Source organism: Marmota flaviventris, chromosome 20 (genome assembly GCF_047511675.1).
Source record: "Marmota flaviventris isolate mMarFla1 chromosome 20, mMarFla1.hap1, whole genome shotgun sequence".
NCBI lineage: Eukaryota > Metazoa > Chordata > Mammalia > Rodentia > Sciuridae > Marmota > Marmota flaviventris.
In genome coordinates this window covers 17,736,336-17,875,648 of record NC_092517.1, presented here as the reverse complement: position 1 = coordinate 17,875,648, position 139,313 = coordinate 17,736,336, and the positions used below count along the sequence as shown (strand labels likewise).

Here is a 139,313-nt window from a genome sequence, read left to right as displayed (position 1 = left end):
ACCCCGCGAGTCCCAGTGGCTCCTGGCTGGAGAACCTGGCCCCCACTCGGGTGCGGCGTCCCCAGAGCCGGGCCCATCACATTCCTTCCTGCCGACTCACCCCGACTCCTGCCCAGCCTGGCACCCTGGGCCCACGAAGGCCACAGGCCCTGGTGCTAAGTTTAGTGACTGTAAAATGTCCCCGTGAAATTCCAGACAGAGCCGGGGGCTGGTGACGCATTCCTCAGGGCTTCCTTGGGCCCTCCCCCGGGCACTGGGCTGTGGAGGGGGACCAAGCAGCCTCCCAGTCACCAGCCTGGAAGGACGGGGTCCCTGTCCCAGAACCCCGACCAGCGGTCACAGAGTTCAAGGACGAAGGTGCCCTGTGCTGTCCAAGGAGCCGGGAACAGAGGGCAAGGGTCCTGAGGAGGCTGAGCCATGGGGCACGTCCCCCGTCAGGAGGACCCCTCTCCTTGGGAACCCCTAGGCACGTGGGACAGGCCACACCAGGACAAGCTCCTGCATCTGGAGGGCACACCCCACAGGGTGTCCCCAGCCCTCCCCTGCCCCACCACCCGCAGATTCTCCCCGTGCCTCCGTCCACTCCAGAGAGGGGCCGAGACCCCTGGGAAGAATCAAACAGAGGACAAGGCCTGAGACACACAGAGGGAGGACCCTCGGGGACCCTGACCACAGAATGGACTGTGGAAAAGCCACCAGCAGAGGACACCTCAGCCACCTTCGATTTTTTTTAATGTGTTCTTTTGGGTTATTCGTGACAGTAGAGTATATTTGACTTATTTACAAAAACATGGATTACACCTGATTCCAATCAGGACCCCAGCCTGGTGGCTGTACATGCGGAGTCACCGTGCTGTGGTCACCTGCGTTCACAGGGAAGTTAGTTATAAATTGCCTTAAATTCTTGGTTCTGGTTGAGCTTGTGGTCCATTAAGACCTTGAGATCTTGTTTACAGGAATGTTCCTGGGAAGCCTGCATCTGGCGATTGGTGTCCATCAACCTCTCCTCCACTTGGGGAAACCATGGGCACCTCATCACTTGAGTCAGCAAGCCCAGTCCCATCAGGGGACTGTCACCTGCACAGGAGCTAGGAGAGGCCACCATACTGACAGAGTCCCCAGGGTTGAAGACTATGCCTGCAATGACTGCACCGAGGCCTTTTTATAATGTCTCACACACACACACAAATATACACACACACACACAAAAGAGGATTAGAACTATTTAAAGAACAATGCTAAAACACAAAGCAAGGCAAATTAAATTAAATCACTGGGGAAAGAGAAGCACTTTAACAAATAATGTGGACCAAGGGGGAATGTACCTCGACTGCCAGCTCACGGCTCCACAAACTCACTTCAAAGTGGATCTAGATACAAAAAGCAGGAAAAAATAGACACCAGGTAGGCAAAGATTTCCTGATCAGGAGACATAAAACTCCAACCCCAGAAAAGAAGAAAAGGTGGACTGTATCAAGATGCAAATGTTCTGCTCATTAAAAGGCACCTTTAAGGGCCGGGGCTCAGGGGTAGGGCGCTCGCCTAGCACATGTGAGGCCCTGGGTTCGAGCGTCAGCACCACATACAAACAAAAAATAAAGGTATCGTGTCCATCTGCAACTAAAAAAAAATTATAAATAGGCACCATTAACAAAATTAATAGGCAAACCAGAGACTGGGGACAATTTTTCACTACACCCGTATGTATGTGACAAACGACTTGTTACCAGAATAAACAACTACAACTCAACACAAAGTAATGATAAGGAGGTGGAGACATTCATTGACCCTGATTTGATCAGTGCACACCATACATACATGTTGAAACACCACATCACACTTCAAAAATATGTACAATTATTACATGTAAATAAAAAAAATTTTAATCCATGCCCCCAGGCTTTTATAACTTACTGAGAGCCAGCCAGGTACAGTGGCACACACCTGTCATCCCAGAAGCTTGGGAGGCTGAGGCAGGAGGATCGCGAGTTCAAACCCAGCCTCAGCAACTTAGTGAGGCCCTAAGCAACTCAGTGAGACCCTGTCTCTAAATAAAAAACAAAACAGGGCTGGGGAAGGGGTTCAGTGGCCTAGTGCGCCTGAGTTCAATGCTGAGTACCCCCCCCACAAAAAAAAGTTGCTGAAAGTCTCACTAAGTTGCCTAGGCTGGCCTCGAACTTGCCATCCTCCTGCCTCAGCCTCCCACACCGCTGGGATTACAGGTATGTATGGCCGTACCTGGCTGATTTTTTTAAATGTTAAAGATGGAAACGTTAACCACCCCAATTGGCTCAATACACGTGTGTATACATGCCCTGAATCATTGCACGGTACCCCAAATCTGCACAATGAAAACAGATTCAAAAATTGAGAAACCACCACAAACCACCACGTAACAGAAACAACATGAACCCTCTGCGTGTAAACCACGCTATAAGACTCGACCAGACCCAATCGAAGATCTATGAAGGGCTGATATGTATGTACAAATCCATAAAATAATAACCAACACCAAGAAAAGGCAAAATGTTAAAAAGATAACCTGATGTCATTTTACTCTTTTTTTTTTTTTTCGAGGCAGGGTCCTGCCATGTTCCCTGGGCTGTTTTCAAAGTCCAGGGCTCAGGTGACCCTCCCGCCTCAGCCTCCTTTAGAGCTGCGACTGCAAATGAAGAGTCATCACATCTGGCTTTCAATGACACTTTATACCAAGTAGATAAGCAGATGAGGTTTATTCTTATTTCATTTACTTATTTTTATTATTTTACTGATTTTATATTTATTTACATGCGTTATAAATACCGTGTTATATTATATGTGAATAATAATTACATATTAATATACGTGTATACTTTATGTATAATATTTTTGTTATAAATTTTTACTTATTTATATTTATATTAGATATGAAATTTTATTATAAATAAAATTTTTATTTTTTTCTTACTTTATTTTTTATTTTGTCTTATTTTATTCTTATTTTATTTTGTCTTACTTTGTTTTCTTATTTTATTTTTATTCTGTCTTATTTTGTTTTATTCTATTATTTTATTTTATCTTGTCTTATTTTATTTTATTTTACTATTTTATTTTATCTTGTCTTATTTTATCATTTTATTTTATTCTGTCTTATTTCATTTTATTTTCTTATTTTATTTTATTTCCTCTTATTTTATTTTATTATTTTTTTCTGTATTATTTTATTCTGTCTTATTTTATCTTATTTTATTTCATCCTCTTGGGCGCACTAGGGACAAACCCAGGTCCTGGCACGGTCCAAGCAGGTGCTCTAACCACTGAGCTACAGCCCTCGCCCTGAGACACACTTTGTCACCTCTCTGTCACTCACTGCCACAAAACACCTGAGATCATCGACTTATGGGGCCGAAAGGTCCATTTGGACTCACGGCTTCAGAGGCTGCAGCCCGGGGCCCCTTGGCTGCGTCGCTTCGGGTCTGAGCACCAGGCAGCGCATCATGGCGGCCAAACACCCTCCAGGCTGGGCAGCAGGAAGAGGGAAAGCAGGAACCGGAAGGGGCGGGTCCAAATACAACCCATGACCTCACTTCCTCTTGTCTTGGCCCCGCCTATTAAAGGTTCTGCTGCCTCCTGGGGAGCAAGCTTTTAGCACGTGAGACTGTTTTTTTTTGTTTTGTTTTCTTTTCTTTTTTTAATGGGCACCGGGGATTGAACTCGGGGGCACTCAACCACTGAGCCACATCCTCAGCCCTATTTATACATTTTTTTTTTTTTTAATTTAGAGACAGGGTCTCATTGAGTTGCCTAGGGCCTCGCTGTTTGCTGAGGCTGGCTTTGAATTCCCGATCCTCCTGCCTCAGCCTCCCAAGCCTCTGGGTTGACAGGCGGGGGCCACTGCGTCCGGCGTACACGAGACTTTTGAAAGACAATTAAGATCCAAACCACGCCAGGTGCATGACCAGTGCCTGTAATCTCAGAGGTTCCGGAGGCTGAAGCAGGAGGATCCCCAGTTCAAGGCCAGCCTGGGCAATTTAGTGAGATACCAACTTAAAATAAAAAGGGCTGGGATGAAGCTCAGTGGTCTGGTGCTTGCTTAGCATGTGTGAGGCCCTGGGTTCAAGCCCAAGAACCACCAAAGAAAGAATCCAAACAAGAACACTCACATCGTGTCTTCACTGGTCATCCATATTGTGCGTAGCTGTAATTCGTCCATTTTCATCACTGTATAGTACTCCACTGTGGAACTACATTATAGCTTATTATTTTCCTGTTAATGGACATGGGGCTGTTTCTAGGTGACACCAAATAGTGCTTATGCATGTCTTCTAGGGCATAAGTATGAGTCCCTCTAAGGTATAAATCCAGGACAGGACTTGCTGGGGTACGGAAAATACATGTCTCTAATTTACTAAAACAAAAAAAAATCCAAGTTCACTGGACCTTACTAGATAGTTTCCAGAATGACCCAATTTACACTGGAGATGAAAATTCCAGTTGCTGTAGATTGTCCCCAAACCACACAATTATCAGATTTCCATGGGTTTAAAATCAAAAGACAACTATCACCAACTCACCTGGCCCCGGGGCCACAAAAGTAACCAGTAACTGGACCGAGGGTATCTACAGAGTTGGGGGGACTCCAGAAACCTGGAGCCCACCCCCTCATCAGAAAGAGGGGGTCCTCAGCTCTGCTTCCCGACTGTGGTTGGCAGAGAACACAGACCCAGGGCTTCGAGAGCTCTTGAGTTTTCCCAAGAAACCAGAAATCCAGATTTTTTTTTTTTTTTTAATGTGAAATCTGACTCTGAAATGTCAGCAGGGATCTCACATTTGTTTTAAAGCCCTGTCTGGACCAAGTACCTTCGTGAGCAGAGCCCAGACCATTCTGTGCGATGGATTTTGCTACAATTCAATTTAATTCAGAGGCTGGGCCTGGAGCCCAGGGGTAGAGGCCGGGTTTAGCATGCACCAGGCTCCGAGCTCCGTCCCAGCACCTCCCGACACACACACCAACCGAGAAAAATCCAATTCAACTTAGAGCCACTGGAACTTCAGCAAAGGACCTTAGTTCCTCAAGATCTATGTGCTTTGTGCCCTGGAGACTGTCACTCCTTATTGGCATGAGTGGGTTGATCATCATTCCTTCTGCTTTAGAATTCAGAAAGCTCCATTTCCCAGAAGGGTCTGTGGGTTCAGAGGAACAAGGTAAAGAGGCCTGGCTCTGGTCACCTCAGCCTTCCTCATTTCCAGTGACTTCGAAAATCATTCCCTCATTCCCCCACGGGTCCCCTCGTACCACCTACAACCCATTCTCGACGGTCACAGAGTTTTTTTCTTTTTCTTTTCTGTTTTGCCCTTTTAATTTTTTTTTTTTTTTATTCAGAAACCAGGTCTCACTTCGTTGCTTAGGGATTGGCTACGTGGCTGAGGCTGGCCTCCCACTTGCGATCCTCCTGCCTCAGCCTCCAGAGGGTCACTGGGGCGACAGGCGGGGGGCCACCACCGCGCCCGGACAGCTGGAATTTTTCAACCCATAAATCAGGTGCTTGAATCCTTCCACGGATCCCTGGGTCGCCATAGAGAATCCAAACCCTGGACCCCGGGACCTGTCCCAGCCTCTTCCACAGACTCCCTCTGGGAGGCGGGCACCTAGGTCAATGGCTGGGCTGGGGACCCAGAGCCAGAGCCACAGCCAGAAGAGATGGTGTCAGATGCCCGGAGTCAGCCGGGTCACATCTGTCCCCTGGTCGCCCGCACTTGTGAACATTTTAATTTCCTCTTTTCAACTCTTGCTAGGGCAGAAAGGGCCCGGGGCCAGAGGACCATGGGACAGAGCGAGTCAGAGGTCAGCTATGTCCCCACCCCCTCCCCCCAAGAACCACAGGGCCTTGGGAAAACCCCAACCTCACCCCCCAAACTCCCCCCCCAGCCCCCCACCCCCATCCCCACCCCCCAACCTCACCCCCACCCCCCCACCCCACCCCCTCCCCCCACCCCTCCCCCCACCCCACCCCCTCACACCCCCAACCTCACCCCCCACCCCCACACCCCACCCCCCAGCCCCCCACCCCCCACCCCCTCACACCCCCAACCTCCCCCCATCCCCCACCCCCCCATCCCCCACACCCACACCCCCTCACACCCCCAACCTCACCCCCCTCCCCCAAACCCCCACCCCCCACACCCCCAGCCCCACACCCCTCCCCCCCACCCCCTCACACCCCAACCTCACCCCCATCCCCCCTCCCCCCACCCCCCTCCCACCCCAACCTCACCCCCCTCCCCCACACCCCCACCCCCCACACCCCCAGCCCCACACCCCTCCCCCCCACCCCCTCACACCCCAACCTCAACCCCTATCCCACACCCCCCCACACCCCCAGCCCCCCACACCCACACCCCTCCCCCCACCCCCTCCCACCCCAACCTCACCCCCCATCCCCCACACCCCTCCCCCCACCCTCTCCCTCCCCCACACCCCCAGCCCCCCACACCCACACCCCCCCACACCCACACCCCCCACCCTCTCCCTCCCCCACACCCCCCCTTCCCGGCAGAGAACTTGACCCACCCCGGGACTTATTTGGCGCCGACTCCTGCCAGGGTTTGCCAGACCAGGAAGGGGACAGAGCGTGGAGACAAAGTGTCCTTCTGGCCCAAGAGTCAGGAAAGGGGGCATGGAGTAGGGGCACAAGGCCTCCCTCCCCCCCACAGACCTCACACAGATCTCATTGTGTCCCCTCTGTCCTCTGACCCCATTGGGATTTTTCTTCCCCCCCCCTCCCCCCAGTCCTGGGGATGGAACCCGGGCCTGGTGCACGTAGGCAAGCCCTCTGTGACCTCTTGATGCCACCCTGGGTTCCCGGGACTATTCGTGGGAACACGCTGTAGACATCAGAGAAAGGAAGCGGGCGCAGTGGGGCACACACGTCATCCCAGAGGCTGGGGAGGCTGAGGCCGGAGGATCGCGAGTGGGAGGCCAGCCTCAGCCACTTAGCGAGGCCCTAAGCAGCTCAGGGAGACCCTGTCTCTCAATAAAATGCAAAATAGGGCTGGGGAGGGGGCTCAGGGGTCGAGTGACCCTGAGTTCCATCCCTGGTACCCTCCCACCCCCCCAAAAAAAGAGCTGGCTCAGGGTGTAGCAGCAGCCGCAGGGGGTCAGGGTGGGTTAGAGGCCTGAACTGTGGGAGCTGCACAGAGCCCCGTGCAGCCCTGCCCGCACCTTGGGATGGCACTGACCTCTCCCGAGCCAGGGCTGGGCGTGCCAAGGAGCTGCCCGGCAGCCAGCAAAGCGGAAATCACCCCCCTAATGAGCCCGAGGGGCGCGCTCTGTGCAGTGGGCATCATCCAGAGAGGCCCCAGGAGCTGCCAGGTTCTTGTCCCCGCAGGGGCCATGCTGGGCCTGGCTGCCTGGTGGTGCCTGTGGATGGAACCCCCAGAGTCGGCTGTGCCTCCATTTCCCTTTCTGCCCTTTGACCCCTGGGGACCTCCGAGGTGCCAGGCACACTCTGACCGCGGGCTTCTTCTCTGTTCCAAGCCTGGCTGTGTTCTTTCCAGCTGTGTGACATTGGGCAAGTTACTGAACCACTCTGTGCCGCGGTCCTCCATCTGCTAAAACAAAGCGAATTACAGGAACGACCCTGGTTGAGGGTGAAGGGCTTGGAACAGGACTTGGCACTTGGGTTCAATGTGAAAACGCAAAGGCTCATCAGAACCCTGGGGGAGGCTTGATCCCCTCTTGGCAGCGGAGGCAGATGGTTGCCTCCGGCCTCAGAAAGAGTCAAGGAAACAGCTCAGGACAATTCCTGCTTGTTCCACCCTCCGCCATTTGGGGGAATATTGATTTCTGGGGGTATCAAGAAGAAGGTCTGAGCCCGGTGGGTTAAGAAAAGCTATTGGGCCGGGCACAGGGGCGCACAACTGTCATCCCCGCAGCTCGGGAGGCTGAGGCAGGAGGATCGAAAGTCGGAGGCCAGCCTCAGCAACTTAGCAAAATAAAAAAAAATATAAAAGGGGCTGGGGATGGGGTTCGGGGGTGAAGCACCCCTAGGTTCAATCCCTGATATTAAAAAAAAAATGAAAAGGTACTGGAGTCAGACACACCTGCCTTGGCCCAGCTCAGAGCAGCCGTGGACCATGGACTCCCTCTCTCAGCCTCCATTCCTCTGCCTCTACGTCCACCAAATCGCAGCGCTGCCTACTGTAATAGCAGAGGCTGCCCTTCCCTGCCCACCCCAGTAAGCCTGGGGCGTGCCTGGCCGTCTCAGTCCTCCCAACACCCCTGGGCAGCCAGGGCTGTCACTGTCCCCTCGGACAGAGGAGAAATCGAAGCCTGTTGCTAAGCAACGCGTCCACGTTGGCCCAGCTGTGCAGCTGCCCGAGGGTGACGTCTGGACCCAGGCTGTCAATCTCCACATGAAGTTCCGAAAACACGGTGTCCCATGACGCAGCACCGGAGCCTCCTGTCCAGAGCATCAAATGCTGGGGACCTCGCTCAGTGGCAGAGCCTTTGGTGACCAAGCGTGAGGTCCTGGGTGCTGGGCCTAGTCACACACGCACACACACGCAAGTGCAAAGGGTCTAGTCCTGTGCCTGGTACAAAGTCTGGAGGAAATGCAAACAGAATTAGCACCGGAGGACGGTCAGGGGGGCGCGCGCCCAGCATCCCAGCAACTCGGGAGGCCGAGGCAGGAGGATGGCAAGTTGGAGGCCAGCCTCCGCAGTTTAGCGAGGCTCTGTCTCCTATTAAAAAAATATATATATGAAAAGGGCTGGGGATGTGGCTCTGTGGTCCAGAGAGGTCCCCTGGGTTCAATTCCTAGTATATCATGAGCATCTCAGAAGCCCCCCACGTGTCCCCTGCTCCCAAGAGAGGCCTCTCCCCTTCTCCCCTGCACCCTGGATGGGGCTGGATTTGCACTTTCTGCAAATGGGATTCTTGCATGGTCTTTGCATCTGGTGGGGGGGTGTCTTCTGCTGCAGAGGGGCTCCCTGCAGCCCTTGGGCATGGACTGTCCACCTGGTAGCCGGTGATCCCTGCCGGCCTGGGGCCGTGTGTTGACTCATTCTTCTGTTGTTGAACTTGGGAGTTATTTCCAGCTTGGCGCCAAGACAGACGGGCTCTTGCACATTCTGGAACGCGAGCTCCCGGTGGTTAGAAGTCCACATTTCTGTGGGGTAAACAGCCAGGGGCTGGAACTGCTGGGTCATGGTGTGCGTTAGGCCCTGGCGGAGGCTGCCAGACTTCCCCAACGTGCCCGGAACATGACATGCACCCAACCCAAGTTTGCAGAGGTGTGTTTCTGTCTGTTGGCAACTTTGGCCCAAGTGGGTGTTCTCTGTCTCTCTGCCGACGCCCTCGTGACCGTGATGGGCGTGCCCGGGGTTTTTAATCTTTGCAGAGAACCTTGTTTTCCAGGTCTCCCTTTGGAACATGTGAATAAAAATATATGTCAGTTCCCAGAGCTGCCTATTATCTCATTTAATCCTCGCAAGTGCATTTAACAGATGAGGAAACGGAGGCCCTGGGGAAGGAAAGAGCTCTCCCAAGGCACAGGGGATGGTGTCATTTGGCAGGAAAGTGTCCAAGGCAGAACTTCAGCCAGGCATAGTGGCCCACGCCTGTTCATTTCAGCGGCTCGGGAGGCTGAGGCAGGAGGATCGCAAGGTGGAGGCCAGCCTCAGCCACTTAGCAAGGCCCTGAGCCACTCAGCGAGACCCTGTCTCTAAATAAAATCTAAAAAGGGCTGGGGACGGGGTTCAGGGGTTAAGTGCCCCTGGTACTCAAAAATAAAAGTGCCAGGCTCTGTGAAAGTGTCCCCAGATGGACGCTCATCCTCGCCGTGTGACCTTGGCCAGAACTTTCTGTATCACCAACAAGGAAATAGGGTTTCTCAGCCACTCTCACCTGGGACTTTATTTTTTTGGCTTCGTCGGTGCCACTGTTGGGGGGTGGATCCCCGGACGCTGTGCATGCTGGGAAGGTGCTCTACCCACCCAACCCCCTCCCCGGTCACCCTCTGTCCTCTGAGGCCATCGGATAGGTGACCCTGGGCTTGAAATGAGTCAAGGTAGTTGGAGAAGCTCCCAGTCCGGGTAGGAATGGGGGTCACCAGATGACCCAGCAAAGAATGTCACCCCCTACCCCTGGGCCATTTGGGAATTTCCCATAAACCACCAGTCTCTCTCTCTCTCTGGAGCATAAGTATAGCCCACACCACCTTTGGGATAGACTTATGCTGAGAAATAATTATTGGTTTTTTCTGAAATTCCCTGGGTCCCCGGGGTGTGCGGCCTTTGCTCATCAGCCCCGAGTGGGGTAAAGGCCACAGGTTGTCACAAGACATTGTCCTCAGCAGAAAAGCAGGGCCTCGTGGGGCCTCTTGTTGGGTGTGGGTGGGGTTTTTTTTTTTTTTTTTTTCTGATCTCGTGGTTTTGAACTTCATCCCTGAGGTTTGGTAAGAGCTGGCACCGGGAGGCCCCGGGCACTGGAGGAGACATGATGTCAGATCAGCCTTTGTTATCAGATGGGCAAGGTCCAGGGTGGCTGTCCCAGACGTTGGGGCTCAAGGTAGTGGTGGTGGTGGTGGGATTGGTAGAGCCCAGAGCCAGCCTCTGTGCCACCGGCTCCTGATCCCCAACCCAAAGACCCATCCCCGGGAAAGCCACGCACGTCCCCCGAGCCAGCTCCATCCGTGCAGACTGAATCAGGGAGCCCCAGACCCGGTGGTCCACGCCGGTCATCCCAGCAACGTGGGAGGCTGAGGCAGGAGGATCGCAAGTTTGGAGGCCGGCCTCAGCAATGAATGTGGCCCGGCCCTAAGCAACTCAGCGAGACCCCGTCTCTGTAGATAAAATGTTTTTTAAAAAATGGCTGAGGATGTGGCTCAGGGGTAAAGCACCCTGGGATTCAATCCTCTGTTCAAAAAACAGAAAAGATAAAAAGGAAATTCTCACTGTGTGTTCTGAAGAGGTCAGGGCTCTGCAAAAGGGACATTTGCAAGGGGGTGACATGGTCCCAGCCCCTGGCAGGGGGTAGGGGGGGTTCTGAAAGGGGTGCCCAGGTGAGGCACAGCCAGGGAGAAAGGAGGGGACAGCTTTAGCGGCCACCACCCCCTCCCCACACCCAGTGCCAGGTCCCTCACGGCCTAATCCCCTTCTCTGGCAAGGGCTGCAACGAGGTGCTTAAATGTCACGTGGCATCTGAGTCCCCGTCCTCCTGTGGGGATTAGCGAACCCTCCTGTGCTTCTTGTGACCCCGGGAAGGGAGGGAGGGTGACCCGCCCGCCAAACCGTGGGCATTTGGAATCCCGTGGAGTTCCTTCCGCCTGATCCAGATCTGGCTGAGGGGGAGCCTCCTCTCCCAGGATGAGGGGGAAGCAGAGAGGGGACAAGAACCTGCAGGTCTCTTTATGGCCTTTGAGAAAGGACCTGGAGCCCCGGACCGTGGCACGCACACACCTGCTATTCCCGTGACCGGGGGGGAGGCTGAGGCAGGAGGATCCCAAGTTGGAGGCCAGCCTCCGCCATTTAGCAAGGCCCTAAGTAGCTCAGGGAGACCCAAAAAGGCAGATTTTACTATTACAAGGTTTAACCCGCACAGCAGGCCATTGGCAGATGGTGGAGGGTTCTGAATCCTGCACCCCAATGTTGTGTCCTGTTCAGGGGGGAGGATCTGGGGTGCACAGAGAGCAGAGGTCCTCTCCCAGGCACCGAGACCACACTAGGAAGTGAAGGTCCATCTGCCCCACATCCCCTGGGCTGGTCAGGAAAGATATCTCTGAGGACAGGAGTCGAGATCTAGGGGAAGAGCATTCTGGTCAGAGGAAAGAGGTCGTGCAAAGGTCCTGAGGCAGAGATCTAGGGGAAGAGCATTCTGGGGCAGAGGAAAGAGTGCGTGCAAAGGCCCTGAGGCAGGAATTCACTGGGTGTGTCTACCTGGAAGCCGCCCTCTAAACCCCTGCAGGATGACCCAACTGCTCGCCTGCCCCTAGGGGGCAGGGGACTCAGTTCTGACCAGAAGATAGATCCTTGGGCTGGTGACAGGCAGAAGCCGAATGTTCTGGGACCCACAGGGTGGAGGCCACGGGAAAGGACCGGCTTGTGCCCTTGGTGCTGGGAGACTGGGTTCCCTGTGTTCCTAGGTGACAGATCAGGTGTCCGCAGGATTTGGAAGCAAAGGTCAGTCCCTGTGGGACAAGCGAGAGCCTCTCCAGGAACAGTCACGTGACCCTGAGCCACCACCACTCCCCCCCCCAACTGCTCCCTCCCTCCCTGGTTCATTCATTCAAAACTCCTCCAAGGCAGGTCCAGCTTCTGACCTACTGCAGGCCACAGGACATTAGGGGCTGTGACCAAAAAAACCCAAACCAAACAAGATACCTCCCAGGGGACTTGATCTGGCCCCAGGCCCATGATCCCAGCGACTCAGGAGGCCGGGGCAGGAGGATTGCAAGGTTGAGGCCGGCCTCCGCAAATTATGGCCTTTGAGAAAGGACCTAGAGCCCGGACCCTGGAATTTCCGGCACCTGGTCCTGCCGGGGGTGAAAACCTGAATCAGGGCCCCTGGTGGCTTTGGGTGGCAGGGGACAAGGCCAATTGGAGGGCAGGACCTTCCCTGGGGTGCAGCAATGGGGGGGGGGGCGGGAGGGGTGTGAACAGGGTCAGGTTGGAACTTGATCCCGGTCCCTGGGGAGCCACTAAGCGAGTCATATTCCCCGGCCCCTGGAATTCAGGGCCACCTTGGGGCTGGCTCCTGGGCCCTGGGCCCACTGTCCCCTTGGGCGTCTCCCACGTGGGCGTCACCATGCCCCGGTGGCTGTCCCCAGAGCTCCGAGGTGGCTTTTTTTCTCCTCCTGCCCTGGCCGGTCCCCAGAATTCACCTCTGCTCCTTCCAGAGTCCGTCTCCCGCTGTGGGGACGTGACCTTGGACACACTTGGCCTGGGGACAAGAAGGGACACCTGCTCAGGGATCTCCTAACCCCGCCAAGCGCAGATGGGTCTGGGAACCTCCCTTCACTTGGATCAGCTCAACCCCGGAGCCCTGTCCCCAGCCCTTTTTTAATATTTTATTTAGAGACAGGGCCTCGCCGAGTGGCTGAGGCTGGCCTCCAACTCGCGATCCTCCTGCCTCAGCCTCCCCAGCCGCTGGGATGAGAGGCGTGGGCCACCGTGCCCGGTGGAGGGGGTGATTTATAACCAACAGTCCATTCCCCACTCGACGCCGAGGACTTGGTGTTGGGTCAGGCAATACCCAGGATCAGGGATCAGATCAGCGCTGGATTTAGGGCTCAGGCTGTGACCAGGGCTCAGTTTGGATCCAGGATCAGGGCCCACTCAGGGAATCCGGTGAAGAACCGTTTATGACCTGGATCAGGGTTGGATTTGGGATTCAGCCTGGGTTCCCCCGGCTGGGCTCACGCAGGGGCCAGAATCAGGTCTGAGTACCAAGGATCGGGGACGAGTCCATCCGTCCCAGGAAGCGGGATTATGGGGGAGCGGATGGATGGTCAGGGTCGAGGCTCTGAGACCAGGATCAGGAGTAAGTCGATCACCAGAGCAAGAGCCAGGGTCCCCCGTCTGGGAACGGGATCGGGTCTCAGCCTGTCACCCCACCTTCAACCCTTCGGATAAGGATCAGGGCTCAGCCAAGGAAAAGAGGATCAGGGATCAGTCTGTGAGCAGTACTAGGACTTAGTCTGGGTTCAAGGTCAGGTCTTAGGCTCTAACAAAGACTCAGGGTCAGTCCAGGGTGAGTCGGGAGCCAGAGCTGGAAATCAGGGGTCATGTGAGGTTTATAACCAGGTTAGGAGGACAGGAAGGAGGAACCAGGATCCAGGCTCAGCCAACCTCCAAGGGGAAACTTCTCCACGGTCCCTTTAGGACACAAAAGAACCACTTAACACCCTCCCCAAACCCAGACCCCTGGAGACAACCGAGTTCTCCTTCCTTTTCTTACCAAATCCAGCTGGTTTGAATGCATGTCCTCCCACCCGGGGTGCTGCCCACCCAGCCTCCGGCCCCAGCCTCCTCCCCGCCCTCAGCCTCCTCCCCGCCCTCAGCCTCCTCCCCGCCCTCCTGACTCCAAGGTTATTAAGGGAGGAATCTGTGGGAAGAAAACAGAAAACAAAAATCTGTCGGGGCCCCTCCTGCGGCCTGTGGGCTGGTGGGAGGGGAGAGGGATGTGTTGACAGGAGCCTTAATGAAACCAGAGGGAGGCTCCTGGCAGAGCCCACCTGGAAGGAGGCCCAAGATGGTGATTCAATCAACTGTGGTGTGTGTCCCAACAGGCAGGCCAGGGGGAACCCGGGCCAGGGCCCATTCACCCCGGCTCCGGGAGTCTGCCATGAGCACCCAGAAAAATCCATTTTGGAACTTATGTAACCCCACCGTTTGGGGCCCCCGGGGTTAGGCTCCCGGATGGCTCTTGGCCTCCACGATCTGCACATCTCCTTAAGTGGCACCTGCTGACCAGGGTCACCTCGGCGGGCCCCTGAAGGGCACAGGGCAAGAACTTGGTTTCTTTATTGGGGGGTACCCCCCAAAAAAGAGACAGGGTCTGCCTGAGCAGCTTAGGGCTTCGCTAAGTTGTTGAGGCTGGCCTCCAACTTGCGATCCTCCTGCCTCAGCCTCCTGAGCAAGGGGGATGACCGGGTGACGGGCTCCACCCGTCGTCCCAGCAGGAAGCCAATTGAGCATGCCAGGGGGTATGTAGGAGTGTCCCCAAGTTCAATTCCTGGTGTCCCCTGAGCTAGAGGCAACAGACCTAGTAGCACAGAGAGGACAAGCAACTTATTGGGCGTCACACAGCATGGTCCAGGTGGGCCTCCTGGACATGTAACCTCCAGGGATGTGACCAGGGCTCAACTCCCAGGGTGAGGTCCCCTCGTTTGGGGTCACAAGGTTCTCGGCATCACCCCTAATCAGGAAGGAGCGTGTTTATTTTCGGTTGAATATTTTCCCAACCACAGACAAGACAGGACGGGACTGGACATTCCAGAATCCTGGCAGCCTGGGGAGACCGCACTAGGGGCCCTGCCCGGTCACCTCGCCTCCTCCTGGTGGCCTGGTGCCCACCCCACCGCCCTCCACCCCACCCCACCCACCGAGGCCCTGGGTTCTGGCTGCCATCTTGGGTCCCAGCCATATCTGAGGCAGGGGAGTTGGCCACAGCCTGACCCCCCAACTTTCCGCCTCCTTCCGCCTCCCCTCTCCCTGGACGCTCACCCTAGTCCCCCCTCCGAGGGGTCCTGGGAGTCTCCCCAGACACGGCAAGGACAAGCATCTCAGGCAGGGGAACAGCATGTTGTGTGGCCCAGAGGCGTGACCACAGTGTGGCCTCTTTTGGAGAAAAAGGGGTGGGTGATCAGACAGAAGGACAGGGACGGCCAGTTTTTGCCAAAGACCCAGAGAACGAGGTAGAGAGAGTTGAGCCAGGAAAGATCCAGGATCCGAAATGTGTTCCAGGCCTGCGCCTGACATCCCAGCAGCTCAGGAGGCTGAGGCAGGAGGATCGCAAGGTGGAGGCCCAGCCTCAACCCTTCAGGGAAGGGCCTCAGCAACTCAGCGAGATCCTGTCTCTAAATTAAAGTAAATAAATAAAAAGGGGCTGGGGACGGGGCTCAGGGACGGACTGGCCATGGGGCTTATGGATGTGAATATTGGGGTCCCCACTTGGAGGAGACCGAAATTTGAAAGGAAGAGAAGGGACCTTCAGCCTTGGCTATCAGGACCCCGACAGAGCCGCGTAGACAGTAGGCGCTCACCTGGGCACGGCCCTAGAACACACCAACAAGCGAGTGCACCAACGAACACCCGGATCCTCACACCCCACAGCCACAGAGGGTCAGGGACCAGTTTGAAAGTCACAGAGCCAAGGTCAACTCCCAGCTCTGCCTCTTGGGGCCTGGGGTGGTGGCCTCGGGATTTCCACTCCCTGACCCTCGGTCTCCTCTTCTATTGACCCGTGGTCGACCCTCCTGAGCCGGCAGCCTGAAGAGCGAGTTGGGCAACACCGTTAACCGTGACAGCGGAGCCATTGAGAAGGTGGTCCATGAAGACCCAGGTTCAAATCTTGGCTCTGCCACTTACCCGCTGTGTGGCTTTAGGGAAGTTACTTGACTGCTCTGTGCCTCGTATCCTGTTTTCTCAGTGCCCATCTCGCGGGGCTATTTCTAATGAGGAAAAGCATCCAGACAGCGACTCCCTGATGTCCTCTCGCCCTGCACCCTGCGGGGGCCATGTCTCTGCACAGGCATGGGGGGGGGGGGTCCACTGGGTTTCCAAGCAGAATCTCCATCGGGACCTCTTGCCTCTCGCTGTGGGGACCCCACCTTTCTCGGGAGGCTGAGGCAGGAGGAGGGGTCCACGGAGGCTCATAGGGATCTATCTTCCGGCTAGGGTCAGTGCCTGCTGTGTCTCCTCAGCCGGGAAAGGCAATGCTGTGTGACCTGAGGAAAGGATCTTGACCTCTCTGAGCCACTCCTAGCTGCAACCTCTGAGCTGCCGTCTCTCAAGGTCACTAGGAAATGGAGGTGCTTTGTAAAGAGGGGGTGACTGCAGGCCTCACGCACCACGCCCGGCCTCCTGGACACAGTCCAGGGACTGAGAGAGGCAGGTGTGGGCCGAGCACGGAGGCTGAGGACCTGCCTGCCAACCTCCACTGGAGGCTGTTGCAGGAGGCTGGTCCCACCTGGCCTCTGGGGGGCTGCGAACCCAGCCCAGCCAAGGTCACCCTAGTTTCTCTCTGGCGCAGACCAAAGTTCAGGGCCAAGAGTCCCTCGGGAAAGGACACAGGAAGACGTGGCTGCAAGGGACCCCGATGCCCAGATAGGACTGCCCATGGTCACCCGGCCACTCATCTTCCCTGTAATGAGAGGGACAGTCAGGGAAGTCCCCGTCTTCTCTGATGAACCGTGGGGTCCCTAAACACCTGTGACGCAGACGGCCACGATCCCAAGTGGGGGGGCCTGAGCTTGGGTCCCAGCTCGGTCACGGACTTGCTGTGAGACCTTGGACCAGTCACTTGACCTCTCTGGGCCTCTTTGCCGGTAAACAGGAATAAGTACCTACCTTGAAAGGGTTCCTGTGAGTGTGGTGGTGGGGGGGGATGACACGGGGGGAGGATTCAGGAACCCCCGGATTTGGACCTGCACCCCGATTCCAAGACAGAAGCTCAGAAGCCCCCAACCCCAAGTCATGACCTGGAGTCCGGAGGACACTGTTGCGCACTGCAACAGCCTCTGACTCCCACCAATTGTTACATGTTACATTATTTTTTTCCAAATGTATCTAAAGATGCCCAAGAAACCTTCCCGGGCCTGCTCCCCGGGCCACCCCCTGCCCAGCTGACCGCTGGGACCCCGACATCTGAACCTTTAAGGACGACATTTGCATTAATTGACGAATACATTTGCATAAGGAACAGAGTAATTAAAGAGGTTCTCACTCTGCCCGCCTTTGGGGGGCTGTGCCCTGTGGCTCGACCCCCACCTGAACCTCCGTTTCCTCGTCCACAGGGGTCCGTGGGGCCGGGCCTGGTGGTGTGCACCTGTCATCCCAGTGGCTTGGGAGGCTGAGGCAGGAGGATCGCAAGGTGGAGGCCAGCCTCCGCCATTGTAGCAAGGCCCTGAGCCACTCAGTGAGACCCTGGGTCTAAATAAAATGGAAAGTAGGGCTGGGGACGGGGGCGCAGGGGTGCTTAGGTGTGCCTGGGTTCAGTCCCCAGTAAATAATAATAATAATAATAATAATAATAATAATAATTAATAATTAATAATAATAATGATAATGAAGGTTTGGGGACAGTTCAGAGCACTTGCCTAGCAAGCACGAGGACCCGGGTGTCACACAGAAGGAAAAACAACCACAGGGACCCAGTGGGATCCCAGGGACGTGCAGACACCCTGGGAACCCTGGCAGGGGCCACCGGCCGCACCCTGGGAACCTGCTGTGACCTGCCTGGGTCCCTGGCACGTCCCTAGCAGCGCCGTCTTGATCTGCGTGACGGTAAACACCGGGGAGTATTCCTGTCCCCGGCCTGTGCCTTCCCCCAGGTCTCAGGCCCCAGCCCCTTCATGTCACTAGCTCCTGCCCACCCAGTTTTTTTTTGGGGGGGACACCAGGGATTGAACTTGGGGGCTCTCAACCCCTGAGCCCCGTCCCCAGCCCTATTTTGCATTTTATTGAGAGACAGGGTCTCCCTGAGTGGCTCAGGGCCTCGCTAAGTTGCGGTAGAGGCTGGCCTCCAACTCGCGATCCTCCTGCCTCGGCCTCCCCAGCTACTGGGAGGACAGGCGAGGGCCACCGTGCGCCCGGCTAATCCCAAGATCTTTTTTGGGGGGTTTTGTATATTCTTCCCGTGGTCGATGGACCCTGGTGTCATTTCTAGGGGGTGCTGAGAACCGAACCCAGTGCCTCCCAGGTGCTAGGTAAGTGCACCCCCGCCCTGACCCCAGGACCTTGAAGCTGCCTGTCCCCTGTCCACCCAGCGGGGAGCCCTGTCCAGCCTGACCTCCTCACCGCGGGGTCTTCTGGAAAAAGACCAACCACCATGAGGGGGTCAAGGGGGGACCCATGGGGGGCCCTGGGCTCTTGAGAAGCTGCACCTGAGTGGCCTCCCCCCGGCCGCGGCCTCGGCTCTGAGCCACTCTGGGGGGGAGTGACGTAAACTGGCTCTTCCTGCAGGGTCATGTCCAAGCCGGTGCCTGGTGCCTGGGCGACGTGAGGGTGGGCAGGCTCCCCTGGCAGCAGCTGCCACCGGCGGGGGACGGGGGGGGGGGACCTGCGCCAGGTACAGGGTGGACGGTGGCTGGGGGGAGGGGCGGGGGAGGAGGCAGGAGGAGGAGGAGGCCAGGCCGTGGGGGGACCCAGGAGGAGGGGGAGGGGGCTTCCCCTGGGGCCTGTCCAGGGCTGCGGCTGACCCAGGGCCCACCCAGCATGGCTCCAGGATGCCTGTGGGACCTTCTAGAACCTTCCCTCATCCTGGGCAGTGCCTCACCAGATCAGGGGAGGAACCAGGGGCCCAGGGTCACACAGCCACTTCCCTGTCTGGGGCTGACGGAGGCCACACCCGCTGCCCACGGTGACTGTTCCCGTGTCGCCGAGGCTGGCCTCCAACTTGCGGTCCTCCTGCCTCAGCCTCCAGAGCTGCTGGGATGACCCGTGTGCCCTGCCCGGCCTGGGCACACATTTTGCTTACATAATTTAATATAAAGGAGCATGGAAAGCGCTTCATTTGGGGACCTACCAGGGGTTTTCTGTCACCACTGAGACGTTCCGGTGATGGTTTCAGTCCTCTACGTTTTTTATTTGCAAACGGGGTTTCAGGAAGTAGCCTAAGCGGGCCTCCCATTTGCCATCCTCCTGCCCGTCACTGGCTGATCCTATACCGTCTCCTTTATCTGTCTGAGCCCATTTTTTTCCGTCTGTAATATGGGAACAACAACAAAAAATCCCATCACCTGGGCCGGCGAGAATAACACAGGAGTACTATACAGCCGTGAAAAGGAATGAATCGGAGCTACCCATTACTAGTGCAAAAGAACCTCAGGAACACGAGTGGAGGGAGCAAAGCAGGTTCCAGAAGGATGCATCCAGCACAAACCTCTGTGCGTGAACAGTGACAGGGCGCTTGCCTGGCATAGACAAGGCCCTGGGTTCAGTCTCCAATAATGCATAAAAAACAAAAGTCAGAAAATACCTAAAGACACAAAACACAGGACAACTGGGACCGATTATTCCTAGGTACAGATATAGGTATCAATAGTGAAAGAATCAAAATTATGCTTCCGGCCGGGCGCAGTGGCCCACGCCTGTCATCCCAGCAGCTCGGGAGGCTGAGGCAGGAGGATCGCAAGGTGGAGGCCAGCCTCAATAATCCGTTGAGAGAGAGATCCTCAGCCATTCCGCGAAACCCTGTCTCTAAATAAAAAATAAAAGGGCTGGGGACGGGGCTCAGGGGTCAAGCGCCCCCCTGGGTTCCATCCCCAGGACCCAAAAAAGAAAAAAGAACATTCTTGCACAGAGACTCTGGGGCGCTCGGGATCGCCCAGCGCCTCCCTCCTCCATGGGCCAGAGACCTCCCAGGCCGAGGGCCTCCTGTCACTGGGAGGAAGTGGCCTGGTCTTGTGCCCAAGGTCAGCCGTGTGACCGATTAGTGGGTCCTGTGGGTGGCACCGGAGGGATTTCCAGGGATTGCCCTGGAGCTGTGTCTCCGGACTCCCCTCCCTCTCTGGAGGGTGGGGGATGGAGAGGCTGGGCCCACTGGGGGGTCACAGGGGGCCACCATGGGCCGGCGGGAGGCGTGCCTCGGGGCTGGTGGCCTCTCGTTGCACTAAACCTGAGGTTCTGCTCTCAGAAGGCGCTTCCCCATTTTCAAAGAATGAGGCCCCAGGTGAAGTCCACTGCCAAATGCATGGGCCAGCCCCAAAGCAGGACCCGGGGACACTTAGAATGCTCTCGGCAATTCAGGAGGCTGAGGCAGGAGGATCGAAAGGTGGAGGCCAGCCTTGGCAATTGAGGGAGGCCCTAAAAAAAAAAAAAAAGAAGAAGAAGAAGAAGGGCCGGGGAGGTGGCTCAGTGGTTAGGCCCCAGCCCTATTTTGTATTTTATTTAGAGACAGCGCCTCACGGAGTTGGTTAGGGCCTTGCTAAATTGCTGAGGCTGGCCTCCAACTGGCGATCCTCCTGCCTCAGCCTCCAGTCTCGAAATAAAATAGAAAAAGGGCTGGGGATGGGGCTCAGGGGTCAAGCGCCCCTGGGTTCAACCCCTGGGAAGAAGAAGAAAAAGGAGAAGGAGGAGACAATTCCCTTAATCCCTGAAAATATCTAATTCTGAGATGCCCCCCGATGGCTGGGGAGTTGGGGCCGGGCAGCCTCTCTCTACTCACCTGCTCTTTATAAAGTTTTAGGAAATTGGGGCCCAGAAAGGTTCAGTGATTTCCCCACAGACACACAGCGAGTGTGAATCTGAGCAGACGGAGGTGCTTTCCAGGAAATCCCAGGTCACAGACTTCTTGGTCCCCTCCCGGTGTCCCAGCACATGCAGGGGGTGGCCATATGGCCTCAGCTCACGGAGACAGTGGACTCTGAAGTTCTGAGCAAACCAGACTCAGCCTGCGTGTCCCAATCAAAGGACAGTCCCAGCCACCGCGCCCTTTTTTTCTGTTCAGATGGGTCTTGTGAAGTTGCAGAGGCTGGCCTCCAACTTTGTGATCCTCCGGCCTCAGCTTCCGGGATCACAAGTGTGCCCCCCTCATTTATAGATGGGACAAACTGAGACTCATGGGGGCCTGATCCTAGGTCTAAGGTCGAGTCTCTCTGAACCTGGAGCCCACCACCTCTGCCCCACAGCTGGGAAATACACTGGGACCTTCTCAGCATGGCTGTGTGTCCTGGGGACAATCAGTCGCCCTTTCTGAGCCTGTTTTCTGGTGGAGGGGCCTGGGATCCTCTAAGGACTGAGGGATCCTGGCCATCTGGGAGCGGTGGGTAGCCGGGAGGGGACTCCACCCAGACTCCCGATGACCAGTCCCCAGGGGCCAATCAGACCTGCCTTAGATCAGGCCATAAGTGGGAACAGCCTCTCCCCGGCCTCTCCCCGCCTCTTGGCTTTTTTGGATTGTCTGGGAGCTGAGAATATTTTGAATTGTTGTGTTTGGGAGGGAGGGAAAAAAAAATAACCAAATACTAAGAAAGCAGACACCGAGAGGCCTCCGCAAGAATGCCAAGGGATCCGGGCCCGCCTGGGGACGTTTGGGCCACTGCGAGGCCAGGGATTTGGGGCTCAGAGGGGACATCGAGTTACCTGGAGAGATTTATTTACAAAAAAAGGGGGTGCAGATGCGAGCCATGGTCTTGGACCAGACCTGGACCACGGAGCCACGTCCCCAGCCCTTTTTATTTTTATATATATATTTTTTTGGTCTGGAGACAGGGTCTGTGTAAATGGTGGAGGCTGGCCTCCCACTGGCGATCCTCCTGCCTCAGCCTCCCGAGTGGTTGGAGGCCAGCCTCAGCCAAAGCGAGGCCCTGAGCCACTCAGGGAGACCCTGTCTCTAAATAAAATACAGAATAGGGCTGGGGACCGGGCTCCGTGGCTGAGGGCCCCTGAGTTCCATCCCTGGTGCCTAAAAAAAAAATATGGAAATTCAGCAGCTCAGTCCCACCCGGCCACCTGCTGAGTGGAATCTGCCTGTTAATTAGCAGCCCCCCACCCCGCCCCCAGGAAGTGAAATGCACTTTTCCCCTGGAGGAGGGCAGGGCAGGGTGCAGCCAGGTCACACCCTGGCTACTGGGGTCCTTTGCTGCAGATGAGGAAACTGAGGCTGAGAGAGAGGCCGGGTTGGAGCCACTGAGGATCTTCCCAGGGCTTGAACCCAGGGGTCTCCAGGTGACATGAGAGGGGGGACTGTCATGACGAGTGGGGCTGCTCCCCGCCCCTGCAGGTCTCCCCCTGGCCCCTTTTGCTGTCTCTGGGGGCAGCTGGGGGCTCCCCGAGGCTGCAGGCCCCGCCCACCGCGCCTGCGCAGTCTCTCGGTGGAAACAGGCTGAGGCAGGAGGGTCTCATTCCCAGCCACCCTGAGGAAGACAGAGGGGGATTTTTTCTTTTTTGGGGGGGTACCAGGGGTGGAACCCAGGGGTGCTTCACCCCTGAGCCCCGTCCCCAGCCCTTTTTATATTTTATTTAGAGACAGGGTCTCCCTGAGTGGCTCAGGGCCTCGCTAAGTGGCTGAGGCTGGCCTCCACCTTGCGAGCCTCCTGCCTCAGCCTCCCCAGCCACTGGGACCGCAGGCGTGCGTGGCCTCTGGTGTAGACCATCTCATCTGAAATTGCCAGACTGTTTCCCAAGGAGGGTGCTGGGGTGGAGGTGGCCTGGTGGTGGTGGTGGTGGTGACCTGGGGTGGCCCTGGAGCAGGTGGGCAGCTGCCCCTTCAGTGAGCACACGGTAGACGTGCTAATGTCCTGCAGCCCGTGGCTCTGCGTCTCCCACTGCCACCTGCCCCGTCTGGCCCTGGGACCCTGTTTGCTGTTTCCACTGAGAGAGGAGGAAGTGAGCTTTGGGGACTTGCCACTCGCAGACCACATCCGGCCACGGCTTCCCAAGGTCCTCTGCGCTCCCAGGGCCCAGGATGGGCACCCAGAGGGAGCCCTGCGTCCTGGGGGGTTCCCATCTGCAGCCCCGAGTTTGGCTGAGACCCAGGCTGTCGGGGTCCATGGGCACCGTGCTTTGGGGGGTAGGAAACAGCAGAAATCAGAACCCACACCATCAGTGTCCCTCGACCCCTGAGCCCCGTCCCCAGCCCTATTTTGCATTTTATTTAGAGACAGGGTCTCTAATTGCTGAGGCTGGCCTCCACCTTGCGATCCTCCTGCCTCAGCCTCCTGAGACACTCGGATGACAGCCTTATGCCACTGTGCCCAGCCAGGGTACAAGGGTTTTGATCAGGGAGCTTTTTGGAAAACCTCATTCACGGCCAGGCACAGTGGCCCACGCCTGGAATCCCAGCGGCTCAGGAGGCTGAGGCAGGAGGATCGCAAGTTGGAGGCCAGCCTCAGCCACTTAGCAAGACCCTGTTTCTAAGGGGCTGAGGATGAGGCTCAGGGGTTAAGGGCCACTTATCAATCCCTGGTATCAAAAAGAAAATCAAATCGAATGTCATTTCCTACCGGAGCGTGGCCACTGTCCCATGCACACCTCCCGGGACCTCTGCCCGGGGATCGATTTTCTTTCTTGAGATGAGAAGAGTTGGCCCAGAGGGACCGCGGCCCAGTATCCTCCGCCTGGATTTCCTTGAAGGTCCCTCCTCGCTGCCAAAGCTTTATTTCCCTTGATGTCCACAGGATCTTCTAGAAGCTTCCAGCCACTATCCTCGGGCCAGGGAATTGGGGGAGGGGGCCTCAAACTCAGCCCTGTACAGGGCACAACGTGGCACAGAAGAGGAAGCCAGCCAGATGGAATCCGTGTCCCCGTGTCGGGGTGACCGACGCCCACCCCCAGCTCTGTCTAACTGCAGCGATTGGTCAGAGGCCAGAGGTGGCCCAGGCTCACATTTTTGAAGAGAAACCAAACATTACAGATTATTTTCTTCTTTTTTTGGCACCAGGGATTGAACCCAGGGGCCCTCAACCACAGAGCCCCCTCCCCAGCCCTATTTTGTATTTTATTTAGAGACAGGGTCTTCCTGAGTGGCTCAGGGCCTCGCTTTGGCTGAGGCTGGCCTCCAACTTGCGATCCTCCTGCCTCAGCCTCCGGAGCCACTGGGATGACAGGCGTGGGCCAAAGCGCCCAGAATCTGGGGCCTCGTTCATGCTGAGAACCTGAGCCACAGCCTGGGCTTGGGTTCATTGTCTAGCAATCGCTCCAAATCCTAGAATCCTGACCACTCAGGAGGCTGAGGCAGGAGGATGGCAAATTGGAGGCCAGCCTCAACAACTTGGCAAAACCCTGTCTCCAAATAAAAAAAGAAAAGAAAGAAAGGGCTGGGGATGTGGCTGCTGCTTGGTAGAGCTCTGGGTTCCGTCCCCAGCTCTGCAAAATAAACGTAAATAAAAGAAATGCACTGAACTGTGCGGAGCATATGGTTACGACGTGCTATAAAAGGGCATGTTCAATAAGATAAATGCAGCCAGGCGTGGTGGCTTGGTGGCGTGCACCTGGAGTCTCAGTCACTCGGGAGACGAAGGTATTAAGATGTCGAATGAGCCCAGGAGTTTGGGGCCAGCCTGGGCGAACATATTCAGAACCCCCATCTCAAAAGAGAATAAATAGAATAAAACACAGCACCTGTTTGTTGAGCATCTACTACGAGCCAGACTTGTGACAAGCTCCTGGATTCAAGGGCGGGTGGGGGCAAGGACCAGATCCATCCTGATGGTCCCCAAGTGTGCACCTGGGGTCCCTAGAGAAGGGTACTGGGCAGGGGCCAGGAGGGGACAGTGTGTCATGGTGTTGGCTAGAGATGGTATTGCCACCAACCCGGGGGCTTGCTGAGGATGCCCAGGAGAGAGGTGCAGAAAACGCTGGGGAATCAGAGAGGGAAAAGACTTTGCCATAGGTCACACAGCACCTCCTTGGGCCCCGCCGGGGTGTGGATGCGCAAGATGGTCTCTGAGGAGCTGCTCATTCAAATAAGAGCCATAATAAGGGCACAGTCTACGGCTCCACTTAAAAATAGTCGCATTAACTGACACTCGCTTGGCACTTCTTGGGTGCCAGGAGCGGTTTTGAGCTCTTTAAGCGGTTCAGCTTGCCTCTCCTCTCTCGGCAGCCAGGGGAGATACTCGCCACCGTTTCTTGGTGTCTATTTTAGATGAGGAAAAGCAAGGCACAGAGACTCTGAGTGATTTGCCCAGAGTCACACAGCCATGGCAAAGCTACGACTCTGGAACGTCACCCCCCTCCACGGCAGCCAGGCCTTGGGGATGCAATCTGGGGGGGGGGAGCACTTTGCTATTTAGCCACATCCCCAGCCCTTTTGATTTTTTTTTTTTTTTTTAATTTCGACACAGGGTCCTGCTAAATTGCTCTGCCTGGACTAGAACTGGGAACCTTCCTGACTTAGACTCCAAAGTGGGTGGGCTTCCGGGCCTGCTCTGCAGTGCTCTGCTATCACAGTCACCAGAGCTGTCACAACCAGGACCTCAGGCCACCCTGGGGGGGGGGGGTTACTGATGGTGCCCATTTTGCAAAGGTGCAAACCCATGGGGTCTCCAGGACAGGCCCCAGGTACTGTGGAACGTGGCCACCCCATGTGCTCCTCCCCCGAACATCCAGGTGCATGGGTGACGGGTGCAGGGCTTGGGGATCCTGCTTAGGAAAAGGGGGAGCCGGGTGTGGGGGGAGGGGGAGCGAGGGATGAGGTGGGGGGGGTGGGGGGGGTCCTGGATCCCTTTTGGCTCTTCATCTGCAGGGGGCCAAAGGACAGGCTGAACCCCTTGGCACCCGCCAGCGTCCCCTGCGCGGTGGGAGGGTGTGTGCGCGCGCGCTCGGCGAGGCGAGCCCGGGCTCTTTGTGTGACCGAGCCCGTGCGCGCGTGCGTGCCTGCGAGCCGGTGTGTGTGCCTGTGTGTGCGCGTGTGTGTCGGCGCGCGCGGGGCGGGGCTGGGCGCTGAGGCCCCGCCCAGGCCCCGCCCAGATACCAGGCCGGCTCCACCAGGCCCCGCCCAGGCCCCGCCCAGGTACCAGGCCGGCCTCGCCAGGCCCCGCCCAGGCCCCGCCCAGGCCCGGCCCCCATCCCGGCCCGGCCCCGCCCCGGCCCGCCCCGGCCCCGCCCCGGCCCCGCCCCGGCCCCGCCCCCGGCCCGGCCAAGCTGGTATTTTTCCACCCAGCAGGATGGGCGATGCTGAGCGCTGCCTGTGCAGACAACAGACACGCGAGGTCAGGAAGAAGCCGCTTATAAATTACCGCGTCCTCCGCACCGCGGCCAGCGCCGAGCCCCGGAGCCTGGCCACCGCCGCCGCCGCCGCGCTCGGGTGGCCCAGTGTCCCGCGATCGGGAACCTCGAGCCCAGAGACGCCCCGAGGGACATCGCCGCGCACAGCCCGCCGAGGGGGCCGGGGACCGAGCCACCGGGCAGCGCTCCTGACCACTGGAACCCGGCGCCGCCGAGCGCAGCGCCGAGGCCACCGCAGGTACCCGAGGGGACGCGGAGCTGGGCGCGCACCGCCGTCCCCTGCCCCCCGGATCCCGCGCTCGGGCCACCTCCCCGTCTCCAGGTCCTGGCCTGTCCAGCTCCATCCGAGGGAGGGACCCAGGGGGGTCGCCCGTGCCGCGACGGGGGGGGACGGTGTTATTGTCCCCCCCCATACACACCCCCAGCCCCAAGGTCTGGGGCTCGCGGTGCAGCGGCAGGTGTGTGCGCGCCTGGGAGTCTGTCTGTCCGTGTGTCCGTCCGGCTCTGTCCCCGTGATGGTGGTCCCCGTGGATGCCCGAAAGGGTGGCCGTTTCTCCATGTCGCCTGCATCGCGTGCACATGGGCGACCCAGTGCCGTGGGCCATTCTCCGGGTCTCCCCGGCTGCGCGCGCGCGCGTACCTGCGGGCGGTGTGTGGCTGTGGCTCTTGGGGACTTGTGCCCTCTCTCTCGCGCGGGTCCCCGTGAGCGTGAACCCGGGTGTGACCGTGCCTCCGAGGGAGTCCCTGGCCGTGCACGTGTGTGTGAGTCCCTGAGTGTGGTGGCTGGGTCCTGTGATCTGTGCCCCTGGGCTGCGCCTGGGAGGGTGTCCCCCATCCCCTGTGCCAAAAGGGGTTCGGTGGCCCCAACGGGTTCTGCAGGGCGGGGACCACATGGGAAGGAGAGGTGACCGGGAGGCATGGCCTCACCGCGCTGCCTCTGTGTGTGTGTGTGCAGGTGGCCCTGAGTGGCGGGACCAAGGCCCCGGCAGGGACAGCCAGGCGACCGTGGGCAGCGAGGTGGCCCGTGGGGCACATCTCGCTCAGGCTTCCCCTTCCTCCTGCGGGTTCCTCTTTTGGTTTGGAGGCTCACATGCCCCTCCCACTAGGGAGGCTGCCCAGGGGGGGGACTCTGGGGGGACCACCTTCCCCCTGTCCCAGACCTTCTGGAAGGGGAACTGCAGGCCACCGTCCGTCCGTCCCTCTTGGACACCCAGAGGGAGGTGTGTGCTGGGCAGGGCCACCGGCTTGGCTATTTTGGTCACTGCCCGGGCTCCAGCCAGATCCCAGCCTCCCCCAGGACCAGCCCCAGAGGCCTGGGAGGCAGCCTGGCCCCCATTTCCTGCCTGGGGACATAAATCAACCCAGCAGCCCGCCATGGAGGGTCTCAGGATTCTGAGGCTCCCTTTGGACTTCAGCAAATCGGGCCCTGAATCAATGTCACCGAGGGGGATCTTTGTAAAATGAAAAAAAAAAAAAAAAAAAAAAAAAATTTCATTTCCTTTATTTATTTATTTATTTTGGTGGCTTCCAGGGAGGGGACCTGGTCCAGCGTCTCCCAGCCAGAAGGAGTTTATTTTTACGGGAGAGAGAGGGTGAGCGCTTAGCAACCGCCTGTCTCCCTCCACCAGGGACCGGGGAGTCACCTGGGGAGCCACCGTGGGGTGGGCGTGAGGAGGTGGCCACGGGGGTGGGGAAGGCATGTCACCTGGGTGATGTTTCAGGGAGGTTCCAGAGCCACCGAGGACCCCAGGCTGAGAATCCACAGCCCCGTGGGACTGGCAGAATGGCCAGAGGCTGTGTCCCCCCCCCCCTCCCCGGGTTCTGTCCACTCTTGACCTTGAGCCACCTTTGCTGGACCTCGGTTTCCTCACCTGGAAAGTGGGCGTGGCCTGCGGCCCCCTGGGCAGGTAAAGCCCCGGGATCCCAGAGGCAGGCGGGAGCTGGGCTCTGGGCAGCTGAGCTGGGCTCGGTCTCAATGGTGACCTTGGGTGACTCACTCTTTGAACCTCAGCTGGACCGTCCAGGCAGCCAGGACACCCACAGGCCAGCCCCACGGCGTCCTTGAGGGGATTGGGGGAGATGAGGCGCCCTAAGCTGTGGTAAGCTGTAAAGCCCAGCTGGGCCGCAGAGCTGCCGATTAGAGGGTGTCACGAGCGCTCCAGGGTGGCTGTGGTATGTGGCCAGGGCCACCGTGCCATCTTGAGCGCTTGTCCTTTGGGGACACCCTGGCACGGCTGGGTGGCCCAGCTGCCGGCCGCCTCTCCCAATTTCCTCTCCTCATCCTGAGCCATCCAGGGCCACCTCTGCTGGGCCCAGTCCCCAGGCCCTGAGGGGTCGCTGTGCCCATTTCACAGATGGGCCAACTGAGACCCGCCCAGAAGACTTTGTCTTCGTGGGACGGTGGCAGATTGGGAGCTCTGGTCACTGACTTCCTGGCAAGTGGAGGCTGAAGTAGGGCACCCCCAGTCCTCAGGGCTGGCGGGGAGTGGATGGGACCCACAGGGACATCACTTAGGTACCCGATTCTTTTCTCTGTGGCTTCTCAGGGAGCCCTGATTCCTTCCATTCCTGGGGCCACCCTCAGCCTCCCGAGAGGTACTCAGGGCTGTGGATACTCTGTTTTCCAACCCAGTTTGTCCTTCTGTCAATCTGTCAGGGGACTTGGGAGCTGTTCCTTCTCCAAAAGTCTTTCCAAAGATCCCGGATGATAAAACACTGTGAGCAAGAGCCAGATTCTTTTTTTTTGGGGGGGGGGAGTACCAGAGGTCCAACTCAGGGGCCCTCAACCCCTGAGCCCTGTCCCCAGCCCTTTTTTTATATTTTATTTAGAGACAGGGTCTCCCTGAGTTGCTTAGGCTCTAAGTGGCTGAGGCTGGCCTCCAACTTGTGATCCTCCTGCCTCAGCCTCCTGAGCTGCTTGGGATGACAGGTGTGCGTCACCGTGCCCGGCCCCCGATTCTCTGGGGGCTGTATCTCACTTTTCCACATTGGCCAACCTGCCCTGGTCCACGGCTTTGGTTTGACTTCATGGCTTCTGGGGAGGAGCTCTCGTTCTGGAAATGCCCAGCAGGACCTTGCTAAGGTGCTGAGGCTGGCCTCCACCTTATGATCCTCCTCCCTCAGCCTCCCGAGAGGCTGCGATGCCACCACCTCCTCCATCCAGGGTGAGATTCGGGAGAAGCCAGATGGTCGAGGAACCCGAGGGCTGGCTGGGTGGGCTTGGGCTGTATTCTGAGGTCAGCAGGGAGACAAACAGGATTTGGGGAGAGCAGGACTGAAGCCAGTCCAGCCTGGAGAGCCCTCATGGTGAGAACGAGGCTGCTGGGGTTCCAGGAGTCGCAGGGTGGCCCAGCCATGGGTTAGGGTACAAAGCGTCTCCTGTGCCAGCGAGTGTTGCCTAAGGTATTTCTGGAAACATGGGGGAGTGGCCGTCCTGGGAGTCCCAGGGTGACTTATGGACACAGGGCCGTGTGGGCTTCTCCTCCCGCCTCACCTGGGCAGTGGCTGCCTTTGGAAACCGGAGCTGAGGCTGGTGCTAGGGTTGGGGCTTAGGAGCAGGAATTTGCTTTTCTGTTTCTAAAAACAAAACACCTAAAACAAAGGGCCCCGGGTGTGGCTTAGGCTGGAGGAGGGGCAGCCGCCCTAACTGTCCCCAGCTCAGAAGAATGACCTGGCCTCTCGTCCCAGCAGCTCTGGAGGCCGAGGCAGGAGGATCGCGGGTTCCAAGCCAGCCTCAGCCAAAGGGAGGCCCTGAGCCACTCAGGGAGACTCTGTCTCTAAATAAAACACAAAATAGGGCTGGGGACGGGGCTCGGGGGTCGAAGGCCCCTGAGTTCCATCCCTGGCACCAAAAAAAAAAAACAAAAAAAATCAAAAACTAAGTCACATTTGGTGTGTGCACACCTGTCGTCTCAGTTACTGGGGAGGCTGAGGCAGGAGGATCTCGGGAAGCTCATGACTTCAGACCAGCCTGAGCGATTTCAAGGAGGGAGAGGGGGGCAGAAAGAAAAGAAGAATTATCTGGAATCCCCCCTCCCTTTTTTTTTAAACCAATAAAGTGAGATTCCAGGCGCATCCTGGAAATCCTGAATGAGCGTCCTGTGGAAGAGAGTCTTGGAATTTTTTTATTTCTTTTCTTGGCACCAGAGACTGGATCCTGAGGTGCTCTACCAGGACTGGGAACCCCATCCCCAGTCCTTTCTATTTTATTATTATCATTATTATTTTTTTTAAATTTTGAGACAGGGTCTAAGTGGCTTAGAAACTCACTAAGTGGCTGAGGCTGGCCTCCAACTTGTGATCCTCCTGCCTCAGCCTCCCCAGTCCCTGGGATGACAGGCACGGGCTGCCCCAGCCCGGAGAAGATTCACTTTTTAATTACAAAAGGAACACAAATCAGAAACAATTAAAAAAATAATAATAACTGTATCGAGTACAGAGTGATCCTTCAGGGGGTAGTTTTATTTTCCTTTGAACAGAGATGGCACCAGACGTGCCCCTGGTCCTGCCAATGGGGCTGGTCAGACAATGGGCCATTGTGGACCCTCGGCGCGTCAGAACCCAGCGCTGCTGACTGTCCCGGACACCGGGAACCGCTGACCTCCTCGGCCTGTCCTGCCTGACCACGGTGGACAGCGTCCAGCTCAGTGAACCAGACACTCCCACCCAGTGGCTTTGAACTTGACTTGAGATGGCACACAGGACCCTGTGGTCCTCCAGGGACACGAAGGAGCCCTTTTACTTTGGGGTGGGGGGGGACCCAGGATTGAACCCAGGGACCCTCGACCCCTGGGCCCCGTCCCCAGCCCTATTTTGCATTTTATTTAGAGACAGGGTCTCGCTGAGTGGCTCAGGGCCTCGCCACGGTTGAGGCTGGCCTCTAACTCACGATCCTCCTGCCTCAGCCTCCCAAGCCGCTGGGATGAGAGGTGTGCACCACCAAGCCCCAGCTCGGGCCCAATTATTATTATTATTATTTTATTTTGAGACAGGGTCTTGCAAAGAGTGGCCCAGGCTGGCCTCCAACTTGCGATCCTCACACCGCGGCTAGGAACCCACATTGACTATCCCTTCTCCCGTGGAAGTTCTGCACCTGAGCTCATCAGATAAATGACTTAGGACAAGGTAGAAGGACCACAGACGGCAGAGTCCCCTCCATGCCTCAGCCCCTCTTTGTCCCACTGGCTCTACCGCCAGTATTTATTGAGCACCTACTGCATGCCAGGCATAAAGACAATGGTCCCTGTGCTCAGCCTCACAGCAGGAGGGAGTGCATACCAAGAGGTCTATCAGGAGGAGGTTAATGAACAATCCAGGTGATGACACCAAGGGCGGGCAAACAGGACCTGGGGACAGGTGTGACCAAGAGGGGTCCGTTGGACGGTGGAGCGTGGGCACCGTGAGTGAGGTCCTCCAGTCAACCTGCCCTCCCTCTTTACGGAGGAGGAGGCTGAGGTCTGAGGTCAGCAGGGGAAGATAAAGCCCTCACAGGAAGCACTGGTCCCAGGGGGGGGTTAGGTAAGAGTCCCCTCCGCAAGGGACACAGGGGAGGGCGTCCTGAATCCAAGAATCCAAGAAGGGGGCCGGGCCTGGCCTACAATCCCAGCAGCTCGGGAGGCCGAGGCAGGAGGATCGTAAGGTGGAGGCCAGCCTTAGCCACTTAGAGAGGCCTTAAGCAACTGAAGCCAGACCCTGTCTCAAAATTAAAAATATAAAAAAGACCGGGGACGTGGCTCCTGGGACGGGCCCCGAGGAGGGGCCTTCTGCAAGTCCCGTTGCCATGGTGACTTGTCACAGACGGTAAAAGTGCCAAGTGAGTCACTGCCACCGACCTCTTTCCAGCGGAAAGGCCTCAACCCGAGGTTGCCAGTTGCTGGGGGGTGGGGACTGCGGTGGCCTGGGTCTGGGCCGAGTCATGCTCCCTGGGTGCTGCCGGAAGGGGGAGGTCCCCAGGGCTCCGCCCTCTGGCTCGGGGCTGATGGGCACCTGCCACTCGGCCCTGAGGGAATCCTGGGTCCAGACTCCACAGACCTTCATTTAGTTCTGCAGGCCCATGTCACCAAAGCCCTCCTGGGCAGCCACCATGTCCCCTCGCTGTGGCCTCCGGGAGCCAACTTCTCAGAAGACCACACTCCTGCTCAAGAGCCTTCCGTGGCTCCCTAGTGCTTTGTGGAATAGAGCTCGGGAGGCTGAGGCAGGAGGATGGCAAGGTGGAGGCCGCCTTCAACAACTCAGTGAGACCCTGTCTCTAAATATTAAAAAGGGCTGGGGACGGGGGCTCCGGGGTTAAGCACCCCCCGGGGTTCAATCCCTGGTATCCTCCCCCCCCCAAAAAAATCATGTGTCCAAGTGGAATTAAAGTCACCCGATTCTGAGGCCACGGACTCTCTTGTCCGTCTGAGGTCACACTGTTATGGTCTTGTATTGATCCACTGGGTGCAGGACACACTGAGGACAGGGGACAGAAGCCCCAGTGTCCATCAATAGGGATCTGGCCCGTAGTAGGTGCTCAGCGCAGACATTGAGGATATCAGCCTCCCTGACTCCCAAAAGGAGGCCCGTGGTTTGGACTTCTTTTTTTTAGGGGGGGGGTGCCAGGGGTTGAACCCAGGGACACCGAACCACGTTGTCCCCGTCCGTCCCCAGCCCCTTTTGATTTATTTTTTATTTGGAGATCGAGTCTTGCTCAGCTGCTTAGGGCCTCACTCAATAATTGAGGCTGGCCTCCAAAGGTGCGATCCTCTTGCCTCAGCCTCCCCAGGCGCCGAGTTTACAGCCTGTGCCACCCGCCGTGCCTGGCACCAGCGGGTCCTTACATGCTGTTGTCCCAGGCCCCGGTGATGTGGCTGTTGAACAAAACAGACCAACGCCCTCACGGAGTTGGGGTTAATGAGTAACCACGGAAGCCCTCAGGAAAATCCAAAGTGTCATTACTGGGCACGGGGACTCCAGGGTCTGAATGCCCCTCGGGTCTCTGACTTGCTGTGTGACCTCGTGGAATCCCTTGCCCTCTCTGGTCCTCACCTGCCGAGATCACACAGGTCGGGTTGGAAGGCTCCCCAGCGCTTGGGCGCAGAGACCCCTCTGTGGGAGTGCAGGTCACCGAGTCCCCCTGGGTCCTCTAGGAGGGGACCCGTTGTCCTTCGGGTTTTTCCAGGGGTCCGAAACCCGCTTTGGATGCGGATTTTTCTGAGCCGAGGTGTAGCCTCCAGGTTTTAGGAAAAATACAGGAACTTATGTGGGTTTTTCTGCCACGATTAGCAGAAGATTCGAGATGAGAACGAACCTTAAAAAGGAAAAAAGAGAAAAAATGAGCCCCCAGCTCCTTCCCACAGGTACCCGGGGATCTATTTCTGTCCTGAGGCGTCTCTTGTGCCTCCCACAGAAGTGCTCCGGAGCCACCACCCTGTACCCCTGGTCCCTCCTGGTTATATAAACTGATGATTATTATATTATTATATAAAATTATTATTATTATCATCTTTAACCCAGGAGCTGAGCCATTTTTAAATTTTTTAATTTATTTTAATTTTAAATTTTGAGACAGGGTTTTGCTCAGTTGTTGAGGCTGGCCTCCCAATTTGCGATCCTCCTGCCTCAGCCTCCCCGAGCCGCTGGGATGGCAGACGCGCACCACCGCGCCCCGACTGTTGGTTTGGCTTTGCAAAATGACTTCAGGCCACAGTGGGAGGTGTTGCGTGGACCCCCTCCTGTCCCCACCCTGCCTCCAGCACGCACACTGTGGGTGGTGCTGAGCGGCACAGTACCCCTTTGGTGCTGTCCCCTGTCGTGAAGTGCCCCAGGCTGGGCATGGGATACCCATCTGATTCAGGCAGGTGGGAGACGGACATCCTGCTCCCAGGGACTTCAAGGTCATGACTCCGGGGCAGCAGATGGTGGGGAGAGAGAGGAATGTCTGTGCTGTGCAACTTCAACCCTTCAGCCTAGAGTCTCTGGTCGGGCTGCTCGGTGCTTGTGGATTTGCTTTCGGTGAGAGGGGTGCAGGAGGCAGGTGGAGGCCCCACGGTGGCCTCCTGCCGTCCGAACCCCAGCTCCAGGGCAGCCCGGGGACTGGCCTCTGCCCTAGGTCCGAGCAGCACAGGGCAATTTCTGTCTTTGAACATCAAAGATTGAGCCTTGTGCAGAGAGGAACAAAGACTATTCTAGAAAGACCCAAATCTGTCACCTGGAAGGCCCTTTCCACTATATTTATTACCTGGACCGTGACCGAGTTCCCGACCAGGATGGATGGCCACCCGCCGGGCAGAGGTGGGACCCATGTCCCTTCTCACCTCCATCTGGGGACTCACCAGTAGTTTATTTGACGATTATTAATTTTTTTTGGCACCGGGGGCTGAACCCAGGGGGTTCTGCACCACTTGGCTGCGCCCCCAGAACCCCCTTTTTTATTTAGAGACAGGGTCTCACGGAGTTGCTTAGGGTCTCACTAAGTGGCTGAGGCTGGCCTCCAACTTGCGATCCTCCTGCCTCAGCCTCCCCAGTCTCTGGGATGACAGGTGGGCACCACCTTGCGGGGCCTGTTATTCTATTTCCTTCACTTTTCAGGGTTGTCCCCAGAACAGTGGCAGGGACACAGCCAGGGGGCTGCTTGGAAGTGCAGGATCTCGGGGCCTGACCTGCTCCTTAGGGTTGGGATTTTTGGGTTGAGGCTGGAAGATCTCTGGAGCCCAGGAGGCCGAGTCTCCACCGCAAAACGGAAAATAAATCAATGCACAAAGGCACCCAGATATACCGGGGGTCCCCAGTTTGTCACTGAAAACCCTGAGGCCCCCAGCTGAGGGCAGGTTGCTGGCCCAAGGTCACCAGGCTGGAGCTGGCACAGCCCGTCCCCTGGGCTCGCGCCACCTTGGAAAGGATGCGGGTGGGAAGCCTCTTACGAGCCCAAGTGTCCCCGATCCAAGAGCCGCGGGAGGCTTTTCCAAGCAGCCAAGTCGGATGTCAATCAGGGGCCAACCCGGAGCCGGCCAGGTCCTTGCAGACAGCCAGTGTCCCCAGGCAGCCTGTCGGGTCGAGGCCCCACAGCGGGATTGGATGTCAGCCCAAGGGCCTGGGGTGAGGAGCTATTTGGAGGCTGTTCCCAGTTCTTGGAAGATCAGCAGGAAAATCTGTGGAGTCCAAGGACTGATCCCAGGGGCACTTCACCCCTGAGCCTGTCCCCAGCCCCTTTTTCTATTTTATTTAGAGACAGGGTCTCGCGGAGCGGCTCAGGGCCTTGCTAAATTTCTGAGGCTGGCCTCCACCTTGCGATCCTCCTGCCTCAGCCTCCAGAGCCGCTGGGAGGACAGGTGCGCCCCCCTCCCCCGCCCACCTGCGCGCACACCTGTTGAGCCACACCTGTGGATTTCCTGGTCCCCGTCCCTTTGGGGTTTGGTGTCCCGGGGGCTCACGGTCTCTCTTTCTCCTCTCTGCCGTAGGTGCACAATAAGAATTACAGTCCCTTCAGAGGAGGCTCCGAAATGTAAGTAGCTCTTGACACCCCCCCTCCGTGGGGCCGCTGCCTCCCCTGGGGCAGGGATGACCCCCACCTGGGGGGGACCTCAGCGCCTCCCCCAGCCTCAAGGAGAAAACAGACTCCTGAGAACCCGGGACTTGGTTCACGTCACCTGGAGGTGGCCCGTCTCCTGTGTGCCTGCCCGGCCTGCCTGCGCTGGCCTCTCTCGGGGACAGCCTTGCCTGCGTCTAGTGGGGGTGGGGGGCAGAGCTTTGCTGAGTTGGTCCTGGAAGTGGGGGCCACCAGCTGGTCCGCAGTGACCCACGCCTGGAATCCCAGAGAGTCGGGAGGCTGAGGCAGGAGGATGGCAAGTTGGAGGCCAGCCTCAGCCACTTAGCAAAATAAAATAGAAAAAAGGGCTGGGGACGGGGCTCAGGGGTTAAGCGCCTCAGCTTCAATCCCCAATACCCACCCCCCAAAAAAGGGGGAACCAGTAGGTCCAAGGCACAGGGTGAGCTGGGGACTCGAGCTCTGGTCCCAATTCTGTCTGGTCAGGGGTTTGGGGTGGAGATTAGAGATGGGTGCGTCACATGCATAAGGTCCTGGGTTTGAATCTTTGTGCTGCAAATAATAAAATAATAATAATAATGAATAATTAGTAAATAATAATAACGATAATAATAAAAAAATAATAATAATTAGTACTCAAATAATAATATTAATAATAATAATTATCTCTGATCTGTCAAACTTTTTGGTTGGGGTGGTGTGGCAGCTCTAAGCCAGGACACGTTAAGTAGGACGTTGTACCACAGAGACAGGGTCTCACTCAATGGCTGAGTCTGGCCTCCACCTTTTGATCCTCCTGCCTCAGCCTCTAATGGCTGGGATTACAGCCATGGGCCCCTGTTCCCCATTAAACTTCTTAAAAACTTAAACATTTTTATTGTTTTTTTTTTGGAACTGAATCCAGAAGTACTGTACCCCAGAGCCCCATCCCGAGTCCTTTGCATTTTTTTATCTTGAGTTGCTCAGGGCTTCACTAAGTGGCTGAGGCTGGCCTCCAACTTGCGATCCTCCTGCCTCGGCCTCCCCAGCTGCTGGGGTGACAGGTGCAGGCCACCAAAGCTCGGCCCCACTTAAACTTTCTATTGGAAAAAAAAAAATTGCAAACTTACAGAGACGTTGCCAGAGATTGGACACCTGACACCCCCTCACTTCGATTCCCTTACACTTAATATTAACTACATTCCTTTTGTCCCCTCTGTCCCTGTGTTCTATAAAAATAGTCACATGCATTTTGTTTTTTTCCTTTTGTTGGGTTTGTTTTGCTTTTGCTGAATCACTGGGGCGGAAGGCAGCTCCCTCTTGACCCCAGTTCCCCCAGGTATTTCGAAAGAGCAAGGGCCATTGTGTGGATTATCAGGCCGCGACTCTCGTTTGCGTTGACACAGCTCTGATAGCTAATCTATAGGCCCTGGTGACACTCCGTGGATGGCATTTATTTGCTGGCTTTTCGGCCAGGATCACACTGGTGTCTCTAGAAGCCGTTGAATGGATAGATTCTTCCTCTTTGGGCCGATTTATTAACTGATTTTCAACCTCGGAAAATTGAAAATCCCTTAATTTTGCATTTGGTGAGAAATACATCTTACAATTCAGGCTCCCCCCAAACTCTGAAGCTCGGGTTTCTTGTCTGATCCTCTTAGGTGTCTCCCCGGGTGGCTTCTGTCATTTATTTATATTTTATTTAGAGACAGGGTCTCGCTGAGTTGCTTAGGGCCTTGCTAAGTGGCTGAGGCCGGCCTCTACCTTGCGATCCTCCTGTCTCAGCCTCCCGACGAGCTGGGACGACAGTTGTAGCTCCTGGCTCCTCCCTTTTTGGGTAGCCATCCCAGCTAAGTCAGTCCGACGCTGACTGACGGACCCCCATCCCGGGTGCCTCACCCCGTAGTGCCATTCTACAGATGGGGAAACTGAGGCCCAGAGAGGCGAAGTGACTTCTCCCAGGGCCGCCAACGGCTGTGAAGAGGTGGAATCTGGTGCATCTGACCCGGGTACCCTCAGGGTGCAGCACCGTCCCCAAAGCCCCAGGCCAGGAGCAGACTCCAAGTCCAGCCCCTTCCCCGTCCCCGAGGGAGGCCTCTCTGCCAGTTAATAAGTAGCCACGGGCATTGGGAAAGAGCCCTCTCCCAAGAGGCTGGACCGTGTCCAGGATAGAGTAGGTGTGTGTGGGCGGGGCGGGCCGCTTTATCGGCCATAATCAGAGGTGGCGAACCTTTTGGAGACTTGTTTGGGGGGTGCCCACTTGGGAAGCCCATTTTGCAGAAGAGACCACCGAGGCTTAGAGCAGCTCTCCCTCTGGTTTGTCCGACAGCTCCTCCGTGCAGTGCTCCGAGATGGCTCTCTTTTTTGGGAGGTACTGGGCATGGAACCCAAGGGTGCTGAACCCCTGAGCCCCATCCCCAGCCCTATTTTGCATTTTATTTAGAGAAAGGGTCTCCCTGAGTTGCTTAGGGCCTGGCTTTGGCTGAGGCTGGCTTTGAACTCACGATCCTCCTGCCTGGGCCTCCCGAGGAGCTGCTGGTAGTGACTGGGAGTTGAACCAGGGACATTGAACCACTCACTGAACCACATCCTCAGCCCTTTTGATTTGGAGACAAGAGTTTTGCTAAGTTGCTTAGGGATTCACTCAGTGGCTGAGGCTGGCCTCCACCTTGAGATCCTCCTGCCTCAGCCTCCCAAAGGACGACCGGCGTGGGCCCTGTGCCCGGCTTCATAAGGCAGTTTTTACTGAACTCGGGTGACAGGGGAGCAAATTGGGGCTCGAGGGGGACAGCTACAGAGCTCCAAGCTGCGTGTCAGAACGGGGAGCCCGGGTTTCAGCGCAGTTATCCACATGCCACGAGATGGGGCCTCACAAAGAGCAGGACAGGCAGGTGCCTCTCTTCTGGCCCAACCTGTGTGACAGGAAAGCTCGGGTCTCCTTGAGGACACCCCCCCGGGGGTATCTTCCGTGGTGGCTGTTAGTCCTGGCAAGAGTCTAATGGGAATATTTTTTTTTTAAGGACAGAAATTCTGTTTAGAAATTGCCAGAGCCGTTCAGAGACCAGAGTTGCCCACTGTCAAAGTGGGAGAGCATCGGGAGGCTGAGGCAGGAGGATCTCAGGTGCAAGGCCAGCCTCAGCAAAAGCGAGGCCCGAAGCAACTCAGCGAGACCCTGTGTCAAAATTAAAAATAAAAAGGGCTGGGGACGGGGGGCTCAGTGATGAAGCGCCCCTGGGTGGGTCCCCAGAAAGAAAAGGAAATAAGTTCCCGTGTCCCCACGGGGTCTTGTCCTGGTTAGGGAAAGTAGTGGCCCTTGGTCCAGCTCCCCAGTTTACTGGCCCACCCCCCATGGCACCTACACGGGGTTTTTGGATGGTACTTCTTCTTGGGGGGGCATACTAGGGACTGAACTGGGGGGCCCTCGACCCCTGAGCTCCGTCCCCAGCCCTATTTTGCATTTTATTTAGAGACAGGGTCTCGCTGAGTGGCTTAGGGCCTCCCTTTGGCTGAGGCTGGCTTTGAAGTCCTCGAGATCCTCCTGCCTCAGCCTCCCGAGCCACCTGGAGGATTTACTGGGTCAGAGACCCCCACAGAGCTCTGGAATTTGAAAAGCATAAGTGCAAACATTTCTGCGTCTCAATCACGGTCATACTAAAGTGTTCTCGGGGTGACTTAGTGACATTTACTCATTCCAACCTTGGACGTGTCTCTTACCCTACAAGAGACAAAACCGGAGTCACCGTCTCTGGGCTGAGTGACACCCGTGTGGCCCAGCCTGCTGGATGTTTCTGGGGGAAGCAGCGTCCTCTCAGCTTCATGGGGTGAGGACCTTTGGCCTTTCCAGTCATTGAGAAGTGTCACATCGTCACCTCTCTCCCGTTGAGTGAGGTGAAGTCTTAGTGGGAGTATTTGATGGCGGGGGAAGTCTGGGGGAACTCTGTGCCACCGAAAATTGAGAATTGAAAGTGCCCACACAGTCATCCTGAAGTGGTGGACTTTGCCTGTGGTTGGCCCTTGGGGACCTGAAGGTGACCTGCTCCCTGTTTAGTCTGAGGGCCCCCCAGGGAGGAGGCCAAGCGCTCGGCCACCCAGCCAGGTCCCCAGTCCTCTGTGGGGAGGAGGCTTTGGACATAACAATGTTGCAAAATGTTGCCAGATGTTCTGAGTGACAGCAGGCTGTGCGGTGGGCACAGGACCGGAAGGCCACCCTGGGAAGCGGAAATGCTCTGTCAAGGCCTGGCCAAGAGCCAAAGTGTGTGGGGAACTTCCGGAAGCTAATTTGGGCGTGGTCTGGCCCGATCGGGCGTGGCCTGGCGGAACTGGGCGTGGCCTGGTTGGATGGGGCTTGCTCTTGTCAGTTGGGGGAGAGTCCGGTTGGATGGGGCGTGCCTTTGGCGGGGCTGGGCGGGGCCTGGATGGATGGGGTGTGGCCTGGATGGATGGGGCGTGCCCTTGTCAGTTGGGGGAGAACCGGGTTGGATGGGGCGTGCCCCTGGCAGGACTGGGAGTGGCCTAACCGGACTGGGCGTGGCTTGTTCTGATGGGGCGTGGTCTTGTCATTTGGGGTAGAGCCTGGTTGGATGGGACGTGCCCCTGGCGGGAGTGGGCGTGGCCTAACCTGAGTGGGCATGGCTTGGTCGGATGGGGCGTGGTCTTGTCGTTTGGGGGAGAGCCTGGTTGGATGGGGCGTGCTCCTGGTGGGGCTGAGCGTGGCCTGGACAGATGGGGCGTGGCCTGGAAGGATGGGGCGTGGTCTTGTCAGTTGGGGGAGAGCTGGGTTGGATGGGGCGGGCCCCTGGCGGGATGGGGCGTGGCCTGGCGGGGATGGGCGTGGCCTGGTAGGTTGGGGTGTACCCTCATCAGTAGGGGGGATCCCAGATCAGATAGGGCGTGGCCTGCATTCTGGGGAGGAGGGCGGAGCTGAGCAGGTGGTCTTGTTGGGTGACCTCAGATGTCACACCCAGTGATTGGTCTTGACTCATTTTGGGGACCCAGCCCCTGGGAACCAGAAGTCCTCATTTCCTGGTCCCAAGTGCCCCTTCAAGGCAGCGACCGGTGTCTCCTGGTTGTCTGGACACCTGTCCTCTGCCCTCACCCAGACACGGCTGCAGGAGAATCGCAGGCGCGGCCACAGGTCCCCGAGGAGAGCCACTCTAATGAGATGGCTAACCTACTTTGCAGACTCACGTGGTTTGGGGAGCGCCTGAGGTGCCTTGGGAGGGAGGGGACCGCAGTGCCACCGCAAGAGGCCCCTCCGCAGAATGTGCCTCTTTGACCACAGGGCACCCAACGGAGAAAGCGCGTTGATCTGGTATTGTCCCTTCGCGACCGACCTCCAAGCCTGGGTGTTTGATTTCCTCTCTTCCCAGGGCTTAGCTGGGTGCTAAAGAAGGGCCACCGTCCGTATTTGTCCTACAAACACATGAAATAAAAGACATCTGATCGTCCCGGGGGGCGGGGGGTGAGGCAGTGTCCAGTTTCCCCGGGGAGCAAATCCGATTGTGCACTGAGGCGCTCCCTCGAGCTTTCTCACGTGTCTTTGGAGAGAGCCCATTTCACAGATGGTGGAACTGAGGGTCCGAGGGGGAAGCCACATTCCTGAGGTCACCGCCTGCAGCTGGCCAAGTAGCTCATTAGCTTCCCACTAAAATCTTAAGAGCTGCAGCCCAGGCGGAGGTGACAGAGACAGGCGGATCTCGGTGACACGGTCTCCAAAGGAGGCTGCTGTGGGATTCAAGGAGAAAACTGGGGAGGCCAGGAGGCTGCCTCCTCTCCAGTGACAGTGTCAGGGAGGAATTAATATAGGACTCGACCATCAGGGGGGCCAGAGGAGCTGATTGACCAAATAAATAACGGGAGTCAATTAAAGAGAATGGATTTTCTTGGCTATTTATAGAGATGGCCTAAATCGCCGGTATCCTTTGTGCCCAAGAAGGAAAAGGAGACTTTTTTTTTTTTTTCCGATAGCCCAGCCTGTGCACAGGGTGGGGAAGCTGATGAACCCCTGTGGTGGCTCAAGAGTGACAGTTCAAGTCGGCCATGGGGGCGCATGCCCCTAATTCTAGCAGTTTGGGAGGCTGAGGCAGGAGGATCGCGAGTTCAAAGCCAGCCTCAGCGAGGCCCTAAGCAAGTCAGCGAGACCCTGTCTCTAAATAAAATATAAAAAAGGGCTGGGGATGGGGCTCAGTGGTTAAGCACCCCTGGTTCAATCTCTGGTACTCAAAGGAGGGCTAGGGGACAGCTGGGGACGCAGGAAGGGAGGGAGGCTGTGGCTCTGTCTTCAGAAGCTGTAGAATAGGAGAAAACCCTGGGGTTCGGTCCCTTCCCCTGGTTAGTTGGGGAGATTAGCCACACCTCTGTACTGGAGCCAACTAATTACTCTAAAGAGGCTGAATTTAAATGGCTGGGGGAGGAAAATCTCTTCCCTAGCCTGAGGGGTAGTTAGTTGTCACCGCAGGGGTCCTGGAGAAAAATTAAATGGAAAGCACTGGATTATTAGCACGTGGCCTCTGGCTGTCACCTCTGCAGCTATTGCCCCTGCCATCTAGCCCATGAAGATGTGAGCCATCGGGCAATGCTGTTGGTTGGATCCCCAGCACCATAAAAAATAATAATAATAAATTTTAAAAATAAATAAAATAATAGCAATTCCGTTTACTCCTGCATCAGGTTGTAGGGGCGGAGTTAGTGGCATCAAAGGACAGGACCAGGCGATGCCCCAGACCTCGGTTCTGTCTAGGATTCTGGAGTCCATTCATTGACTGCTGCCTGGGCAAACTTGAGCAGGTCACCCAACATCTCTGAACTGCCAAGTGGGGTGCAGTCTCTCGCCTCATAGGTGAGACTGACTGGGGTTGAGGGCGCTGGGGGTCGTAGAGCCTGCTGCACCCCCTACTCAGCCCTGGGAGCCAGTATTGACCGCCTGGGATTTCTTGGCTGCCCCTGATTGGCTGCCTGGGATTGGCTGCCCAGGATTGGCTGCTCAGAATTGGCTGCCCGGGATTGGCTGCCCGGGTTTGGCTGCTTGGGATTGGCTGCTCAGGGTTGGATGCTCAGGATTGGCTGCCCAGAATTGGATGCTCAGGATTGGCTGCCAGGGATTGGCTGCCCGGGATTGGCTGCCCACTTAGAGAACTTTGCATAATTTAAAGACTTTTCCAAACGTCCCTTTTGTCCCCTAAGACCCTTAAGAGGATGATGCTATAAAGACACGTGACCTTTGGAATGAATTTGGAGATAAGTGAGCAGCCATCCTCAGGGACAAATGACTTCAGAAGAAAACTCTGAAGGCTGATTCACAAATGGCTCCTGCCTAGTACAGTGCCAGGTCCACAGTGTTAGGTGCAGTTCGTGTGATTTCAATCCCACCAGCTTGGAATTAGGAAAAAACTGTGGCTATGACAGTGACAGTGATAAACCAGGGTCCTCAGCCCATCTGGAACAGGGCTCTAGAACATTCTGCAGTCTGTGACCACCAGAGAAGGGAGGGAGGATTAGAGTTGAGGAAGGAGCCATCATCCACCAAGAATGGTGGGTGGCTTCCAAGGGACCCCCCTCTCCGGTTCCTTCTTTTGTTTATGTGTGTGCCTGGTCCTGGGGACCAAACCCAGAGCATCCCACATGCTAAATGATCTACCACCAAACTACACCCCCCCAGCACCCCCCACCCTTTTTAAAATTTTTCATTTTGAGACCTAAGTTGTGGAGGCTGGCCTCCACTTTGCCATCCTCCTGCCTCAGCCTCCAGAGGAGCATCCTTCATGAACTGTATTTTTCTGGAAAAAAAAAGAAGTGCAGATATTCTGTGCCACTGTGGAAGAAGCATTGTGACCTCATGGCCAAAATATCTTCAGGCATAGAACCAAGGCGTGGGCTATCCCCTGCCCTCCCTGGCCTGGTCTGTCCTGAGACTCCCTCCCTTCCGTAAGTCACCTTGGCTTGGCCCCTCCTGTTCCCATCTGCCCTCCCCCCCCCCCCAGAGCCTCTGGCCCTTTGCTGGAACTACCCTGGATCCTCTTGTGTGACTCATGTCCTGTGAGGTCACCAACAGCTGTGGTTACCTGGGAAATGGGGTTCCGAGGACAGGAGTCTCCCTGGAGGGGGGCAGGGTGCAGGGGACAGACATGGGAGTGCTTGGGGGCTTCCTGGGGACCCGAGGGGCAAGGGGGTCTTCCTCGGAGGGCACCAGGGTCCCCACGCTGGGGACTCGCCCAGCTCGCCCCTCCCCCCGACCACCAATGGGAACCTCTCTTCTCCTACCTCCCCAGCCTCTCCTGAGTCAGTCCCTAAGTGGACCCAAGGTAGGCTGCCGGGTGCACAGGGCGTGGGCAGGGTTGTCCCCAAGGACCCCCGGAGGGATCTGGGGACAACTCTGGAGTGGGAAAGAGGACTTGAGCTGACCCTAGGAACCCCCAACAGGAGAGGCTGAGGCTTTTTATTCAGGCTCCAACCACCTCCTCCTCCGCCGCCACCCGGGCCTCAGTTTTCCCATCTGGGAAAGGGAACAACATGAGCCCAGAGGCCGGTGCCGGCTTTCGCAGTCTCCTTCAAGCTCAGCCTTGAGGGGTGTGGACCGGCAGATTTTAGCTTCACCACCTCCTGGGGACTTTTATTTCTTTAAATTGCTGAGGCTGGCCTCCAACTTGCGATCCTCCTGCCTCGGCCTCCCGAGTCGCCGGGATGACAGGTGTGGGCCACCTGGCTTGGCTCTTCAGGGAACTGTCTCCCGTCCCCTCCCCAAAACCAGGAAGAGGGGGTGGTCAGCAGATTTCCACATCTGTGCTCAGATCCACCAACTCAGGGGACCCATGTCACCCTTCAGTCAAGTTTAATGGCAGAGACAGCAGGTCCCCTCCCCCCACATGGCCCCTGAGGCTGAGGAGGCCAGGAGCCAGGGAGGCCCAGGGAGAAGCAGCTGAATGGAGGACCGGGCTGTTGAGTCCCCGTCTTAGCGCTGAGACACCATCTGGGACCCTGGAGATGCTCCTCAGGGCTGTGGCTGAGGGTGGAGGCTGAGGGTGGAGGCTGAGGGTCAAGGCTGCTACTAGGTTTAGGGAGACTTTTTGGGGGAGGAACCAGGGATTGAACCCAGGGTCCCTCGGCCACCGAGCCCCCCTCCCCAGCCCTATTTTGCATTTTATTTAGAGACAGGGTCTGGAGCAGGGAGTGGGTCCCCAGCTGTGGCTCCTGGTGACAGAGTTGGGGACACCCAGTCCTGAGTTGGCTCCTGGTGTGGATTTTAACGCTCGGTTTTTCTTGCAGCCGAGCAGTAGCTGCAATTAGGCTCCATCTTAGAAAAGGCTGGAGGTCACCCGCTGTCACCGTGACACCAACATCTGCTGACCCGACAGACTTAGATATGAGTTCCATCTACCCAGGTTTGCACCGAGGGCTTGCGCCTCAGCCTCTGGCGCCTACTGTATATCACCTGGTGGGGGATGTTTGTGGGGACCGTCCCCTCCAGGTTTCTGCTCTGTGAGAAGAGCCCTTGCCCGGCCTGCTGGTGCGGGCTGCGGAGGAGGCTGGCCTCCCGATGGCTGTCTTGTCACGGGGTCTGCTCTTGGGGACAGAGCTGCGTTCCTCCATCTCTGGGAACCGAACCCCAGAGCCCCCTCCCCAGCCCTTTTGGTGTTTTATTTAGAGACAGGGTCTCCCTGAGTGGCTGAGGGCCTCACTAAGTGGCTGAGGCTGGCCTCCACCTTGCGATCCTCCTGCCTCGGCCTCCCTAGGCGCTAGGATGACCGCCGTGTGCCACTGTATGCGACTCTCTTGGGGGAACTGTGCTCAGACACTTCTGCAGGTTTCAGGTGACCAGAAACCCGGCTTCCAGGTCAGGGTGACGGAGGGGACCCCGTGGTACTGGGCAGGGGCCTCCCCTCCGGGGCACCCGGGTCCACTTCCGAGGGTGGAGTTGGGCAGGAAGGCTGTTGGCCGATGCGTCCAGCCCTGGGAGCGTCCCCTGCTGTGCCCACTGCCCGGATGGTCACACTGAGGCCGAGGCCCGGGAGCAGGGACTGGTGGCCACAGAGCTGTGGCTTCCTGCAGAGCCCTGGTGACAGAGTCGCGGACACCTGGTTCTGAGTGGGCACGGGGCCCTGGCCACACCCTTGTGACTTGTGTCACCCAGGGCCCTTCTTGGCGTGTGTGTAGAGCAAGGGAGGGGCCGCCACCCGGGGTTCGCTCTTCTCGGGGAGGTGGCAGGACGTCAGGTGACAATCTTCAGAGCTTAAAAAAGCGGAAGTCCCAGGAAATGGCCTCTTTATGGCCCTGGCTGCTGGGCCTCAGGAGCCCGTCCACCCCTCCCCGCCCCCACCCACGTCCCACAAAGCCAGGCTCCGCCCCGGGGCTGGGGGAGGGGAGGGGGTGGCACTGCGGGGACAGGAGGTGACAGCTAGCTCCGTGGGTGCCTGCTGTCAGCTGACTCACCGCAGCCGCCTGGGCAGTGGGGGAAGGGTATGCAGAAGGGCCCCAGCCCCTGCAGATCCCTGTCACCTGTCCCCAAACCTCAGCCTCCAAAGCATACCCCCCACCCACGCCATCCCAGGGAGGCCCAGTCTGGAGGCTGCTGTGCAGAATCCTCAGGTGGGTCCATCCTGAGTTTGGCCCGTGGGACCCACAGGTCCCCGAGCACCCGGACCCGGGGGAGGGGGGGACACGATGTCCCTCCCCCTCTCCAGAGGCCTCCTCCCTCCTCCTCTGGCTCTGGCCTCCGTTACCCAAGGTGCAGTCTGGGTCGGACCCCAGGGTAGAGGCTCGCCTTTCCCCTAGAGGCCGGGCCCCTGAGAATGTCACCCTAAGGTCCCTTTGAAACCTGCTCTGGGTGGCCGTGAGCAGATGGGGAACCTCCTGTCCTTGTCCTGAACTTGCCCAATGCTCTTCCTGGTCCTTTAATAAAACCGCGTCCCCCCCTCCCCGCCCCCACCCCGTCTCTGGCCATGGTGGGGGGACAGGAAGTGACCCCCTGTTCCCAGCCCGGTGTGTGTGACCATGGTGTCACCCAGGGGATTGCTCAGGAGTGGACGAGGGAGCTGTGTTGTGGGCCCAGGAAGATCTCCTTCATAGCGTCACCAGGGAGAGGTCCTCGGCCGAGGAAAGGGAGTCCCAATGACCCGTCCCAAGTGGGTCGCTGTCCAAGGGCCTCAGCTAAGGATGCGTCTGAGGGATGGGAATTAAATGATCAGAAAATCCCACAAAAGCCCCAGGAGAACCCTTAAGAACCCCCTCTCAGGCCGGGCGCCGGGGCCCACGGCTGTCCTCCCAGTGGAGGCTGAGGCAGGAGGATCACAAGGTGGAGGCCAGCCTCAGCCAAAGCGAGGCCCTAAGCAGCTCAGGGAGACCCTGTCTCTAAATAAAAAGTAAAAGGGCTGGGGACGGGGCTCAGGGGTCAAGTGGCTCTGAGCTCAATCTCAGGTACCCCCCACACACCAAGAAAAAACAAGTCCCCTCTCACAGTGGGAGGAGGCCGGGATTGGCCAGGCCACCAGGGAAAAGTGAGGCCCAGGAAGGAACCAGACTGAGCCCCGACTGGGACAGCTCACAGAGCAGGATAAATCCGGGTTCCCACCTTGGCCTGGACACCGTCCCCCCCAGCCATCTAGGGTCTTTGTTAAGTGGCTGAACTTAACTACATTGCTGAGGCTGGCCTCCAATTTACGATCCTCGTGCCTCAGCCTCTGGAGTCACTGGGACTATAAGTGTGCGCCCCCACACCCGGCACCTGCTGATGTTTGGAGAAAAAATGACACAAGATGGCCAGGAAATGACCCACGCCACACCCCTCAACCCCTGGCATGTCCCCAGAGTGTGGGTGACCATTGTTTTGGGGGTTTATTCTGGGCAAAACTATGGAGCAGTGGGGCCCGTCAGTCATCCCAGCCGCTCAGGAGGCTGAGGCAGGAGGATCGCGCTTTGGAGGCCAGCCTCAGCAATGGAGTGAGGCCCTTGTCGGTGATAAAACAGAAAAACGGGGCTGGGGCTGGGGTTCAGGGGTTCAGCGCCCCTGGGTTCAATCCCTGGGACCAAAACCAAAACCAAAAAAACAATTCTTGGTTTCCCGGATGAACTTGGCTCAGAAGAGGCCACCCGGGGGCTTGGTTAGCCTTTGCCCAGAAATAGATCACCAAAGGCTACTGACCGCATGATTCCACTCAATGATTAAATCTTTCTTTTTTTTTTTTTTTTTTTTTGGTACCGGGCATTGAACTCAGGGACACTCAACCCCTGAGCCCCGTCCCCAGCCCTATTTTGCATTTTATTTAGAGACAGGGTCTCCCTGAGTGGCTCAGGGCCTCGCTTTGGCTGAGGCTGGTCTCCACTTGCGATCCTCCTGCCTCAGCCTCCCAAGCCGCTGGGATGACAGATGTCGTCACCGCGTCTGGCCCCCTCCCTCCCTCTCTCTCTCTCTCTCTCTCTCTTTTTAAATAATACATTTTAGGATTGAATCCAGTGGCTTTCTACCCCCGAGCCCTTATTATGATTTTATTTGGAGACAGGGTGTCTGCTAAATGGCTGAGGCTGGCCTTGAACTTTGGATCCTCCTGCCTCAGCCTCCAGGGGCTGGGATGGCAGGACTGCACCCCCCACACTGGGCTCTTAAAAGGTCCGATTGGCGCCTGTTAGACGCTTAACTGGGGCCAGGGATTGGAACCTGGGGAGGGTCCCGCGGCAGACATTGGGGACAGGCCCCAGTTGGCCTCCTCCTTGATCATGTACCTCGCCCCCCTGATTCCCCGTCAGGTCATGGGGCCCTTCACTTCCCTATTTGCCCTTGAACCCAGTTCCCTAATTTGTCATCTGGTCTGTGGCCTGAAGCTGCCTTCTTTAGTTTTATTTTTTTTTTTTTTCTGGTACCAGGGATTGAACCCAGGGGCCCTCGACCCCTGAGCCCTGTCCCCAGCCCTTTTTATATTTTATTTAGAGGCAGGGTCTCACTGAATGGCTTAGGGCCTAAGTGGCTGAGGCTGGCCTCCAACTTGCGATCCTCCTGCCTCGGCCTCCCGAGCTGCTGGAATTGCAGGCCTGCGCCCCTACACCGGGCCTGCCGCTGACTTCTGTCTGCAACATATTGTTAGTAACGATCATGTTCGGGATCTGGAGTTTATTTGTGGAAAACTGAAACTTTGTGTCCTTTGAGGACCTCTCTGGTCCCCCACTTCCTTATTATTTTTTTTTAAGTTAAACAGAGTTCAATGCCTGCCCCGCATTGTCCCAAAACCCCACTGTGGCTCGCTACCTTCTTCAGTGGTAACTAATATGTATTTATGTATCACCAGGCCGCGAGCTAACAACCTACAGGCGTCTTGCTATTTTGGGGAGGATGGGGGGTACCAGGGATGGAACTCAGGGGCCCTCGACCCCTGAGCCCCCTCCCCAGCCCTATTTTGTGGTTTATTTAGAGACAGGGTCTCCCTGAGTTGCTTAGGGCCTCTCTTTGGCTGAGGCTGGCTTTGAACTCACGATCCTCCTGCCTCAGCCTCCTGAGCCGCTGGGATGACAGGCGTGGGCCCCGGCGCTCAGCTCCCCGATGCTTTTAACACAAGAATATTTGGGGATGACTCCGGAAACTGTCTTTACAAGCAGCTTTTGGCCCAGAGTGGCTACTCGACCGTCTGATGCTGGTTAACAATTTGGGGACCAAAGGACTATTTTGCAAACCCACGGTGTGGCCGGCCCTGGGTAGCATCTGGCCAGAGCTTGACCAGGTGATCTGCTGGCAAGTGGCCTTCAGGCACGGCTGGATCTGGCCGCCATCCCTGGAACCGAGACACGGGGAGGGTTCTGAGTCGGGCCGAGCGGGAGGCGTCCTCCCAGAGAGCCTGGGTCAGGGCCACTCCGATGGCTTGTGGCTGTCAAAACCAAAGAGGAAGCTCTTAAAATGGGGAATTATGTATCTCGGCCGCTACAAAATCACCCTGGGCGCCGGGCCAGGAAAAACAGCTCATGTTGGCAGGAAAATCGACCGTCGGACGCTGGCAGAGGGGACCCGTGCCCGTGGCCGGACACTCATGGCCCCGTGTGGTGTCCTTGCTGGAGTGTCCCGGAGAGTGGCCTCATTGGGAATCCATAAGAGATGGGTGGAGGCCTGGCAGCCAGGGTGTCATGTGAGGTCAAGCCGGGCCATCCGAGAGGGACAGGGAAGGCCTGGGTGTCCTTGTACTACCAGCTCAGCTCAGTGACCTCAGAGCATCTGGAGCTTGCTGATGTCACCCAGGGTGGCACGAAGAAGCCTTTCCACGCTCCGGGCTTGGGGAAGGGAGGGCCTGGTAAAGATTAGAACAGTCAGATCCCAGCAGCTGGCACCGAAGTCCTTGACCAGAGAGGTTGACTCACTTGCCTGAGGTCACCCAGCTGGGGGAAGGAGCTCCCGGCTTTGGGATCAAGGCTGACACTCTGGGATTCCTTAAGGCGACAAGCCAGTGTCCCAGGGACGAAGGGAGGAGGAAGTTGGGGCCCCAGGGGCCGCGGGAGGGATCTGGCTCTGCTGTGGTTGGTTGAGGTGGTGGAGGACAGATGGGGGGTGGGGTAGGGAGCTGTGGGGAGCTGGGTGGTCGCCATGGCAACCGGGGTTGGGCGCCAGGAACACGCAGAAGCTGTCAGCGGGTGTCCTTGGAAGGCTGGGGCCTCCAAATTAACCTCCTGAATGAGCCTCCTTCGTCTGCATTTGAAGGACCCTTGTGTGGGGGGGCAGTGACCAGCCCCAGTGAGGGGGGGCGCAGAAGCAGGGTCCTTGAGCTCTTGGTTGCAGATGGCAGTGGGATCCATCCCCAGGAGCAGGGTGGACCCCACAGAGCCCGGCAGGTGACAGCCACCTGCCCTGTCCCTTCAACCCCCCCCCCCCCCGTTCAGCCCCTGGCAGCCTGACCCGGGGGGCCCTGGCCATGGAAAGAACTAGAATCCTGGTTCCACAGGAAACCAGAGGGAACCCAAGGGGCTCGGGGAATTCCAGTTACCGCTCTCCCCCAAGTTTCTAGAAGGTTCTCTGCCGGTGTGAGAAGTTAAGTCCTGCAGCCCAGAGATGGAGGGAGGACTCTCGGGGTCCCCACCAGCCACCAGCCCTGGCTCCTGGGGGGAACCAGCCTTTGCCCGGCACGGGGGCCCACGCCTGTCATCCCAGCGGCTGGGGAGGCTGAGGCAGGAGGATCGCCAGGTGGAGGCCAGCCTCAGCCAAAGCGAGGCCCTGAGCCGCTCAGGGAGACCCTGTCTCTAAATAAAATGCAAAACAGGGCTGGGGACGCGGCTCAGGGGTCAAGTGCAATCTCTGAGTTCAATCCCCCCCACTAAAAAGGGTGGACGTGGCCTTTTGGGTAAGGAGGCTCCCCAGGAGGCTGCTCCCTGAGCCACACTGTCCCCAGGAGGGAGGGAGGGAGGCCCAGACATCCTCCCATTATGGGCCCACCCAGCCGGCCCACAATGAGCCGTCCTGATAACCATCGGGGGGCCCGGCTGGAACAATAGTGGCCATTGGGGCTATTTTTACAGTGGCCTGGCCCCGCCGGGCCCCTGAGGGACAGGGCACAGAAAGGCCTTGCGGATGCCCCAGCAGACGGAGGAAGGGCCCGGTGGGCTGCCCGGGGCTGCAGGAAGCCTTGTGGGTCTGCCTGTCGCCAGAAACAATCGGGGTCCCCCACCCCAGCCAGGGACAGGAAGAGGTGGGTCCTGCTGGCTCCTGGTGCCGCCTGGGGCCGGGCCTCACGTCCAAGCCCCAGGTCCTCGGGCCACCCCCCCTGGCCTGCTGCGTCACCCCCAGAGCTGGGGTCTTCTGCTCCGAGCGCCGGGCGACCTGCAGATACCTGGGAACCACTGACCCCATGGCGCTGCCCGATGCCCTACTGTGCGCCTGCCAGGGACACCCCAGGACGGGCTCCTCTTGTCCCCAGGGGTGACTATATTTTATGCTTTGGGTACTGAGGATGGAACCCAGGGGACACCCCACCCCTGAGCCCCATCCCCAGCCCTATTTTTGCATTTTATTTAGAGACAGGGTCTCGCTGAGTGGCTCAGGGCCTGGCTTTGGCTGAGGCTGGCCTCCACCTTTCGATCCTCCTGCCTCAGCCTCCAAAATGAGCATCAGGCCGTCCAGGGGCGACGCCCAGGGGCCACCTCATTGGCCTCACCTTTTGGTCCCGTTGTGTCCCCTGCCTAGAGAGTGATCCGATGGCCACCAAAGAGAAGTTGCAGTGTCTGAAGGACTTCCACAAGGATATCTTGAAGCCGTCTCCCGGGAAAAGCCCCGGCACCCGGCCCGAGGACGAGGCCGAGGGCAAGCCCCCGCAGCGGGAGAAGTGGGCCAGCAAGATCGACTTTGTGCTGTCCGTCGCTGGCGGCTTCGTGGGCTTGGGCAACGTGTGGCGATTCCCGTACCTCTGCTATAAAAATGGTGGAGGTGAGTCCAGGGTGGGAGCTGGCCAAAGGGGAGGCGTGAAGGCCGCCGCCCGAGGGTCGGGGTGCCTTCTCTCTGCACCCTGATCTTCCTCCCCCGGGTCACCCTGTCCCACCCCCTGACCCCAGGTCACCACAGAGACAGGAGATGAGCACGACTGAGAATCAGGGTGGCCGGGTTCTGTCCCGAGTCTTGCTGTGTTACCTTGAGGTGCCTCACACCCTCTCTGATCCTCTAGTCTCTGAAAAGGTGGAATAAGGTTAGAGATTCACACTTGCCCTTTGTAAACCCCCCTGGATTTATGGCTCCCCACTTTCTCTCTCCTTGACATTATTTTTTGGGGGGAAGGGGGTACCGGGGATGGAACTTGGGGACACTCGGCCACAGAGCCCTGTCCCCAGCCCTATTTTGCATTTTATTGAGAGACAGGGTCTCACTGAGTTGCTTAGTGCCTCGCTTTGGCTGAGGCTGGCCTCCCACTCGCGATCCTCCTGCCTCGGCCTCCCCAGCCGCTGGGTTGCCAGGCGTGGGCCATGTTGTTGGGGTGTTTCTTGTTTTGTTTTGTTTTCATCCTGCCTGCCGAGGGCCCTCCGCGAGAGTCCTCGGAGGTGCCAATGTCCAGTGGCCACCCCCCGGCCCCGAGGTTTCAGGGACTTGGAGAGAGCTTGGGTAGGCTGGAGTTTGCTCAAGCCTGGCCCCGGGCCACCTGTGCTTAGGAAGCCACCCTTTGGGGGACTTGTCCCTTAGAGCCTGGTTTCTTAACCTTTCGTAGGTCTCAGGCCCCTGGGGGACTCTGATGAGGGCCCCAGACGCTCCTCAGAACCAAGCACCCACCCTAGACCCAAGTTGCCCACAGTTTCAAAGGGTTTATGGAACCCGCTGAAGCCATTAGTGACGCAGGTAGGACCCCTGTCCCCCAGCTGTGCCCCGCCTCCGTTCCCTGGCACCCCCCCACCCCCTGCCCCCACCCACCCACCAGCTGGAGAAGAAGCCACCCTTGGGTTTCTCACGGCAGCTGCTGCGATCCTTCTAGATCTTTCCATCTGGGCAGGCCCGGGCACGGCAGGTGTCGCAGAGGGTGTTGCAGGTGGAACAGTCCCCACTAAGGCAGGCAAGCCCGTAGGTGCAGCTCAAGCAAAGGCCCTGTGGCTCCGAGGACCGGGTGCCGATTTGGAGATGGCTGGGGTGGGGGGGGACACGTTGGAGAGTTTGGCCCTTGTCCCTCCTGCCCCCTGCCCCCCGTCACTCATTCTCTCTCTCTCTCAGATTCTGGTGGCCGGGAGGGGTCGGGAGGGAGCACCTCGGGGTGCCGGTCACTGTCACAGCCACAGCCTTAACCGGTCACTTCTGCCTGCCCCCTTACAGGTGCATTTCTAATCCCGTATTTCATTTTCCTGTTTGGGAGCGGCCTGCCCGTGTTTTTCCTGGAGGTCATCATAGGCCAGTACACCTCGGAAGGGGGCATCACGTGCTGGGAGAAGATCTGCCCCCTGTTTTCCGGTGAGTGCGGGGGGTCCCTGTGCTGGGCCGGATTTTATTGAGCAGCTACTGTGCCCCAGGTCCATTGGACGTGCCTGCGCCTGATGCAAGTTAGGAAGGAGCCAGTCGGGACAGCAGATGGGGGTGCTCCTGCTGTGGCCCCTGAGGCCTCGGGGAGAGGGGAGGGGACACGGGCCAGCTGCTAGGAAGAGAAGATGGCGTGGCCCCTCCAGGGGCTCTGAGTTCCCAGGAGGCGCCGTGCTCAGCCCCCAGGGGGTTCTCAGAAGAACCAGTCAGGACCGACGGGCACCAGGCAGGATGGCGACGTGCCCAGCCACCCGTAGACGTCTATTCTAGCATCCTGTGTGCCATGCACCAATGATCCAATAACCAATAATAATACTGATCAGTAGATGATCAATGATTCACTAATGCGGTGAGGCATTCAGTCTGCATTCATCCACCTGTCCACCATTCAGCTCACCACTGCCCTGGCCGACCCTCCAACCAACCACCATGTGGGCCCTCATACCACGCCTGGGTGGTCGGTGCACTTAGTGGGTCTTCATCCACCTTCCACCATCCGCCATCCGTCCATGCGTCCACCCTTCCACCCATCCGTCCGTCCATCCATCCATCCATCCGTCCACCCTTCCACCCATCCGTCCGTCCATCCACCCATCCATCCAATCGTCCATCCATTCATCCGTCCGTCCATCCAATTGTCCATCCATCCGTCCGTCTGTCCGTCCATCCATCATCCATCCATCCATCATTCCATCCAACCAATCATCCATCCAATCGTCCATCCATCCATCCATCTGTCCGTCTGTCCATCCATCCAATCACCCATCCATCCCTCCAATCGTCCATCCATCCATCTGTCCGTCCATCCAATCACCCACCCACCCATCCATCCAATTGTCCATCCATCTGTCCGTCTGTCCATCCATCCATCCAATTGTCCATCCATCTGTCCATCCATCCATCCAATTGTCCATCCATCTGTCCGTCTGTCCATCCATCCATCTCCATCCGTCCGTCTGTCCATCCATCCATCTCCATCTGTCCGTCTGTCCATCCATCCATCTCCATCTGTCTGTCCATCCATCCATCCATCCGTCCGTCCATCCGTCCATCCAATCGTCCATCCATCCATCCATCCATCTGTCCATCTGTCCGTCTGTCCATCCATCCAATTGTCCATCCATCTGTCCGTCTGTCCATCCATCCATCCAATTGTCCATCCATCTGTCCGTCTGTCCATCCATCCATCTCCATCTGTCTGTCCATCCGTCCGTCCATCCGTCCATCCAATCGTCCATCCATCCATCTTTCTGTCCATCCGTCCGTCCATCCGTCCGTCCATCCCTCCATTCATCCATCTTCCTTCGATGCTGGTCTCTGCTGAAGAGTCCCCTCTGGCCCTGTCCTGGGGATGCCGGGGCCCTCCTGTGGAGTGGGCGGTCCTGGTGGCCCCCTTGCTGATGCTCATGGCGCTCCTTGCCCCCCGCCCCCCAGGTATCGGCTACGCGTCCGTCGTGATCGTCTCCCTCCTCAATGTCTACTACATCATCATCCTGGCCTGGGCCACCTACTACCTGTTCCACTCCTTCCAGAAGGACCTGCCCTGGGCCCACTGCAACCACAGCTGGAACACGCCCCACTGTCTGGAGGACACGCTGCGCAAGAACAAGAGCCTGTGGGTCACCATCAGCACCCACAACTACACGTCCCCCGTCATCGAGTTCTGGGAGTAAGACTGGCCTCGCTGTGGGCAGGGGGCTGGGGCGGGCGGAGGGCGCGGGCCACCCCTCGTCCTCCCTGGGGAGTCGCGGTCTTCGAGGGTCGGGGGTGGGACGGGGAGAGGGTCCATATTTGCCCAGGGCTGGTATCGAATCTCGGTTCTGCCACTTCCCGGCCCGTTGATCTGGGCAAGTCTCCCTTTCTCCTCTCTGAGCCTCAGTTTCTTCACGATTTCTTAGTACATTTTAGAAAAAAAAATACATTCTCTGTCCTTGAACAGAGAAAAAAAATGTCTATATGAAGCTGAGGTAGTTACTCCAGTGAAAGGCGCATAGATCGAGTGGGAAAAATTGTGTATCAGTTAGCAGTTAGCTTTTGCTGCGTAACAACCATCCCCAAATTTGGTGAATTCACAGTCACCATTTACCATGATTCTGTTTGTCGGCAGTTTGCGCCAAGCCCTCCGAGTCTTGGGCTGCTTCCTGTGTCTGCAGATCGTTGTGGGTCCTCGGGGTAGCGCTTGGGCATTGGCTGGCTAGGGGCTTGTCACGGGTAGCTCCGGAGACAACAGACGGGTGACCCTCCGTGCATAAGCTCTTTTTCAATCTCCGCTCAGGCGTCATTTGTGTTCATGTCCCGTTGACCAGAGGAAGCCAAAGACGACCCCAGACGGAGAAGTACGGGGGAATAAAACCCGCCTGCTCGTGAGGGTAGAGAACTAGGGGTACTTTTGCAGTGAACCACAACGTCGTCCATCACTGTAGGGAGCTGTTAGGAAAAAAAATATAGATGTTCTCTGTTATTTGCACAGAGAAGAATGCAGGTCCCCAGGCTTCTCAGAGGGACTCCTCATGCATATACATGGTCCCTTGCAAACAAAGAAGACATTAAAAGCACGTGCATCGCCCCCTCAGCTCCCCACCCGTTGGGGAGCAGAGCTTCTAGACAAAGAAATGTTGGCATCTCATTCTGTCACTTGAATGGGGCCCAAGGCCACCGCCTTGACCTTTCTGTGCTGTTCTTGGCACAGCCTGACCACACAGGCCTGCCCCACCCGGGGCACCAGTATCTCTGCCAGCCTACTGGGCCTCGTTGCCATCAGGACCGGGGGTCTAGCCTGCACACCTGGGGTCTAGCCTGTGCACCTGGGGTCCAGCCCGCGCACCTGGGGTCTAGCCCGCGCACCTGGGGTCTAGCCTGCACACCTGGGTTCTAGCCTGCGCACCTGGGGTCTAGCCTGTGCACCTGGGGTCCAGCCCGTGCACCTGGGGTCTAGCCTATGCACCTGGGGTCTAGCCCGCGCACCTGGGTTCTAGCCTGCGCACCTGGGGTCCAGCCTGCACCTGGGGTCTAGCCTATGCACCTGGGGTCTAGCCCGCGCACCTGGGTTCTAGCCTGCACACCTGGGTTCTAGCCCGCGCACCTGGGGTCTAGCCCATGCACCTGGGGTCTAGCCCGTGCACCTGGGGTCTAGCCCGTGCACCTGGGATCTAGCCCATGCACCTAGGGTCTAGCCCGCTCACCTGGGGTCTAGCCTGTGCACCTGGGATCTAGCCTGTGCACCTGAGGTCTAGCCTGCACACCTGGGGTCTAGCCCGTGCACCTGGGGTCTAGCCTGTGCATCAGGGGTCTAGCCTGTGCACCTGGGGTCTAGCCCGTGCACCTGGGGTCTAGCCTGTGCACCTGGGATCTAGCCTGTGCACCTGAGGTCTAGCCTGCACACCTGGGGTCTAGCCCGTGCACCTGGGGTCTAGCCTGTGCATCAGGGGTCTAGCCTGTGCACCTGGGGTCTAGCCCGTGCACCTGGGGTCTAGCCTGTGCATCAGGGGTCTAGCCTGTGCATCAGGGGTCTAGCCCGTGCACCTGGGGGGTCTAGCCTGTGCACCAGGGGTCTAGCCTGTGCACCTGGGGTCTAGCCCGTGCACCTGGGGTCTAGCCTGTGCATCAGGGGTCTAGCCTGTGCACCTGGGGTCTAGCCTGTGCACCTGGGGTCTAGCCTTCGCTCTGCCATCTCTAGCTTGGTCAGTCCAACCCCGTCTCAGGTCCCTGATGTCCTCCTCTGCCACCCCAAGGCTGTAGGGTGGCCCTGACTGGTTCCCAGCCCTCGGAACCCGCTAGAAAGATGCAAAGTACCGTTGGACGTCACGTACCCCAGACTCTGTGGTGTCCTGGAGACGGAACCCAGGGGCCCTTCACCCCCGAGCCCCATCCCCAGCCCTTTCTGTATTTTACGTGGAGTCAGGGTCTCACCAAGTTGCCGAGTTTGGCCTCCAACTCGCGATCCTCCTGCCTCAGCCTCCCCAGCGGCTGGAATTCCAGGCAGGGGCCACCCAGGCCAGGAGCTGTCCCCCTTTTCTATATTCCCAGAAGAAGCCACCAGGGCCCCCGGGATTGGTTTTATAATTGAGCCCCGCGTCTTGGCCCAAGCCAGCCCCTCTGTCTGAGCCTTGCCATCTGGGGTCCCCTTTGTCCCGAGGTCTCCCTCCCCGGCTCAGGTTGTGGAGGACAGGCGGGGAGGCCCGGCCTGGCCCCATGCCCTTCAGCAGGCGGAGGCCGGCCTTCCCCTGGGCTCCCTCGGGGGCCTCCCGGGAGCCCGCACGTCTCATTAGTCTTTATTAGAATCAAAGCCACATGAGTCATGTTTCCACACAGCCCCCAATCTTCCTCGGCAGCTGTTGGAAGGAGGCGGAGGCCGGGGGAGAGGCCGGGGGAGGCTTGTGCGGCCCCGAGCGCGGGGCGGACGGGCCCTTTTATAATTGTTGCCCCGTGCCAGTCCCCAGGGGACAGCCGTGGCCAAGAAACAGCTGGCCTGCGGTCAAGAGGAAGCCATTGGTCCCACTCGAGGACGTATTGACATCTCTGGACGGCAGCCGGGAGCCCGGTCATTATTCCAGTTCTTGGATCCCACCCTGGAATGAATCACGACTATTCTCGGATAATAATGTCGCGGACTCTGGGTCTCCTCCCTCGAGGCCAGAGAGTCAGGGAAGGCTGAGAGGCCCGGCTGATGGCCGCCCTAGGTCCCGCAGGGTGGCTGGACCCCAGGTGGGGGGAACACCAGGAAAAAGGACCCAGGTGTCCAGGGTTGATGTCTGTCTGGGGGATTTTAGGTGAATGGCTGAGCCTCAGTTTTCCCATCAAGGAAATGGGTGTCATCTGTGTACTCCGCGCTCGTTGCATTAATTGAGCACCTGCTTTGTGCAAGGTGTTGTTGAATGATTGACAGGTGCTTCCTGGGAACACACATTGTCCAGGCAGTTGCAGTAGGTCGTCCCCAAGCTCTTTAAAACCTTTAGGTCTGCCAAGCAAGGTGGCACATGCCTAGAATTTCACAGGCTCTGGAGGCTGAGGCAGGAGGATAACAAGTTGGAGGCCAGCCTCGGCCACTTGGCAAGGCTTGGTCTCTAAATAAAATATAAAAAGGGCCGGGGATGGGGCTCCGTGATCAAGTGGTCCTGGGTTCAATCCCTGGTACCCACCTCCTGGGGAAAAAGAACCCCTTTAGGTCTAAAGGTTTAGGGGACGGGGTGGTAGCCATGGGAGGCTGAGGGGCAGAGGCCAGAGGCAGCCTGGGTCCTGCTGGGATTCCCTCTGACTGAAGGGGCCAGAGTGGAGGCAGGGAGTCCAGTGAGGAGGCTGCTCAAAATCCTGTGGTGCATTGGGGACAGGATTGCTGTCAGTGTGGGTGTCTGGGGCAGTCAGAAGGTGCTTAGGGGACACTAGTGAGTGGCATCAATTTCTTTTTTTAATTTTTTTTTTTGGGGGGGGGACTGGGATTGAACCCAGGGCACTTTACCACGGAGCCATGTCCCCAGCCCTTTTTATTTTTTTATCTTAGACATGGGGTCACCCTGAGTCACTTAGCATCTGGCTAAGTTGTTGAGGCTGGCCTTGACCCTGCGATCCTCCTGCCTCAGCCTCCCAACCCTCTGGGATGACAGGCGGGTGCCACCTTGTCCTTGGGATGTCCAGAGCCTGGTGGGCAAGGTGGACATTGTGTGAAGGAAGAACAGAGGGACTGTACGGGGGGGGGGGGCCCAGAGAGGGGGGGCCCTGGCTGGCTTCAGAGAGGGCACAGAGGACAGAGGCTGGCGTGTGGAGACAGGAAGGTGTCCCTCCCCTCTCAAGGATGCCGTGGGTCACTTCCCAGCAGGCCCTGGGCTTTCACGAGGGCCCAGCGGCTGGACGCTCAGTGGGAAGGGCGTTTTATTCTGTGGGGGGACTCCACAGCCCTGCCCTTGCCAGGGCCCCGGGAGGGGGGTGCAACTGGTTGACAGCCTCAGGTCACCCTGAGGCCCCCAGTGACCCTGGCATACAGCAGAGAACTGAAGAAGTCCTTTGGAAACTCTAGACTCCATGTCCTTTTACATTAACCGACGGTGGATGGTGTGGCGGAGCTGAGAACCTGACTTCACCCACCCGTCGTCCCCGAGACAGGGGAGGCCGAGGCAGGAGGATCGCAAGTCGGAGGCCAGCCTCAGCCACGTAGGGAGACTCTGGGAAACTTTAGGGAGACCCTGTCCTAAAATATAAACAGGGCTGGGGAGGTGGTTAGGGGGTTAAGCACCCCTGGGTCCCATCCCTGGTGCCAAAGAGAGAGAGAGAGAGAGAGAGAGAGAGAGAGCGAGCGCACGGCCCCTGGCAGGGTGGGGGTGGGGCTAGGGACAGGGACCTGACTTTGTAGCTGGACAGATCTGGGGTTGAGTGACCGCTCTTCCAGCTGCCTGAAGGCTTTGTGAACGTGCAGAAGTGGATTTTTCAGGCCTCAGTTTTCCTCATATGTAAAATGGGGCTGGATCAAATAAGATTTAAATAATTCTTTTTTTTTTTTTTAACAAAAAGGGTCTTGGTGAGACACCGGCATCCTAGCAGCTTTATTATTATTTTGGCTTTTTTGGGGTGATCACACCCAGGGTGCACGGCCACTGAGCTACACCCCCCAGCCTTTCCTCTACTATTTTGAGACAGAACCTCATTAAGTTGCGGAGGCTGGCCTCCCCCTTGGGATCCTCCGCCCTCAGCCTCCAGAATGGCTGGGATTACAGGCGTGCACCCCCGCGCCCTGCAGGACCGGAGGAGCCCTTGGTTCTATTTTATAAAAGGTCAAACAAGGGACAAAGTCCCTCCACTCCTGGGGCGCAGAGCCTTCGGACAGAAGCTGGTGCTTTGGAAAGGAGAAGCAGCCTCTTCCGGGCCTGGCCCTCGCCCTGGAGGTGGGGACGGCGGAGACGAGGAGGCAGATTACCTGGGCACACGGTGGGCAGAGGCTGGGGGACTCCTCTTGATCACTGACCGGGCACTGCGCGCTTGGGGACAATGAGTGTCCTGTGGGTGCATCGTGTTTCCTGGACTTGGCCGAGGGTCAGCGCCTGGCCCCCGGTTCCTGATGGTATCTGGCCCCACAGGGCGCGGAGCTGCGCGTGGGTCCTCACGCACCAGCGGACACGGCACAGCGCGGCCTTCAGCTCTGGCCTCGCGGACCTCCAGGGAGGACCTCCAGGGAGTGGAGGCTGCCTGAGACTGGGCAGGGGGCGGGGCTCTGGGCATCTAAAGGCCACCAGCGGTCACTGGTGGTGAGGGCCATGGAGTCACCTGCAAAGTGACTCTGCAAAGTCCTTCCAAAGCTTCTCCAAAGAGAGCCACAGAGAGGAGGCTCTGCCTCGAGGAGGCTCTGCCTCGAGGAGGCTCTGCCTGGAGGAGGCTCTGCCTCCGCGAGGCCACACATTTTACGGAGATCCGGATAACAAGGGGGTGGGGCCCATAAAATAGGGAGGGACCAAAGGACATGGGGGGGCGGGGAGTATCTGCCTCACCTTAGGGACGGGAGGCTGGTCTGGGGAGGCCGGGTCACTTGTCCAACATCCTCCTGAGCAATGAAGCTAAGATTTTATTTTATTTTACTTTTGGTACCAGGGATTGAACCCGGGGTGCATCACCACAGAGCCCCGTCCCCAGCCCTTTTTACATTTTATTTAGAGACAGGGTCTCACTGAGTTGCTTAGGGCCTCACTAAGTGCTGAGGCTGGCCTCCACCTTGCGATCCTCCTGCCTCAGCCTCCCGAGCTGCCGGGATCACAGGCGGCCAGGTGAAGCTGAGTGTTTCACCGAGGTCCTGTCAAGAAGTCAGTACCCATTTGTCAGATGAGGAAACTGAGGCTCAGGGGTTTCCTGACCTGCCCCAAGCCAGGCCGGGTTGAACCTGGGTTTGCCTAAGGATTATGGACCCCAGGGCCCTTGACCCTCCTTCTGGCCCCTTCCAGACGTCCCAACAACTCTGTCCCAGGGTCTGCACCCTGGCCCGGGCCTCGGGGATGCTAGACCCCGGGTCCCCGCTGACTCCCTGCTCTGTTTGCTCTAAGGCGCAACGTGCTGAGCTTGTCCTCGGGGATCGACGAGCCGGGCACCCTCAAGTGGGACCTGGCGCTGTGCCTCCTGTTGGTGTGGCTGGTCTGTTTCTTCTGCATCTGGAAGGGCGTCAGGTCCACGGGGAAGGTAAGTGGCCGTCCCGACCCTCCCTCTGGGCCTCCCTGACCTGGAAAGGAAAGAGGCCAGCGTGGCCGCGGGGTGAAGCCATCCCCTAGAAGAAGGAGATAAAGTCCAGTCTTAGGGTCTGGCTCCAAGTGGTCAGTGGTCTGGGGACCAGCTGGCAAGATCCCTGGAGGTGGGACGACGGGTCTCTCTGACTAACCCAACCGCGGCTGCTTCCCCATCTCAAGGTGTTAGCAGTAGACGCAGGTGTTGGCCGTAGATGCAGATGTCACCTGTAGATGCAGGTGTTAGCAGTAGATGCAGGTGTTACCTGTAGATGCAGATGTTAGCAGTAGATGCAGGTGTTACCTGTAGATGCAGGTGTTACCTGTAGATGCAGATGTTAGCAGTAGATGCAGGTGTTACCTGTAGATGCAGATGTTACCTCTAGATGCAGGTGTTACCTGTAGATGCAGATGTTAGCAGTAGATGCAGGTGTTGGCCGTGGATGCAGATGTCACCTGTAGACGCAGGTGTTGGAGGTAGATGCAGATGTTAGCAGTAGATGCAGGTGTTGCCTGTAGATGCAGATGTTACCTCTAGATGCAGGTGTTACCTGTAGATGCAGGGGTTGGCCGTAGATGCAGGTGTTAGCAGTTAATTAATATCAGAGCTGTAAGTAATATTAGCTGGGAACAGAGAAAAAGCCTCTCTGACAACTGTGTTATTTTAGTTTTATTTTTATTTCTTGTTACCGGGGATTGAACCCAGGGACGCTTCACCACTGAGCCCCCAGCCCCACCCCCTTTTTAATTTTTAAATTTAGAGACAGGGTCTCGCTGAGTTGCTTAGGGACTTGCTGAGTTGCTGAGGCTGGCTTGGAGCTCACGATCCTCCTGCCTCGGCCTCCCGAGGTGCAGGGATGACAGGCGTGGGCCACGGCGCCCTGCAACAGCTCTGTTCCTCATAACCAGCTCTTGGTGGACAGATTGAGACGCTTTTGACCTGACTGGCAGCATCAGGGGTCCCCAGGAGTTCGGAGGAGATGGAGGGCTGGGGACCTGCCCCAGACCTACAGGGTCAGGGGCCACCCTGCAGTGTCACCCCGGATTTGGATGCAAATGCACGGTTTGGTCCGAGAAGCCCTGGGTTCCTGTGCTCCCCCCCACCGTAAAGGAGGAGAGGTCCAACTTGGCTCAGAATTTCCAGGTGGTGGTGACTGGGGCTGGTGGCGACGCACGTCACGGTGTGGGTGGTGGAGGAGGCCAGATACCTCACGGCAGTCAGGGAGCAGAGAGTCAGAGAGGAAGAGCCGGGGTTCCTAGTGTCCCCAAGAGCACACGCCCAGTGACCTGCCATCTCCCACTAGGCCCTACTTCTAAGGGTAGTGCCCCAGGCTGGGGACCAAGCCTCTGATAAGGGTCTTTTGCAGACCTATTTCTCTGTCTTTCCTTTTGGTACCAGGGATGGAACCCAGGGCTGCTCAACCCCTGAGCCCCTGTCCCCAGTCCTTTTTATATTTTATTTAGACACAGGGTCTCACTGAGTTGCTCAGGGCCTCGCTAAATGGCCGAGGCTGGCCTCCACCTTGCGATCCTCCTGTCTCGGCCTCCCGAGGCAAGGTTCACTAAGGAGGTGACTTGGAGACCAAAGGGGAAAATTCCCAGGGAGACAGGACTAGCCCGTGCAAAGGCCCTGTGGTAGGTCCCGTCCAGGCTGATGGGGGAGGCTGGCGTCCACCAGACACGTGAGACAAAGGGCAACACGCAGAGTAGAATGGACGCCAAACCAGTGGGTGCCAGGTCACAGCCGTGGCCGTGCGGAGACGTGACTTACCCGAGGTCTCCCCCCACCCCACCCTCAGCCTTGGCCTCCTCTGGGGGTGGGCGCGGTTCCCAGAACAATGGCAGGGCCTGGGTCAGCCCAGAGCAGCCAAGACAAACAGCTCTGGGGACTTCCTGGAGCTCAGTGGCCCAGAGGACGCCCGCCCGCCCGCCCGCTGGCCGGCCGGCCATGGCTCCCAGCCCTGGCCAGAGACCAAGTCATGGTCACTGCCCTGGGGGCTGGGCCCACAGGCAGCCGACGGGTCTCTTCCTGGCCAAGCCCGCCTTCACGGTGACCCGGGTCCCTGGGGAAGGGACAGGAGGTAGATGGCAGGAGAGACCCAGACCCGGGAGGCTCAGGCCTCAGCTCAAGTCACTTACTTACTTTCTGTTTTTTTGGGGGGTTGGGGGGTCACCAGGGATTGAACTCAGGGGCCCTTGACCCCTAAGCCCCCTCCCCAGCCCAGTTTTGCATTTTATTGAGAGACAGGGCCTCCCTGAGTTGCTCAGGGCCTCACTTTGGCTGAGGCTGGCCTCCAACTTTTGATCCTCCTGCCTCAGCCTCCCCAGCCGCTGAGATGACAGGTGTGAGCCACCACCGCGCCCGGCTGGCCCTTTCTATTCTTATGATTCTCACGACTCCAAGGGTCTGAGATACCCCAGAAGAGGCCGTGGCCTACGTCATTCAACAGCTAGTGATTGTTGTCACGGATGCCCCAAAGCACACGTGGACCTCCTTAGCTCGGATAATCCTCCCAATGTGCAGGGCGTTAGTAGCCCCATTTTTATCCATGAGGAATCGGAGGGTCCAGAGAGGTTAATATACTTGCCCAATGTCACACAGCTTGTCAGTGGCCAATAAATAGGGTTCAAGCTGGGCATGTCCCTGCCGGGGAACAGGGAAAAGCCGTCCCTCTGAGTCCCCAGGGCTGTGGGGCCGAGGGCTCTCAGGGGCACCAGGGAGTTTCACCAGGCAGAGCGGAAAAGTACCGCGTCCTGCCACGCGTCCTGCCGGGCCACCGCCAGAGGCCCCCGCGGGTGGCGTCTGGCACCAGCTTCTCCCTCGAGGGTCCCCGGGGGAGTCATGGAAATATTGAGACACTCTCAGGGGCTCATCCTTGGAGCAAAATGTGCAAAACAAGCAAGACTCTCTTTACAGGCACCTAAGCCGTGTGGCCACGCCGGGTTCTGGGGGTGAATAGCAACCACACCCCACCCCCCCAAAGATGCAGAGACCCTGGGAGTCTTTGACCTAAGTCAAATCCCACCACCTCCAACGCTGGGCACAGTGGCTCATGTCTGGAATTCCATCGTCTCGGGAGGCTGAGGCAGGAGGACCGGGAGTTTGGAGGCCAGCCTCCACCATTTACTGAGACCCAAAGAAAGACCCCACCTCCGACACCTGCTGACTCAGGACCCCATGAGGGACACCTGAGCTCTCTGTTCCCATCTTTCTCATCTAGAAGATGCAGGTAGCAAGGTCCCCAGCTCTTGCCAAACCTGCTTTGGGAGTTAAATGAGTTAATAGGTACAAACCGTGAAATCCCCCCAACAAGGGAAATGGCCCCCCACGACACTGGCTCTGGGCACAGCCCGCGGCCGCTTTGAAGTGGGAGCCCCCGGGGGGGACCCCGCGGAGCTGCTGTCTGCGTCTATTGTTCACCCACTGGGGTGTGGCCCACCCAGGGGCCCCCCAGAGGTGGGAGCTGGCCAGGGGCTCCTGACCGTCTGTCTACAGGAAGGGAGGGACAGACGGGCTGACTTTCTTGACTCTTCTGGGGCTTCCTGGCCCGCCCTCCCCCTCCGTTCTTGGAAAGTTATGAGGATTTTTAGCCTCAAAGAAAAGAAATAAAGGTCAGGGGGTGGGGGAGGGGGGAGGGGGATGGGTCCTGAGGCCCTGGAAGAAGAGATTCAGGGACCTGGTGGCAGAGTTGGCCCTGGGGACTGAACCCAGGGGGGCCTCACCACGGAGCCCCATCCCCAGCCCCTTTTTTTTATTTTTTTAATTGAGAGACAAATTGTGGAGGCTGGCCTCCAACTCCCGATCCTCCTGCCTCAGCCTCCCCAGCTGCTGGGATGACAGGCGTGTACCACCACCGTGCCCGGCTCCTCTGTGTGTGGCAGAGAGGAATTTGTGCTGTCCGTTGTCCCCCACCATATTCTGGACTTAGACCAGAATAATAATCGTATAATGCTTAGGTTTTAGTTGAAGCGACAGGTTCAGAGAAGTTAAGCAACTCGTCCAAGGTCACACAGCACGTGAGATTGCACAGCCTGGCTCTAGTAGAAGTCTCTACTTTCCTGTTTCTTCCTTCCTCTTGGAGAGGGGAGGACGGTGCGGGGATGCTCACGGCCCTGTGGTCCCCCCTCGCAGGTTGTCTACTTCACTGCGACCTTCCCCTTCGCCATGCTATTGGTGCTGCTGGTCCGCGGGCTGACCCTGCCCGGTGCCGGGGAGGGCATCAAGTTCTACCTGTACCCCGATATAACCCGCCTGGAGGATCCGCAGGTAACGCAGGGCCGACGGGCTGTCCCCTCCCTCCTGCCCGGGGTTAGGGTCTTTTCTCCAGGGCTCTGGGGCGGGGGCTGACCTCTGGCCGGGTGTCCCCCACCGCCTCTGGGCGCTGTGCACAGGGTGCATTGCCTGGGGCCTCTCTGATCCTGCCCAGGACCCCCCCCCAGGAGGCCAGTTCTAGAGTCTGCCTTGGGCACTGGGCCAGGAAAGGGACAGATCTTAGCAGTGCTGGCCCTGGGGGTGGGGGGGACTGGGCTTCTGCCCCAGGGCTGGGGCTGCTGCAGGCCACCCTGGGTGACCACAAACCTCAGAGTTAATGGCTTCCTGGGAGGTCGAGGGGCAGATCCTGAGAGCCACCCCCCGGGGTGCCCAGCCTCGGGACCTCAGGGAGGAGGAGGCTTGTGGGCTCAGTGGTCGACCTTTTGTCCCCAGAGCTCAGCTCTCTGGTCACCTTACTGGGGGTCAGGTCTCTTCTCCTCAGCTCTGGGAGGGAGGCGGGGAGTTGGCCAGGTTCCAAGGACAGTGAGAAGGTGGTGCTTGTTGAAGGTTCTGGAAAACGGCTTTGCCTGTGATCCATTAACGATCACCGTCACCGTGGGAGCCGCGGGGACCCGCGGGTTAACCACGCCTCCGACACTGACCTGTTCTTTATCATTATTATTATTTGCTCCTGGGGATGGAAACACTTGACCACTCGGCCCTTTTTAAAAATTATTTATTTTTATTTGAGGACCCGTCTTGCTTAAGTTGCTTAAAAGGCTGAGGCCGGCCTCCAACTTTCAATCCTCCTGCCTCAGCCTCCCCACCCCCCAGCTCATCTGTATACCTCAAAGTCCCCTCTGAGGCTCATCACCTGGAGGCCAGGCACCTGCCCCTTCTCCTCCAGGCCACCGATGACTGACAGCCCCTTCTCTCTCTCTCTCTTTCCCTGCCACCTCCTGTCACCCTTCCAAGGTGTGGATCGACGCTGGGACCCAAATCTTCTTCTCCTATGCCATCTGCCTGGGGGCGATGACCTCCCTGGGGAGCTACAACAAGTACAAGTACAACTCGTACAGGCAAGTGTCGCGCCGGCGGGCCTGGTGGACCCTAGAAATGATGATGTTTAAAAGAAAAGAAAAGAAAAAAAATAAACGAGTAGGAAGCTTGGCTTCCATGTGTCGTGAATTAACTTGCTCCCTGACATATGTGTAACTTAGGGACTGTATGCTGCTGGGATGCCTGAACAGTGGTACCAGTTTTGTGTCTGGCTTCGCAATTTTTTCCATCCTGGGCTTCATGGCACAAGAGCAAGGGGTGGACATTGCTGATGTGGCTGAGTCAGGTACGGTAGCCTTGGTGGCAGTGGTGGTGGGCACTGCCACCTAGTGTTTAAGCCGAGTACTGCAGGCATGAAGCCAGACCCCCCCCAGGGGGGATGGGGGGGGGAATGAGCCTGATTTCCAAAATAGACCTCCCCCCCCAACCAAGAAGTCCCCCCACGGATTGTCACAGAGCCCAGGAGCGGCCTTGGAAAATCAAAATTGTCATTGCAACTGGCCCGAGGGGGGCGGCGGCAGGAATGCGATGGGGAGGCGGTGACATTGGGGACTGCGACGTGGTGTGTCCGCCCTTTTGCAGCCCATTCCCGGTTTCAGGGACAGAAACCACCCCGTCGCCATGGCATCATGGCATCGCCACCTTCCCCCCCTCCTGGGTGTCGGTGTTTGGCCCTTTGCTCTCAGTGCGCATGCGCTCCCTCCCGGGTCAATCTGTCAATCAAATCCCCAGTTCCATCCGTCAATCAAATTCCCCGGGGCCAATCAAATCCCCGGGGGGCCGTCAGGGCGGGGCCAGAGGGAGTGGAAGGCGCCCCTCCCAGGCCGTGGGAAGGTGGGAAGCGCAGTGTCCCCCGCCTCCTGGGGACACATGGAGTCACAGACGATGCATGCTCCGTGTCCGAACCCTGAGCCGTCTGTTGGGTCGGGGACCTGGGGGACCTGGAACCCTGTCATGTCGCCTGGCAATGGTGGGCTCTTCCGTGGCCCCAACTGTAGACCCTCAAGCCCAGTCTCTAGGGACCTGGGTTCCAGGACGCGGTCACAGCTCTGATGTCCCGGGCTTGAGACTTTCAGACGACAGTGGCTTTAGATGATAAGGCTCCCCCCGAGGTCCCCAAACTCTTCTTTTCCTGGCTTCTTGGGCCCTTCTCGGTCCTGCCCGGGTCCCTCAGGAGGGTCCTTGTCCCTTGTCTGGAAGGGTGGGGGGGGGGTTGTCACCGCTGAGACCCCCACCTGACTTCCTGATGTCTCTCACAACCGCCCTGGGGTCGCCTGGACCCAGGTGAGGGTCCTGGGCTAAGGTCCCTTTGGAGCATACAGGGGCAGACCAGGGGCAGGCTGTTCTCTTGACCTTGCCCTTGCCCTTGACCTCCTCCAACCTCATGCATTTGAATTGCAAGGCGGTGTCCCGATCTGGGGCCCCAGGGGGCACTTTGGCATTGAACATCCGGGCATTTCCGAGATGGAGGCCAGCGGTCACTCTGGGGGGTGAGAGCCAGAACAGGGGTCTCCTGGCCCCCCTCACCCTGTCCCTCCATATCCCCAGGCTCCACCTACTGGATAAACCCCCCCCACACACACACTGTGTCCCTCTTCTGCCTCCCCATCGGGGCCTGGGACACCTGTGACAATCTCTGGCCTTTCAGGTGTGAGCATTTGCCTGGGCTCCTCCGACCTCCTGGCGTCCCCTGTCCCCTGTCCCCTGTCCCCTGCCAGGTCTCATCCTTGGGACACCTCCGTCCCCTCCCAAAGCTGCAGAACTACCTGGAAAATCCAGCTCCCGGCCCCCTACATGCCTCTCTTTCCCTCCTTCCAAATCAGACCTTCAGAGACAGTCCCCAGAGACAGACCAAGGACACCCAAAATGATTCTAGAAATTTCCATGGCCATTATTTGGGAGTGTTGAGGGGGACCCAGGGAACCCTGTTCCCCCCCCTTTGCCCATAGATGGTGGGGACTTCTGCAAAGTCCTGTGGGTGGATTGGACATGGCCCAGGGCAGGGCCTGGATCTTGGTGTGGTGGAAGTCACAGAGAAGTGTCTGATCCAGAACTTTCTCTGGACAGTCGGGCGCTTTTGCATACCCGTCTCTGGGCAACCTGAGCCGTTTCCGAACTCTCCACTGTGTCCACTTCAAACATCTTGTCATTCATTCCCCGTGGGGATGGCCAGGAGCCGCCGGTAACCTCTAGAGCGATTATTTCTCTAATGAGCTTTTAACGAGCACCATATTGAGCCAAAGTGTATTTAGATGAGATAATTAAGTAGCCAGATGGGAGCGCTGGGCGGGGACACAGCCTGGCTTGGGAGGGGACTTCCTTGCCCCCCAGGTTCACCATCAGCTCTTAGAGAAAGACTTGGGGACCCTCTCCCAGAGCCTGGCTTGAGAAAAGCAGAATTAAAATCCAGACACAGAGAAAAATTGAGCATCTTTTGGGAGGCCCTGGCAGGAGGCTGGGGAGGGAGTCCCATTTTATATCTTCTCACGGTTGACTTGAACAAATTCCTCTTTTTTTTTTTTTTGGTACCAGGGATTGGATCCAGGGGTGCCTCATCACGGAGTCCCCTCCCCAGCCCTTTTTTATATTTTATTTAGTGACACGGGTCTCACTGAGTTGCTAAGTCGCTGAGGCTGGCCTCTAATTTGAGATCCTCCTGCCTCAGCCTCCCGAGCCACTGGGATTGCAGGCGTGCGCCACTGTCCCCGGCCCAACTCCTCACTCTTGATGTGAACCAGTCAGGACCACTGCTGTGGCATTAGGGGGGACCATGGTGCTCCCCTCCTCTGGCCTCCTTGATGGACCCGGCTGCAGATGCCCTATTTTAACCCTGACCTCGATTCCAAACTTGTCCTGGGCGGGAAGCCTATTTTTTTCTGAATCCAGTTCTCAGCCGTCCACACTCTGGTCCATTCAAGTAGCCTTTGGGCTTGGAAGGAGCCCCTTAGGCCACTTAGGGTCACCCTAAGCAACCACTGCTCAAGGCCAAAGCCATTATTTGGGTCTGGTTTCTCTGGCTGAGTAGACTCCTCCTTCTGAAGAGACCCGCCCTCCTCTGCCACCTTTGGGGTGGTTAACACTGCAGTGGGGACTTTCTTTGGTACCAGGCATTGAACCCAGGGGCCCTCGACCACTGAGCCCCGTCCCCAGCCCTATTTTGCATTTTATTCAGAGACAGGGTCTCCCTGAGTGGCTCAGGGCCTCGCTTTGGCTGAGGCTGGCTTGGAACTGGAGATCCTCCTGCCTCAGCCTCCCGGGGGATGACTGTCGTGTGCCCCGCTCCCGGCCCTCCCATCCTCAAAGTATTCATCTGGTGCATAATGTCTGCTTTAAAAACCACTCCTTGCCCCCTTTCAGAGGCAGGAGGAGGAGACCTTTCTATTTCCAGAATAATTCCAGCCACACGCTGACCGGGGAGCTGACCACACTCCTGTGCCCACCCCCTGCAGCCAAATCCACTCATTTGAAACCGAGAGCTCTTTATTTGTGTGTGTGTGTGGGGGGGGACATGGTCTCTGCCTCAGAGCATCTGAACAGACGCCCCTGGGGTGGCCCCCCGAGGTCCTGGGGGGAGATACAGACAGGAAGTGCTGGGCGTCTGAATGTGGCCATCCGTCTCCCGGGCCTGAGGGGCCTGTCCCCGTGGGGCTGGGCCCTGGGTGGCCCAGCGCGCCTCGCGGCAGTGCACAGAGAGGTGTAGAGACCTTCCTTTTGCAAACCAGGAGGCCTCTAGTGGTCAGACCACCGGGACTTTCCAGCCCAGGTGGCCGGGGAGAGGCGGCGGGGTCCTCCCCCACTTCTCCTGACTCCCTGGGCCTCCAACCCTGCTCCCCGGCAACCCCGAGTCCGCACAGTTCTGGGTCTCTGTGGAGGCCACTCTTGGAGGCCAATCTTGGAGGCCACTTTTGGAGGCCCATCTTGGAGGCCAATCTTGGAGGCCCCTCTTGCTGCATAAGAGACAGATGCCCCGGCGCGTCCCCCCCCACCCCCAGCGAGACAGGCCTGGTGTCTCTCCCCAGGTGACAGACCCGGCTCCTCCCCGTGTCTTGGGTTTGGGTGGCCCACCTCAGATCCGAGAGTCTTTGCGGTGAGGCCCGGGGTGCCGAGCGGCCTGGTCACTGACGTGTCCCCTTCCTTGTGTCCCCCCCTCCCCGTTTTCTCTCTCCCTCGTAGGTCCTGGCTTGGCCTTCATTGCGTACCCCAAAGCTGTCACCATGATGCCGCTCCCCACCTTTTGGTCCATTCTTTTCTTTATTATGCTTCTCTTGCTGGGACTGGATAGTCAGGTACGTGGCCACCGGGGTGGGACTGTCCCCTGGGGTGGGGACCTGATTGGCGGCCTTCAGGGGATATTTCCAGTTGGTTTCAGCCCCCCCCCCCCGGGTCTGAGCAGGGAGCGGCTGAACGTGCCTACTGTCCTCCCAGGGGGGCTGGGGAGGCCCAGGCAGGAGGATCGCAAAGTGGAGGCCAGCTTCAGCCACTGCGAGGCCCTAAGCCGCTCAGGGAGACCCTGTCTCTAAATAAAACACAAAACAGGGCTGGGGACCGGCCTCCGTGGCCGAGTGACCCTGAGTTCAATCTCGGGGTCCCCAAAATTAAGAAACGGAACACAGCAGAGGCTTTGGCAGACAGGGGACCCGGATTAGCGGGAAAGACAGGAGGAGGACACTTGGGACACTAAAAGCAAAATCCATGTCCCGTCTTGGCTGATGGACTCAGCTGGGTCAGCAAGTGGGGACGTCATTAATCATTCCTGGTTCATGGGTTTGGCCTTTGGAGGCCCCAGGCACGAAGCTTCTAGAACCTCTGCCAGAGGTCCGCTCGCGGGCGGGGACAGAGCCAAACACAGAGGTTAATGACCGACGAGGCGTGACATCCCCACGGGCCCTAAGGAGGCCACCCGGGCTTTGGAGGAACTGCTTCCTGGGACAGAGGAGACCTCGGTTAATCATTAGATTTTTTTCCTCCCTCGGGGACACGGGGACACGGGGACACGGGTGGGGACAGGCCCCTCTTCAGAAGGCCCCAGGTCCGCAGATGACTTTAAGGATCTCAGGAAGCTCTCCAAGCCAGCCCCGGGGAGGGCGGTCACTCCTTACCCCGTCTGTGCAGAGCGTGGGACTCGAGGCTCGGTGCTCAGATGGCCTGTCACTCAGACACAGGGGACAGGTGGTGTTGAGCCCAAGTCCCCGGATCCCCAGCCCACCCCCCCCGGGGGGACTGAGCAAGGGAAGCCACGTTAGGCCCGGGTCCTTTCTCTGCATCTGATGGCCGTGGGAACCTGGGGACGTGGGGAAGGGGGAGGTTTGGCAGAGGCCAGCCATGTCAGCCCTGGGAGGGGGGACACAGGGTCTCCCTGAAATTTAGATGCCTCTGTGGGTCCTTTAATCCCCAAATTGCCCTTCTGAGACCTTGCCACAGGACATTTGAGTCTGAGGACAGATGGGGAGAGGAAGTGTCACTGTCTGGGGGAGTAGGAGCAGAAACCTGGAAACCGTCAGTTGGGGACTTGGGTTAGATCAATGATGATCTATGTCCAGGAGGTGGAGTTTAATGTCACCATTTCAAAAATGAGGCAGTTCCCCTGGCGCAGTCTCCATGACAAATTGTTCTGCACGGAGACAGAGAGAGGGAGACTGGCTCTAGAATGTCACCGAGGGAGGGTCCCTCTCAAGTCACCTTTGCCACCTTTGGGAGCCCGGGGTGGATTCCTGGAGCGTCGTGTCGCTCACACACCTGGGTGTGCGGATCCACCAGGATGGACTTCCATTCCCCCCGGGGGGACATCGAGCCCCGATATGCCCCCAGCCACCCAGCAAGTGAGCGCTGAGCTCCACGTTTCGGTCACACGTTGGCTAAGGGGCCCCCTGCGTGTGGCACACTGGGTGCGCCGTGTGGGGACCCTGTGGCTCGACCCCGCACGGCCCAGGGTTCCCTGCTCAGAAGGCCCCTGGACCTGACGCCCCCCCCCAGCTGTCTCTGGTCACAAGGGTGGTCCTTCTGCCCCTCGTCCCCTCGCACGCGTCGGGCTGTCCTGTGGGCACACCTAACGGCTGCTCCTGTCCCCGCAGTTTGTCGAAGTCGAAGGACAGATCACGTCCTTGGTGGACCTCTACCCGTCCTTCCTAAGGAAGGGTTATCGCCGGGAGATCTTCATCGCCATCGTGTGTGGCATCAGCTACCTGCTGGGGCTGACGATGGTGACGGAGGTAGGTGACAAGAGGGCGACGGAGGGAGGTGACAGTGAGGGCGACGGAGGGAGGTGACAATGAGAGTGGCGATGGCGAAGGAGGTAGGTGGATGGAGGTAGGTGACAGTGAGGGTGGCGATGGTGACAGAGGTAGGTGACAATGAGGGTGACAATGATAATGATGACAGGTGACAATGAGGGTGACATTGATGATGGAAGTGGGTGACAATGATGGTGATACTGATGACAGAGGTAGATGACAATGAGGGTGACAATGACAATGGAGGTGGGTGACAGTGATGATGGAGGTGGGTGACAATGATGGTGACAATGGTGACAGAGGTCGGTGACAATGAGGGTGACAATGGTGACAGGTGGGTGACAATGGTGGTGATGATGTGACAGGTGACAATGAGGGTGACGATGGTGACAGATGTAGGTGACAATGAGGGTGACAATGGTGAACAGAGGTGGGTGACAGTGATGGTGACAATGGTGACAGAGGTGACAATGAGGGTGATGATGGTGATGGAAATGGGTGACAATGATGGTGACAGTGGTGACAGAGGTAGGTGACAATGATGTGACAAGGGTGACAGAGGTAGGTGACAATGAGGGTGACGATGATGATGGAGGTGGGTGACAATGAGGGTGGCAGGTAGGTGACAATAATGGTGACAGGTGACAATGACGGTGACAATGGGGATGGTGGTGCCTGGCCCTCCCTGTGTGGCACGAGGGACTCCCCTTGTCCCTGTGGAAGGTGGGGTACGCTGACTGCCCCTGGCCACGGCCACACATGGGCAGGGCTGGGCAGGGCCGGGCTCCCCCACGTGGTGTGGACCTTGGTCTCTGCCCAGGACCCTGAGCCACAAGGGGCAGCACGGGGGACTCAGGACCCAGCAGTTGACCCAGACTTTTTTTGGGGGGTGGGTTCTCAAAAGACCTTGCCTTTTTATTTTTTTAACCCGTTGTCACGGTCACGCTGTGACCATCCACTGCCCCGGGTCCCTCCCTGGCCTGGGAGGTCTGATGAAGGGGAGCGTCCACCGAGATCCCTTTAACCACAGCTCTGCTCCGCCCTTCTCCACCTCGAGGGGAGGTGGACACACTCTGAGGGTCCCCGCTGACCCCCCAGTCAAGGCTGCCGGACACGTGTGGCCGATCAGGGCTGAGTCTGGGGGACGTGTGGGTTTCTGGCTGACGGGGGCAGATACACGGTTCAGAGAGTGGCCAGGGGCCAGGAGGGGGCTCAACTTAAAATAAGTTTAAGGGCTGGCGCATGTAACCCAGGAGGCTGAGGCAGGAGGATCCCAAGTTGGAGGCCAGCCTCAGCAACTTAGCAAGACCCTGTCTCTAAATAAAAAAATAAAAAGGGCTGGGGACAGGGGCTCAGTGGGTCCAATCCCTGGAACCAAAAATAAATAAAATTAAAAGAGGAGAGAGCCCAAGAGGTGACAGGAGCAGGTGTGTCACTGTGCCTCGGCACCTCTAGCAAGAGGAAAGCCAGAGAGACAATGCGCTCAGCCAACACAAGCCCAGCATCACCCCGGGCCTGCCCTCCTGCGTCCCTCCTCAAGCTGGGTGGGACTGGAGTCCTGTGTGTTAACTGCACTTGGTTCAGAAGCCATTATTTTGGCCCATTATTTTGCTACGACAATGTTGTTTGTCTACTTTCCGTCTCTGTGTGTCCGAGTTAAAGAAGGTTCAAACTTCAAACCATGAAGCTGGACGTCTTTTTATACACATTAACCCGGTCATCCTGTGTCACCCATTATTTTTCTTTGGGAGTATTTTTTTGTTGTTATTGATTTGCCAGAGCTCTTTGTATATGAAGGGAATTAGAACCCAAACAAGAACTCAACCTCGGATGTGTTGTTCTTTTTTTCCTTACAGGGTGGCATGTATGTGTTTCAACTCTTTGACTACTATGCAGCTAGTGGTGTATGCCTTCTGTGGGTTGCATTCTTTGAATGTGTTGTTATTGCCTGGATATTTGGTGAGTAGAGATTCCGGCATATTCTTCCCTAAGCCTCTCCTTTGGGCCTCTCTACGCGGGGAAGCTTCAGGAGCAGTGAGATTAACAGAAAGGCCTCCTCTTCCCGGCCTCTCCTCTCCCAGGCGCCCCTCTTTCTCTGTCCAACTTAATACCATTTATCCAGATAACGGTCCAGATAATCCCTGTGCTGTGAGGGTTCAAGGTACAGATCTCAGTTTGGACTTCCCCAGCCGGGGACGCCCTTCCTGTTCCCTCTGCCCAACAAACTCCTATTCACCCCTCAAAACCCCCCTCCGGGAACCCTCCTAGAGAAGTTCCTGCTTTCGTGGTGCGAGGGTCAGTGTCCAGTGACTTGCTCCAGGGTCTAGTGGACAGGCAGAGGCCTGGATTGGATTCCAGAGACCCGGTCATGGTTCCTTGAGCCCCCTGCCACAGCATTCCCCGGGGCAGAATGTCACATGTCACCAGCGTGTCACACCACGGTCACTGTGCTATGTCACCCAGTATGACTGTCTTTTGCAGGTGGTGACAACTTTTATGATGGTATTGAGGACATGATCGGCTATCGGCCCGGGCCCTGGATGAAGTACAGCTGGACTGTCATCACCCCGGTTCTCTGTGTTGTGAGTACAGCCCCGTCTTGGCTCTGGGGGGGTGTTGGGGACATCTCTGCGTCTCTGGGGTCGTCCCTTCAGCTTCTGGGACAGAGGCCGCTCTAGAAGGGTTCCCAGAGATGGGTTTTGAGGGATGAATAGGAGTTTGTTGGGCAGAGGGGACAGGAAGGGTGTCCCCGGCCAAGGAAGCCACCTGTGTTCTGAAAGGGTCGGGTGCAGCCAGGGTGGGTGGAGGTGACAGTGGAGGACCAAGCTCCCCTCGGACTCTCCCAGAGCTTGTGAGCTCGCTGAGGTGAAGGTCCAGTGGTAGGCTTTGGAGTTTCCATGGACACTGGACATGTTGTTTCCATGGTGGGATGAGGATGGTGGCTTCGAGAGAGGACGTCCTCTCAGAGGAATGTTCTGGGCTCTCCCAAGGTTGAGGAGGCCTCATAGCCCCTCAGGACGTGGGGACAGTGGTGGCCCACCTTGCCCTTCCTGGGGCCGCCATCTTGGAAGGGGCCGCCATCTTGGAAGGGGCCGCCATCTTGGAAGGGGCCGCCATCTTGGAAGGGGCCGCCATCTTGGAAGGGGCCTTGGTCCATTCCCATGAGTTCTGCCTCAGAGGTTGTCCTCGCTGCAATCTGGAAATCCTCGGGAGGGAAGGCTGCTGACCTGTCCCTGTCTGAAGTCACCAGTGACCTGGGGAACATCTCCATGGCCACTCTTGCCCTTCCTGGGGGGCCGCCATCTTGGAAGTGGCCGCCATCTTGGAGGTGGCCGCCATCTTGGAGGTGGCGGCCATCTTGGAGGTGGCCGCCATCTTGGAGGTGGCCGCCATCTTGGAGGTGGCCGCCATCTTGGAGGTGGCCGCCATCTTGGAGGTGGCCGCCGTCTGGAGAACCAAGGGCCCTCTTCTTCCAGGCCACGCGGGGTCAGCACTGCTGTTAGCTTGTTGCGTGACCAAAAGCAGCCAGGTCCCTCTGTGGGCCTCAGTTTCCCTACCTCTGGAACAAGGTCACTCTGAAGTGGTTCTGGTGGGAGCTGACAACTTTATTACCATTATCATTTAATATGATGGGGTCCCCCCACCCCCCAATTTTTCTCTGCAGAAAAATAAGAAACCATAGCAACCATGGATCACAGCTGAGTCAACCCCCGTCAGAGAGGCGTTGGGTCCATCTCGGTGCATGTTCTTGTCCCCACTGAATGCTTATTCATGGCCAGTGCCTGACACTCTGACCCTCAGATTCTTTTTATTTTGTTGTTGGTACCAGGAATTGAACTCAGGGGCCCTTGACCCCTGAGCCCCGTCCCCAGCCCTATTTTGCATTTTATTTAGAGACAGGGTCTCCCTGAGTTGCTTGGGGCCTCACTAAGATGCTGAGGCTGGCCTCCAACTTGCGATCCTCCTGCCTCAGCCTCCAGAGCCACTGGGATGACAGGCGTGCCCCACTGCGCCCAGCCTGACCCTCAGTTTCTTCATCCCTCGCTCCCTGAGGTTGGATAGGCTGCACTTGGTGGTGGTAGTGGGATGGTGTCACCCTCGGGGAGGTGACTTGGTCAGATTGGCACAGGAAGGAGATTCTCAGGGCAGCAGAGGGTTCTGCCCCCTGGGAGAGAGACCGTCCCCTCAGGTTGAGCCCCGTCCTGGTCCCAGAAGTCCCTGCACCTCGGGGCGGCCCAGGACCCCCCTCTGACCGCCCCCTTCTCTCTCTGTAGGGATGTTTTGTCTTTTCTCTCGCCAAGTACGTGCCCCTGACCTACAACAAGGTCTACGTGTACCCAAACTGGGCCATCGGGTTTGGCTGGGGCCTGGCCCTGTCGTCCATGATGTGCATCCCGTTGGTCATCCTGATTCGCCTCTGCCAGACGGAGGGGCCGTTCCTCGTGGTGAGTGCTGTGGTGGGAGAAGCGGGGGGCCAAGGCTGGCCGGCTGGCTCTTTGCTGTGTGACCTTAAGCAAGACGGTAGCCCTCTCTGAGTCCTAGACCCTTCCCTGGATGGGGGTGTGGGCAGAGTGCATTGTGGGAAAAGAGGCACAGAGCCCCGTTGGTGCAGAGGGGGAGGGCTTTGTGGTCCTGGTCAGGGCAGGTCTGGGGGCTGGGGAAGAAGGTTCCAGAATGTGAGAGTCAAGGACAGAATATTCTGGAGAAAGGAGCCGAGTTCCCCCCAGACACCTCTCCTTACCCTGGGGCCCAGTGGAGGCCCAGCCTGGGGACCCCAGAAGCCACTTCTGCCCGAGTCTCAGCTCGGTTGGTGGCAGACTGTGTGTCTGCCCGTGTCCCCCGGGGGGTCCCCTTCCTTCCCCAGCCTCCTCTCGACCTCCCTCCCACAATACGGAGGCCCCGGGGCGGGTCGGGGCTGGCAGAGGCCGAGGCTCTTTCCAAGAAATTCCTTTCTCAGAATCTGGAGCCTCTGGGCTTGGGTCGGCGCCAGGACGGGGTTTTGTTCTGAGCTGGACTTTTTTAAAAAAAATTTTATTGTTTTTCTCTTTTCAAAATCTGGAGCCAGGATGTCCTGGGGCCCTGCTCCCGCCCTGGGCTGGCTCGAGCTTCCTCCTGGGCTGGAAGGGGAAAGGTTGAGAGTTGTTCAGGGGAGAGGGGAGAAGAAGGAGCCCCGGGGTCAGGGGGGACCAGGGAGCCAGGCAGACCCCCCCCAGGTCTTTATCAGACATAGGACAGGACCCCAATATCCAGCCAGAATCCTGAAAGTCCTGTCAGTTCTTAAGATAGTATAATCTCGAGGCTCGGGAGGCTGAGGCCGGAGGATGGCAAGTTGGAGGCCAGCCTCAGCCACTTAGCGAGGCCCTGAGCCACTCAGGGAGACCCTGTCTCTCAATAAAACACAAAATAGGGCTGGGGACGGGGCTCCGTGGCCGAGTGCCCCTGAGTTCAATCTCTGGTACCAAAAATAAAACATAAAAAGGGCTGGGGACGGGGCTCAGGGGTTAAGTGCCCCTGGGTTCAATCCCAGGTACCAAAAAACAAATAAAATAGCAAAATCTGAAATCCTGGGCCTGGGGACAAACAGGGGACACCTGCTCCTCTGAGCACTCCCAAGTGGCTCCCCCTCATCTCCAGAAACATGAGCCAAAGTCCAATCAGGGAGCAAGAACCTTCCATCCACTCCAGGAGAACCCCCCCAAACCAGAGAGGGTGATAACTGTCCCAACGCCACACAGCACACACAAGAAATGTCAGGAGGGGAGGCCGAGGGGGACGGGGACCTGGAATCTGAGCCCTCGGGTCTTCCTTCTGCAGAGAGTCAAGTACCTCCTGACCCCGAGGGAACCCAACCGCTGGGCTGTGGAGTGTGAAGGGGCCACTCCCTACAGCTCCCGCATCACGCTGAACGGGACCCTCATGAAACCGACTCACATCATCGTGGAGACCATGATGTGAGACCCCCGGGGGCGACGGGGCGGCCGCTTTCCACCTGTTTACTAACATTAGATTCTCCTAGGACCAGGTTTACAGAGCTTTATATTTTGCACTAGGGATCTCTTCCTCGTCCTCGTTGGTATTTTTTGTCAAACGTGAACTCCGTGCGTGTGCGCGTGTGCACGTGTGTGTGAGCGTGTGTGTGTGTGTGTGTATCGTGGGTGTGCGTATTTTGTTCTGATTTTGGGATATTTTGTACAAAAAAAATAGAAGAAACCCCCCTTTTTCCACTGAATTAGGTCTATTTCAGGGGAACTGGGTGAAAAGTTTTCTTTGTAGATATCTTTGTTTTTTTCTCTTTCTGGAACATGTGACTCTTGACCATGGGACACTTTGACCATGTGAATGACCCTTCTTGCCAGCAATAGAGATCGTTTTTGGGGTTTTCTTTTCCAAAAGCAATTTTTCGGTGCTTGGTCGAACCAGGAGAAAATTCTGACCCCCCAAGGAAGACTAAAGTGTTGACAATTTTTCAGCCCTGAGCTGCGTCTTGAGGGTGTAGTATCTTTCCGAACCTGGTTCAGGGGTTCGACATCCGGAGCAGAGTGACTGGCCAGACCCCCCCCGAGGAGCAGAAGAGACAGGGCCCAGAGGAGACCCTTCGTTACATTTCTCTTAGCCAAGAGGAAACCTGCCAAAATCTATGAACCAGGCCCTCAAGTTAAATAGACGGACGAGAGCTCAGAAAGGAGACTCTTGAAGCAGGATTTGAAAAGTTAAAGAGCAATAGAAACTCTAGCTCCGGGTTTAAAAAAAAAAAAAAAAAAAGAAATCCCATCTTTTATTTTGAGATCGAGGGTGGATAATCGGTAGGACTGTCCGAGTCCAGGGTCCAAGCAGGAGCTGTGAGAGATGGCAGAGCCCTTGAAAGAGGTGGGTGATGGGCCACCCACGATCCTTTCTGGAACATTCCGGGCAAAGACCCCACGCTGGCTCGAGAGCATCCGGGGTCTGGCGGATGGGTCTGTTGCATTTGAAGGGGGTCACAGCAGGATCTGGGTGTCCCCTGAGGATGAGGGGAGGCAGATGGACCAAAGCACGGGGCCCTGCGTGTTCTCAGGGGCCTGGAGTTGGGGAGCGGGGATTTCCTCCCCTCGTCTCTCCACCCCCAACTGGGACCCGCCTGTCAAGCTCTCTCTAAAGTGTCACCTAGGGCCACCTCAGCTCCTAGCCCCCAAATGCCCAGAGTGGCCTCAGGGGTGGGGATGGAGGTGCCCAGCACCCCCCAAATCCTCCTGAGAGCCGGCCCAAGGAGGGTCTGGCAGGTCGGGGTCGTCCAGGGACACGGGGGAGGGGGGGCTGGCACCCCCAAGACCTGGTGTCATCGTGAGTGACACCCAGAGCCAGGTTCGCCCCTGAGCCAGGAAGGAAGGTGCTACACCCTTCAGAGGTCCACCCCGTGCCCCCTCTGGACCTGAACGGGGCCGTCCTTGTCACTGTGGTCAGTCTCAGCCACACCCCAATGTGACCAGGCACCCAGGCGGGGACTGTCCCCGAGGCTGGCTTCCACGTCCCGAGCTGTGTCTCTGGGACCCCTGGAAACCTCCTGCCGCCCCAATTTGGGATTTTTAGTGAGGGGGGGGAGACTCCCCTGTCCCCCTCCTGCCCCCCTGGTCTTGGACAAGTGGCCTATTTAGGGACACTCTGCCAAACGTCCCCGGATCCCATTCCAAGCCACCCGTGCTGGTCCCCTGCCCCTGTTTTTCCGTGTCTCTGTGGTCCCCGTGGTGTGGGGCCTGTGTCCTTGTCCTGCTGATGTTACCCAGTTGCCGTGTGACCCCCCCGTTTTCCTGTCGTCTTCTGGAACTTTCTAGAAAACTCACCTTGTGTCCCTCTGGGAAGGCAGGGTCCCCCCCCCCCCTGGGGAGCAGGACCCTGAGAAGCTGCGGCCACCTGAGACTTCGGGGTCCTCTCGGTCCCCCTTTCCCCTCCCACCACGAGCTCGTGCCCTGGGGAAAGGACGTCCCCGTTAACATGGTGACACTCTGGAGGTGGCCCGCAGACCCAAATTCTAGACCAAAGACGCACCCAGAGGCCGGGTCCCCAAGGCCCCCACCTGGAAGAGGGGTCGGCCCCTGTCTCCGACTGCTGCTCCTGGGGCCCGGGGCCCCTGCCTTCCCCGTGTCCCCTCCTGGCCACAGCGTGGGTCTGTGTCCCCCGTGACGACGGCTGTCTTTCCCGTCTCTCTCTGTAGAAGTGAAATTTGTCCCTTAGAGCTCACGACTGGTCCCCGTCTTGGGACAGGCGGGTCCAACCTTCCTCCCGCCACCTGCCTGGGACGGGTCAGAGATCTGGTGTCACCTAGATCTGGTGTCACCCGGTGCCCAGGCTGCCCCATCTGGACAGGAAGCCACCAAGGCACAGAATTTTTTTTTTTAAAGATGAAGAAGTGGGTGGGGGGGGGGGGTCCCCAAGATGAATGTCCTACCCCCCCTCCCCGGGGAGCTGCCTCATGGATCGGAGACCCTGGGACTGACCCCAAGGCTCTCCAGGGTCCTCTGTGCAGTGACCTCGGTGTCCCTGGGGAAACCCGGTCCCCGAGCAGGGAGGGGGCTTCAGGCGTCCCCGAGTCACGAGGATCAGGCGGCGGCCGGCGAGTGTGACCAGAGCCGGGTCCCCATCCCTCCCCAAGGTTCTCCCTGGCGACCAAAGACGCGTGGGTGACAGAGGAAGCAGATGTCCTGGTGGTCAGGGACGGGGCGAGAAGCATCCCCAGCACCTCAGACCCTCCCCCGGGGCCCTCTTGGTCCCCAGCTGGCGAGATGGGAGGTGGCCTCGGGCAGGACAGGCCATCTGTCCCCCCTGACCCTGCCCAGGGACCTCCTTCCCCGCAGGTCACCCCTGGGAGAGGGGACCTGAGAGTCCTCTGTGCACAGGAGCAAGCCAAGGCCCAGGCTGGCCGGTCGGCTCCCCCCTAAAAAAAAATTAGGATTTAATGACAACTTCCAGGGCTCCAAACGGAGCCCCGGGGTAGGTGGCACTCCCCGGTCCCCGCCCAGCACCCCAAAGATGGTGGCCCAGCACCAAGAGCCCCCCTGGGCGGTCCCCTGAGCACCTCCAAGAGCCCCTTTGATAAAGCCATGGCTCTGGGCGGTGGCACCAGGCTGGGAGCAGAAAGTCCCCAACTTCTCCCGAGACTCAGCCAGGAGGGGACCCAAGGGACAATCCTAGAGGGTCCTTCAAAGCCTCAGATGCAGGCGGTACCCCCCCCCCCCCCGACAGATTCAGGGCCAAACCGAAAACCCAGGAGCCACCAAGTTGGAGAACAATCCAGAGTCCCCGAGTCCCAGGGCCACCTCCCCCTGCCCGCCCGTGACCCCCACAGGAAGCTCTTTCCCACCCCCCGATGGTCCCCTGAGTGTCCCCTCTTGACCTGTTGTGACTCCCTGGAGGAGGAGGAGGGAGTCTCTTGTGGGACATTTGGCTTCCCATCGAGATGGTGGCTGCATTTTAATTTTTTGGTCCCTTGATTTCCCCCAAGTCATGGTCCCCAACCTTCCCCTCCCCCTCCCCGCCCCTCCCCCTCACGCACCCCCAAGACTCTCTCTATTTAGCACAAAGCAAAAGCTGATAAACGTGGGGTTCGCCTCCTTCCAGAAAAAAAAAATGTCCTGGCTCATCGGGACTTTTTTAAAAAATAAAAATTTTTTAAAAAAAATTTTAAAAAAAGATAAAATTTAAAAAAAAAAAACCCTTCAAACTATTTTTAAGCTATTTTAAACTTTTGTAAAAAAAAAAAAAATACGACTAAAAAAAAAAAACCCACAAAGATCTATGAAATCCATCCACGGGAGACTCTTCGGAGGAGGAAATATTTGTATTTGAACAAAATCCTTGGTGTGTCCCCCTCCCCGTCCCCTGTCCCCGCAGAATACGAGCTTCTGTGTGTCCATGTTTGATGATGGAGGGTCCCTGGGATTCGCGGGGCTCATGTGTGTGTGTGTGTGTGTGTTCATTTCTTCTTTGGCTTTTTAGATAAATATGTATATCGATATTTTAAATCCATCTTTGGCTTTTTCTTTTTTGTAGAGGAGTTTGTAATCACCTTATAACACGACAATAAACATTTCCTTTTTAAAAGCCCCCAGCTGGTGTGCGGTGTGTTGGGGCTGAGCGGACGTTTCCCCGTGGGTTGGGCGAGCCCTTGACGGTTTCTAGAAATTTCTGTGAAGGGCTTTTTGAGGCCGACCCCACAAAAATGTAGAGTGCAGGTGGAGGATCCCGTCCCAGGTGGGGGGGGGGGACCATTTCTGTATTTTATTGAGAGACAGGGACTCTCGCTGAGCGGCTGAGGCTGGCCTCCAACTTGGGATCCTCCTGCCTCAGCCTCCAGAGCCGCTGGGGGGATGACAGGCGTGCGTCACCGCGCCCACCCTCCAGCCCTTTTTAGTTTTTATTTTCAAGCCAGGGTCTCACACGACGTTGCTTATGGACTCCCACTTGAGATCCTCCTGCCTCGGCCTCTGTGGTCTGAATTCTTAATGATTTGCTTACGGGTTCACCGTCCTCCACTGTAGTAGGCAGACAGGCCCTCAGTCCCTCTGTGGATGTTGTAATGTCCAGGGGCCACATCATGCCCAGTAAATGGCAGGTTTTTAAAATGTATTAACGTATGGCTAACATGCATTCACGTTGGGGAGGCTGAGGCAGGAGGATGGCAAGTTGGAGGCCAGCCTCAACAACATAGCAAGACCCTGTCTCTAAAAAAGGAATAAAATAAGGGCTGGGGATGGGGGTTCGGTGGTTAAGTCCTCCTGGGGTTCCATCCTTGGTACCCAAACTACAAACAACAACAAAAATATCAGTGTTTGAACTTAACCCAGGTGCGATGTCACTGGATCTGTAGGGACACTGGCCGTCGCCAACCAAGAAATAAAGAAAATTAAGGAAAAAGAAAACCGTCCACTCCAGTGGCTTGAAATATTTTTACTTTAAAAAAAAAATCACCCCAAGGGTACTGGACCCCCCACCCCACCCCACGCCCGTCACGGCAACCCCTGGTGGGACACAGATTGACACATGGGCCCCCCACAGACCACAAGTGGCCTTTGCAATGTCCTGGTTGGCACGGCGGGCTCTCCCCGGAGCCCTAAGAAACCTCGAGTAGAAAAATACTTTACAAGGAAAGTTCTAATCTCAGCCAGAGAAAAATACAGCTTTGGGGACGGGGGGGGGGGGGGGACATGTCACAGGGGCCGTTCCCAAAAGGCGTCTGCAGGCAGGGTGGTCACCGGGGAGGGGTGCTGGGGAGCGTCAAGTCAGGGACGAGCGTCCCCACGAGAAGCCACGGGAAGTATTGCATATGAGAAGGTCCCATGGCCCCGGCCACAGAGCCACACCACCTGGCCTCATTGCATATGTCGGGGGGGGGGGGGTAAATGGCGGAGGCCACAGCCCGAGGAAGGGACAGGGGGTGCAGGTCGGAGTGGATGTGTCCTCCGTGGCCTGGAGGCCTGGAGTCGAAGGGGCAAGCCCAAGCCCAGAAGCCCTGAGTGTGTGTCCATTACAGCCCTGTTTCTTCACGAAGGCCCAGAGAGGGTGGGCCACCCATCCAAGGCTGCACAGCAGGACCCGCTGATGGCCCGGAGAGACACCTCTCTCTGGCGGTGCCGTCTCCCACCCCTCGAAGCGGGGGTCTCTGGGCCTTCGCATGGTGCCCCTCTTTCACCCTGGGGTGGACGTTGACCCGGGAATCCAAGATGGCAGAGGCGCTTGGGTGGCCCCAGCCAGAGGCAGGAAGGGACCCTTGGAGAGGGGACCATCAGGGAGCAGGACACCGGGAAGTGGAGGGGACGGTGGGCAGGTGGAGAGGGTCCTGTGTCCACTCAGAGACTGTCCAAGAGGAACCGATCCCGGGGACATGACACCACCGCCAAGAGGGGCCTGGACTGACTCGGGGACGGAGATGGGTCGTGGTCACCCAAAGCCCCGATGGTGCCCGCCCCAGGGTCCCCAGACCCACAGGCTCCAGTCAAAGGCTCAGGGCCGGCTTCCTGGGGTCCCATGCCCCCAGCTCGGTGTCCCCAAAGCGGAGGTGCTGCAGGAGACAGGGTCCTAGGAGTCCCACCCTGAACACATCCTCCTTGGTGGCCCGGTCTCTGGGTGACATGGGCCCTCTGCCAGGGAATGTAAGCACCTGAGTCCGGGGGACGGGTCCTGGGGGACGGTCCCTGCTCACCTCCTGTGACAGCGAGCTCAGCGCCCCTGGTAGCCCATTCTCGGGCTTTCCCGTCCCTGTCACCTGTCCACGGAGGCCCACGGGGACCTGAGAAGCCCCAGCCCCTCTCCTCCTGTCCCCACCCTTTTGGGGAAGGGCTCCCCTGGGGCATCTTGGTGACCAACTTGGCAAACACGCAGATGTCACTCTGAACGGAGGACGGGGACCTCGCTGCCTGGTGCCCCCCATTGACACGGAACTTGGGGACAGAGACCAGGTCAAGTCCCGGTCAGCCAAGCAGGTGCCCACGGGGTCTCCGCCGTTGGCCCGTGGGGTGTCTGGATCAAGGGCCACCTTCAGAGCATCTGGGGACTGCCGGGGCCTGGCGCTCGCGATGACCGCTTGCTCTGCGCCAGGGGGTTGCGGCTGATGACCAGTTCCAGGACGTCACCCGCCTCGGCCAGGAGTGGCACCGCCAGGCAGCAATCGAAGTCCCGCGTGCGGACGTGGTTGACCTGCACAGTGCACAGCCGGGCGACAGGACCCAGGGGTCAGCTCAACAGGGAAGGGGAAGCGGAAGGAAACAGCTTGGGAGGCTGAGGCAGGAGGATCCCAAGGTGGAGGCCAGCCTCAGCCACTGAGTGAAACCCTAAGCCACTTAGCAAGACCCTGTCTCAAAATGCAAAAATAAATAAATAAAAAGGGCTGGGGCCGGGGCTCTGTGGTTAAGCGCCCCCTGGGTTCCATCCAAAGCCACAACAAAAAAATTTCCTTTCAAAATAACTAAGTTGAAAAAGCCCCATCGATTTAGGGAGAGAAAGCACAAGTTAAGTCCATTAAGTACCAGAGACAAAAATGTCTGGGCATGGGAAAGGATGGTCCAGGGGGACCTCCCACCCTCCCCGGTGTCCTTGGCTGTCAGGCAGGTCACATGGGCTGCGAAGGATCATGACAGGTATCTTTCTGGGTGAAGGCAGCCTCCTTTCCTCCGTCCTGCAGTTTGAGGAGGCCACGGGAGTTAGACAAGCTGGAGGGTCCATCCGCCTCAGGAAAGCAAGGCCACACTGCCCCCCAGTGGACATACAGAGAAGTTCAATACTAGTGCATGCTCAGCACTGAGGTCTGGGGGTTGTTTGTTACTGCAGCATAACTCAGCCTCACCTGACTGATACAGCTCACTTTGTCATTCATCTTGTTATTATTATTACTTGTACTGGGGATAGGACCTGGGGGTGACTTGCCATTGAGATACACCCCTATTCTTTTTTTTTTAATTTTTAATTTTGACACAGGGTCTAAGTTGCATAGGATCTCACTAAGTTGCTGAGGCTGGCCTCCAACTTGGGATCCTCTGGCCTCAGCCTCCCAAGTCGCAGGGATGACAGGCATGGGCCACCGCACCCCGTCGTCATTGGCTTCTCTCAGATGTGTAGAGGTGGGCTCTTCCCCTGTCCCAAGGCCCCCCCACCCCTGTAGTGTCCCCTGCGTTACCTGAAGGACCCTGTCAAAGGGCTGGAGGCCCCCACGCTGGGCTGGTCCTTCGGGGCGCACCGTGTGCACGTAGACCCCCTTCTCCAGGAGGCCGTCTGAGACGCTGAAACCAAAGTCGTTCCGCACGGGGTCCTTGTGCAGCGTCACCTGGGAGCAGAAGGACGAGGGGGTCCCTGAGGCTCTGACTTGTGACTCCAGCCCCCCGTGGTGGCCTGAATCCCTCGGTCTCACGTTGGAAAGAGCTGGGTTCAAGCTCAAGGGCGGCTCAGAGACAGGGGGGGCTGGGGGTTTCTCCTCCTGGGAGATGCTGGCTTCTCGTTTCAGGTAGTGACGGAAAGTTATGATGGATAGAAAAATGTTGCCCAGCCTGGTGCCCTGGCCCACGCCTGTCAGCCCCCTGGTGGCTGGGAGAGGCTGAGGCAGGAGGACCGCAAGTTGGAGGCCAGCCTCAGCCACTTAGTGAGACCTGTCTCAAAATGAAAAATGAAAAGCTCTGGGGATGTGGCTCAGTGGTTCAGGGTCCTTGGATTTAATCCGAGAGAGAGAGAGAGAGAGAGAGAGAGAGAGAGATTGCACAGTGGTTCCTCAGTATCTGCAGGAGATTGATTCCAGTAACCCTTAAAGACTTTTTAAAAAGTCTGTACATGTTCAGTGCAGATATCATTTTTTTTTTCAAAAAAGCATAGATTGAACCCAGGGATGCTTTACTGCCGAGCCACATCCCCAGCCATTTTTTAAAAAAAAATTTTTTTAACTGTAGTTGGACACAACACCTTTATTTTATTTATTTATTTTTATGTGGTGCTGAGGATCGAACCCAGGGCCTCGCACGTGCTAGGTGAGCGCTCTACCGCTGAGCCACAACCCCAGCACCGCCCCCCTTTCGCCATTTCTATTATCATTTTTTAAAAAATTTTGAGACAGAGTCTTGCCAAGTTGCTGAGGCTGGCCTCCAACTTACGATCCTCCTGCCTCAGCCTCCCAAGTCCCTGGGATGACGGGCGGGCGCCTCTAATGTATCGACTTTTCTAGATGCACGTGCACACATCGGTGCCGACTCACACACACTTGGACACACACACACACACTGGACAGGGGGTAAAAGCCAGTCCACTTAGTCCTGTTCTGCATTGTGCGTGTTTATCACCCAAATGACGAGGCTGTGGGAAACTCAACCCGGTATAAAATCCCTGTTTTACGGTGGAGGAGGATGAACGTGGAGAGCAGAGAGGCCTTCCGCGTCCCAGGGGGGTCCCCACCCGGCACCCACCTTGTGCATCTCCAGGGGCACGGGCCGCAGCAGCTCCTGCAGCTCTTCGGGGGACCCTGGCACCTCCCGGGCCCTCCTCCAGGCCCGGAGGCCAGGCCTGCCCTCCAGGGCCGCGCTCTGCACGGAGCCCGTCATGATGGAGGCCTGTAGGGGGCACCACCCGACTCTCAGAGGACTGTCCTCCTACTGCACCGGGCAGTCAGCACCCGGGGACACCCCTGGGTACCCAGGGTCCCCGGGAGGAACAGGGGGAGGTGGCTCTTGCCCCACCTTGGGGGCTTCCCATCACATAATCACAATAATAGTGACTGGGGCTGCATTCTAGAACTTTCTAGGCTCATTTCTTGTTTCTTTTGGGAACCAGGGATTGAAAGACGGGGTGCTCCACCACGGAGCCCCGTCCCCAGCCCTTTTTATATCTTATTTAGAGACAGGGTCTCACTGAGTTGCTTAGGGCCTCACTGTGTTGCTGAGGCTGGCCTCCAACTTGTGATCCTCCTGCCTCAGCCTCCAGAGCCGCTGGGATTCCAGGCGTGCACCATGCGCCCGGATGCTGGGCTCACATCTCAGCACTTCACACTCACAACTCTTTTTTATTCTCTGCAATAGTAATGAGGAGGTCTTGCACCATCCCCCCCCCATTTTTCAGATAAGTAAACTGAGGCTTAGAGAGATACGACTTGAATCCAGAGTCTGGCTCCAAAATCAAGGCTCTTAACCACTTTGCTGCGCGGCTATTCATAAACATCAACTTTAAGGTAACATGATCATTGAGACAGAGGAGAGGTTCATGGGTCATGAGCACCCAGGATGGAGTAAGTGGTCAGGGAAATTTCCAGAACTGAGATCTCAGGAAAAAGAGGAGGCAGGAGAGTGTCTCTGGAAGACGGAGCAGCATATGCAAAGGCCCTGTGGTGGGGAGACCTGGAAGGAGGCCCATGGCTGGGGGCAGCAGTAGTGTGGCATGGGAGGAGGGACTAGCTCAGAGATGCTCCAACAACACAGAACACAGGTGGGGTGCCTCTGGGAGTGACTGCCCCCGAGAGGGTGAAATCGAAAAGCCCAGCTGCCCCCGGAGGTGACAGATAGGTAGATTCATGCTCAGGACACTAGAAATAATAGAAAAAGAAAAGAAAAGAAAATTTGAGAATAGGTTTGTTGAAAAATGTATAGAAAAGTCAAAACATAGGGAGACAAAGACGTTAAGAACAAAAGACAGAATATTTGAAAAATAAATAGACATTATACAAATGAAAGAGATAGTTCCTGAAATACAATCTCTAGGACTATACGTTAGAATAAATACAGCCAAGAGAGAATTAGTGAATTGGTGGGCAGATTAAAGAGGGCAGAGAAAGATGTTAAAAGAAAAGCTAAGAGACATGGAGGACAGAATGTCTCTTAGATAACAGAGCCACACCTTCCAAGAGGTCAGAGAATTTTCATTTTATACCCAGCTAAACTATCGTTCAGGATTTGCAGGGAAACAGAGCTCTTGAGACCACAAGACCTAAGAGACCTGACATCCAAAGACCCTCACTGACTGAGCTTCTGAAAAAAATATATTTAAAAAAGGAACTCGGAAAGGAAAGGTGGGATAAGAGAAGGAACGTGAGCAAAGAAAAAGGTTGATAAGAGGAAACACGTACTGGCCGAATCCCCACATGAAATTTGAGCAGTTTTTATAAATAAGTTAGGAGATAGAAGGAGATTGTTTGGGGGGAAGTTGGGCATATTCTCAAGTGCCTGTCTTATTAAGAAGTATTGATTAGAGTTTGTTAGAAAATTGAAGTTAATAAAAAATACGGGGCTGGAAGTGGTAGTGCTTGCCTGGAATCCCAGCGGCTGGGGAGGCTGAGGCAGGAGGATTGTGAGTTCAAAGCCAGCCTCAGCCAAAGCAAGGCCCTAAGCAACTCAGTGAGACGCTGTCTCTAAATAAAACACAAAATAGGGCTGGGGACAGGGCTCAGGGGTGCAAAGCGCTGAGATCAATCCTCAGCACCCCATAAAAAATAAATAAAATAAATAAGTAAATGAATAAAATAAAGGTAGAAAATAAAAACTAAATTAAAAATAAGCAAAGCGTACGCAATTTAATAAAGATATAGATTCAAACAAGTTTATGGACAATCTTTTTCTGTCTAGAACCCTACCACCCAACGGAAGGCAATTCACATTCTTTTTTAAGCATAGAGGTGACATCTACTAATGTTGATCCCATTTGCTGGGTGCGGTAGTGCACACCTGTCATCCCAGCAGCTGGGGAGGCTGAGGCAGGAGGATCACAAGTTCAAAGCCAGCCTCAGCAACTCCGTGAGACCCTGTCTCAAAATAAAACATAAAAGAGGCTGGGGATGAGGCTCAGTGGTTAAGCACCCCCCCTGGGTTTAATTCCTGGTACAGAAAAAAAAATTGATCCCATTCTAGGCCACAGAGAAAGAAGTTTTCACAAATTCAAAAGAATTAATATGAAATGGAATATGCTCTGGCCACGGTACATAACATTGAAAAAAAAGCAATATGAATTGTTTTTTTTTTACATTAAATATAAAAATAGCTTTAAAAAAAGCATTCTAAAACCAAAAAAACAAACAAAACTTGCCACTTCTGCACAGTTCAGGGGTTGAAGTGAAGACGATGGTGAAAATCTTTAAAATATTTGAAACTGAATGAACTGGTAAGAAGAGCATAAATCAAAATTTGAAGGATCGCAGCCAAAGCAGTACCTACAGGTGGAATCGTAGCTTTACCAATGGACTCCGTGAGCAAAGAAAAAATACTGAAAGTTCAATAGCAAAGCCACCAGGAAAAGCATCATTGCTTAAAAAATACACACAGAAGAGTCGGGCGTGGTGGCCCACTGCCTGGAATCCCAGCGGCTCTGGAGGCTGAGGAAGGAGGATCTCAAGTGGGAGGCCAGCCTCAGCAATTTAGCAAAAGCCCTAAATAACTTAGTGAGACTGTCTTAAAATTAAAAAAATAAAATAAATTTTTTAAAAGGGCTGGGGGGTGTGTCCCCTCCCAGCACACGCACCCCAATGTGCCCAGGCCCGGGTGGCCCATACCTCCAGCTCCCGCAGCATCTCCGACTGGCCGCAGGACTCCAGGTCTTCGAGGGCTTCCCCGAGCACCCGCCAGAAGCCCTCCTCGCGGGGGGCGCCGGGCCCTGGGCTGTAACGTAGGGAACCACAGCGTCAGGTGGCGGCTGGGTGACAGGCCGGGGCCGGAGGCGCGTCTTCAGGGCCCTGAGGCCAGCGTCGGGCTCAAGGGGCCAGAGGGTGGACAGACGGACGGGCGGACGGGCAGGCGGGCAGGTGTCCTCGGTGGCAGTGCTGGGGCCCCCCGGGGTGGGGGTGGGGACAGTGGTTGGTGACACAGAATGGGCCGGGGAGGGGGGACACGCAGCTAAGGGCCACCAGGAGTGTCGGTGGCCAGTTAAAACATGGGCAGATGAGACAGAGTGGAGAGCCGTGACACAGGACGCCTGGGAAGAGAGACAGACGGACAGACGGACAGACAGAGAGGAGATCCATGGTATAGACCCAGAGGACAGGCCCCGGCCCCGCCCAGACACACACACCGTGACACAGCAGGGGGACACAGAGAGATGGAGACGATGGGATTTTACTTTATTTTTGCTGGGAGAGGCTCAAAGGACACTGGGGACTTCCCTGTCCCTGTCCTGTGAGTGCCAAGTCCTTGGAGGCACACTGTGGATTCCAAAGGGCTCTCTCTCTCTCTCTCTCTCTCTCTCTCGGGGTCCCAGGGGAAGGAAGGAGGGGTTCCTTCTGCCTGAGAAAGTCGGGGGAGCCTCCCTCTGGAAGGCCGGGGTCATTCGAGCTGGGTTTTGAGGGGTGCGTAGGAGTTTTCCAGGAGAGAAGCGGGAAAGGCTTTCTGGGCAGAAGGTGGGTGCGGGTTCAAGTTCTGAGCCTCCTGTTGGTCCTCTGAGATGCCTCTACGCCCCCAGCCCCCTTTTTTAAATTATTTGAGACAGGGTCTCCCTGAGTTGCTGAGGCTGGCCTCCACCTTGCGATCCTCCTGCCTCAGCCTCCCAGCTGGGCCTCCACCCTGATGCCCTCTGCCTTCACCCTGGCCCATCCCAGCCAAGAGCCCGAGGCTGCCTCCTCCTCCTCTGGTGTCCCCACCACACACCTCATGGGTGGCTCCCAGTCCTCCTCCTCAGGGAAGCTCTGGTTGGCAAGGCCCGGGGTGAAGCTCGTTCTCCGGGGCTCGATGGGTGGCGGGCTGCCCCTGAGCCGGCTGGACCTCCACTCCTGGGGGGTCACGCCGCCCCGGACCGTCGCCTGTGGGGTGTAGGAACCTGGCGGGCGGAGACAGGGGACATGCACATTCTGGATGACCTGGTCGGTCACTCAGCTCCACAGGCCTGGCTTGGCAAGCTGGCCTTCTGGACCCTGTCCCCACGAGCTCCTTGGGGACAGCCTCTGAGAGCCATCCCCAGGGACTGAGCTGAGAGGCGCTGGCCCGGAGGATGGGGAGGGAGGCTGAGGCCCACAGAGAGCAGGTTCCCCCCGTGGTGGGAGCCAGGGCTGGGGCTCCCCAGGCCCCCGGAGGCCTTGCTCGCTCGCTGTGTGACCTGGGGGTTCCAGGGTGACAGACAAGGCCAGCATCAGATGTCACCGTCACTGGTGGGTCTCAGCATGCGTGACCCGGGAGGGGGCCCCAGAAGCATCGGCTCAACTCAAGTGTTATAGGATGGGGTGGGAGGTGCTCTCTGGTTTTCCATGTTCAACTGGATGCAGTGAACACTAATTGGGCACCTACTGTGTACCAGAGGTCGGGATAGGAATGAGGTAAACTTGGTTCCCTTTTTTTTTCCTGGTACCAGGGATTGAACCCCGGGTGTTTAACCACTGAGCCCCGTCCCCAGCCCTTTTTGGCTTTGATTTGAGACGGTCTCACTAAGTGGCTGAGGCCGGCCTCCAACTTGCGATCCTCCTGCCTCAGCCTCCTGAGCCCCTGGGATGACAGGCGTCCCCAGGAGCCAGCCCAGCTTGGTTCTTTGTCTCACAGAGGAGAAATCTAAATAGCTGGCTGGGGTGCCGGGAATGGTAGTGCCCCGGGGGAGCCCAGGGACCCTGGAAGCAGTTAATGGGGTCAAATGGTGTCTTACTTCTATGAAGTGTCCCCTAGAGGGTCATGCTAGACAGGAGAGGCAGGAAGGAGCTCCAGAGGGACTGAGCCCCACCGAGGCAGGTCCAAGGGCCCCGGGGTGTTACCTGGACCCCCAAAGCCACCACCCTCCGTGGCCGAGCTGTCCCAGGACTCGACAGCACTGTCCATGCTGGGCACGGCGGGCGAGAACCGGGCTGGGAGTCGGCCTCCTTTGATGGCGTCCGGTGGGTCCTCGTCCACGTCACTGGCCTCGCTGAGGCTGCCCGGCTTGTGGGGCAGGAGGGGACCTAGGAGGAGGAGGAGGAGGAGCTGCCGTCTCTGACCTCAAAGTCGCAGCTGATCACAGCTGGTGGGACTGCAAATTGGTGCAGCCCATATGGAAAGCAGGGTGGAGATTCCTTGGAAATCTGGGAATGGAACCACCATTTGACCCGGCTATTCCTCTCCTCGGACTATACCCAAAGGACTTAAAAACAGCATACCACAGGGACACAGACACATCAATGTTTATAGCAGGACAATTGACAACAGCTAAACTGTGGAGCCAACCTAGATGTCCTTCAGTAGATGAATGGATTAAAAAATGTGGCATATATACACAATGGAATATTACTGGGCACTAAAAAAGAACAAAATCATGGCATTTGCAGGTAAATGGATGACGTTGGGGAAGATAATGCTAGGTAAAGTTAGCCAATCCCCAAAAAACAAATGCCGAATGTTTTCTCCTGATATAAGGGGGTGACTCATAGTGGGGTAGGGAGGGGGAGCATGGGAGGAATAGAGGAACTCTAGATAGGGCAGAGGGGTGGGAGGGGAAGGGAGGGGACAGGGGGTTAGCAAGGATGGTGGAATGTGACGGACATCATTATCCAAAGTCCATGTATGAAGACATGAATTGGTGTCAACATACTTTATATACAACCAGAGATGTGAAAAATTGTGGTATATATGTGTAATAAGAATTGTGATGCATTCATATATAAAAAATACTAATAAATAAATAAAAATAAGTAGAAGACCCCAAGCCCAGGCTCCCTCTTCTCTCCAGCTATCCCAGCCACCCTCCTGCCTCCCGGGGGATGTGGCAAGGACTCCTGAGACATGCATTAAGCTGAGCCCAGGGGGACAGGTGGCCTGCCCCTCCTAAGGGGCTGGGTGGTGCCCGGGGCGTGGAGCTGGGCTCACGGTCAAGCTGCTTCTTGATCTTCAGTGTGACAGTCTCGCCAGCCACCTGCAGGAGGTGGATGGCCTCGCTCAGGGGCCGGCCCTTGAGGCTGACGCTGTTGATGGCCAGGATGCGGTCCCCCACGTGGATGGCGCCAGTCCTGGGGGGGGGGACAGGAGGCAGAGGACTGGAGTCAGGGATCCGGAACCCCAGACACAGATGTCACCCTTTGTGGGAGCTTGTGAGTGGGGGTAGGCATTGCCCAGCATGCTCCCCAGACGCCCCGGGCAGCAGATCAGGAAGAGGCAGCGTGGCCAGCAGGACAGGTGGCCTCTGTGGCACTGGAGAGTGGCCGGTGTGAACCAGGATCAGCTAGATTCTAAAATAGCCACCCGATTCTGAAGACGTAGTATGAGGAAAAGAAAATATTGATTGCACACTGAAATAAAGACATGGTCTTGCTAAGTTGCTGAGGCCGGCCTCCAACTTGCGATCCTCCTGCCTCAGCCTCCAGAGCGGCTGGGATTCCAGGCGTGCGCCACTGTGCCCAACTCTTTCGACTAGAAAGTTAATGGCTAAATTTGCATTTTGGTTTGTCCTTCAGTTGGCCAGCGCGGGGCTGCATCAGCCTGGTGGGGGCAGAGGGGTCGTCTGTGGGTCCCCAGCACCCAGGCCTGGGCTGGGTGCTCCGGGGTTCATAAGGACCTTTGGAGTCTCTGCAGCGCGCGGGGAGTCCAGCAGGGGGCGCTGCGGGCGCGGTGCCTTCCCTCCCGGAGCCACCAGGTCACTGCAGTACCCGGGCGCCCCTCTGCCTGTCCCTACCCTGGGACATCTGGGGCCACCCGGGTCCCCCCCAGAGCCCCGCTTACCTCTCCGCCAGCCCGCGCTTGGTGAGGCCCGAGATGACAATGGGGTCAAAAGGCTCCTCTGTGCCCGAGATGGTGATGCCCAGGGGACCCCCGTAGCGCTTCAGCTCCACCGTGTAGCTGACGGCGCCCGTGGTCTCCTGCTCGTCTGCAAAGGGGACGTCGTGAGGGCCAGGGTCCCCTGGGGCAGGGACAGGGCTGGCCCCCTGCAGCGGTGACACTCACTCCATGCAATGCATCCGCTCCGGTGGGGACCCTGAGGTCACCATCTACACGCATGCACTCAGCTGTCCCCACCTCCCTCCTTCCTTGGCCAGATGGGACCTCGCTGGCCCACGGGGTGGCGCCCGAGAGGTGACACTCGGGTCCCTACCCGAATTGTCTTCGTCTTTCCGGATCTTCAGCTTCACCAGGTCCTCGCACTGTCGCAGGATCTGCACCGCGTCCTCCATGGGACAATTGTCCAGACGGATGTTGTCGATGGCCAGCAGCTTGTCGCCCGGCTCCAGGGTGCCCGTCCTGCGGGAGCCGGGGTGGGGGATGGGAAGGCGCCCGGTGCAGGCAGATGAGGGGCCCGGCGTCCCCTCGTGTCCCCAGGGGTGTCCCTACCTGTGTGCGGCGCTGCCCTTCTTGATGTCCGAGATGATCAGCGGCTCCCCTCGCTTCCTGCTGGCCGCTGGGGGGAAAGTGGCCATGAATCTGACCTCGGAGGACCTCAGGGTGGGGCAGGGCCATGCAGCCCAGGGCTGCTGGGGACATGGAGGCGCCCTGCTCTACGGCTTCCTGGCTGTGACTGTGAACAAAGCCTCCGCCACCCTGCGCCTCGGTTTGCATTCTGCAAGATCAGTGGGAGGCCCGGGCCTCTGGGGAAGTGGTGAGACTAAGTCACACAACAGGAGGCGCAGTGTGGGTCTTTCTGGAGGGTCCCTTACAGCCCCAGGGGGAGTCTTGTCAGGCCAGGGGGGCTCCCATCTTCCCTCCTCTCCTGCCCAAGCTGGGTGCTTCCCCTTACACCACGGTGTGTCCCGGGTGTGGCAATGCTGGTGAGAAGGCAGCTGCTCCTCGGGGCGTGGCTTGTTTGAAAGGCCTTGGCTTACTCTGAGGGTGTGGCTTGCTCTCAGGGGCGTGGCTTGCTCTCAGGGGCGTGGCTTGCTTGAAAGGGTATGGCTTGCTCTGGGTGTGGCTTGCTCTGAGGGTGTGGCTTGCTCTGGGGGCGTGGTTTGCTCCAAGGGTGTGGCTTGCTCTGGGGTGTGGCTTGTTCTGAGGGGAATGGCTTGATCTGGGGTGTGGCTTGCTCTGAGGATGCACCTTGTGCTGAAGGGTGTGGCTTGCTCTGAGGGTGTGGCTTGCTCTGAGGGTGTGGCTTGCTCTGAGGGTGTGGCTTGTTCTGAAGGGTGTGGCTTGCTCTGAGGGGCGTGGTTTGCTCTGAGTGTAGCTTGCTCTGGGGCTGTGGCTTGCTGTGAGGGTGTGGCTTTCTTGGGGGCGTGGCTTGCTCTGAGAGTGTGGCTTGTTCTGGGGGCGTGGCTTGTTCTGGGGGCGTGGCTTGTTCTGAGGTTGTGGCTTGCTCTGAGGTGTGGCTTGCTCTGGGGGTGTGGCTTGTTCTGAAGGGTGTGTCTTGCTCTGAGGGGCATGGTTTGCTCTCGGGGTGTGGGTTGCTCTGAGCATGTGGGTTGCTCTGGGGTTGTGGCTTGCTCTGGGGTGTGGCTTGCTCTAAGGGTGTGGCTTGCTCTGGGGTGTGGCTTGCTCTGGGGGCGTGACTTGCTCTGGGGGTGTGGCTTGCTTTGGGGGCGTGGCTTGCTCTGGGGGCATGCCTTTGCTGAGGGCCTGGCTTGCTCTGGGGCGTGGCTTGATCTGGGGGCGTGGCTTGCTCTCCGGGGCGGCCGGTGGACAGGCTTCCAGCAGGGGGACTCACAGCTAATGGTGATGCCCAGCTCCACACCACGCCGCTTGGGCAGCTTCACATGGAAGGTGCCGCTGCTCGGGATGACGGACTCTGCATACAAACAGATGGGGGCTGGTGTGAGGCCCCCGGAGGGAGCCTCGGGGATCCCCACTCTGGCCTGGCGGGGAGGGACCCCCGAGACGGACCCTTCCAACACCACTCTGCTTCTTCCATCTGACAGAGGAGGAAACCGAGGGCCAGAGAAGTAACACATTTGCTCCCAACGACAGACCCACGATGGTCAGAGCAGAGTCAGGACCGGAATGCAAGCCGTGGACTGTCAGTCAGCGTGGGAGGTCCCCAAGGCCACATTCGATCCAGTTTGAAACCAGCAAGGATTTACTGAGCACCTACTATGTGCCAGGTCCTGGCTGGGTCTAGTCACATGATTCATGCTCTTGAACCCAAAGGACACTCCTCTTATGGGTTCTACCTGCTATTTTACACACGGGGAAAGTGTCCCGTCCAGAGTCGCATGGGGTGGAGAACCCACCACCAGAAGCTAGATCCTTTGGCCGAGCCATGCAGAGAAGCAGGTCAGGGTATCCCCTATCCAGCCCCAGGCTACCCCTTACTCCCACTAGGTGCTGTCCCCCAGCAGGGGACTGGGCACAGAGAGGGACAGGGTGTTGGAAAAATTGCATCAGATGTGAACAAGATCAAGAGAGGCCACCCACTCACCGGCCACGTCGAACTCCACCTCCAGCACCACCTTGTGGGTGAGCGCCGCGTCCCTCAGGAGCTGGTTGGCCTCCTCCATGGTCCCGTGTTCCGTGGCGATGCCATTGATGGACAGGACACGGTCCCCCACCTGCAGCAGCCCACACCTGAACCCCGGGTGGCCCAGCAGAGAGAAGAATCTGCATGACATCTCCACTGGGGGCCAGGGGCCAACCTGGACCCCACCTCCTGGCCTGGGTGTGCCAGCTATGTATCGTCAGACAGTATGTCCTAGGACCCCGGCTAAGGGCCTGACCGTCCTGGGCCTCGGTTTGTCTGTCTGTCCATGGGGGGAGATGCCAGAGTCCTCACAAGATCCTCAGATAGAGGACTCCGCAGGGCACACAGGCTGTGTGATCCTGGGCAAATGAATCAACTTCTCTGAGCCTCGACTGTCAACATGGGGATGGTCGATTCGATGGTTGAGATACACTAAGGAAGCTTGGTGTTTTGACTCAGTTTCCCCACTGTCCCCTTTGTCAGTTTTATAGGATAAAACCAATATCCTGCCAGCATCACTACACCTGGTCTTTGAGGCAATACCAAGATGGTCAATGTGATAACGGCTATCAATTGACGGGAGGGTAGCATATACAGGGTGGATACACTGGACAAAGGGGAAGGGCAGCAGGCTCACCTCTCAGCCGGGCTGTCGGGCTCAATGAAGCGCACCAAGGGTGGAGAGGACAGGGTCTCAGTGGCGAAGAAGCCGCCCTGGAGCTGCAGGCCGAAGCCATTGAGGGGATCTCCGCAGAGTATGACCTCTGTGGTCTCTGTGTGTATGATCTGCCCACCTGGCCCCACCGTGCTGGAAGCCAGGGATACTGGGGACAGGTGATCATGGCACTCAGGTGGCCCGCCCCAGAGAGGCCTTACCAGAGCCCACCCACACCAAAGCCTGAGGGCCACGTAAGCAAGAGTCCTGACTCGACCTGGGGTCCACTCTGACCCTTAGTTTCCTCATCTGTGCCATGGGATCATAACTCCTACCTGCTTGGGGCAAGGACTAAAGAAGACAGTATGTGGGGACCTGATTTTGTAACACAGAGATTCTGGGGCTCTGCATAATTATGTTACTTTCGTTCCTTCTTAACTGCATGGGATATGTTCCAAGTCCTGAACCCTGTGTATACTATGCTTTTTCCTAGACACACACGCCTATGACAAAGTTTAATTTATAAATTAGCTGCAGTAAGAGACTAACAATAACTATTAATAAAATAGAATAAAACCAATATCCTGCCAGCCTAGGGAGGCTTGGTCTTTGAGGCCATTCTGAAGTAAAATAAGTGTCACTGCAATATCAAGATGGTCAATGTGATAATAGCTATTAATTGACGGGAGAGTAGCATATACAGGGTGGATACACCAGTGGTAATGGTTTCATTGAGATACAAGTCACCTGTCAGAGTAGTTGCCCATTTAAAGTGTCCGATTCAATGGTTTTAGTGTGTTCACCACAATCAATAGGTTGATTGACCCCAGGGAAATTTTGTTATTGCTCCCAATCCTCCCATCTCACCCAGCCCTCGGCCACCATGGATCTTTTTGTCTCTGTAAAATTTTCCGTTTTCTGGATGTTTCATGGAAATAGAATGGTATAGTACATGATCTTTAGCAACTGGCTTCGTGGCAGAATATTTTCCGAGGACACTGGTGTCATAGCATGGATCAGAATCTTGGATTAAACCCAGGGGCACTTCACCACTGAGCCACATCCGCAGCCCTTTTTATTTTTTATTTAGTGTCTCACTAAGTTGCTTAGGGCCTTCATAAGTTGCTGAGGTTAGCCTCCAACTTACGATCCTCCTGCCTCAACCTCCCAAGCCCCTGGGATGACAGATGTGCGCCACTGAGCCCGGCCTGCCCTGCCTCCCCAGGTGCCCTGCCCCGCCCTCTGGAAAACCTCACTCCCAGCATACAGGTGGCCCAAAGAGACCAAAGGCTTACGCGAACTCCTGTGCTCCCTCCTCCGCTGCCTCCTCCGCCCCATGGTGGTCCTGGGGCTCATGGGCTGGGATCCGCGGGGCAGGGTGCTGGGGTTGGTGCAGGAAAAGGCATGGTTCATGGTCGGTGAGGAAAAGGGTGTAGAGGACGAGGCTGGGGAGATAAGAGCACAGCCCTGTGAACCCCCGGCAGGGCCCCTCACCCTGCTGTGCAGTAGGACCCGGGAAGTCACCCACCCGCCCAGAGACTGGGGAGGCGGTCCTCCTGACACCTCAGATATTCGCTGTGTGACCTCAGGCAAGTCTCTCTCCCTCTCTGGGCCTCAATGACTCTACAGTTTCCATAGACCCAGTGGGACCTGGCTGTGAGGGTGTGGCTTGCTCTGAGGGTGTGGCTTGCTCTGGGGGTGTGGCTTGCTCTGAGGGTGTGGCTTGCTCTGGGGCTGTGGCTTGCTCTGGGGTGTGGCTTGCTCTGGGGGTGTGGCTTGCTCTGGGGTGTGGCTTGCTCCGAGGGTGTGGCTTGCTCTGGGGTGTGGCTTGCTCCAAGGGTGTGGCTTGCTCTGGGGGTGTGGCTTGCTCTGGGGTGTGGCTTGCTCTGGGTGTGGCTTGCTCTGAGGGTGTGGCTTGCTCTGAGGGTGTGGCTTGCTCTGGGGGTGTGGCTTGCTCTGGGGGGTGTGGCTTGCTCTAAGGGTTTGGCTTGCTCTGGGGGTGTGGCTTGCTCTGAGGGTGTGGCTTACTCTGGGGTGTGGCTTGCTCTGAGGGTGTGGCTTGCTCTGGGGGTGTGGCTTGCTCTGGGGTGTGGCTTGCTCTGGGTGTGGCTTTCTCTGAGGGTGTGGCTTGCTCTGGGTGTGGCTTGCTCTGGGTGTGGCTTGCTCTGAGGGTGTGGCTTACTCTGGGGTGTGGCTTGCTCTGGGGTGTGGCTTGCTCTGGGGTGTGGCTTGCTCTAAGGGTGTGGCTTGCTCTGGGTGTGGCTTGCTCTGGGGGTGTGGCTTGCTCTGGGTGTGGCTTGCTCTGAGGGTGTGGCTTGCTCTGAGGATGTGGCTTGCTCTGGGGGCGTGGTTTGCTCTGGAGGCGTCGCCCTTCTTGTTCCTGACACTCTGGGTGACAGTGGCCCGGCCTCCTAATCTAGGTCTTGCTCTCCTCCATTAGTACACCGCCCCCTCCCTAGGAAAAAGCGACAGGGGACCGTCTGGCTGTGGCCACTTGGGTGCGTTACATCGGCTCCGGTCCTGGCTGCCAGCTGTGGCCCAGGTGGGCGTCCTGCAGTGGCCAGGCCTCGGGCTGTGGCAGGAGGACACACAGGGGTCCCAGCGGTGGGGTGGCTCGCTCCTCTGCAGCTTGACTGGAGTGGACAGGTAAGCGGGAGAGACGGACAGACAGACGGACAGACAGGCGTTAGGAACAGGGAGACCCAGCTCACCTGCACCCGTGGAGCCTGCTTTCCCCTGTGCACGGGGAGAGGATGAAGCAGGGGACCCGGGCCTGGGCATCTATGGGACCTGCTGCGCCCCAGGAAGTGCCAGGGCCTGGCTCTGCTGCAGGGCACCGGCCTCCCTTCCCCAGCCTCACCCCCAGGGGACTCCATCTGAGCCTCTGCTGCCCCAGGGGTCCCCCTGGCCCCTCTGTGAGATCCTGCTTCCCCATCTCAGCCTCCAAACTGGGACCAGACCTCTCCTCCCAGACCGCCCCAGGCCCCTGCCTGGCCCTCCCTCGCACTGGGCCACCATGTCCTTGGATAGACAGGGGAGGACTGGGCTGATTTTGCCATTGATTCCATGTCCCACCCCGACCCTGGGGCTTGGCCAGCTAATGGAGCAGGGGAAATTTCAGCTCTGTGAGGGGCCCGGTGGCCCACGCCTGGATTCCCAGCGGCTCAGGAGGCTGAGGCAGGAGGATAGCAAGTTAGAGGCCAGCCTCAGCCACTTAGCAAGGCCCTGAGCACCTGAGGGAGACCCTGTCTCTAAATAAAAAATAAAAAGGGCTGGGGAGGGGGTTCTGTGGTGAAGCACCCCTGGGTACCAATTAAAAAAAAAGAGTCTCAGCCCTGTCACTGCCCAGGTGTGGAATCTGGACAGCTCACTTAACCTCTCTGTGCCTTGTGATCATCTGTAAAATGGGATCAAGACAGGGCCACCTCCTCAGGTCACAGAGAGGACTGGAATGAAGTATGATGAGCTTTCCAGCAAGGATGGGCACTTAGTAGTGGCTCAGTTAAAGAGAGCCCGGGGACGGTTAGCGGCTGGTGGCCTGTGAGATGCTGTACCTACGTCTCTGAGCCTCAGCTGCCTCAGTTTCCCGTGTGAAATGGGACAATAGTTAACAGTGGCCTCACGCTGTCCCTCCAGGCTGGAGTCCTGGGCTTCCTGGTCCTCTGCACCCACCGGTCAGCCCTGGGCTGCGGCCAGGACCACAGCCGAGGGGACCTACCTGCTTCCGAGGGCTTCAGGGGCCGCTGGCTCGGGGGCACAGGGAAGATCTCCAGCCGCACCTTCTCGGACACACTGGCCAGGAGCTTGGTGGCCTCCTGCAGCGAACAGTGCTCCGTGCTGGTTCCGTCGATGGCCAGAATGTGGTCTCCGGCATGCAGGGCCCCGCTCCTGGCCAGACAGGGGACAGAGAAGGCGCGTCCAGCCGGTCAGAGCTGCGGGCCACCTGTCCCCTGCGCCCACGCCCCCACAGCCTCACCTGTCCACCACGCTGGCTGGCTTGATGCGGTCGATGGTGAGGACGGGCTTGTTCTGGTGGGAGCCTGTGGTCAGCGAGATCCCCAGGGCGGACCCCGGAGTCTTGGCTATTTCCACCACCAAGGGCCCCGGGGCACTGGCCACCATGTCTGGCACGAGGGGAAAGAAATCTTAAAAGAGGTTTGAAACCCAAATATCGAGCACCCTCCTTCCCAGTCCCTCTGCGCTCTCTCCACTGAACACCTGCTGCCCCAAAGGGAAGAACATGCCCACTCGACGGACCAGAAAACCAAGTCCTGCCCGCCTTCCCAGCAGCTTGGGAGGCTGAGGCAGGAGGATCGGCAGTCGGAGGCCAGCCTCAGCAACTAAGGGAGGCCCTAAGCAACTTAGCAGGATCTTGTGTCCAAATAAAAATAAAAAAGGGCTGGGGATGGGGACCGCGGTGAAGCACCCCTAGTGAAGCACCCAGGGTGAATAATAATTTGTCTGCATTTATTGAGTGCCTGCTGTATGCCAGCAATGAATGTTGGCTACGATCTGTCCTCGTCTTAGAAATCAAACGGGACCTCCGTGAACACACCCAGTGGCTTCAAGTCCAAACCTCGGTGTCACCCTGAGCCACTGCCACGCTTGCTGTGCATCCAGATGCCAGCCCATCAGACCAGCCTGACCCTCGTGGGGGTCAGGTCCACCTCCATTACCAGCCTGGTCCAGTCTCCATGAGTGACAGTCGGCTCCTCCGGCTGATTGGCTTCCACTCTCATCCTGCCTCCTCTGTCCTTACCCCCTCCCACTCACTCCCATCTGCTCCAGTCAGACAGGCTTCATCCAAGTCAATCCGGCTAGGCTCGTGCCCCAGGGCCTTTGCACCAGCTGCTTCCTTCCCTCACTACCCGAGTTAGACAGCACCCTGGGCCTTTCCCCTCCCACACCCCTGCCTTTTCTTCTTCTGTCCCACTGTGCTAATAGCCGCCTGGCACCTCATGTGTGTGTTTGGTACTGGAAATGGACCCCAGAGGTGTCTCCCCACTGAGCCACATCCCCGGTCCTTATTTTTTTTAAAATATTTTAAAAAATTTATTTGATGTGGTGCTGAGGATCGAACCCAGGGCCTCGATCGTGTGAGGCCAAGCGCTCTGCCGCTGAGCCACAAGCCCAGCCACGCCCCATTCCTTTTTTGAAATTTTATTTTGAGACAATTTGTTGCTAAGTTGCCTGAGGCTAGCCTCACACCTGCAATCCTCCCGCCTCAGCCTCCCAAGGAGCCGGGATGACAGGCATGCGCCACGGCACCTGGTGACACACACTGTTTCTTATCTCTTCTGTTTTCTGACCTTGTCTGCTCACCAGAACGTCAGCTCTGTGAGAACAGAGTCCTGTTGGGTCCCGGGTGCATCAAGCAATCCCGGCCAGACAGGATTTAACGCCTAGAGAGGCTCAGAGAGGCTAAGTGACTGGCTGGAGGTCACACATCCTGGGCAATGGGAAGGAGCTATGGCCACTGCCTGCATGCCCCACCTCGGACTCTTTCCTGTCCCAACCCTGGTCCCCGATGTACCTGGGGTGGCCACATCGTACTCCACCTGGAAGAGAGCTTCCTGGCTGCACTGCTGCAAGGTGGCCAGGGCGGTGGCATGGCTGGCCCCGTGCAGGGGGATCCCGTCAACACTGAGCAACCTGTCGCCCACCTTTAAGGAACCTTCCCTGCAGGGAAGGGCACAGTCAGACAGGTGGCCCCTGTGGGAGCGCAGGGCACCGCACAGAAGGCAGGACTGGGAAGGGAGGGGGCGTGGAGCGAAGGCAGGGGAGGGGCGGGGGCGCGAGAAAGAAGGGATGCCCGGATGTACCCAGGGTGGCCCTGGCCTCCGCCACCCCCTTGGTAAGGAGGAATCCACAGGCAGCCTGGACTCCATCCTAGAACCTCTAAGCTGGGGCCCACTCCTGCACCAGGGCCCAGAGAGGGTGTCTGGCCTGCCAGGGTCACACAGCATCAGAGGTGGGATGGCCTTGGGCTTCCCATTGCCTATCACAAAGGTCCCCTTTTCCATTGTTTCGGTAGTGGATCTGGCCTGGCGACAAGAACTTGGCAGGGGCCTCAGGAGAGGGGGCCCTAGCCGCGTCCATTGACCTCCCCCCCCCACCCCCCACCTCTTGTTTGGGTCAAATCCCAGGCCTGGATGCCTCAGGGGCCCCAACAGGTGGCCAAAGCTATTCTGGGAAGTTCTCTGAATAGCAGTTCACACGGCCCTGTCCCAAGGACAGATTTAGATTGGTGACAAGGCCATTCCAGGGCTTCTCTTAAAATGGCCAGGAAATCTCCTGCTGGGGAGGGGCCTGGGGCTTGGAGAGGGGCGGGGCGGGGCTTGGAGAGGGGCGGGGTGGGGCTTGGAGAGGGGCGGGGCTGGGGCTTGGAGAGGGGCGGGGTGGGGCTTGGAGAGGGGCGGGGCTGGGGCTTGAAGAGGGGTGGGGCAGGGCTTGGAGAGGGGCGGGGCTGGGCTTGGAGAGGGGCGGGGCTGGGCTTGGAGAGGGGCGGGGCTGGGCTTGGAGAGGGGTGGGGCGGGGCTTGGAGAGGGGTAGGGCGGGGCTTGGGGAGGGAAGGGGCGGGGATTTTCTGCCCAGGGACCCAGGCATTGCCTAGAGGCTGAGTGACAGCCAGAACCAGCCAATCACAGAGCCCCGGGGGACCTGAGCGAGCAGGAGGTGGGGGTAAGAGGGGCTTGGGGGGCAGCTCTGGAGTGACTTGTCCTGCTGCGCCCATGATGCTGAGGGCTCTGGGCACCGGGTGTGGCCTCTGCCGGCCTCAATCATTGCTCCGCAGAATGGGCACCATGGCCTCCGCTCTGCCCTCTCCCCACGGAGGCAGGGGAGGTCGGTGCGGTGTGAGGCTGTGGCTTCCTCCCATTGAGCCTCACCTGTCAGCTGGGCCACCAGGACGCACGTAGGTCAGGACGAGCGGGCGGGACTTGTGCACGTCTTCGTGGGCACCTCCTGAACGCAATTCAACAAGAGGCGGGAGTCACCTGCCCACCCCTTCCCTGATACCCAGAGGCCCCCCACCAAGCCCCTAGAACAGCCTTCCTCAATTAAACCTGCCTGAGGACCTTGTCCAACTATACATCTCTCCCCCACCCCCCACCCACCCTGCATTGATGGGACGAGGGACAGGGAACACGACCAATCTCTCTCTGTTAAATGACTTGCTTCCTTTCCTGTGAGTTCATCTTATTTCCCTTTTTGCCCTGGTTGCTAGGCAGCTCCAAACTTTGTTCTCAGTCTCACAGTAGCTTTCACCATAATTTTCTCTTTTTTTTTGGGGGGGGGTACCGGGGATTGAACCCAGGTGCACTTAACCATGGAGCCCCCTCCCCAGCCCTTTTTATTTTTATTTTGAGCCAGGGTCTCATTGAGTTGCTTAGGGCCTCGCTAAGTTGCTGAGGCTGGCTTTGAACTTGCAATCCTCCTGCCTCAGCCTTCTGAGCCGCTGGGAAGACAGGCATGCGCCACTGCATCCCGCTCACCACAATTTTTTTAAATATGATTTTTCTCTTAGATATCTGTCACATTCATTAAAGCAAAATTGAGCACACAGGAAATGACCCTTGTGTCCCCACCCACTAACTGCAAGGGTGATTCTCACACTGACCTCTGAGGACGAAGCCAAAGCTGTTCCCCTCTTTGTACAGTGAGATGTCCACCGTCTTGGAAATGATCTTGGGGTTGTTTTCGGGGGCTGGAGAGAAACAGAGACTCCTATGAGTCCCACTGTCACACCCCTAAGCCGGCAGATGTCCCCCAAGCTTATTCCAGCAGCTCACACTCCCCGTAGTGCCCTACTTAGAGGGAGGAGCCTGCCTCCTGTTCACAAAGAGGCTGCCAAAACCCGGGCTTGAGTCAAGTCTCAAATGTCCAGACTTGAGAGCAACTTGGGGAACTCAGAGCGTGGCCCACCCCAGGGCAGTGGGGACGGGGCGTGGTCAGCCCATGTCCCCCAAATCACCCCCCCCCCCCCAGGAAAAACATCTGGAAATTCAATATGCAAAAGCAGATAGGGTCCTGTCGCCTCCTGGTGACAGCGTACCGCATCCATGTCCTGAGCGAGGCATGGATGTCTGTGGGTCCCCCCCGTGTCTGGCACGACCCCCACCCCCCAGGCCCTGGCAGGAGGTAGCCGGAGAGAGTTCCCGGGGGGCACCCACCGGGCGGGGGCAGCTCATACTCCACCTCCAACACCACGCGCTCGCCCACGTTTTTGAGCAGGGTGATGATCTCGTCGTGCCGCAGCCTGGTCAGGTGGATCCCGTTCACTGACCGGATGTAGTCCCCCACGTTCAGCAGGTCGCTCCTAAACCAGGGGGGACCCCAGAGTGACCGGGCTGGACCAGCCCCTGGGACGCAGACCCACCTCCCCTCCCTGGGACCCTGAGGATTTCTGGATCCTCCTTTGGACAAAATGGGAAAGTCGAGGCCCAGAGAGGTCAAGGGCCTGTCCAGCGAGTGCAGATCTGAACCTAGGATGGGGGACACCAGGCCTCCCCCACTCTGTCCCCGTCCCATCTTGTTGTCCTCTAAGCAGGTTTATTTTTTTTTAGGCTGAGTTGCTCAGGGCCTCGCTGAGAGGCTGGCCTCCCATCTGCGATCCTCCTGCCTCAGCCTCCTGAGCTGCTGGGATGACAGGCGCACGCAGGCTGTCTGTCACCTTCTTGATGATGACTCCGGTCAGCCCAGGGACAAGCCCAAGGAATGTCCAGAATATCACATCTGTGTCACTCCCTAAGTTGGTCCTGGCTTGCCAGATGATGGCTCACATGGGCACCTAGCAGCGCCCGAGGAGCCTGCTGGGTAGGTACTGCAGGGAACAGCATTTTAGGCAGAGGGAACAGCCCAGGCAAAGACCAGAGGGACAGACACACAGCCTGGCAAGGGGAGAGGGGTGACCGTTCTTGGGTGCTTCACAATGGCCTCAGCCCAGGCTCTCGGGATCCCTCATGTCCCCCTCCTGCTGTCCCCGGCCAAGCCCATGCCTCACCTGGCTGCGAGGCCCCCGGGCCTCAGGTTGGAGACCCTGGGCTTCCCATCCTTATCGGTGCCTCCGGAGATGGTCAGGCCCAGGGTGCTGCCCTCCCGCTTGATCAGCTCCACCATGATGACCCCTCGGAACTCCTCTGCAGAAAGACGGGACCGTGAGCACGCAGCAGGGGACGGTTCTGGGGTCCCCTGGTCCAAGACGGGCGAGGCCAACCCCGGGGAGGCATGGGCACTGCGTTGCTAAATGCGGGGGGATATCATCTCATTTTTTTACAGCGGAGGATCAGAGAGGTGGAGCGACTGGCCCCAGGTCACAGAGCAAGCGAGTGGCAGAGCTGAGGCTCTGGGACGGGCATCCTGGGCTCGCTGTGCCTCCAGGGCAGGATGAGGGGGGAGGAAAGAGATCTCGTTACCTGGGATACTCTGTCGGCGGCATGCCAGGGCCACCTCAGGGCCTCCCGCGTCCTTGCCACCTTTGCAATACGGCCCATCGTCTGCAGGGGACAAAGACAAGACACCCTGGTTTCCACCGTATCTCAGCCCAGAGGGCGCCCCCTGCCTGGGGCTGTGGGATTTTTCCTCTGGGTGGCAGCCACTAGGAACCCCGGATCCTCCTCTAGGGAACCCTCATGGACTCCCTTGTCCTAAAGAAGCTCCCCCCGCCCCTCCACCCCAGGTCTTCTGGTCAAATGTCACTGTTGTGAGTCCCCGCCAGGTCCTGGAGCTTCCGGGCCACTCTGTGGTCGAAGAGTCAGCGCCATCTGCGGGTGGTGACGTTAGTCTGGTGGGTGATGCAATTCCACTGTACCCCAGAAGGAAGCTGAGACTCAGAGAGGGATAGTTCCAAGTCCAGGGTCACACAGCTGGGGAGTTGTTACAAAGCAGATCAGAACCCACGGCTGCTGACCCTGCCAGGAGGGACTGTGCTTGCCTACTTGCAGAGACGGGGAGCTCAGTCACACACAGGTGCCACCACCCATGTGTGACAGTACTGACTCAGTCTTGAGTGGCCATAACCAAGGCTTATTTGTGAGGACTATTTTTTTTTTTTATGGTATCAGGGACCAAACCCAGGGGCACTTAGCCACTGAGCCACATCCCCAGCCCTTTTTATTTCTCCATTTGGAGACAGGATCTTGCCTAGGTTGTTTTGGGCTTCACTGAGTTGTGGAGGCTGGCCTCCAACCTGCGATCCTCCTGCCTCAGCCTCCCAAGTCGCTGGGATCACAGGCGTGTGCCTCCACACCTGGCTTGTCTTGAGTACTCCCTAAATCACCTCTAGACAACTTAGAATACTGAGTATGAAGTAAATATGAGAGAAATAGTTGCCCTCCTGTAGCATCCAGGAAAGAACCAGGAAAACAAAACTCGATACATGTTTAATACAGAGGCAATTTTTTTTCCCCTAATATTATCAACCCAGGGTTTGGAAAATGCCTCTTAACAACCTCTATCATCAAGCTCTGGGACATTTTCATCACCTCCTCAAATTCTCCTTTGCTGCTCCTTTATATCTATCCCTTGCCAGCCTTGGTTTCTGACATGCACCGCTCTGTTCTGGTCCTATAATTTTGCCCTTTCCAGAAGGAGACTATCCATGGAGTCCTGCCGTATTGCAGGCTTTTGAGCCTCATTTTGTGTGTGTGTGTGTGTGTGACTTAGCATAATCATTTGCTATTCACCCGCATGGCGTGTGTGGGTATTTGGTTTCTTGTTATTATCAACAACGCATGATCCATTCAGTGGCTGTACCAGATTTTTTTTTTTTTTTTTTTTTTTTTTTTTTGCCTTTCATCTGGTGAAAGGCGTTTCTGTTGTTTTCAATTTGGGCTCATTTTGCAGGGAGCATAATAAACATTTCCATCCAGGTTTGAGTTGGAACTTGAATTTCCATTTCCCTTGGATAAAGCCTCAGGAGTAGGATTGACGGGGTGATTCTGCAAGGACGGGGGTTCACTGTGTAAGAAGCCGCCCGAGGACTCAGAGTGGGTGTGTGCCCCTTCCCCCTGCCACCAAATCATCTTTTGCTAAGTTGTTGAGGCTGGCCTCCAACTTGCGATCCTCCTGCCTCAGCCTCCAGAGTTGCTGCGGGGACAGGTGTGCACCATCAGGCCCGGCACCGCTCCTTTTTTGATCTTTTTCCACACCTGAGGTTTGCCTGACTTTCCTGAGCGGTCATCTGTGCATTTCAAGGCAATCGGAAGCTAGATTTCCACTGCAACAACCGCAGGACCCGCCTCCCACGCCATGCCCTTTATTACTCTGATCATATCCCAGATTACCCCTCGCGTCCTGCCCACCCACACTGTCTCATTCGGTCCTGTTCACGACTCACAGTGACTCTGGCAAGAGGCAGAGGGTACCATCATGCCCACTTGACAGATAAGCAAACTGAGGCTCCAGCATATGCCCCGCGCTGTCCCCGGAGAAGGGTCTCCCTGCCACCCTGACCCCCTGGCTCCAGCCAGGCCTCCTGAGTGTCCTGCCCCCGCCCTCCGCCAGCTGCGAGGAGGCCACGCCCCTCCCCCCTCCCTGCTCAGGGACAGAAAGGAGGGTAGGGGGAGCCACCTGGGCAGGTGGCCGAGGACTTACCCCATCCCTGCAGGTCTTTGTTATGAGGGGGAGGGTCAGATTAGGGGTCAGCCTGGGTAAATGGGCCTGACCCTGAATCAGGACTTGGGATGGGCCAAGTCCAGGTCGGGACTGAGTCACACCAAGACCAGGGCTCAGTCCACAGGGACTTTCAACCTCTACAATAAAGGCATTTTCTGCTAGATAAGTCCTGGTGGTGACGGTGGGGAGCCTCTCTTCTGCGTTGTAGGAAGTTCAAGTGTCACCAGATGCCGGGTGTCAACCCGAAATCACTCCAGACCCTGCCAAAGGTTCCCCAGGACAGCAACGTCAGCCTGCACTGGGCACCGAGCTCGACAGTCAGGGGCGGGGCCAGCCTGGGAAGGGGGCGGGGCTCGACCATGGGAAAGGGGCGGGGCTCGACCATGGGAAAGGGGCGGGGCTCATCCGTGGGAAAGGGGCGGGGCTCAACCGTGGGAAAGGGGTGGGGCCAACCAGAGGCGGGGCTAAGTCTGGAAAAGGGCGGGGCCAGCCTGGTTGAGGGGAGGGTTCAACCAGGGGCGAAGGGAGACTGGGAAAGGGGCGGGGCCACTCCCAGTAAAGGGAGGGTTCAACTAGAGGCGGGGCTAGTAAGCCTGGGAAAGGGCGGGGCCAGCCTGGGTGAGGGTCATGTTTAGCCAGGGGCTGAGCTTAGTCTGGGAGAGGAGAGGGCCACCCTGGGAAAAGGGTGGGGCTCATCCCTGTAAGGGGCGGGGCCAGCCTAAGTGACGGGCGGAGCTCAGTCTGAGAAGGGGCGGGGCCATCTTGGGTAAGGGGAAGGCTCAGCCTGGGTAAGGGGCGGGCTCAGTCAGGGGAGGGGCTAAGTCTGGGAAAGGGCAGGGCCTGCCTGGGTGAGGGGCTTGTGCAGCTAGGGGTGGGGCTCAGCCTGGAAGAGGGCGGGGCCAGCTTGGGTAAGGGGAAGGCTTAGCCAGGGGCAGGGCTCAGTCTGGGAAAGGGCAGGGCCAGCCTGGGTGAGGGGAGTGTTCAGCCTGGGGCTGGGCTCAGTCTGGGAAAGGGCGGGGCCTGCCTGGGTAAGGGGCGGGCTCAGCCAGGGGCGGGGCTCAGATTGGGGGAGGGCGGGGCCAGCCTGGGTAAGGGGCGGGCTTAGCCAAGGGCGGGGCTCAGTCTGGGAAAGGGCGGGGTCTGCCTGGGAAAGGGGCGGGGCCAGCCTTGTAGGGGGCGGGGCCAGGATGGATAAGGGGCGGGGCTCAGTCTGGGAGAAGGAGGGGCCAGTCTGGATCAAGGTTTCAGGGTCCTGGAAATGCCACCATCTTCACTCTAACCCCTGAGACACTGTCCCAGCTCTCCAGTCACTGCTCCACCAAATAGCTGCATGCCCTTGGCTTGGCAGGAGCTGCTAAATAACAAATCAAACAGCAGTTAAGCCGGTGCTCACTTCCCTGGGCCCCCTGGGGCTGGGTCCCCAGCAGCTCGGCTCCCCCCTCCTTCCCCGGACCCCCTGTCGCATCAGCTGCCACGGAGGCAAGTAACACCCCATTAAGTCTAATGCCTCCCATTAGGGCTCCCTAATACGCACTTCATTTCGATTCAACAAGATGTTTCTGAGCTAATAAAATTAAAAAGACTGGATTCTGTCAACTGTGTGACAGGGAGCGTCTCGCGTATTTCACGAGGGCAATTCTGAAATGAAAATGTGTCTTATCCCGTGCAAATTAGATTCTGTCACTGGAAAATCCCTCTCTCCTCCTGTGTCCCGGGAAGACGGGAGCTAAGCTGCATGCTGGGAGGTTTCTGCACGTATGGGACAAGGGGCGTGGAGGGGGGTGACAATCCGCTTAAGGAAGCTGGGGACCAAGTTCACCAAATTCAGAGCAAGAGCCCCAGAGAGCGGAACTGAGCGGGACGATAGTCCAAGGTGGAGTTTTGAGCCCTGATGATCAAAAGAATCAGAAACTTTGAGGAAGGATGGTGGACAGGGTCCCCCAATTCGGGGTCTGACACCCAGGCTGGACCCACTAGCTGCTAAAGAGAGAACCCAATTCCTGGCGTGGTCTCCTCCAAGTTCATCTCATCCAGTATTCAGGTTTTGCTCCATTGCTGAGCTGGGCTGCACTGTGACACCCTGGGGACACCCTTGGGACAGCTGAAGTATGTGGGTCTGCTTGTCTCAACACCGAGTGGCCCCAATTCCCTCATTTCTCCCCGATTTTCCTGGCTTTGGGCTCAAAATGCTTCTTTTCCCAGCTTGCTGCAGGGTGGAGGGAGCTGCAAACCAAGATTCATAGCACTGTGTGCCAACAGAGAGTCCATGGGTAATAAGTGAGACCTTGGGAGGGACTTCCCTGGGGAAGACACGTGCATTTTGGCCAAGAGGTCCCAGAGGGTGACATTATTTATAGAAAATTAAAAACAAAAAAAACCAAAAAAACCCCTGGGGTTCAGACCCCAGCCCCCTCCCTCAGGCGCATGCGCAGTGCCTCCCGGTCCCTCTTTGTTCTGGGACCTGGTAATTACATGCTTTAGCGATGAAGGCTTTTCAAAAACATCTTTCCCAACCCTTTTGCATCGGGAAACGTGCATTAAAAAAACAGAGATATTTTTATCCACATGTTTTTCCCCCCCACTTCGACTCCTTCCAGCAATGGGTAATTAGGAGATTTTTTGCCCAAGAACTGGCTTCGGAGGGGAATTCATTTCCATCGTGAAGCCAACGCGGTCCCCAGTCCCCAGCAGAAAAATGTGGCTTTGGGGAGCAGGGAGTGCAGGGAAAGATCTTGCCAGAAATCCAGCCCCCTCCCCCTCCACCTGGGGCCTGGTCCCCTGCTGTCCCCTGCTGGGTGGGGAGGGACTTCTTTAAGGTTAACAAAAGAGAAGTCACCCCTGAGACTGATGACCCGAAAAGGGATGTGGGGGTGAGGCTCAGGGGTGGGGCTGTCAGCTCAGCTCCAAGGTTGATTGACAGCTGGTTCCGCGGGCCCGGAATGAGCCGGTGCATGGGATCAACTTGGACACACGGGACAGCCTGCCATCTTCAGGAGCCCCCATGTGCCAATGCAGAAGGGGTCATGTACCTGGCTCCATTGTGGCCTCCACTGTCCCCTGGCTTCAACCTTTCAAGGATGCTCCGGAGGGACCCAGTGACAGTCCTTGACCCACCCCCAGCTTTCTGCTCTAAAAGAGATCTGACACAGGACGCTCTCTCAGAGCCTCAGTTTTGCCCTCTGCAGAATGGGGCGCTCCTACCCTGTTCTGGGGTCAAGGGGACCTGGTGTAGGGTGCAGAGGAAACACAGTGGTTCCTTTTCTGTCCCCCAGAGCATTCAAAGGTTTTCCTAGAGTTATGGCATCCACCGTTCTCCATGAGGGGGCGATGGTATGCGCTGGATAAATAGCATCTCACTTAATCGCCTTCACTCTGGAGATGGTATCAGCGTTATTCCCATTTGAAAAGATCAACAGGTGAAGTGGTGTCCTATGGTCAGGGGCAGGGCCAGAATTTGAACCCAGGACTTGTTCTAAGAACTTGAAAATGACCACAACGTTATCCTCACGCTATTCTTCAATGGCGGGTGCCATTACCACCTGCATGGTATCGATGAGGAAACTGAGGCACAGAGAGGTTTAGGAAACAGCTCAGTGTCACACAGCACCGATCCAGGATTCTTTAGCTTCTCCAGGGCTCTGGCCCTACCCTCCAGATCCACTCTTGGCTGCTCCCCAACTCCAGGATAGGCCTGGGGGGTGCTAAAGGACTGTCTGTAGCTCTGGGGCTGCTAAGTTCCAGAGAACAGGCAGCCCAGCATTTCTCATAGAACGTCTGACTCACTCAGTGCCAAGGATCGTAAGAGAAAATTAATTACGAGTACCCCTGGCACATGCCGGTAATCCCAGGGGTTCAGAGGCTGAGGCAGGAGGATCACAAGGTGGAGGCCAGCCTCAGCAACTTATGGAGGCCCCAAGCAACTTAACAAGATCCTGTCTCTCAATTAGGGAGATGGATGATCAGAGAGGTCACTCGGCTGGTAAGCTGCACAGCATCCAGGAGCCAGGTCTCTCTCAATCCCCAAAGGCCACATCCTTAACCCTTGGGTCCTCTCTCCTCCCTACACAGGAGGGCAGTGGGCCACTGACAGGTGTCAGGGCATTGGGAAGGGGGCTTCCAGGGTCCCCAAGTTACCTTCCACGCAGTGCACAGGACCTGGGGCCTGAAGCCACACCCCTGCCAGAGCCCATCTCCAGGGGGCATGGCAGTCCCCAACCAGGTGGGAGGTGGCTCAGGCTTGGCGATCTGTGCTCTGGGTCTGTGCCCCTCTGCCCTCCCTCTACCACTGGCTATAGCAAGGATATGACCTCGAAACTGGGTCACCTACAGAATGACTTAATTTTCCAGTAGCAGCTTCCTGAAGTTCCAAGAAGATCCCATCCAAAGTCCTCCCCACCGTGACAGCCTCTGGCCTCCCCAACCTCACCTCCTAATGCTCTCCTCTTCCCCAGCTCCACTCCTGCCTGCTGGCACGCCAATGGCTGTTCTACACACCCCACCCCAGGGCCTTTGCACTGCCTGTTGCTCTGCCCAGAATACTGTTTCCAGCCTGTACAAAGTGCTTCTCTCACTTCCTTCAGGAATTTATGGCAGGGGGCCTCCTCATCAGCTTTTTCTGGGGGCGGGGAGGGCAGGGGAAAGGACATTGAGGATTGAACTCACGGATTTCCCTATTTGGTGGGAGCTCAGAGTGGTTGCTCTGCTGGTAAGCTGCACAGCATCTCACCAGCTGCTTTTTTGGGGACTTTTCTAAAACACACTTATTTATCTGTCTTCTGGGATGTCAGGGGCAGGCAGGGACTGGGCTGGGCTTCCGTCTGTCGACTCCAGGGCTGGCCAGCACACGGGTCACTGTCCAACAAAACTGTTTTTGAATTCAGTTGCCATTTATGGGTTAGGAGAATGGGGATCAAAGAGATGCAAGTTATTCAAGGCCAGGGCTTCGGAAGGGGTGGAACCCGGACGCTAACTCGGGCCTCCCTGGCTCCAGGCTCCTGGCTGGGTGGCCTCTGAGGTCCCCTGGTGGCCCCAGCCCCAGCTGAGGGATCCCCAGGCTGAGAGGTGGCCCCCCTGAGAGCCCCTGGGGGGAACTGGGCAGCCCGGGGCTCAGCAAGGGACCCCTCCCCTGGACACATGCCACATAGCTACTCCCCAAGAGCTTTCCAGACCCCTGCTGGGTGGCCGATGTTCACTCAGGCCCTGGGGACAAGGACATCTTTGTGACAGGGAAGTCAGAAAAGGCCTCCCATCCTAGAGGCGGGAAAGTGGATGCTCGGGGCGGGGCTTCCTGGCCCAGTCTATGCGCGGACCTGCTGGGATTGGCCAGTCTGGGGATGGGCCTGCCTCTGATTGGCCCAGCCCCAGCCAATCAGGCCACAATCCCCCCCCCCACCCCAGGGGCGGCCACCGCTCAGAAGCCCAGTGATTGGTCAGCAATGGGCGTGGGATCCAAGCTGGGCCAATGAGAATCAGCCCAGCAACTTTGGCTGGAACTATCAGAAAACAGGCTCTTCCCTTAAGAGTTGGTTGACCTTAAGCTTGAAGGTCAAGAAGAGTCTGTCTGGAAATGAAGCCCAGAGTCCTAATGAAGCTAATTGAGCACCTGGATCCCGCTGCACCTGAAGCTGCTTTTTTGGACTTCAAAGAAAAAATAAAATAAAAAGAGCCTTTGGGCTGATGTCAACGGAGGCAGGTGACAACTCAGGAGGTTCTGGGACCTGGGGAGGACAGGAGGGTGAGGGCTGCAGTGGAGAAGATCAAGTAAATCATCAAAGACGGGTTAGAGAGTTCAAGAAAGGAGAGAGAGGTCACCTGATAGAGACAAGTCACCTACTATCCCGTGCCTCAGTTTCCCCAGCTGTAAAATGGGGGGGAATAACAGTATGCCACTTACGGTACTCTCTTGAGGATTAAATGAGAATATGCACACGCACACACACACACAAAAAAAAGAGTTTAGAACAGAGCCCAAAAGCCGAAGAACGTCACACAAATGTCACTCTTCTTACCCCTGCTGCTGGGGTGGGGGGCTGAGTCTGGGCACAGGGCTGACCTCTGACGACCCGTTACCAGGGTGGGGAGTGGGAGAAAGAGTCTCTGGGTCCTTCCGACCAGAGATGGGGGCGGGGCTATTAAAGTCATCTAAGTGGTCCTCCCTGACCCTCAGTCTCCTCTTCTGCCCTCTGGGACCACAGTCCCGGCCCTTAAAGTCATTGTGCAGCTATGCCCAGAGCATGCCAGGTGGGGGGGTGTGTGTGAAGGAGGGCAGGATGGGAGGGGGTGACCGCAGGGCACCGAGTAGGGAGTGATCTGGGGCCGGGAAGTTAGGCTTAGTCGCCCAGAGATGAATGGATGGACAGACAGACAGACAAGAGCACCCCACGGCTGCCCCACGGCCACTCCCCAGGAATGTGGTGACTGTGCCCCACCCTCCTGCCACCCAGCCAGGGCTCGGGGACTTCTCCCTCCCCCCCCCAACACTCTGCCCAAGTCCCTGGCCTCTGGAAGTGGCAGTCCCAAGGGCTGGTCACCCTGGTCCCCTGGCTTGGTGGCAGCCCCTGGGACCTGCGTGTCCAGCCCCCTGGCCCCGCCCCCCTCACCTACCCGCCTCTCCAGGGGTCTCCCGGCTCAGCCCGCACAGCATGTCCCCTTCTGTCCCCAGCCGCTGCCCACCAAGTCCCCTGGAGCCACCGGGCGGGGCCTCCTCCTTCCCAGGGAGGGACAGGGAGGGGACCTCGGCTCCCACTGGCTGGGCCCCGAGTCCACCCACTGCCAAGGGCGGCTCTCTGCTTAAAGGGGACACAGCTGTCATCAGGGCTGGCTCTGGGTTGGGGTCCCCAGTCCCCCCTGGGCTGAGTCTGGACAAGGGGTCTTTGCAGACGGCCTGCCCCGGGGCCCTGCGCTGACACCCTTGGGGACAGCGTGGCTCCAACACGCCCTGGCACTCTGGCCAGTGCGTCCCCTCCCCGGGCCTCAGTTTTTCCACCTGGAAAATGGGCACAGCGAGGCCCAAACTTGATGATTGCTTTTATTTAAAAAAAAAATACCCTGTTGCACAGAAACCCCACGAGTCGGGTCAACTCTCTGAAGGTGGCACCATGCGGGGACCTGTCCCTGCAGGTCTCAGTTTAGAAATCCTTATGCTGGAGCCCAGAGGGTCCGGCCTCTTCCCGCTGAGCCTCAGTTTCCCCCTGGTCAGCCTCCCCCCCGCTTATTTGAAGATCAAATGAGCTGGTGACCAATCTGCCCGCCTCTGGGCTTGACGGGCAGGCACAGCTGGTCACAGCTCTGGCCACAGCTGGCAGGCTGCCCCTTCCCTCCCCCCCAGCTGGGCCTTAGCCCTGCCCACTCTTGGCTTAAGGCTGACCAGGCAGATCCCAATGGGCACCCAGGGCCTCCCTCTGCACCCATCTGTGACAGGCGGAAGCCAGCTGCAGCCACTTCTTCTGTTCCCCCCATCTCACCAAGCCAGGGCCAGACTCTCTGAAGAGAAGGTCAGGGTAAAAGTGGCCCTGAACGGTGGGAGTCAACAACCTGGGCAACCGTACAGTGCACCCGGCAGAAGGTAGCAGGGAACTGGACGGGTAATAGAAGACGGCTGCCCGGTCATGATGGGCTGAGGGCTGCTTCTGGAATTTAGCTCACCATTTCTGGCTACCCCTGTTGTTCCAACCCCCAATGGTACTTTTGATCTGGGTTCAAAATCTGTCTGTAGGCCCAAGTCCCACTTCCCAAGATGCCTTCCTGTTTGGGTGACAGGGTCCAGGAGCCGAGCCAGGCCAGGTCCCCTTGACCAGCAGAGAAACCAAAGATAAAAAAAAAAAGATGCCTGGTGGGGGGCAGTGGAGCACCCCTGTCATCCCAGCAGCTTGGGAGGCTGAGGCAGGAGGATCCCAAGTTGGAGGCCAGCCTCAGCAACTTAGCGAGGCCCTAAGCAGCTCAGTGAGACCCTGTCTCTAAATAAAATATAAAACAGGCTGAGGAGGCGGCTCCGTGGTTAAGTCCCAGCCCTGTTCCCTTCCCCAGCCCCTTCGTGGAGGGACAGAGCACCCCACAGGCCTTTGGAGGGCCACTGCCCTTTCACTTAAGAAAACATTTGCTTTCGGTGCAGATGCATTTAAATGAGCAATTACAGATGGGCGGGCGGAAGCTTTGCCACGCTCTGGTCTCTCTCGCTGCTGCCTTGGAATTTACTTTTGTGCATGAGAAGCCTCTGAAAGGTCACCCCGTGGATTACGGGAGAGCTCTCAGGCATAGCTTGCTTCTCTGTGGGCCTGCTGTGCGGGGGGCCCTGGGGGACCGAGGCGCGAGGAGCCAGGTAGGAAAACAGGGTCCGCGCTCTGCTCTCTGCCCCCATGGGCCCACTGAGCTCCTTTGTGTTGGATTTGACCCAAGCGAATGTCCAGAAGCAACTGTTGGACCCTTTGGAACGAGGCGGAGTTCCAATAAACAATTCGGCCCAGAGAGGTTGAACAGCTTGCCCAAGGTGGCCCAGCAAGTAAGGATGGAGCCAGGGGGCTGGGTGTCCCCTGTTGCTGTTCCTGGGGACCCTCAGAAGACTGGGGAAGGTGCTCCATGCATCGTTTGGTATTTGCCCTGAGCCTCCCCCCCTGGAGGGTACGATTGTGCAGGGGGGCTCTCTGAACCTCAGGTTCTTCCTCCGAAATGTAAGTTGTGCATTCCCAAAGCTTTTTGTTGTGGTGGTGGTGGTTGTTCTGGGTTTTTTCAAACTCCTCGAGAACTCCAGGCAGGGCGCGTGCCTGTGTTCAGGAATATGGTTCGGCTCCATCTCCCTGGTCACTCCAAAGAGTATTTATTGAGCACTTACTATACCTGCCAGGAACTAAGCTGGATCAGAGTTTTCAGTGGGGAACAGTCACAGTGGCGCACACCTGTCATCCCCGCAGCTCAGGAGGCTGAGGCAGGAGGATCGCGAGTTGGAGGCCAGCCTCAGCAATCTCGTGAGGCCTGAAGCCACTTGGTGAGCACTGTCATGCTGGAGGGCCACCTCCTAGGGAGCTCTCCAAGGAGGACAGTTGTGTTCCCACAGCCTCAGCATCTGACTATGTCAGTCGGGTGTCCTCTGTGCCCAGCAGCTTGTGGCACAAAAGTGGGGAAACTGAGTCTGAGAAAGAACGGGGCCCCGCCTGGCCCCCCACATGTCTCAGGCAGCTTCTCGCCTCCAGGGGTGTTTATTTCGGTCCCAAGAGGCTGAGATAATAGCTTCATTATACAGATGAGGAGACGGGCCCCTCGGGGAATTGAACCATCTGGCTTCCAAACCGTAATCACAGTTCAACCTTTACAGGGGCTCAAAGGGCTTCGTGGCTCTGGGGACAGCCTCTTCGGGTTCTGTGCCCTCGGGGTGGTGGGCGATGCTGAAAGAACCCTGGCCGATCGCGGTGGCTCATGCCTGTCATCCCAGCCGCACAGGAGGCTGAGGCAGGAGGATCACAAGTTCAAAGCCAGCCTCGGCCAAAGCGAGGCCCTAAGCAGCTCAGGGAGACCCTGTCTCTCAATAAAATGCAAAATAGGGCTGGGGAGGGGGCTCAGGGGTCGAGGGCCCCTGGGTTCAATCTGCAGTACAAAAAAGAGACCGAGAACCCTGAAGTCCTACACCAAGGTGTAATGTCCGGTGGAGAAGGACCATATGGGGATCCCAAGGAGCCCAGCTCAGAACCCACCAGGGAGCTCCGGGCAGAGGGTCCCACCCAGGTGGAGATGCAGGGCGGAGGGACCTGCCGTGTTCTTGGCAGAGGGCGGTAGTTGGACATGGTGATGGAGATAAAGAACATTCTAGAACATTCTGGAACATTCTAGAACATTCCGGAACATTCTGGAATGTTCCTCATCTCCGTCACCATGTCCAACTATGTTCTCTGCCGAGAGGCCCCTGAGTTCAAGCCTGGCTCTGCCTGGCGGAGTGACCTTGAGCGCATTTGGCTTGGTCCTTGGGGGCATGAGTGGACTGGGGAGAAGTGGGACCTTCCATCTCTGCTTCAGATCCCGCCAGCCAGTCTGGGACGGCTTCACCTCTGTCCCCGACGGGAACGCCAAGGAGCCCCAGCTGCCTGCACACCCTCCCTGATGAGTGCATCCTGCAGACAGGGCTCATGGGTTCAGCCAGGGGCAAGGACCTTGCCCAAGGTCATCGCTCGGGGACCCTAGGCACCCCAGTTGTGTGGCTGTCCCCATGTGCTGGCGCCGCGCCCCGCCTGGACCGCCCACCTGCCCACCACATCTGCTTATGAGTCACCGACTCCTCGGCCAAGACAGGGAAATGTGGGCACCCGAGAGTCAAGGTCGGCTCAAGGGCAGCGAGCCCAGGGACAGGGCTCCAGGGAGCAGCCAGAGGCTTCCCGCCCTGGGACACAGGAGGGAAACCGAGGCAGGGTCCTCAGAGAGTTGGGGTCAGCCTGGGTCTCGGGCTCCTGATGGGCGGCTGTCCTTTCTACTCCATCCCACCGTCTCCCTGGGGAGGGGAATGGCTGTCTCGCCCAAGGTGTCCCAGCACAGGGGCAGCAGGAAAAAGGGATCCTGGTCAAAGCCAGAGGGGTACACAGATTGGGGACACAACAGAGGGGTCCCCGCTCTCATCAGGGGATGCTGGGTAAACCGGTCACTGAGGAATGCCCCACCCCAGGTGACATGTTGGAGCTTGGAGCTGAGGAGGTCCATACAAAGGAAGGTGCTGAGTCCTTGAATGTTCCAGAATGTTCCAGAACGTTCCAGAATGCTCTAGAATGTTCTTTACTCCATCACCATGTCCAACTACCGTTCTCTACCGGAACACGGCAGGTCCCTCCACCCTGCATCTCCACCTGGGTGGGACCCTCTGCCTGGAGCTCCCTGGTGGGTTCTGAGCTGGGCTCCTTGGGATCCCCGAATGGTCCTTCTCCGTCCATTGTGCACATACAGCAAGTGCTCAATAAATGCTCAGGATGAGTTTATCCCTGGCAGGGCAAGGACAGGGATTTTTACCCGTCTTGTTCCATGTTGGGTCCCAAGGACTTAGAACAGTACCTGGCACATAGCAGGTGCTCAGTAAATACTTGTGGAATGGGGCCCGGGCACCGTTTATTCTCCTGCCTCATTGTCCATGAATCCCACATGCCCTGCAGCCCTGGTCCCCTGCCTGGACCCCAGCCCTGGCCTCTCCCTGCAGCCCCACCTGTGGTCTGCAGACCAGAGCCAAAGCCTGTTCCGACACTCAAAGCTGCCCTCCGTCCTCTCTTGCTCCAGAACCCTCTATGACTCCCACTGCCCTCAGGACAGAGCCCACCGTCTCTGCCCTCTGGGTGGCTGCCTCCTCTCCCCAGGCCCTTCATGCTGACCCAAGTTCTCACAGTCCCCTGCGGCAGCTCTCCCAAGCCTCCAGGCATGTGCACAAACCTCGCCCCACCATCTTTTTTTTAACCTCACAAACTCCTACTCATCCTTCAAGACCCCACTCCCAAAGCCCTTGCTCACTTCTCTCAAGAAAAACCAAAGCTCCTCTTCTCTGGACCCTCCCAGAGTTTGGGGACATCTCGCAAGGCCACGTGGCCTAGGATCTCCTGAGTGCTTTTCCTCTGGGATTTTATTTCTGCACGTGGACAAGTCCCTCCCTTGGAGTCCCCCAGGAGAGTGGGGAGACGTCAGGCAGGAGCCTCCGTCTGTTAGCTGTGTGTCCTTGGGCAAGTTACTTAACCTCTCTGTGCCTCCATTTCCTCCAGCACCATCAGGACAAGGGTAGCCCTGACTTCACGGGGTGTGTTGAGGAAGGAGTGAGTGATGGCACTGCCTGGCGCACGGTGGCTCTGAACTGTGTGTGCCACTGTCATTCCCGCTAATGGCCCGGAGTATTCTTAGTTCTGAGCCGGAGGCACAAGGGTTGAATCCACCTCCCCCACCCTTACCCCGTCACAGGGGCAGCCATGGCAGATCCTAGTGGCCGCAGGTGGGGGCTGGGGTCCCACAGCCTGGGGAGGCTCCTCTCCGTCCTGCTCCTCTGAGGACCTGGACTCCCGCCCAGGGAGGTGGCACCTGGCTGGAGCCCTGCAGAGACTCAGGCTGGCCCACAGCCAAGTGCAGGCTGGCTCCCGGCCCCTGTCCCCATTTCCAGGCACACGCACACCGCGGGGGGCCACCCCAACCCCAACCGCAAGGCGACCTCAGATCCTGAGTGGGGGTAGGGGGGAGCCATGGGTGACAGGCCCTGGGAAGGGGTGGGGGACCCAGACAGAGACCAGGAAAGGACTGGGGAAGTGCTAGGAGGGGACAGAGGAGGGGACAGGGGAGGGGACAGATAGAGCAAAGAGGGACCCAGCTGGAGAGAGAGGAGGAGGAGCAGGGAGGTGACCTGGGAGGACCCTGGGTGACGGAGGGGACAGAGGAAAGGGGGAGGGAGACCTGGAGGGGAGGGAGAGAGAGAGAGAAAGAGAGAGAGAGAGAGAGAGAGAGAGAGAGAGAGAGGGGAAGACACCCAGAGCGAGTTAGAGAGACTTAGACAAAGAGATGGAGACGGAGAGAATGGATCTGAGACAGACGGACAGACGGACACACAGATGGACAGACAGAGGGACAGAGAAGGACCCAAGAGACAGAAAAGGGAGAGACCCAGAGTCCCCCCTCCAAAGGGCCGCAACAGAGAACCCCAAAAAGCATCAAGAGAGAGAGATCGTGCAGAGCAGGGGGTGACTGGGCGCAGGGAGGGGACCGGGGTGTCCCCCTGGCGTCCCCAGCCTCTGTTCTCCATCCAGACGCACCGCGCGCCCTGGTTCTCTGTCCCCTCCCGGCCCATCCCGCGGTCCCCACACGGTACCTTTGAGCCTCCGCCTCACCACGCCCAGTCGCCACTTGAGTGACACCGCCAGCATCGTGTCCCTCCTCCGGTCCAGGACGGGACGCAGCCTGTCCCCGGGTCTCCCGGGCCGCCCCAGCCCCGCGCGCCTCTGCGCGCCCCGCAGCCGCCTGCGCTAAATGGAGAGGCTGCGCCGCTCCCTGCTCCTCCCTCCCCGAGTTGCTAAAATAGCTAATCCTCCCCGGAGCCAGCCGCGGTGGTGGCATCGGTGGCGACAAGGCCCTTCCTCCACCACCATCCGGGAGAGAGCGCGGCTCCCACAAGTTCAAGATTGGCAAACCTCCCCGGGGTCCCCTGTCCCCCACGCCTCCTTCCCGCCAAAAGTGCTGCCAGATCCACCCCCATCTTTTTTTGCTGAAATCTACCAATCCCTGTCCCCTGTCCTCTGGGAGGACTGTCGATGCCCCCAGGCCCTTGCCCTTGTGGGTCAGGGGACCCTCCCACTACAATGACCTCCTCTCTAGCCTGTCTCCAATAACTGTTGTGCAAACCGTCCCTCTCACAATATCTCATTGTAATGTACTTACTCTTCTCGTGATGATAAAGATGCCTATGTGACAAATGGAGGTGAGGTGGATGACATGGGGATGGTGACGCTGAGCTAGGGTAGCATTAGGCTATTATTGACTTTCTGACTTGATCACTAACACTCCAACACCCTGAGGGTTGATCTCATAACCCAGAGAGTCTAAGTGACTAACGAGGAGGTAGTATATACAGAGTGGATCCGCTGGACAAAGAGAGGAATCCCATCCTGAGCTGGATGGAGCAGGATAGCTCCATATTCCATCCTGCCATTCCGAACAGTGTGCAATGGAAAACTTACATGCGTCGTTTCTAGAATTTTCCATATAATACTTGCAGGCTGTGGTTGACCACACTGTGCAAAGCAAAACCACAGATGAAGTGGGGGATGGGGGTGGGGACTGCTAGAATGCATTTCATACTAGCTTGAGATGGTCTATCTGACCCCAAGCCTGGAGCCAAAGATGTCCAGTGGGTAGCTCTTGGCTGGGCATCTAATGGGGTCACCAGTGTAGAAGGACATGCGTCCGTGTCCCAGGTATTCAGCAAGAGTTCAGTTGACCTGTCAAGGCTTCCTTCCCGCCTCACACCCAGTAAACCTCCACTCTGACCTCCTAGTCTGGCACACGCAGCCCGAATCTGGAGCAGGAGGTCTAGCCAAGGACAAACCTGCTGTCACTCGCTGCTCCCTTTGGTGAGAAGACTGAGGGCTTGGGGGTTTCCAGAGCAACTCAGCAAGACCCTTGTCTCTAAATAAAATATTTTAAAAAGGGCTGGGGATGTGACTCAGTGGTTCAGCACCCTGGTACCCAAAAGAAAAAGGGAAGAGAGGCAAATCACAATACTGATGATGATGTCATGTCGGCACCTGGAACCCACCATGCCTGAAGTCCACATATTCCTTTTTCATCAACTAAAGCCAATACATTTCCTTCTTCGTTTAAGCCAGTTCAGGTTGGGTTTTTGGTATGGGATCTCCAAAGAGTCCTGAACTCATCCAGTGTCTTTCTCGTCTCAGAGTCCCCGATGGCAGGACACAGCCAAGGTGGGGGGGGGTGTGTGCAGGGGTCAGCAAAGACACCATGAATGAATGAATGAATGAATGAGAAATGGAATCATCTGCTTCCCAATTCTGCCTTCCTTCGGCAGAGCCCCATCTCCCCCCAGATCTCTCCTTCCATCAAAAGCGGCCACAGTTGGATAATGAATTCCTCGTCGGCTCAGAGGCCGGGACTGAGCAATTGAGCTGGCAGATGCTACAGGGAGCAGAGTCAGCACTGGGGGCGGGGATGCTCCGAGTTCTGGGTTCCAGCCATCTCAAGCCTGCGGGTTACCTGAGCTGCACCTGCAAGGACACCCCGCCTCCCCCCCAATAATTTTCCAGGGTTCCTTCAGCAGAAGTCGCAGCCCCAGGGTGACTGAGGGGACAGGGAGGGGACCCTTAAGGAAGCTCATGAAAGGTTTTGCAAGTGGCTGGAGCAAATCAGCCCAGAGCAGGAGCCACAAGGCTGTGGAGTCTGACCCTCTTTATAGCACTCTCACTTCCTGGGTCCCAGGATCCAGAGACGTCTATCTTGTTGCCTAAGGTCACACAGCCTCTGGAGCGTCCAAGCCAGGATTGTAACATAGGAGTGTGTGGCCCCCCTTTAAAAACGAGTTGCACAAAGCCCAGGAGATGGGTTCAAAGGAGGGAAAAAGATCACAGGGATCCGGGCTAGCCTTGGCCAATCCTGCTTTTTCCATCCCGGCCTCTGCCTTACAAAGCCCCAGAGGCCCTGGGTTGCTGCCACCCCCACCTGCTTCCAGAAACAAATTAGCATCTCATCAGAGATGCCTTTAATCTCCTAGGCTTTTCTTCCCCATGGGCCAAGCAGTGACATTTCTGCCACCCAGCTCCGCTGATCTAAATAAGACCTAGGCCTCGGAGACTGGCTCTGCCATGTATAAAGGTGGGTGGGTGGGAGCAGACCCTTGCCATCACCTCCCCAGGCCGGGAGAGGGAGAGATGTGCTCCTCCATTCATTCAGCAAGCATTTATTAAGCACCTTCTGTGTGTCAGGCCTGGGAATCAGGCCTTCACGATGCTGATGATGTACAAATGGGGAGAAGAGAACATAAACGACAAATGTAATACGTAAGTGATGGAACATGTTCGAAGGTAAAAACTTGGGCGCCGGGCGCAGTGGTGCATGCCTGTAATCCCGGTGGCTTGGGAGGCTGAGGCAGGAGGATCACAAGTTGGAGGCCAGCCTCAATAACTTAGCAAGACTTTGTCTCAAAATACATAAAAAAGGTCTGGTTCAGTAGCTAAGCATCCTTGGGTTCAATTCCAGGTACCAAAAACATTTTTTTAAGGTAATTGAAAATGTGAAGATAGAAAGGGGAGCGGGTCCTCAAAGGCTCCCCTGAGAAGGTGACATTTTGAAAGACAGGCTTAGAAGAGGGAGGGGGCGGTGTTTGGAGGGGAGGGGGATGCTGGAGCCAGGGTGGTGGGGGAGGGAATGCAGGCCTCCAGGGGACTCTGGCTTGTCACTGCTGTCCTGGGGACAGAGGAGGGAGGTGGTCTGACCTGTGATTCAACACTCTCCCCGCTCAGCTGCTGATGAGAGAAAGGACAGAGGGGAGGGACAGAGGGAGACAGGGAGGAGCCACTGCGCATGCGCAGGGGGGCAGACGGCCAGTAGACCTGGGTGGACGCAGAGGAGATGAAAGGGGTGGAATGTGGTGTGTCCTTGAGGATGGGCCATCAGCAGGACAGCTGCTCCTTCCTCCAGGTTAGCAGCAGTAGGTCAAGGGTCAAACAGGTTGGCCCTCAGTTTTTCTCAGCAATAATATAAAAGATGATGATTGATAATTCAGCGCTATAGTTTGGATCTGGAGTGTCCCCCCAAAACTCATTAGACTTTGGGTCTTTGACATTAGTGGCTTGGTCCTCATACCGTGGTACTATTACAAGGTGGTGGAACCTTTAAGAGGTGGAGCCTAGTGGGAGGAAGTGAGGTCACTGGGGGCGTGCCCTTGTCAGGGTAAACAGAACCTGCCCTGTCCCCGCCCTCTTTTTACTTCCCAGTACCCTCTAAGAGGTGGGGCTTATGACAGGAAGTGAGGTCACTGGGGGAGCGTGCCCTTGACAGGTATAAAAGAAACCGGCCTGTCCCCGCCTTCTTTTCACTTCCTAGTACCTTTTAAGAGGTGGGGCCTAGTGGGAGGAAGTGAAGTCACTGGGGGCACGCCCTTGACAGGTATAACAGAACCTGCCCTGTCCACGCCCTCTTTTCACTTCCCAATACCCTTTAAGAGGTGGGGCTTAGTGACAGGAAGTGAGGTCACTGAGGGTATGCCCTTGTCTGGTATAATAGAACCCGCCCTGTCCCCACCCTCTTTTTACTTCCCAGTACCCTTTAAGAGGTGGGGCCTAGTGGCAGGAAGTGAGGTCAATGGGGGAGTGCCCTTATCAGGTATAACTGAACCCACCCTGTCCCAACTCTCTTTTCACTTCCCAGTACCCTCTAAGAGGTGGGGTTTAGTGGCAGGAAGTGATGTCACTGGGGGCGTGTCCTTCACAGGTATAACAGGACCCGCCGTGCCTCGCCCTCCGTTCACTCCCCAGTAGCAGCGCGGTGCGAGGTGCGTGGCTTTTCTCCGCCACACGGTGCCGTCATGCCTTGCCACACGTCCGGAGCGACAGGGCCAGCTGAACACAGCCTGCAACCTCTGAAACCATGGGCCCAAACACACCTTTCCTGTTTTTAAGTTAATGACCTAAGGTGTTTTGTCACAGCGACGGATGCGCTCACACACACACACCCCATCATTAGGATGCCCTGTGGGGACAGAGGTGATCAAAGTGTCCTGCACACTGTCTTGGGCATGTGTCACCAAAAGGGGAACCACTTTGGGGGCCACTTCCTCTCCCAGGCACAGAACTGAGAACTCTACAGGTTTGCCGTCCCAGGTGCTGTGATAGGCGAAGGTGCTGTCACCTGGATTCTTATTGGGACCATCTGGGGAGCTTAAAAAAAAAAAAAAAAAAAAAACTATTGCTGAATCCGGATGTGGGACCTGGGCTCCAGGGTGGGGAGCTCGGCCTCACTGCTGCCCTGTCATGAAGATGGAGATGGAGACGATCAGAGAGGGAAAGCAGGTGCTCCAACATCACACAGCATCCAGCACAGAGGAGGTATCTCCAACACACCCCTCCCTCCATCTCTCCACTCACCCCCTGCTCTCCACCCTCAGAACGAGAGCCAGAAAGAGCCCCAAGGGAATGGCGGGGCTAAACCCTGCCATCTGGTGCCTCGAAGATGCTTCTGAGCCAAGAGCAAAAAAAAAATACCGCCACATGTTTTTGGTGTGGGCCAGGGCGGCTGGCCAACAGGTGCCCGCACAGGGCCACCTGCCAGGAAACAGGTGGCAGGCCTCTGCAGAGCAATAATTAGGAGCGAATTCCTGGGCAGGCACTGTTAACAGGAGGCAGGTTACATGGGGGGGCACCTGGGTAGAGGTAATGTCCCCTCCTGCCACCGGAGCAACAGCGTGGCCAGGGATCCCCCTTGGGCCAGTCCACGGCAGCTCGGACCACGCTGATTCCTCTTGATGAGTCCCAGAGATGGTCATCAAGGAGGTGGAGGAGCCCAATGCTGTGCTGTTTGGCCACCCATCAGGTGGGTGTAGGTAGCATTGCTCGGGCACCCGGGTTGTACCCAGTCCAGGGACTCACACAAGGGCTCAGCGATTGGAAACCAGCTCAAAATTCCGTGTGAGGCCTTTTGCTTTTGGAGCCTCGGTTTCCTCATCTGGAACCTGAGAACGAAATAACTAATATTTATTCTGGCTTTGCAGTCTAGGTGTTCGCAGCCCTTTTATGCACGTGAGTCCTTGAGGTGGGGACGTGATCATCTATCTCTAGGTCACAGATGTGGACACCAAGGTGCCAGGAGCCGGGTGAAGGGCTGAGGTCCCGTGGCTCTGAAGGGAGGAGGGGTGAACTGAGCAGCCTGGTTCTGAACCCGTCCTGGTGCCCGCCCGCCGTGCTGAACACAGATGCGGCTCTTGTGCGGGCGCCAACGTGTGGGCGTCGTGATTACTGAAAACACAGCATAATGAACAGCAAAGGGACACAGCCTGCCCACGCCTGCCACCTCGGAATGCCACAATCCGGGGCCTGCGCGCCTTCCTCTGGGGTTCTCTGTCTAGTGGCCGTCCCTGCAGGCTGGACACTCAAGGTGCCCTGGACCAGGAGGCAGGCTGGGGAGAGAGGTGGTTCTTGGTGGCTTTGAGCAGCCACATGACCCTGGGCTCCAGGGCACACTGAGGGAATCTGGCTGCAGACTCAGGGGTTGGGAAAGGGGCATGTTGATCAGATGTGGGAGTCACTGTCACACCGGCCCCTGGTCGTTGGGCACCTGCCAGGGAGACCCCAATTTGTGAAACGGGGTAAGAATTGAGGCAAGGAGCCAGGCGCAGTGGCACGTGCCTATGATCCCAGCGGCTCTGGAGGCTGAGGCAGGAGGATCGCAAGTTGGAGGCCAGCCTCGGCAACTTAGGGAGGCCCTAAGCATCTCAGTGAGACGCTGTCTCTAAAATATAAAAAGGACCGGGGATGAGGCTCAGTGGTAAAGCAGCCCTGAGTTCAGTCCCTGGTTCAAACAACACCAAAGTGGAGCTGGGGCTGTCCCCACTCATCTGTCACCAGAAAAACAGCCCCATCCTGCAGGACATTTCACCCCCAGACTCCCAGCAGCGGGGCCTGAGGTCACGTAGCTTACTAGCAGCACAGTCGGGCCAGGAGTTACAGGGCCTGAGTCCCCGCCCAGGGAGCAGACATTCAGAAGTGACACCCAGAGACGGCCCCGCCTGTGGCCCCAGATACAGAAAGGGACGATCACGTCCCCGAAGGGCCTTCTGGCTTCTTCAGATGACCTGCCCTGGCTGCGAGATGGCATGTGTCCATTCGATTTTTCAGGGTGAACAGTTTGAACAAAGTCCCTGGGCACTGGCCATCCAACAGACCCACTGCAGTGTAGGAATCAGAGTCCAGGGCACTAGGAAGCTGATGACCGTAGGCTTCCAGATGGGATCTCAGAGTCACATGTCACAGGGGACTGGGGACAGCCCAGGAGGGCACACCAGGGAGGCCAGATGGTGGATTCGGAGCTGCAGGGCATCACGGTCACGGGTCCGCGCCTCGCTGGGGTCCAGCCACGGGCCGTTAGAACGGCAGAATTATAGGCAGCAGCCAGTGCAAAGGTCCTGGGGCAGGTGCATGCCTGGTGTGGGGTGAGGACCACCAAGGACCCAAGCCACAGGTCATCAGATTCAAGATGGGGACAGAGCAGGGGATCGGCCTCCTTGGACCCCAGACCAACAGTGTGAGCCATTGGTTTTTCTCACCGCCCAAACCCCTCTTCATGACTCCTGACCCCTCCACACCACCCATATTCCCTTCCCAGGGCTTCTGGAAAGGGCCACCATGTGACCTGGGATGAGACCTGCCCACTTTGGGCCTCAGTTTCCCTATTATCAAATGACAGGGTTGGCCTTTTCAAGGACTTTTCTGGTCCAAACTGGCCCATTTGTGAAATGATCACTCCACTCTCCCATCCTACAACCCTCTATGGCTCCCCAGGACCTCAGATGAATGAATGAATGAATGAATGAATGAGTGGGAGAACAGGGGCCAGGCCAGCCGCAGAGCATGTGCTTGCTCTTTGCTCTCAGCCCAGTCCCCGAGGCCACGGGAGACAGAATGAGTCCCAAGCACTAAGGGGAAAAAAATGTCCCCAAGGAATAGGTGGGCAGGCTCCCAAGATGAATCTTGGCCACAAGTCTTTCCGAGTCCCTGGCCACTGCGGTGTGGACGGGTTCCAGCTGGACGAGACGGCCATCCATCACGGCTGGACTCTATATGAAGCTATTAAATGCCAAGGACCGTCCCCAGGGATCCTGCGTGCCTCTGGGCTTCAGTGACCCGTGGGATCCCAGGGGACCTGGCCGGCTGGGAGTCGGGGGACACAGGGAGGTTCAGGCAGGGGCTGGCTCTCCAGAGAGAGAGAGAACATGGGGTCAGAATGGGGTGGACACACACACACACACACACACTCCTGCCTTTGCACACCCACCAAAGAGGTGCCCACACAGTCCTTAAGCTCCAGCGCGAATCACACTCGGAACACATTCTACGAGGGCAGAGGAACGACCAATGTAATCCATGTGTGATAGAACGCAGGTTGAAATAAGGGGTCGGAAGGGAAAGAAGTGGGGTGCGAAGAGTATGTCGGGGGCAGAGGCCACTCTGGGTCAAATCTTCTGGAAAAAAGAAGGAAATGAAGGTTCAGCCTGGAGGATCCGTGAGCCAGGCAGCTAATGCAGGCAGTGCAAAGGTCCTGGGGCAGGTCTGTGCCTGGTGTGTGGTGAGGACCAGCAAGGAAGCCAGCGTGGCTGGAGGTGAGTGAGCTAGGGGGTAGCAGGAGGTGTCAGGTCAAGTGAGGTGTACGGAAGGCTGTGGAGCACAGGAAAGGACGGATCTGACTTGGGTTTCGAATAAGATCCCTGCAAATGTCAGCGCTGGGGTGCACACGCCTGTGATCTCAGCGACTCGGGAGGCTGAGGCAGGAGGATCGCAAGTTGGAGGCCAGCCTCAGCCAAAGCGAGGCCCTGAGCCACTCAGGGAGACCCTGTCTCTAAATAAAATGCAAAATAGGGCTGGGGATGGGGCTCAGGGGTCGAGTGACCGTGAGGTCAATTCCCAGTTACTCCCCCCACACCCCCACACCCCCCAAAAGAAAAAAGAAACAGAGTTATCACAAAATCAAAGGGCCTGGGGGTCGTGAAAGCAACCAGTAATTGGACTAGATATCATAGGAATTGGGAGGGGGGACTCTGGACACCTGAAGCCCACCCCCTCATCAGAAAGAGGGGGTCCTCGCCTCTGCTTCCCGACTGTGGTTGGCAGAGAACACAGACCCAGGGCTTCGAGAGCTCTTGGGTTTTCCCAAGAAACCAGAAATCCAGATTATTTTTTTAGATGAAATCTGACTCTGAAATGTCAGCAGGGATCTCACATTTGTTTTAAAACGCTGTCTGGACCAAGTGCCTTTGTGAGCAGAGCCCAGACCATTCTGTGCGATGGATTTTGCTACAATTCAATGCAATTCAGAGGCTGGGGGTGGAGCCCAGGGGTAGAGGCCGTGTTTAGCATGCACCAGGCTCCGGGCTCCGTGCCAGCACCTCCCGACACACACACACACACACACACACACACACACACACACACACATCAAGAAAATTCAAATTCAATTTAGAGTCATTAAAACTTCAGCAAATGACCTTAGTTGCTGAGGCTGGCTTTGAACTCGCGATCCTCCTGCCTCAGCCTCCTGAGGGGCTGGGATGACAGACGTGCGCCATGGCACCCGGCTGAGTGGGGATTTGAACCCAGGCTGCCTGGCTCCACAGCTCATGTGAGCCCGGGTGTCCCTAACTGACCTCCCATCCGCTAACTTGCGATCCTCCTGCCTCAGCCTCCCCCCTGGCTGGGTTCACAGGCGTGGACCGCTCCTTCACCCAAGATTGACTGACAAAGGGACCGTCTTTTCTCCCAAGTGCTGTGGCTCTTTTGAGGCCACTGTCAAAGCCAAGGGCATGTCAAATACACCTGTTCCCATCTCACCAACTCTGATAGCCATGAGCAAGCAGGTTCTGGCCTGAGCCTCATCGAGGCCACTTAGACTGTTGATTAATCGACTCCAAAGCCACTTCTGAGATTTTCTACTTTCGTGTTTTTAGTATATTTTTTTCCCATTTCCCTCTGCTTTCTTAAAGTCCGTTTGGTCGAGATCAGCTCTTTCCTAATTAAAATCTGTGATGGAGATTTGCTTCATCAATCAGACTGATTGTAGCTGACTTTGTGGACAACTTCAATACTTCAGTCACAGCGGATTCCCCTGCTGGGCTATTATTTCTGCCAACTCCCATTCTCCTTGGACAGATTTTTTTTTCGCACAACTTCGTGTTGGCATGGAGATCTGATTCTCTCGTCAATTTTTAGATCGATGACTATTTTTACTGCGCACGGTTTTAGCCAATGTCAGTTTTATTTCGTGTCGATTACTCCTACTAGCAGTGTTTCGGGGAGGGAAATTGGATCAGAGACAAACGGCCCGTGTTTATTTCTTAGGAAATCTGGGACAAAGGGACACACATCCCTGAGTCCGGAAAAAGAAGACAAGGAAGGAAAGATTCAGAGAAAGAGAGAGAAGGCGACAGGGAGACAAAGAGAGGCGTGTACTATGTGGTTTGTCTTTAGCAGCTCGGGAGGCTGAGGCAGGAGGATCGCGAGTTCCAAGCCAGCCTCAGAGAAAGCGAGGCCCTAAGCCACTCAGGGAGACCCTGTCTCTGAATAAAATGCAAAATAGGGCTGGGGAGGGGGCTCAGGGGTGGAGGGTCCCTGAGTTCAATCCCTGGTACCAAAAAAGAAAAGTTGGTCATCAAGGTGGCAGTATTAAAGGTTGGAGCCTCTAAGAGGTGGGGCTTCATGGCCCATAGTTGGGTCACCGTGAATCTGTCGCCTGTTCTGCACACTCTCACACCACTGTGACGCCATCTGCATGAGGCCCTCACCAGAGCCCCGCAGATGTTAGCACCAGGTTCTTTGATCTCTAAGACATTGAGCCAAATATACCTCTTTTCTTTACAAATCACCCAGCCTCGGGTATTTTGTTATAGCAACGGAAACAGACTAATACAACATGTGAGATGAAGGTTTACTCGGGGCTGCTCAGCAGAGTCAAAAAGCAGTGTCTATCTACTGGTCCCCGTGTCCTAGTCTTTGTCTAGATTGTCCCACCTTCGGGCCATTGCCTAAGCTATCTCAGCCTTCAAGGCCCTTCTTTACTTGATATTCAGCAATCAATTAGCCATACGTTGTCCCTGATGTGTCAGAGGACCTGTCTTGTGCTTTCTGCATCTTTTTTCTATTTTTTTGTAGTATGGGGGATCAAACTCAGAGATGCTCTACTGCTGAGCCCCATCCCCAGCCCCTTTTTATTTTTTATTTAGAGACAGGGTCTCACTGAGTTGCTTAGGGCCTCGCTGCTGCTGAGGCTGGCTTTGAACTCGCGATCCTCCTGCCTCAGCCTCGGGAGCAGCTGGGATGACAGGCACGTGCCACTGCACCCACCTTGTTCTCTGTGTTCTTAAAACATCCATTCTGTCAACTTCAAGGGTCTCTGCATGAGGAGATAAGTTGCTGGACTGTGACGGTCTGGACATTGAATGTCCCCCTAAAGCCTGTGTGTGTTGAGGCTCGGCCCAGGGGGATGCTTTTACCTAGGAGGTATGGCCTGAGGGGACAGCCTTAAGTCACTAGGAGCATGTCTTTGAAATGGACTGTGGGACCCCAGGCTCCTTTTCTTCTTTTTTCTTCCTGGTTGGTGAAGTGACTGGCTTTGCTCTATGTACCCTCTCCATGACATGCTGCCTCATAGACAGTGACCCCAAACCATGGGCCACTCCATCTTGGGTCACAACTGCCAAAATCATGAGCCAGAAGAAATAAACCTTTTCTCTTACAAAGTAAGTACCTCAGGTATTTTGTTATAGCAACTGGAAGCTGACTGATATGGACGTGCAAGCCCTTCGTCAAACTAAAAGTCCCTTCCAGACAGGAGGGATTCGGGGGATGTTGGTGGTTGGTACCCAAATGCCAACCACCACCACCCAAGGCACAGGTTTGGTGGAGATGCCACCATGAAAGTGAGACAGCCACAGCTCTGGCCTCACGCCAACCTGCACCCAGAGCAGAGGCCAAGGTGGCTTCCCTCCCTGAGGCTCGGGTTCTAGAACATTCCTCTTGGCTTAGCTCCGTGCTGAACACTCGGAGTGCAGGGAGCCCTTGGCAGATGTCAGCTTCTCCACGTTGCCACCGAGCCATAGAGAGGGGACCCCTCCCTGCGACCCAGGCTTCCCGGTGGCAGAAGCAGGTGACACCCTGTGTCCTTTCACGCCATGGCTTTGCTGGGGGCCAGAATGGGCAGCGGGCTGAGCCTGTCCAGTGCACGCATGATGCTCTCTCTCCTCTGTCCCTAATCACTGTGGTTCTCGTGTCATTCAATGTCACCCTGGGACACAGTGGTTGGTGGCTAAATTACCACCTGCCAGGGCTCAGTCAGACTGCTGGCTCCAACGTGGGACTTCCGGCAGCACGCAGGGGCTGTGTCCCCGCCAGCTGAGGGGACCCTGCTGGGTAGGGGGCTGGGGCACCCAGAGCAGAGGCCAATCACGCCCAAGAAGCTTCCCTTCCTCTCCCGCTGTGGACACCATGAGGCCCCGCCTCCTTGCGGTAGGAAAGAGACAGTCACAGGTCATTGAATGTCCTCGCCCTGTGGAGTAAATAACTCTGCTTCATTTTGTGTCTACTCAGACAGGCTGGAGTGTCCAGTTGTTCAGCCAAACACAAGTCCAGATGTGACGGGGAAGGGATTTATTTAGATGCGGTTACATTTTTCAATCAGTGGAGGTGGAGTTCAGTAGATTCCGTTCATGAATGTGGTGGGCCTTACCCAATCAGTGGACGGTCTTAAGAGCAAAGACCAAAGTTCATTAAAGAAGGAAGAACCACTTTCAATACTGCAATGCAGAGACCTGGTGGGAGCCTGCCTGGCCTGCCCTGGAGATTTCTGACCATGAGCGCTAGAATCACGTGAGCCCGGTCCTTAAAGTTAATCTCAATGGGAGATGATAGATAGACACACAGACGGGAAATAGACACAAAGATATGATAGACAGATGTGATAGAAAGATAGACAGACACACAGACAGGAGATAGACCGATATAACAGACATGATAGGTAAGTAGAGTGACTGATGGATGGATTCTGTTTCTCTGGAGGACTCTTGATACAGCCCTTCCTGAAGCTGATCTGAGCAACGAGGGTCTCTTTCTTGCTCAGGCCAGTTGAAGTGGGGTTTCTGTCACTTCTAACCAAGTGCTGCCAGCCTGTTACCTGCCTCCCCAGAAAGGGATGGGGAGGAATGGATGGCTGTGGCTCGGATGATAGGATTTGGACTGGCTTCTGTGTTGGGATCTGGGGGGTGCAAGCTTGGAAATAGACAGGGGGAGAGGAGAGACTCGGGGAGAGGAGAGAGATGCCAACCAGGGGAACAGGAAACTGTGTCACTTCTCATCTCTCAGGGACTCTTCCCAGGCTTGGGGCATGAGCACCCCACAGCTTCACCAAAATATCAGCTTCCTGGCAGGGTCCCATTGTGGCTTGCAGTTCTATCTCCCCGAAGGAGGGACCAGAGGCAGTTGGAGCATCTTTTCATACACTCACTGGCCACCTGGACTGGCTCCTTTGTGAAGCAACCGCTCAAGTCTGTGGCTCAATTTTTCTATTGGGTTGTCTTCTTCTTGTTGATTTGTTGATGCTCTTTACATATTGTGGGTACAAGACCTTCACGGACAGCCTATGCTAAATCAGAGTTCACCCACAGGACTTATTTACACTGGGATGGATCCGAAGGGATCTTTGGCCCAAGTCACAAAGTCCTTCAGGGTTGGATGTTTTAGCAATATCCGACCCTCACACATGGATTACCTGAAAGATTTAAGCACAGACCTGGCGGGAGCCTACCTGGCCTGTCCTGGAGATTTCTGACCATGAGCGCTAGAATCACGCTAGAGTAAGAAGGCATAAGGTCAGGGTAAAGGAGGAAGGGAAGGCTAGTAAATATTTGACATGGTCAAGACCCAAGCCAGAGCTGGGTGTGGTGGCCCACGCCTGCAATCCCAGCAGCTCGGGAGGCTGAGGCAGGAGGATCATGAGTTCAAAGCCAGCCTCAGCAACTTAGCAAGGCCCTAAGCAACTCAGCAACACCCTGTCTCTAAATAAAATATAAAAAAGGGCTGGGGATGGGGGCTCAGTGGTTGAGCACCCCTGGGTTCCATCCTCAGTACCAAAAAAAAAAAAAAGAAGAAGAAGAACTAAGCCAGAATTGTCACCTGCTTTAACTTCTTGTGGCCTAGCACCCAAAGTCCTATTCCCCAAAGCACCCTCCCAGGTCCTAGAGCAAGAACGGGCCCCTAGTAGCTGCCCAGTTAACGTGGCGTAGCTCACCTGGCCCATCGACTTGACTGGATTCAGAGATGCTGAAGGGGAAGGGGGTGTGTCCATGGGGGTGTGTCTAGGAGTGATTGACATGTGGGAGAGCCAATGGAAGCAGAGACCCTCCCTAAGCATGGGAAGCATCATCCAATAGGATGGTGGCTTGGATTCAATCAAAGTTACAGACCAAGAAAGGGGCAGCAGATGCAGCCCGGTTGATCCCCCCTGTTCTGGGGCCTCAGCTGCTGGGTCCTCCCGCCTGCAGACTGGCCACTATGGCCCCTCCAGCTCCTGGTCACCTAAGCCAGCCTAATAAGTCCCCCTTTTATAATCATCCCTTCTGCTGATTCTGTCCTTCTGGTCTACCCATCTGATGATGGCAGGTCTGGAGAGACTTCCAGAATGGGGGGGGGGGGGGTTTCAGCAGCCACAGTGACAGGGGGGCCACCAGTCACTGGACAGTCCAGGCTGGTTTCATCTACCTGAGAGAGAAGCCAAAGGCTCAGGGGGGTCTTCATCAACCAAAGCTCAGCTGGGGGTGCACAGGGAGGGGAAGCCCAGGGCCTCCCCAGTGGGTATCTGAGCAACCTCTGGATGTGTGGCAGGAAATTGGGTTAAAGCAGGAATAATGAGCTCATTACCCTCCTCGCCAGACTCTCCCCGCACACGCAAACCGCGCTGCCGACTGTCACCGCCTGCTTGGATCCAGGCGCAGGGGGACCGTTGTGAGATATTTTATTTATATGTCATGCATATTTATTAGGCAGAAGTAAATACATGAGCCGTCTGCCATCTGCAGCCACCAGCCCATGCCAAGATCCCTCCCTCTTCCTCAATGGGGACGGTGTGCGCCAGCAAAGCCCAGGACCTCCAAGGAGGAGGGGCACATTTTTAGGAGAATTCCCTCCACAGTCTGAGCACCCCTAGAATTGGACTCCCCACCCCCCACAGAGGAAATGGAGGCCAGGCACTGTGCTCGGCCATTTGCCAATGTCTGATCCTCCCAGCAACCTTGAAAGGTGGGTGTATTGTCATCTTTGCTACGGAGGTTCAGAGAGGTTGGGTCACTTGCTCGGGGTCACACAGCAAGTTCTGGGATGTGGTGGGAAGAAAGGCTGGGCCCGAAGAGATTGGCAGCCGGGTTGGCACTCGTTACTCGGGGGTGTACGTATGTTTCCTTAATTCTTCAGGCTCTTCTTAGTTGGAAGGGAAAATAAAAATACTAACGGAGCAGCCTCCCCTCCATGGGGTTGTGCGGAGAATCAGATCACCACCCATCCAAATCCTGAGTGTCTTTCAGCCCCACATGGAGGTTTCTGTCTCTATGAAGGAGCCCCATGGCTTTGCCAGACAGGTTGAGTAAGCCAGGCACATCGGGGGACTTCTCAGACCCTCAGTTTCTTCCTCTGTAAAATGGAACAAATACTTGGGCGGGAGGGATGCAGACTGCAAGGAAGGATCTCGAAGGTGCACAGAGGCTTTTAAAATGTAGGAGGCGGGCTGCCCCCCCACCCCAGGACCGTGAGGTAGGGGAGGAGCCAGGATACTCAAAGGTGCTGCAAGCCCAGAGAGGGGTGGTGATTTGCCCAGAGACACACAGCCTTTAAACTGCAGGGAGTCCTGGGCCACCTGCCTCCCCCACGGTGGAAACAGAGCCCAGGGCCCTGAGCCCAGCAGCCTGCAAGCTCAGCTGGCCCTGAATCTTTTATGAAGCTCCTGCCCGCGGCCCGAGGGCCCTACCTTGCGGCCTCCTTGCCTCTGCCTCCCTGAAGGGACTTTGCATTCAATTAAGTGCAGAATCCAATTCAATTGCTTTTGATTGTCCCCAAGGGGCCACCTGCCACCTCCTCCTCTCCCTTCAAACAAACATGATATGAGTTTAAAAATTTTTTTTTTCTTTAAGAGATTTGATTTCATGAATCTCTCTGTCATTGATGTTTCCCAATGCCTCCGGGAGGCACAACTGGCCCGTTTCTCACATGGGGACGGTTCAAAGCCAACGCAGGCCCAGGGGGACCCGGTTTCTGGGATCCAGGGAGTTGGGGGGAAGAGAGATCCTAGATGTGCAGAGCCACCTTGGCCCAGGGCCACTGTCCCAGGGAACTCAAGTGAACTGCAGCAAGAAGGAAGCAGGTTAGACTTGAAGGAGGACCGTAAGCAGCCCCAAGGGAAATCCGGGTGGCTAGTGCATCTCAGTCCCTGACTTCCTTCCTGAGCCGAAATGGTAAGGAGACAGCTGGCGACATAGCACCCGCTAGGTGACCCCGCCTGGTACCCCGCTCA

General features: G+C 57.2%; 2 protein-coding genes across 4 annotated transcripts; one reads left to right on the top strand and one right to left on the bottom strand.

The window, feature by feature from the left end:
• The first annotated feature begins 26,518 nt into the window (after window positions 1-26,518).
• Slc6a6 (solute carrier family 6 member 6) lies at window positions 26,519-83,623 on the top strand. 3 transcript variants are annotated; one of them, XM_071605893.1, is made up of 15 exons: window positions 26,579-26,608; window positions 35,805-35,848; window positions 52,011-52,250; window positions 53,613-53,747; window positions 55,248-55,482; window positions 61,832-61,964; window positions 66,138-66,272; window positions 67,233-67,336; window positions 67,478-67,602; window positions 71,490-71,602; window positions 73,388-73,525; window positions 75,403-75,505; window positions 76,028-76,128; window positions 77,821-77,991; window positions 79,361-83,623. In XM_071605893.1, the coding sequence occupies exons 3-15, from the start codon at window positions 52,022-52,024 to the stop codon at window positions 79,499-79,501; spliced, it is 1,863 nt and encodes a 620-aa protein (XP_071461994.1). In that variant the 5' UTR covers window positions 26,579-26,608; window positions 35,805-35,848; window positions 52,011-52,021; the 3' UTR covers window positions 79,502-83,623. The 3 variants fall into 3 exon arrangements, with proteins under 3 accessions (XP_027787634.1, XP_071461994.1, XP_027787636.1); XM_027931833.2 differs by lacking the exon at window positions 35,805-35,848 and having other exon boundaries at window positions 26,519-26,608; XM_027931835.2 differs by lacking the exons at window positions 26,579-26,608; window positions 35,805-35,848; window positions 52,011-52,250 and adding an exon at window positions 53,041-53,147.
• Window positions 83,624-84,494: 871 nt separating this feature from the next.
• Grip2 (glutamate receptor interacting protein 2) lies at window positions 84,495-117,201 on the bottom strand. Its single transcript, XM_027931832.2, has 24 exons — window positions 117,162-117,201; window positions 108,359-108,439; window positions 107,947-108,082; window positions 107,117-107,262; window positions 106,564-106,650; window positions 105,833-105,908; window positions 104,479-104,624; window positions 102,922-103,069; window positions 102,664-102,833; window positions 101,453-101,578; window positions 100,241-100,390; window positions 98,928-99,114; window positions 98,252-98,397; window positions 97,541-97,621; window positions 96,238-96,304; window positions 96,002-96,147; window positions 95,632-95,776; window positions 94,783-94,922; window positions 93,699-93,881; window positions 92,611-92,779; window positions 91,524-91,629; window positions 88,459-88,602; window positions 87,189-87,335; window positions 84,495-86,212 (listed from the first exon to the last, which is right to left on the bottom strand). Exons 1-24 carry the CDS (start codon window positions 117,199-117,201, stop codon window positions 86,054-86,056), a joined length of 3,126 nt encoding a protein of 1,041 aa, XP_027787633.2. The 3' UTR covers window positions 84,495-86,053.
• Window positions 117,202-139,313: the final 22,112 nt, after the last annotated feature.

Excerpts from the sequence above, each read along its gene's own strand:
- Slc6a6 (XM_027931833.2), top strand. The coding sequence starts at position 52,022 with ATGGCCACCAAAGAGAAGTTGCAGTGTCTGAAGGACTTCCACAAGGAT. Across the intron at positions 53,748-55,247 it reads GATCTGCCCCCTGTTTTCCG|GTATCGGCTACGCGTCCGTC; the intron begins GTGAGTGCGGGG and ends CCCGCCCCCCAG. Across the intron at positions 73,526-75,402 it reads GGCTGACGATGGTGACGGAG|GGTGGCATGTATGTGTTTCA; the intron begins GTAGGTGACAAG and ends TTTTCCTTACAG.
- Grip2 (XM_027931832.2), bottom strand. The coding sequence starts at position 117,201 with ATGCTGTGCGGGCTGAGCCGGGAGACCCCTGGAGAGGCGG. Across the intron at positions 107,263-107,946 it reads CCCGGGGGCCTCGCAGCCAG|GAGCGACCTGCTGAACGTGG; the intron begins GTGAGGCATGGG and ends CCCCTGGTTTAG. Across the intron at positions 87,336-88,458 it reads TGCCCCTGGAGATGCACAAG|GTGACGCTGCACAAGGACCC; the intron begins GTGGGTGCCGGG and ends TTCTGCTCCCAG.